Raw genomic sequence first — 134,418 nt, 5'->3', positions numbered from 1 at the left:
CATTCTCTCAGGGTTGGTCTAATTACGACCCCCATCCCTGCTTGAAACAGCGGATAATGATAGAGGCCCTACTGGCATGGTTCTTCAGAAAGAGACACTGGAGTGTCGAATGCCCCAAACAAAATCCATCCCAGTGTTATCATGGTGTTATCTTCTCATAATACACCAGTCAATCTTCTAACCCTGAAGCTTGGGAAGTCTATCATTCCCAGTCGACAGACAGAGACGACTAGACAGACAACACCAGATAATAGTTTCCTTGTCAGAACCAAGGTCATATGAGAACCGAGGACTCAACAGTGGCAGTGTTCACGTATCACGTCACTGCTGTCTGGGACAGGGCTTGTGGGAAGATGGAGGGAGTCAGGTGGCTAAGCGGTTAGGGAAGCGGGCTAGTAATCAGAAGGTTGCCAGTTCGATTCCCGGCCGTGCCAAATGACGTTGTGTCCTTGGACAAGGCACTTCGCCCTACTTGCCTCGGGGGAATGTCCCTGTACTTACTGTATATCGCTCTGGATAAGAGTGTCTGCTAAATGACTAAATGTAAATGTAAGATCTCAAGGCTTCTAGGTAACAAACATGAAACATGACATCCGAAGGTGTAATTGACTTCAAGTGTCAGTAAAGGCCTGAAAAATAAGTCCTTTTCACATCCCAAATTCAAGCTTGCTTCCTGCATGTCTCTGGCACTGGTTTTCAAACACATAATGATCATGGTAAAAAGGTAAACAGCTCATTCAGCATATAACCACAGCTAATACATATATTTAGTTGTAGCAGTAAATAATATTGTGTGGCTTGTTCATGGATTAACAGTAACTCATTATCAACCTAAATATGTTCATCTTATGTGGTAGGGTGGCTAATTGGTTCATTTAAATCACACAATTGTATTAGTGAGGAGGTACAGCACCAGTCAAAAGTTTGGACACATTTTCAACTTTTGACTGTATAGATATTGGGAAAAGCAGACATGGCATTTGTTGAAATATTTGTCTGTATCTTGATTGATGTTGTGGGGTACATGTGTGTACAATGATTTGGTTTTGTATGTTACTTGAGGATCCCTTTTCTCTCTCAGGGTCTCATTGTGGCGATTCTCTATTGCTTTCTCAATCAGGAGGTAAGTAGAACTTCACCCAGATACACTAACACCGTTCTCTGGATATCACCATAAAGCAAAGCATTCAATCTCCAGATCCTGATGTTCATTCAGCTATTCTCTTTTTACTGCCTCTCTGCGTGTATCTTGGTGCATTCAGACCTGGTGATATCTTCCATTGAGATATTCTGTTCTCTGTCTGTCTTCTTACAGTGAGATACTTTATGTAGGTCAAGGCTTATTGAAGAGCATTATTATAGCCTATCTTGCTCTCATTACACAAGAGAAGAACCTTTCAAGTAGTGCTGATCATGCTTAATCAGAGGGAAAATTTAGTCCGTCATTAGACGGATTATCTTTTGCAGTGGTGCCGTTATGTTGTACTGTAGGTCTGAGATGACGAACAAACACTTTTCCCGCGGAATTCTGAAAGACATAAACATCACTTTATAAACACGAAATTCAAAACATTATTGTTGATTTAGTGACTAACAAATACAAGTAATGTAGTTGATTATTTACTATCAACGTATTCTTGTTTTTTGACTTGTGGTTGCAATTCAATAGTCTAAAACAAAATATGCCTCTGATTCGAATATTCCTCGTCTTAGTGGTGTCTGACTGCTCGGGTTCTGTTTCGGTTCCGTGTCTGTTCTAAGGTCCAGAAGGAGGTCCAGATGCACTGGTTGAGGTGGCAGGAGAACAGCTATGGAGTGGTTCCTCCCGGAGCCAAGGGCAGTCAGATGGACACACCGTTCTAACCCCCAAACCACGGAGGTAGAGACCTACAACTCTGGAAGAAATGGAGCCCTCCAATGGATGACTGATGAGAAGAGCAGAGTGTCCTGTAAGAGCAAGACACAGCAGTTGGACATTACATTACATTTACATTTAGTCATTTAGCAGACGCTCTTATCCAGAGCGACTTACAGTAAGTACAGGGACATACCCCCCGAGGCAAGTAGGGTGAAGTGCCTTGCCCAAGGACACAACGTCATTTGCACGGCCGGGAATCGAACTGGCAACCTTCTGATTACTAGCCCGCTTCCCTAACCGCTCAGCCACCTGACTCCCAGAAGTAGCCCTCTGGATACAGCTCTGGAAAAAAAATTGAGACCTGCACCTTTTTTTTTCATAAAACAATAAGTGGAGAAGGACAATTTTGAGGAACAGAAGGGTACAATTTACAGTGGCCTCTAAAATGTTACCCTTCTGTAACTCACTCAAAATTGTCCTTCTCAACTTTGTAAAAAATGAAAGAAAAAAGGTGCAGTGGTCTCTCAATTTCTTTCTAGAGCTGTATATCAACGACGGAAGCTTTTCATCACAGCGGCCATTTTGTAAGGGGTTACTTCTGGGTCCAACTGCTCTTACAAGACATCCTTCTCCCCTCATCAGTCATCCATAGGAGGGCTCTGTCCAACCCCAAATGTATGATCTTATAAAATGATTGAATGGGTTGATAGGAAAATTACTTTAAACACTTGAATTAATGTGCACAATTATTGATATTTTGTGGAGATGAAGATAAGAATTGAATGGGATTTAAGGAAATTGTATAAACGTTTTCTCTGTAGGTTCGTGTGGGTCAGTAGGTTGACGCTCTAGTGCCTCTTGCTGTGTCAACCAATGTTTTAATGCCTTAGAAACCAGAGGCCCTGTGGGGTCCTTTAATTTGATGTCTAGTGGTGTGTACGCCTAAGTCTTTTCCAAGCATAGACAAATACATACAAATTACAGTCATTTATGAAAGCTTGTGTCTTACTTGGTTTGTGCAATAAAAATGTGCCATCAGGGCTATATTACAGTATGGTAAGCCTATTTGTAGCGATTATTCGATTGTGAAAAACATTGTATTAAAGCTATATGTGATTTATAATGGCGTAATGTAATTATTAACACCGTAACGTTGTGTTTAGTGAGAGAAATTTTAGATTATGGACTTTAACACATCGTTTGCATTGACCCAACATTACCTACTGTGAGATCAAATGTCTATCCTGTGGCGACGGTGGCGCCCACTTTAAAACGACTTTTGTTTAGATTATATCCTCATAAGTGTATTTCTTGACAACATATAATGTATCTTCATATTTTAGCAAACTGACGCACTAAAATGTAATGCCGTGGTTTAACTTGAGAGAAGTGGAACGTTGGTGGGTAAAATGAAGTTTGGTTGTTTTGGCCAAACCTCAGTTGACCCACCTCCCTGTCTCAGTAGTTTATGACCTCCTCGACCCGAGTCAAGCAAAGGACACGGAACGAGTGGAAGACAGATCGGGTCGAGTTGTTTTCCCTGGCTGGAAGCGTTAGTCTGGGACTGGAATGGGAAATTCAGAATTCCAACAGGATGTGTGGTCATCACAGCTCGGCCCCTTAGGTCGTGATTGGCTCGCAGAGAAAACATCTCGCAGTCGAGCATCTGGAGACCGTGGAAGAAGCGCATTCGGCATGTCGACTTTTTTTGTCTAGCTTAGATGACTGAGAAGCCCCTTTTATGTTTACAGTCCAGAAGACATCTATTATAGGTAAGCAATTTAAATTTCTTTGCATGTCGGATGTATTCTTTAACATACAACAGTTCGTTTTTGTGCAAATACAAAGTAGGCCTAACGGTTTGAAATCACACCTCCATAAAACTAAAGAAAGCCTAAGATTCATCCTGCGCAATTTGAGATAAACCTGTAGCACGTAGAAGCTCATGGAACTTGATTATTATTCGAACAGGTAGGATTTGTAATGCGTGTTTTTAAAAGTGAGTTATGCGCACGCATGAACATTTTAATAGAAAGCTCCACTTCCACCTTATACCTACACTATCTGAAATTGTAAAAGTTTCTTTTGTTCCCCCCCCCCCCCCCCCGAAAGCCCAGGGCATGGAGATGGATAATAACAGTCTTGTCTCATGGCTCTACGTGTTTGGACAAGAAACCATGACTGTGTTTTATCGGTCAGATCAGTCTGCCGTATTGTTTCTTGTTGCTGTATGTAGGCCCGTTTGAAGTCTATATTTTAAAGATGCCTTAACACTAAATTACTGTATAAAAAGACAAAACAGCAAACTTTACTTGAACATGTGTGTTGAACATACGTGTAGGCTTATGTAAAAAAAAAAAAACTTTCAGTCATGTTTTTTTCTAACCTTGCTCTAAATCAGGGGTTTCTTCACAGCGTGATTCTCAGAAGTGGGCCGTCTGTGTCTGGAAGTCATGGCCCTCCTTCCTATCTACCTGGTGGCGTTTTTCCTGGCCTTGTCAGTCGCAGAGCCCCTCACCACCCCCCACGGCGACAACGAGGTCTTAAAACATTCAGGGCTAGAAGTCTTCAAAAGTCAGGTCAGTTGAACTCCCAGGCCCCACGTTCTGGGGGGTGAGACCGGGTTCATGTTTACGACAGATCTGTGTGTTTATATGACAGTTTGTGTTTCCTTTACCGAGTTGATGCCATAGCTCACTCCCTGTTAACTGTTAACTCAGAGTCTACAGATCGAGAATGCTATAGTGAACGTCACTGAAGTCGCGCAGGGAAACACGACAACCGCAAGTGAGTTGACGAGCGTGAAAGTGACAGTTTTATTATATATTTATGGTCATTCACATGTATTTATTTACATCTTCTATATCCGTGCAAGACTTAATGCCCAGTTGCTTCCTCTGCCAATATGTAGCCTATTTCCTCTTTGCATTTGTTACATCCTGTTATATCGTCATCTGTTTGTCTGTCCTGCCCCACAGCCCCCCTCACGACCACGGCACCCCCAGCGCCTACCTCCCCATGCCCAGGAAGTCTGGTGTTGGTGAGGGGAGATGCAGGCTGCATGTGTCCTCTAGGCATGGTGCAGATCGGAGACAACTGTACGTGCGCTGTGGGATTCAACCAGCAGGGGGCAGCAGAGTGTCATGGTGAGTCTACGTGGTCTAGCTCAGTGGTTCTCAACCCTGGTCCTCAAGTACATTTACATTTAGTCATTTAGCAGACGCTCTTATCCAGAGCGACTTACAGTAAGTACAGGGACATTCCCCCCGAGGCAAGTAGGGTGAAGTGCCTTGCCCAAGGACACAACGTCAGTTGGCATGACCGGGAATCGAACTGGCAACCTTCGGATTACTAGCCCGATTCCCTCACCGCTCAGCCACCTGACTCCCAAGTACCCCCTGTCCTGCATGTTTTAGATGTTTCCCTGCTCCAACACACCTGATTCAAATAAATGGGTCGTTATGTAGTTATGCAGAAGCCTGGTAACGACCATTCATTTGAATCAGGTGTGTTGGAGCAGGGAAACATCTAAAACATGCAGGACAGGGGGTACTTGAGGACCAGGGTTGAGAACTGGTCTAGCTAATGTGGTACGGACGTCATGGTGACACAATTGTGAACTGTGGTACCATATCAATTAAATGAAACCAATTCTGTCGGCTAACTCTGTTTCATGTCAGTTTCTACGTCTGTTTCAACCATGCCAAGTGTACTTTTTAAAACTTTCTCCCAGATATTGATGAGTGTAAAGGGGATGGACCAGGTCCATGCGGTCTCCACGCCAACTGCACAAACACACCTGGTTCTTACCTGTGCAGCTGTCTCCGTGGTTACCTGATGGGCCCAGAGGGATGTCAGGGTAAGTGTGTGTGCAACACGTTCCTGCTCGAGTGAGTCTGTTAAGACTTGGGTTATAATGCATGCATTGACTGTGGAGGGTGTGTAAGTGTGTGTGCTTGTGTGGGTCTCTGGTGTGTGTGTGTGTGTGTGTGTGTTGCAGATGTAGACGAGTGTGCGCTGGCTGTGATAACAGGGCTGCAGGCCTGCGGCCATGAGGCACAGTGTACGAACAGCCCAGGCTCCTTCTCCTGCTCCTGCCCAACTGGATACGTCATGGCCTTGAATGGAAAGAGCTGTGTGGGTGAGGCCTACGTTTACATTTAGTCATTTAGCAGACATTTAGCAGATTTATCCAGAGCGACTTACAGTAAGTACAGGGACATTCCCCCCGAGGCAAGTAGGGTGAAGTGCCTTACCCAAGGACACAACGTCAATTGACACGGCCGGGTATCGAACTGGCAACCTTCAGATTACTAGCCCGACTCCCTCACCGCTCAGCCATCTGACTCCCCCTACATGATTCCTTAGTGTGTGTGTGTGTGTGTTTGTAGTAGGAACAGCATAATGGGGGCGAAGCAATGTGTGATACCGTGAGTGTGGTTCCAAGATGAAAGGAAGTAAATGCGTGTACAAGTTTTCTGTTTCCCTCTTGTCTCTCGTTTTCCCCTCAGATGTGGACGAGTGCAGTTTTGAGGAGCAGTGTCGCCGGGAGCTGGGCAACGTGTGTGTGAACACCCCCGGAAGCTTCCGCTGTCAGTGCCAAGCCGGCTTCAGAGCCGAGGCTCCGGCCTGCGTGGGTACGTCTCCCGGGGCTGCTGTGTGTCACGACGGGGGGTACATTACATTTACATTCAGTCATTTAGCAGACGCTCTTATCCAGAGTGACTTACAGTAAGTACAGGGACATTCCCCCCGAGGCAAGTAGGGTGAAGTGCCTTGCCCAAGGACACAACGTCATGTGGCATGGCTGGGAATCGAACCAGCGACCTTCTGGTTACTAGCCCGATTCTCTAACCGCTCAGCCACCTGACTCCCTGTTAGGTAGGATTGAGGCTTGGCTGGATCACTATGCTTTAACCCCACTGCTTTGCTGCATCTGTTGCCTGTATTTCCGTCTCCTCTCTCCATCTCGTCGGCCCTCCTTTTCCTGCTTCCTGAAACGTCTCGCTCAGGTCATGTGTGTCCAGACTACACAGTGTGCCAAGGTACGGCGTCGGTTTGAAATGTTGAGCTTTCGTACTGGTTTTTAGGGCAGCTTTAAAGCCGTCGTTTCAACGTTTGCCTTCGTCTGATGTCCTTCACAGACGTGGACGAGTGCAAGGCTAGCCCAGATGTGTGTGTCGGTAAGGGCGTGTGTGAGAACACCCTCGGGAGTTACAAATGCGTTTGCCAGCGGGGTTACCGTGGTGACGGCACATACTGCGAAGGTGAAGAACTGGCGGAACCGTGTTCGATTTTTACTTCGAGTTTCCCAGGGGGGGGGGGGGGAGAATAAGTAGAAGAATAAATGAGAATGTTTTTTTCTACTGTCTGTCTCTCTCTTCTTTTCCCGTTCCCGCTCCCCGCAGACGAAAACGAGTGCACGTCTGGCCGTCACGGCTGTGACATCAACGCTCACTGTGGGAACATCATTGGTTCTTACTTCTGCCAGTGCTACCAGGGGTTCAACGGGGACGGCCACTCCTGTTACGGTAGGTGAGCAGGTGGGGTGTGTGTGTGGGGATGTGGTGAGGTGTTGTGTGTGTGTGGGGGGATGTGGTGAGATGTTGTGTTTGTGGGGATGTGTGCATTGTTTGGTTGGCTCTGGGCTGTTGTAAATCCTTTGGAGGTGACCTAGGGATTGTCATGGTTTCAGATGTGGATGAGTGTGCGTTGGGGAACGGTCATTGTGAGCACAACTGCACTAACGAGCCCGGGGGGTACAGCTGCCTGTGTGACACGGGATACCAGCTGGCCCAGGATGGACACAACTGTACAGGTAAACAACCGTAAACTGTAAACCCTTCTTGCCTTCCACACGGAAAGTCTTAACACAAAAAAAGACGAACAAAAGGACATTTAAAGATGTAAAAAATAAATAATCCTGTCAGTAATGTATCAGTAATCAAACATTTAATAACGGTTAAAACGATCCTTCCTCAAACCCAAGAACACGGTTAAACACCAGCAGCAGCAGCGACGGGAGTCAAGATAAACAGGCCACTTGCATCACTTCCTGTAGCATCTTACATGAAGTTTCCAACATCATCAGTCATCCTGGATGTCTGATGAACCCGTGTGACCCCTCCTCTGCCTCCTGCTCCCCAGATGTGGACGAGTGTGTGACGAGGAACGGGACTTGTGAGCAGCTGTGCGCCAACACTCACGGCTCCTTCCTCTGCTCGTGTCGTCCTGGTTACCAGCTACACATCGACGGACACAGCTGTGTCGGTCAGTACCAACCGGCCAAGAACCAGTTATCCTGACACTCGATTGAAATTAAGCAGCCTTGCAAAAAGTAATGTATTCATTTAGTAGATGCTTTTCTCCAAAGTGACGTATGGTACAGGGGGGTGATTTGAATATGTGAGTTCTTGATCTGCAGTCAAATGCTCTAACAATGAGCGATACCGCTGTGTAGTAACTCTGTCACTTGATAATGTACGTGTGTGTGTGGTTTTGTGTCTGTGTCTCTGTATAGATATTGATGAGTGTAAGCTTCAGAAGGGGGGGTGCTCTCACGACTGCATAAACACCCCTGGAGGACACGCCTGTTACTGCCCCCCCCCTCTCCTGCTGGGCCCAGACAACCTCTCCTGTGTCAGTACGTAACCCACTTGCACCTCAGTGTGTGTGCAAGATGTGTGCGTGTGTGAGGTGTGTACCTCAGTGTGTGTGTAAGGTATGTGTGAGGTGTGTAATTGCATAACCATGTTCAATCTTTATTTGAGTCTGTGACAAATACTGATTTCATTTTAAAAAGAAGCAATCGGTCGAAGGATAAACGCCACGACTTTGGTGGTGAGCGTATGATGTCACAAGTGGGGGGGGGGGGTGGTTTCCTGGTAGATGTGACGTCATGTGACCTGAGAAACGGCGGCTGCGACCATGTGTGTACCGTGCGCGCGGAGGGACGCCTCTACTGCAGCTGCAAGGCAGGCTGGGAACTGGCACCTGACCGGAGGAGCTGTCTGGGTGAGAGGAAGTTTCCACCCAGCTGTTTGTAACATTTACATTTAGTCATTTAGCAGACGCTCTTATCCAGAGCGACTTACAGTAAGTACAGGGACATTCCCCCGAGGCAAGTAGGGTGAAGTGCCTTGCCCAAGGACACAACGTCAGTTGGCATGACCGGGAATCGAATTGGCAACCTTCGGATTACTAACCCGATTCCCTCACCGCTCAGCCACCTGACTCCTTGTTAGCTGAGATCGAGCAGCTCCACGGCTCGCTCGCTAGGTCCACAACTTTTCCCCCCACGCGTCGATGCATGTGCTTGCGTGATCATGGCTAATTCGAATTTGCGCATTGTTTCTCTTTCTCTCTATTTGTCTCTTTCTCCATTTCACTTTATTTCTCTTTCTATCGCTCTCTCTCACCCTTTCTCACCATCCGTCTCCCTCAGATGTGGATGAGTGTGGGGACTTCACCAATGGTGGCTGTGAGCAGCTGTGTATGAATCACCCAGGAGGGTTCAACTGCTCCTGTAGGGAGGGCTATGAGTCTCGCACCGATGACCTCACAAAGTGCAAGCGTGAGTCTGTCTTTCCCGGACCAACTCTCACAAGTTCACCTGAAGTTCATTCACACATCCTGTTTCACCTTTGACCTTCCCCCCTCCTCCTTGCGCCTCCAGCCATATGCAATCCCCTGTGTCAGAACTATGGCGTGTGCGTAGCCCCAAACACCTGTGACTGTCCGGCAGGTTACCCTGGAGCTGGTTGCTCAGGTACATAGGTGTCCGTGCTTGTGCACAGGTTGGTTATACTGTAGGTTTGGGATGTGTGGGCATTTGTGAAGGACACTGAAAATGCCTGTAAAAAGGGATATATCAATAAAATTGTATTTGATTTGTGCATACGTGTGTGTGAATAGGATGAACATTAACCAGGTATTAGTAATACTGCTCAACGGCGCCCTCTTAAGGTGTTAGTAGTACTGACAGGTAAACAAGGTGTGTGTGTTCTGTGTTCCAGCCAGTTGCTCTCCACCCTGTGCTCACGGGGGCACCTGCATGCGCTGGAACATGTGTCAGTGTTCCACCGGCTGGAGTGGAAGCGGCTGCCACACAGGTAACCTGGCACCTGGCACGCCCTGCCCGCACATCTCACTTTCACCTCGTAGGGATTACATTTACATTTAGCAGACGCTCTTCTCCAGAGCGACTTAGCAGACGCTCTTCTCCAAAGCGACTTAAAGTAAGTACAGGGACATTCCCCCGAGACAAGTAAGGTTAAGTGCCTTGCCCAAGGACATAGCGTCATTTGGCACGTCACAGGAATCGAACCGGCAACCTTCTGATTACTAGCCCCATTCCCTAACCGCTCAGCCACCTGACTCCCAGAATAGGAACGTTTAAGTTTATTATTTCTCTCACCAACCTCCCAACCTCTTCCGGTCTCTCAGCGGTGTGTGAGCAGCCTTGTGCCAACGGGGGGCGCTGTGTTGGTCCAGACACCTGCCAGTGTCCCTCTGATTACAGCGGTACCCAGTGCCTTTCCCGTGAGTACCGGACCCCCAAACCCTCGAGACAGCATGTGACCTCACTCGAAGTAGTCTCCTGCACGGTGAATCGTTAAAATGTCCGCCGAATGTGTGCGTGTGTGTGTAATTTCAGCCCTCTGCACGCCGTCCTGTCAGAATGGAGGAAGGTGTGTGGATGTCAACAAATGTATATGTGTGGAAGGTTGGCAAGGAACGCATTGCCAGATAGGTGAGACACTGCCCTCTAGTGGTAATCTGGGAACAGAATTACATGGTTGGCCGGTTATCTGAGTGTGTTTTCTCTTGCTCTCAGAACCTGTGCTGTGCCACAAAGCTTGTAAGAATGGTGGTGTTTGTGTGGGCCTCAACAGATGCCGTTGTCCCAGTGGGTTTTCCGGAGGTTTCTGTGAGACAGGTCAGCGTGTGAGACAGGGTTTCATGGTGTTTGTATAACATGGATGATAGATGATGTCAAACCGACGAGTTTGGGCGTCAAGCCTTCATTGTGTTGTTGTCGTAGCGATCATCACGCCGTGTGTGCCCCCTTGCCAACACGGCGCCGCCTGCAGTCCTCACAACACGTGCACATGCCCTGAGGGCACAGTGGGGCATCGCTGCGAGAGACTGTAAGCACCAACCCATCACCAACCGACTACACACAACACAGCCAGGCTTTTCCGGAGCTTTCCTCACTCTTGTAATGATGATTATCTCTGTGATTCTTTCTCTCCCATGAACAATATATTCAACAACCATGAAAGACATGTTAACCCTCGTGCTGCCTTCGGGTCATATGACCCAAAGGTTCATAACGAACCATCGTTGTGTTTACCCAATTTTACCCAATACAAAAACAAATAAAAATTATTTTCTTTTAACCATTCCAATGTGGGGGGTCTGAGACAGCCCGACAGTTAAAAGAAAATGCTTCACTTTGTTTTTGTATGAGGTAAATTTGTCGCAATACGACGGTGAGTCACAATGACTGATGGGTCAGAATGACCCGAAGATAACACAAGGGTTAAGTTCATATTTCTGTAGTGCTGACCTGTTTGGTGTGTGTGGGTCTGTGTGTGTGTGTGTGGGGGGGGGGGGTCTGTGTGTGTCAGAACATGTCCTGTGGTCACCATGACAGTCAGCATGGCCCGGGCGGTCAGGAAAGGAGTGAGGGAGAGCTATGTGGACCGCTGTGGACCTCTGGGAGTTCAGCTTTGCACCAAGTACAGGTGGAAATAACATGCGTGTTCACCCACTCACACACACTCTCTTAGACACTGCCGAACATACGCACGCGTAAGAGACTAACACTCACTCCCTCGTGTGTGTGTGTGTGTTGCAGGATCAATCAGGCTCGTGTGTATGTCCAAGCCTACAGAGTGGGTTACAAGATCCAGTGTCCAGAGAAGAAAGGCAGATGAACAGTCTGTATGGTCTTCACCAGATCTACGCCATCTTGTTCTCAAGCTCTGGTGAAACTCCACGGTGTTGGGCTCCAACAGAGACGATTATATAAAACCCCATCAAGCCAGCCTCTAGCCAGGCTGCAGTGAATGACATAAGAGTCTAATCGCTCCCATAAGAGACTGCATCATTAAGTGTGTTAACCAAGGTTTTCTGTGAGCCATAAGCCTCAGAGTGAATTGTTTTGTAACGTGTATACTAAGTAAAGGCAGCTGAACGTGAAAAAAGGTTGTGTTCTGTTTTATTCATGTGGTTGTCATAATAGTCAACTGGATGACATTGATGATGAAGGTCGCTCCAGAATAGCTGAGATTTTGCTCTTTGCAGCGATACATGAAGTCGAAGGAAATCGCTAGCGTCATAAAAATCATCATCGAAAGTGGGAGAAAGTTAAGAGTTATACTTTAGTTTATCAAATATTAACTTTGAGGCGATGTAGATGGTTAGCGACCTTCTAAGTTCTTCTAAATTGGAGTTTGCGAAGACTTTTTGAGGCCAAGTGTTATTGAGGGCAGTCACCTCTGTGGGTATATTTTCGTCTTTTATCAATGGACTTTGTAAAACAAGCTTGCGTAACTTCATAATTCAGCAGCCAACATAAACACAAACACGCTGCCTCCGATAGTTTTTCTGTGTAGTTAACAACTTCGTGTAGCCTATACGCTACCCCAGCCTAGTAACTCTATTTGTAGTCTGATAAAACCAAAGACGCCTGATTTACACACAGCCTTACGTAAGTAACCTTTACCTATACTTAATGTAATGTACAAGGAAGTGCTAATGTTTACATTGGAGAAGTCCACACATAGTATTGCTCTCGTCTACTCTTTCGAAGCATTTCATTTGTTTACACAATATACATTTCCAATGTGCATGATTGTATAAATTACAAGTAATACAGTTGTTGCAGTTGTAAAAGTTATAGACGGTGCTCAGCAACATCCACTGTGGTTTCAGAGGGCTCAAGAATTATGGCCGTATTCGAGGTCTTCAACTCCCTGATTAGCCAGTGGATTGACACCCAAGGGGTTCTACTCTTCCTATTGGTTCTGTTAGTGGTGAAGTATTTAAACAACCTTCCTCCAAAGAACTACCCTCCTGGCCCTTTGCCCCTCCCTTTTATTGGAAACGTTCTCAATATCAACATCATGGACCCAATTGGATCCTGTAAGAAGGTAAGGAGTGATAAAGGACTGCTATAGTTAAGTAATACTATGTCATTTATCAGTCCACTTAGTAGATTGAAATGTGTACATAGATACAGACACATACTTTTGTCTGAAATACTTTGCAGTTGCCTGTACAGTTACCTTTGTGATAATTGCCCAAAGTGCACAGTGGACAAATGTGTATGTTATGTGTCGTCAAGCTTGCAGTAACCTACGGAGATGTGTCCAGCCTCGACCTGGGCGGAGGAAACCCCTGTGTGCTCCTTTCAGGCCTGAAAGGATTCAGAGAGGCCTTCGTAGAGCAGGCAGAGGCCTTCACCGATCGCCCCTCTTACCCCCTGAATGACAGGCTCAGCAAAGGTCTAGGTAATGTGGACACAGGGCGCCATGTCTGCCTACATACTATATGGATGGCAGATGGCTGAGTGGTTAGGGAATCGGGCTAGTAATCAGAAGGTTGCCGGTTCGACTCCCGGCCGTGCAACACAACGTTGCCCGGGGGGAATGTCCTTGTACTTACTGTAAGTCGCTCTGGATAAGAGCGTCTGCTAAATGACTAAATGTAAATGTGCTGCATGTGTCTCTCTGGCTAGGCCTCATCTCCTCCAGTGGACACATGTGGAGGCAGCAGAGACGATTTGCCCTGTCCACACTCAAGTACTTTGGTGTGGGCAAGAAAACCCTGGAAGACTCCATCCTTCAGGAGAGCCAGGTTCTGTGTGACGCTTACCTGGCAGAGAGAGGTGAGGTTCATAGACTTCACATTTTACATTTATATTTATTCATTTAGCAGACGCTTTTATCCAAAGCGACTTCCAAAGGAGAGCTTTACAAAGAGCATAGGTCACTGATAATAACAACAAGATAGCCCCAAAAACATTGCGGGTAGCCAAAACATGAAGCACATATTGTGAACAACCAAAATAAGTGCCAAAGGGAAGAACCACAAGAGCATGTAGTTAAACAAGTTACAATTAAACAACATGAATCTCTATAAGTGCAAGTGTACCTGTAGAAAAGCAAGCAACAGTAAAAAATATACTTCACACAATCTCCTCACACTCTGTTCTTTGTTGTAGTTTTTTCAATCATATGTTTTACTCTACAGACTAACTGCTTATTATTGGCGGTGTGAATAACTCTGTCCCAACTATTTCTTGGTTCCAGGCCTGCCTTTCAACCCTCATCACGTAACCAACAATGCTGTGGCCAACATAATATGTACCCTAGTTTTTGGCCGCAGGTTTGAATACAATGACCAGTACTTTCATCACATGATGAAGTGCGCCGATGATGTTCTACAACTTCCTGCTACGTTCTGTGGTCGGGTAGGGTTATTCACAGTGACAGCAAATCAGTTATTCCTTGGTAGTTTTGGTTTCTGTGTTTTATTATAATTTACAACGATTATTTCTGACAATTCTATATCTTATTCTATATCTCTATTCAATCTCCGCGTAAATAATTGTGTGTGGCATTTGTTTGCTTTTTAAAAAAATCAAATAAACGTTTTAATTCTCCTTTGTTGATAGATGTATAACCAGTTCCCCACGGTGATGTCCTACCTACCTGGCAAACACCATACTGTCTTCGCCCAACTCCAGAAGGTCAAAGAGTTCATCAGAGCAGAGGTGAAGAAGCACAGGGAGGATAAGAACCCCTCCGACCCCAGGGACTACATCGACTGTTACCTCAACGAGATAGAGAAGGTTGGAGTCGTTGTTTCTGACAGAAACTCCTTTAGTGATCCTCTATCTTAACCCTCGTGCTGCCTTCGGGTCACATGACCCAAAGGTTCATAACGAACCATCGTTGTGTTTACCCAATTTTACCCAATACAAAAACAAATTAAAATAATTTTATTTTAACCTTTGCAATGTGGGGGGTCTGAGACAGCCTAGCTGTTAAAAGAAAATGCTTCACTTTGTCTTTGTATGCGGTAAATCTGTCGCAATACGACGGTGGGTCACAATGACTGATGGGTCAGAATGACCCGAAGATAACACAAGGGTTAAGTCATAGGAACTTGACTAGAGGTTCGACATTGGGATTAACATCTTGACTTGGGTTTTCCTCAAAACCCGGAGAGATCCCATGACGTTGATCTCCCCCTTCAGAATAAAGACGAGAGCGCTGGCTTCACTGAGGAGAATCTCCTCTTCTGTGTGGTGGATCTGTTCGGGGCCGGGACAGAAACCACATCTACCACCCTCCGCTGGGCAATCCTCTACATGACCAAATACCCAGAGATACAAGGTAGAAAGACATGCACCTTAATGTTAATAATGTTGAAGCCGCTTATGCGAATTATGAAATGGTCGGTATAGCTCAGTGGTAGCTCAGGTTCAAATCCTCCCCATAAACTGCATCTGCTCTATAAAGTTTCTGCGTTATAAATGAAAAACCTGTTAAGACTGGTATCTTTCTCTTCCCCAAAGACAAAGTCCACGCAGAGATTGATCATGTCGTAGGACAGTCTCGCCTGCCCTCCATGGACGACAGAGTCAAAATGCCGTATACCTACGCTGTCATCCACGAGATCCAGAGGTTTGGTAACATTGTCCCCTTCACTCCCCCCAGTGTGGCCAACAAGGACACAACTGTGGCTGGGTATGTCATCCCAAAGGTGGGTGTGTGGAAGAAGTGCTAATTGGCCTAATATCGACAATGAACCCATTTAGTTATGAAGTGAGTGTAGGATCACATTAAGTTGTTTTTTTTAAGTTTAGTGTGTAGAACACGTTTAACTGAAGATAAATGCTGCCATTTTTGATAAGTGAATTCCTCTGTTCAGGGGGTGATGATTTTGCCGTTGTTGAAACCTATATTAGAAGACAGGAGTGAGTACGCTGCTCCTGATCAGTTTAATCCTGGACATTTCCTGGATAACAAGGGGCACTTTGTCAAAAGAGATAATTTCATCCCTTTTTCGATAGGTATGGTATCCAGATCTTCCATTATTGTTTTACAATAATTCCACAATATTCACCTTTCCAAATAGCTTAATATAACGCTTGTGTGTGTGTGTTCCCTCGCCTCTCCTCTACCCAGGTAAGAGAATGTGTCCAGGTGAGCAGCTGGCCAGGATGGAGCTGTTCCTGTTCTTCACCTCCCTGTTCCAGCGCTTCTCCTTCCAGGCCCCAGACGGCTGCCAGCTAGACTTGACAAGCGAATTGGGCATCACCAGCGGACCTGTGCCCTACAAGATCTGTGCCCTAGCTCGATAAACACTTCCTGTTTTTATATTATTTAGGTAGACTGTTTAAACTGAGTGGTGGAGGCCATGCAACTCTACTTGCTCTCTCGATCAATTGATAGACATTTATTTGTAGTTGAATGACAGTTTACAGCAATGATGAAAGGAATGTTGGAGAAATAAGGAAGTTTATCAAATGTAATCAGGTCTCTGATGTCATTTTATACAATATATACTGTATATTCACGTTCCTTGGTTTATTGATGATTATTTAATCATTTATTTTCCCTCTAAGATTAATAAGGTTACTATATATAATAGTATCTGTCAAAAGAAACCTAAAACAGTACACAGAAGATGCAAATACAGTGGCGTTAATTGTGAGGCATTCCTCTCCTCTAACTGTTTTACACATCACGCAGGGTGGCACAGATCTCATATTTGAGTGGTGCCAGGGTGACGCCAATGCGATAATCCAACACAGGCTTCACCCCGGGGGGCATGGAGAACGCAAACTTCTGCATGAAGGAGGTAAAGAACAGGAAGAGCTCCATTTTGGCCAAGTTCTCCCCAAGGCACGCTCGTTTCCCTAGGCAACGGAGGGAAAGATTCACCATCAGATACAGTGCTTCTACTACTTGTTTACCATATAGTTTCTATGGGGGTTTAGATAGGTGTCCCAGACTGTATGCAAACTTAATTGCCAATCCAGAGCCAGTGGCTTTTAATTTGTCAATCGTGAGCCAGTGGATCAGTGTAATAATATTCCTTGACATTATTCAGTTCTTACCAGCAGAGAAAGGGATGAATGCGGTTCGCTTCGCAAACTTGCCATCCTTGTCGAGGAAGTGTCCAGGGTTGAAGGTCAAGGGTGTCTCCCACTCGTTTTTGTCAAACATCACCGACGTCAGATTGGGAATAATAGTAGTACCCTGTGGATTAGGCTGGATTAGAATCAATGTTCATAATCTGAGGAACCTAGAATTTGTCTTGTCGTGGTTTTTATTCCTTCTGCCTGTGTTTTGCTTTGGGATAAAGACATCTGCTAAGGGAATAGAATGTAAATATTTGCCTCACTTAACTAAATCCAACTGTCATGTATGGCTTTTTAACCAGCAATTAACTAACACCTGGTCAGAAGGTATTTAAATGACCATTATCATTGCCTTTGTTATTATTGACCTGTGTGGGGATCGGTTACCTTTGGAACCAGATAATCTCCAAGCTGAATGTCCTTGTTGGTGATATGAGGAAGACTAAGAGGAACAATGTTCCCCATCCTCTGGACCTCATGGAGAACAGCCTCAGTGTAGGGCAAGTTAGCCCGGTCTGCCATACTTGGTGGGCGGGATCGGCCTATCACCTGATCCAGCTCAGCTTGGACTTTCTCTATAAAAAGGCAGAGATCAATAGTGAAGGCTCACATCCAGAATTTCCCCTGTCATGTCCACAGTCTTTATACCTGTCCTTCGTCCCAAGAGCAATACAGAGAAAGAGGGAAGTAATTGAGAAACAACAGCAGAGCACCGCTGTCGGCTGCGCTCTGCAGGATCTCTACCTTGTAGTGATGGGAAGTTCGGATCATTTTACTGATTTGATTCTTTGAATCTCGTTCAGTAAAATGAACGAATCGTTCACGAACGACACATCACTAGTACCTTGAATTTCTGGGTACTTGGTCATGAAGAGGAAACTCCAGCGAAGGGTGGTGGACGTGGTCTCAGACCCGGCTACAAACAGGTCCAAAGAACACATGATCAGGTTCTCCTCGTCAAACCTGGCGGCCACGTCCTCTTTAGACTTGGAAATTCAATAAAATCCAATTTCCTTATTGATATTATATAGTACGGCAAAATAAATGTGGAGGCCTAAATGTATTTATTTATGGACTAACGTACAGTGCAAAATGTTGGTTTCATATTAATATAATTTATACTAAGATAATACAAACATAAAATATGTCAACTAGTTTTGGTTGTTTTAGTTGTCTGTCACCTTTTCTATTTCGGTCAGGTAGGAGTCTATGTAGTCCCTGGGTTCAGAGGGATCCCAGTCCTTCCTGTGCTCCTTGACCTCTGACCTCAGGAAGTCCTTCACCTCACTCCAAATCTTCAACACTCTCTGGTGGGGTCCTGGCAGACGCCTCATCACCACAGGAAACGTGTCGTACAGCTTCCTCCCCCATCACACACAAACATTTACATTTAGTCATTTAGCAGACGCTCTTATCCAGAGCGACTTACAGTAAAGTACAGGGACATTCCCCCCGAGGCAAGTAGGGTGAAGTGCCTTTCCCAAGGACACAACGTCATTTTGCACAGCCAGGAATCGAACCGGTAACCTTCAGATTACTAGCCCGACTCTCTAACCGCTCAGCCACCTGACTCCACCGACTCCCCACAAACACACACGAGATTCACAAAAATTGGGAAATACAAAATACATTGCAGTAGATCGATGAGGTGTGTATGGTTTAATAAACCTGTACAGTCGTAATATGTTCTCGAATGCCATTTACCTCTACCCATATGGAAGCTTCAAGTTGAAGAGCAGTGTCGAACATTGCCATCAGGTTCTGAAAGCCCCTATCGCTATACTGAAAGCGATGCCCAAAGACCAGGGTGCAGATGATATTAGAGACAGCATTGTTGAGGGTCAGGTGTGGTTCAAAGGGTTTGCCTAGAGAGTTGAAAAGTACAATTGTCAAGTGTCTGCTTCTAAACATCGAACTGTTTGTTTATATCCACCTATCAAGGGTACAGATCAAATACTATTGCCACATTCCCTTCAGCGCTTTACCATTGTAGTCAGTTATGTCCTGGGACAAATGTGCAAACTCATCCAAGATAGCAGACTCTAATGACTTCTTGCCCACTCCGAAGTACTTCAGGGTGTAAAGTGCAAATCTCCTCTGCTGTTTCCATTGATGTCCATTGGTGCCAATAACACCTAGAAACAGAAGATCCAAAATCACAAATGTTTTTGATGAATGAACGCTTTGATGATGAGATATCACTTTCTCCCATGTCAAAATATGTTCCACTGATACCTCTTCAATTTTTTCAAAGCTCCTCACCCAGGTTATTTGACACCTCATTGTTAAGAGCAGTCATAGGTCTGTCAGACACACTTTCTCCTTGGGTCACCAACGCTTCCTTGATGATCTTGAACCCGTTTAATACCACGGTCCACGTGCCGCCCATTCTTAGACTATATACATCCCCATACTTCTCAGATAGCTGTCAGGACATAATGATACGGAAAACAATTCTAGGAAGTTGACAGTTGTTGTAGGATGGACAGCGGAATAACGTGATCACAAATACCAAAGATGTGAATCTGGGTCTAAAGTAGACAATGTTTATCTTTATGAGGATAAATATGCACATATAAGTTTATAATTATATCAAATTGGAAATCGGTTAAGATTTACAGGTAACACCGTTTCCTTTAAATGTTCGAATTATTGAGTACCGACATTATCAGACACCGTGTTTCTAGAATAATACAATTAAGCCTACCTGTGTGATACTTTCATGGGCTTTTTTGAAGTCAATGGAAAACAGGTTCCCCACGAAAGGATAGGGTATTGGTCCTGGAGGGAATCTGCTTGGTCGACGACTCTTGACATAGTCAGCTAACAGCAAAAATACCACTATAAACAGTAGTAGACCCTGGATACCGACAAACTGCAACAAAGACCATGAAACAGAAGAGTGTGCAGCCATAGCCAGGAGTCGTTATTCACATCTTCTTACAGTAGGCGACGATTTTTATATGCTGGGGGCGGGAAAAGTAAACAAAACCGATTGATTTTACCGTCACTGACCATTGCACTCTGTCACCACAATTCCGTCTAATACCAATTCCGTCTCTAAGTCAAATACTAAACAATATACAAAAAAGCTAAACATATACAAAAAAGCTAAACAATGTAGATAAACAATGAGATTTAAAATAGATATAAATATAGAATATAAAGTACAAGATAAGATACAAAATGATATGAATCGGGCAGCATAGTGCAAAATTACTTGTGCAAAATAGGTGGTGGATGGACTTATGTGTTATATCAGTGCGAGTCCTTGGCCTTGTTGAAGAGCCCAGCAGCGGATGGGAAGCAACTGCCGACACCGAATTTGTTGGTTTTGTATTCACCACTTTAAAATTGATATATGAATTTATTTGAAAGTCTGTACCTTGATTTTTTTTTTTTTTTTTACATTGAAACAAATTAATATTTCTATTTTAAAGAGGTGAATTCAAAACCAATAAATTCTATGGTGTTTAAATGTCAATATTAAGTATTCAATGCCTTTGAAAATTCAAAACATGATGAAACCGATGTGCTTTCATGAAAGCACATAGGGTTAGACAGGCTCTGGCAATACGTTCTGACAAAAAAAGGACATGCTCTTATTTTGACACCACAAAACCGGAAATGCCCTAAAAATAGTAGAAACCAGTTATCCGTACCGGAAAGACTCGTCACCTTTTTCTCCTCGACCCTTTACTACCGTTGTAGTTAGCTAGCTCTCTTTTATCCCTACTAGATATTAGTTAACATAACAGTTAACGTGAACGTGACAACACATCGCTTGCAACCATGAGCACTATGTTTCCTGACACAATTCTAATTGTGTTCATCTCTGTGTGCACGGCTCTATTAGCGGAGGGTAAGTAGTTCTTGCTACCATGCAGTAAAGCTTCTAGCCTACTACTAGTAGTAGAAGGGTTAGTGTTTGCTAGACATGGTTTTTTATCAGCCAAACGTGTGCATTAATTGTATTGAGGCTAGCATTGTGATTAACTGCCGATCTCTTTGAGTTGCCGTGGTCCGGATGAGCTCGTTTCAATGTGGTTGACATTAGTTAACATAGTAGCTAGATTTCCTTGTGAGTCTAAGTAGAACAGCGCCCTCTCGTGGTGAGCAGACGACGCACAGGCCTCAACATTTTGACTTACCCATGTTGTGGCGGAGGGGAAATCAACCACTTAAATGTATTACATCTCAAGACCAAGGTACTATGTAATAATAATATAAATTGTAAAACTGCTGAACGTCAACATTTTCTTCGCATCTACAGGTATTACTTGGGTCTTAGTATATCGGACTGAGAAATACAAAAGACTTAAGGCAGAGGTAGAGAAGCAGAGCAAAAAACGTGAGTCTCATAAGATCGTTTTTTTAAAGTAGCTTCTTATGTTATCTTTGTGACAGTAGATGTGATATTATTTCATCTGTGATTATATCAGTGGAGAAGAAGAAGGAAACCATCACAGAATCAGCAGGTCGTCAGCAGAAGAAGAAAATAGGTGAGAATTGTACATTTTACATTATCAACAGCTTTCTCTTGCAATTGTTCATTGAAACTTAGTCTAAAACTCTATATGTATTAATTTCTCAGAGAGACAAGAAGAGAAACTGAAAAACAACAATAGAGACCTTTCCATGGTGAGGAAGAACATGCTTGGCTGACTGACTCCATGTGTCTTAGCTTCATTTTTGGATTGAATGCTATATTAATATGCTATCCTCTATCATTTCATTTAGGTGCGAATGAAGTCCATGTTCGCCATCGGCTTCTGTTTCACAGCATTGATGGGGATGTTCAACTCCATGTGAGTGTACTATGAACTGTGTCAGTTGTTAACTTATACTGTATAAAGTCCAACATACAAACTGTCTATATATCTAAATATCTATTTTACATGTTAATGTATCTATTTATTTACACATCATCTTTGTTTGTGTCTGTTGATTCAGTTTTGATGGAAGAGTTGTTGCCAAGCTACCCTTCGTCCCGTTGTCCTACGTTCAGGGCCTGTCCCATCGCAACCTCCTTGGCGAGGACTACACCGATTGCTCATTCATCTTCCTCTACATCCTTTGTACGATGTCTATCCGACAGGTAATTTGAGTGTTGTTGGTCATTACTATGTTATATTCATTTTTGTATTTTTTTTTTTTTTTTTTAAGGGATCTGAAGCTTGAATCTCGTGCTTCAGTGCACTCCTGAAATTTCTGTTGTATGTCCTAATGAATTCGTTAGAAATGCGCACATCTACAAACACAGCGATTCACACACAGTGATTCATTCACGTTGAAACTGGGACATGTTATTATACTTTGCTTGTTGTCTGTCTGATTCGCTAATGAGTTGTACAACTGACATCCACAGAACATTCAGAAAATGCTTGGTCTGGCTCCGTCCAGAGCAGCAACAAAGCAGGCCGGAGGGTTTCTAGGACCCCCACCCCAGGCAGCCAAGTTCTCATAAAACCTCGGACGTGGACAGTTTCAGCAGGCCTGTTTTGCAACAGGGAGTGTCTGACCCAACGGCAGAGATAGCCCACTCATTATCACAGCCCACTCCATTGCCCCTCATGATGGAATACGTCTTTGTGTATAGTTGCAAACTACTGTTTAACATTTTGTTCGCTGTTTCATTTTTAAACCAGGTGCTGTTAAAGTTTTAGAACTATATGTTTGAAAATAAAGTATTGCTATTGTTTTGACCTTTCTTACTTATTGTTTCAGATTTGCATAATGTTACATGAAGAGATATACTTTGTTATTATTCCAAGATAAGAGTCTACTGTACACTGAGGGGAGGAATGTGTTGTGTAATACCAGTCACGGTCCATAAATTACCCTCCTCTGGTTCCAGCTCTCCCACTGTGTGAGTGAAAACTAAAGACAAAGCTAAAAAAGTTCTGAATCTTCCCAGGCAACCCTTGATAATACATTCTGCATTTGTTTAGTGTCACGTTTATTGCAAAATGAACTGCAAAGAATATGAAATAACCGAATTAAATTCACATTGGGTTCAAAGTCTTAGACAAAGCAACATACGAACAACAAACGAAAGAATAAGTCTGTGATTAACTTATCCAAATATACATTGTACCATATGGACAGATACACTCCTAGGAAAACATGAGACGCAGTAGTCTTGTAATTAGTACGTTATATGCTTGTATATATACTTGCTCTGCCACCAGTCTTTAACTCATGTAAGTCTTTAGAAGCGGCATCCACTCACTTCACAGAAGGGGGGGGAGGGGGAAATAGATTCACATTTGAATCACAATTCAGTGGGCTAGCGATTCAGATCGATTCACAAATGTATGTGAATCGATTTTTTTTAATTATGTAATTTATCTATATATCTATATTTTTATTTATTTTTATTATAAAAAATAGAATCGTGACCACAAAAATCGATTTGAATCCAATGGTGAGATACCAAAAGATTCCCGCCCCTACTCCCCAGTATTACAGCACTCCGCAGTTTTCTTCCCTTTCACATCAAATCAAATGTATTTGTGTCGCCCTTTTACAAGCAATGTCACAGTGGGCTTCACATACGCCCATAGAACTGCCCCTCAGCCAACCTCAACCCTCAAGGAAGACAAGGAAAAACAAATTCGAGGAAAAAAAATTGAAGAAACCTTGGGAGGAGCAATTCAGTGAGGGATCCCCTCCTCCAGAGACGGTTGGTGAAAGAGAGCTGCAGGACACAGGCTAAACATACATCAGGAAAGTGTCAATGGGTGATCGCCCAGTGACATTCAGCCTGTACCGTGAACTTGTCATGCTCTGATCAGTGATGCACAGTAGTTCATTCAAAATGTCAGTTTGAATCAGAATGAAATATATTAAAGACAACTCTAACAAGCTTCTAATTGAAAACAAAAAAACATGTTCTGAAACATGCCCTCTCTTAAAATCAATCCGACAGAACTTTGAATTCAGAAGATGATGTCTGCAGTATCTTCAGAGTAAAGATATGTTTAATTGCTCTTTTGAACCATGGATAAAAGAAAGCATAGATCAGAGGATTGAGACATGAATTAAACTGAAGGATCCAAGTAAGAAAATACAAGGAGGAAATATCTATAGAAAAAGGCCAGCAGAAATATGGTGTGAAACACAACAGAAAAAACACAACAACTATGCCTAGAGTTCTTGCTGCTTTTCTCTCAGACCTCCAAGTCTTTTCACCAGAAGATGTTGAACATCCCACTCTGGCTTGTAGACTTCGTGCCTGAGAAATTGCCACCACAAATATTTTCAAGTAGAGAATTATTATGACACAGCATGGTGCAATAAATGTAACCACAATGTCAACCATCCCATTAATGTAACTCACGATAATTACGCATTCCCCAAAACACCTGTTGTTGGCATCCGGGTTAATTAAGTGCTGGAAAAGTTGCCAAGTGTTATAGAGAATAGAGCAAGCCCAGCTGATGGTGCTACACACTAAGGTTCTCCTCATGGTGACCTGGGAGGGATACAAGAGAGGTTTACACACAGCGATGTAGCGGTCTACAGATATGAGCACCAGGATTCCCAGGGAGGCGGAGGTGAGTACGTAGGCAGAGTAAGGACTCAGAGCACACACCACGCTGCCCAGGTACCAGCAGGACTCCACGGTGCGGATGGCCTCCACAGGCATGACCAGCAGTCCCACCAGAAGGTCGGCCAGAGCCAGGGAGAAGACGAGGGCGTTGGTGGGGGTGTGGAGCTGCCTGAAGTGGGAGATGGAGATGAGGACCAGCAGGTTGAGCAGCACCGTCAGCAGAGACACAGAGGAGAACAGGGTGTAAATGAACACAGACTCAGATCGGGAGCGGTACTGCCTCCTGCAAGACTCGTTGACCTGTGGGTAGCAGGCTATGTACTCCTCTTCTGATAGGTGCTCCATCTCCATGGAGGTAGAAGAGTGAGGGAGGCAAAGACAGACATAGATAGCATGAAGGTTTCGGAGGGTGGTGCAAAGCAAGGGTAGTTCTCCCAGGTCTAACACGGCACACCACTGCTATATTTATCTTTCAGAATCAGACCCCCCTCCCCTTCCTCCCAAACACACACACAAACACACACAGTATGAATAATACCCCAGAAGCACTATGGTAACTGTCACATCATCGATCACCAAACAAACAAGTAATATCTTGCTAATGGGCTAGTCTATCACTGGTACCAGAGGACCCAGTTATCACCTCCATCTAGCTTCCTAATGATGTGTTTGTGACCATGATGGTCTAACTCTCACAGGCACCTCGCCAATCAAAGGTGTTGATATGAAGGTGTGAATAAAAACACAATAACACTCTATTAGCAACGCATTCACACACTCATAAATACAAACACTCAGGTGTACACACGCACACACACACACAGACAAATAAATGATGTAATTAAAGAGGTTGAGCACTGGACCTTACATTGTCAACCATTGTAAGACAATGGACTAGGCCTTTTCGCTGGCCAAAGCAGGCAGCTGAGTGTCAGAACATGCTGGTACACAAAGAGTAGTGCACTATTGCATTCTGCAGATCTGCATTATTCTCAGTTTATTGCTGCATTTCCTCTCTTTTATATGATTTGACTAGTCTGCAGGACACTACACAAGGCATGCAAAGGCAACATATGCATGCAGTCTTGGCCAACTAGTCAACAAAGTGCCATCAAAGTGAGTAGATATTCTTTTCACTGTATTTAGATATTCGCACACTAATACATTAGCGTATTATAAGGCCTCTCTCCTCTCCAACATTGAGATGGCCTTGAATTGTTGTCGGGCAGAGTTTGGGCGTTGTTGGCTGGCTGTGGTTTTATACGGTGTATACACTCTGACCTGGTCCCATCACATCAGTGCTCTTGTAAAGAGAGCCCAGCAGCGCATGCACTTTCTGCGATGGATGAAGAGAGCACTCCTCCCCACTCCAATTCTCACCATCTTCTACCGAGGCACCATAGAGAGCATATTAACCAACTGCATCTCTGTTTGGTTTGGAGCTTGCTGTGCCTCTGACTGGAAGTCCCTACAGAGGGTGGTGAGGACAGCGGAGAAAAACCATTGTGTCCTCACTTCCTCCCATACAGGAAATAGCAAAGAGGCGCTGTCTGACCAGGGCTCACAACATCAATACGGACACCTACCACCCGCACCATGGACTGTTCTCACTGTTGAGCTCTGTCAAAAGGTTCCGCAGTGTGGAAGAAATTGGGATTTCCTGTGTGCTTACATTAATCACTAATCAATAGAACTAGTCATTGGATACTAGTTAGTACGTTTATCATGTAAGCTTGCTATTAATAAGAGTATATTGTGTCTATGTGTCAGGTTAATAGATGTTCGGGGTCAGGAGAAAGTACTGGCTAAACGTTCCTTGTCATGATTACAAGGAGAGCTCCACCAATGAACTCTAGTCTGAGAGTTGTCATGTGTGGGGAGCAGTGAATCTCTTTCTCTGAGACTGTTGTAACGTCATTCCTGCCTGACTGTCACAATCTATGTTTACATTCTTGTGCCCTATTAAAGATGGTCCTTCGGCTTTCGGAGCGGAGAGAGACCTGGTTGAGACCTAAGCTTGGTGTTGTGTTGTCATTTTTGGTCAGAAGACTGGTTTTCTCTCCCAATCTGCAGATTGATAAATACTTATTAAAATCCAGAACTCAACTGAACTTAGTCATTCCGTTTATGAAGAGACGGACAAACACTTTCTTCAGCAGCTTTGGATGCAGAACAACCAGGTTCTGCAATAGCTTTATCCCACAAGCCATACAACTGCTGAACCTAAAATAACAATTCCCCCATCCACCCTCCAACACCTTTACAGGTCTGCTCACTGAACCTTGTAATGATTTATTATTTATTATTCTTATACAAATATTTTAAATAATATTTTTATACATAGCTTACTATATATAAACTGGCTGTAATATATGTAATATATATTTTAGACATAGAATCAGAATCAGAATCAGAAAGGGATTTATTCGCCATGAAAGTTTGCACAGACAAGGAATTTGCTTTGGCAGGAAGGTGCATACAATAAACATATACCTAAAATTTAAATATGTGGACTAACTAACTAGCGATCTATAGGTTTTATAGATAGTGTACTGTATATACGCACTTATTTATGTAAGCACATCAATGCACTATCCTGAGTCTATTGAAAACGAAATTTCGTTCTTTTTTTTACTGTAAAGTGAAAGCGAATGACAATAAAGATGACTACTACTACTACTACCAGTCTTTAACTCATGTAAGTCTTTAAGAAGCAGCATCAGTATTACAGCAGTCTGCAGCTTTCCTCCCTTTCACATCAAATCAAATGTATTGTCACGGCTACAGCCGTGCCCGCCCCCCCCGGTTTCAGTTTTTTGTCCTGCCCTAGTGTTTCCCTGTCATTGTCTTCACCTGTTCTCGTTAGCATTATTGTGTCCACCTGTGTGTCGTTTGGTTCTGTGTATTTAGGTTTCTGTTTTGTGTCCAGTCTTTGTCTTGTCCTTACAATACCTGTCCCTGTGAGTGCCCTATCTGTTCCCCGTTTTTGAGAATTAAAATCCTTGTTTCGACCATGCCTCGCATCTCTCGTGCATTTGGGTCCTACCCCTCCTCACACCCTGACATGTATAGCCATTTTTACATTTACATTTATTCATTTAGCAGACGCTTTTATCCAAAGCGACTTCCAAGAGAGAGCTTTACAAAAGAGCATAGGTCACTGATCATAACAACGAGATAGCCCCAAACATTGCGAGCAGCCAAAAAATGAAGCCTACATTGTGAAAAACCAAATAAGTGCCAAAGGGAAGAACCATAAGAGCATGTAGTTAAACAAGTTACAATTAAACAACATGAACCTCAAAAAGTGCAAGAGTGTACCTGTAGAAAAGCAATCAACAGTAAAATATTTCACAGCGAGTACAAGAATTTTAAATCAGTTACAACTAACCAACAACAGCAACAAGTCTCTCAATAAGATTCATTGTGATCCTCGAGGAAACTAGCATCAGGTCCAGCAAATCATTCCTAAGTAGCGTTTTACTCCCGTTTTACTTTTTACAAGCAATGTCACAGTGGGCTTCCTGCCCCCTCAACCAACATCAACCCTCAAGGAAGACAAGGAAAAACTAATTTGAGGAGAAAAAATTGAAGAAACCTTGGGAGGAGCAATTCAGTGAGGGATCCCCTCCTCCAGAGACGATTGGTGAAAGAGAGTTGCAGGACACAGGCTAAACATACATCAGGAAAGTGTCAATGGGTGATCGCCCAGTGACATTCAGCCTGTACCGTGAACTTGTCATGCTCTGATCAGTGATGCACAGTAGTCCATTCAAAATGTCAGTTTGAATCAGAATGAAATATATTAAAGACAACTCTAACAATCTTCTAATTGAGAACAAAAAAACATGTTTTGAAACATGCCCTCTCTTACAATCAATCTGGCATAACTTTGAATTCAGAAGATGATGTCTGCAGTATCTTCAGAGTAAAGATATGTTTAATTGCTCTTTTGAACCATGGATAAAAGAAAGCATAGATCAGAGGATTGAGACATGAATTAAACTGAAGGATCCAAGTAAGGAAATACAAGGAGGAAATATCTAGAGAGAAAGACCAGCAGAAATATGGTGTGAAACACAACAGAAAAAACACAACAACTATGCCTAGAGTTCTTGCTGCTTTTCTCTCAGACCTCCAAGTCTTTTCACCAGAAGATGTTGAACATCCCACTCTGGCTTGTAGACTTCGTGCCTGAGAAATTGCCACCACAAATATTTTCAAGTAGAGAATTATTATGACACAGCATGGTGCAATAAATGTAACCACAATGTCAACCATCCCATTCATGTAACTCACGATAACCATGCACTCCCCAAAACACCTGTTGTTGGCATCCGGGTTAATTAAGTGCTGGAAAAGTTGCCAAGTGTTATAGAGAATAGAGCAAGCCCAGTTGATGGTGCTACACACTAAGGTTCTCCTCATGGTGACCTGGGAAGGATACAAGAGAGGTTTACACACAGCGATGTAGCGGTCTACAGATATGAGCACCAGGATTCCCAGGGAGGCGGAGATGAGTACGTAGGCAGAGTAAGGATTCAGAGCACACACCACGCTGCCCAGGTACCAGCAGGACTCCACGGTGCGGATGGCCTCCACAGGCATGACCAGCAGTCCCACCAGAAGGTCGGCCAGAGCCAGGGAGAAGACGAGGGCGTTGGTGGGGGTGTGGAGCTGCCTGAAGTGGGAGATGGAGATGAGGACCAGCAGGTTGAGCAGCACCGTCAGCAGAGACACAGAGGAGAACAGGGTGTAAATGAACACAGACTCAGATCGGGAGCGGTACTGCCTCCTGCAAGACTTGTTGACCTGTGGGTAGCAGGCTATGTACTCCTCTTCTGATAGGTGCTCCATCTCCATGGAGGTAGAAGAGTGAGGGAGGCAAAGACAGACATAGATAGCATGAAGGTTTCGGAGGGTGGTGCAAAGCAAGGGTAGTTCTCCCAGGTCTAACACGGCACACCACCGCTATATTTATCTTTCAGAATCAGACCCCCCTCCCCTTCCTCCCAAACACAAACACACACAGTATGAATAATACCCCAGAAGCACTATGGTAACTGTCACATCATCGATCACCAAACAAACAAGTAATATCTTGCTAATGGGCTAGTCTATCACTGGTACCAGAGGACCCAGTTATCACCTCCATCTAGCTTCCTAATGATGTGTTTGTGACCATGATGGTCTAACTCTCACAGGCACCTCGCCAATCAAAGGTGTTGATATGAAGGTGTGAATAAAAACACAATAACACTCTATTAGCAACGCATTCACACACTCATAAATACAAACACTCAGGTGTACACACGCACACACACACACAGACAAATAAATGATGTAATTAAAGAGGTTGAGCACCGGACCTTACATTGTCAACCATTGTAAGACAATGGACTAGGCCTTTTCGCTGGCCAAAGCAGGCAGCTGAGTGTCAGAACATGCTGGTACACAAAGAGTAGTGCACTATTGCATTCTGCAGATCTGCATTATTCTCAGTTTATTGCTGCATTTCCTCTCTTTTATATGATTTGACTAGTCAGCAGGACACTACACAAGGCATGCAAAGGCAACATATGCATGCAGTCTTGGCCAACTAGTCAACAAAGTGCCATCAAAGTGAGTAGATATTCTTTTCACTGTATTTAGATATTCGCACACTATTACATTAGCGTATTATAAGGCCTCTCTCCTCTCCAACATTGAGATGGCCTTGAATTGTTGTCGGGCAGAGTTTGGGCGTTGTTGGCTGGCTGTGGTTTTATACGGTGTATAGACTCTGACCTGGTCCCATCACATCAGTGCTCTTGTAAAGAGAGCCCAGCAGCGCATGCACTTTCTGCGACGGATGAAGAGAGCACTCCTCCCCACTCCAATTCTCACCATCTTCTACCGAGGCACCATAGAGAGCATATTAACCAACTGCATCTCTGTTTGGTTTGGAGCTTGCTGTGCCTCTGACTGGAAGTCCCTACAGAGGGTGGTGAGGACAGCGGAGAAAACCATTGTGTCCTCACTTCCTCCCATACAGGAAATAGCAAAGAGGCGCTGTCTGACCAGGGCTCACAACATCAATACGGACACCTACCACCCGCACCATGGACTGTTCTCACTGTTGAGCTCTGTCAAGAGGTTCCGCAGTGTGGAAGAAATTGGGATTTCCTGTGTGCTTACATTAATCACTAATCAATAGAACTAGTCATTGGATACTAGTTAGTACGTTTATCATGTAAGCTTGCTATTAATAAGAGTATATTGTGTCTATGTGTCAGGTTAATAGATGTTCGGGGTCAGGAGAAAGTACTGGCTAAACGTTCCTTGTCATGATTACAAGGAGAGCTCCACCAATGAACTCTAGTCTGAGAGTTGTCATGTGTGGGGAGCAGTGAATCTCTTTCTCTGAGACTGTTGTAACGTCATTCCTGCCTGACTGTCACAATCTATGTTTACATTCTTGTGCCCTATTAAAGATGGTCCTTCGGCTTTCGGAGCGGAGAGAGACCTGGTTGAGACCTAAGCTTGGTGTTGTGTTGTCATTTTTGGTCAGAAGACTGGTTTTCTCTCCCAATCTGCAGATTGATAAATACTTATTAAAATCCAGAACTCAACTGAACTTAGTCATTTCGTTTATGAAGAGACGGACAAACACTTTCTTCAGCAGCTTTGGATGCAGAACAACCAGGTTCTGCAATAGCTTTATCCCACAAGCCATACAACTGCTGAACCTAAAATAACAATTCCCCCATCCACCCTCCAACACCTTTACAGGTCTGCTCACTGAACCTTGTAATTATTTATTATTTATTATTCTTATACAAATATTTTAAATAATATTTTTATACATAGCTTACTATATATAAACTGGCTGTAATATATGTAATATATATTTTAGACATAGAATCAGAATCAGAATCAGAAAGGGATTTATTCGCCATGAAAGTTTGCACAGACAAGGAATTTGCTTTGGCAGGAAGGTGCGTACAATAAACATATACCTAAAATTTAAATATGTGGACTAACTAACTAGCGATCTATAGGTTTTATAGATAGTGTACTGTATATACGCACTTATTTATGTAAGCACATCAATGCACTATCCTGAGTCTATTGAAAACGAAATTTCGTTCTTTTTTTTACTGTAAAGTGAAAGCGAATGACAATAAAGATGACTACTACTACTACTACCAGTCTTTAACTCATGTAAGTCTTTAAGAAGCAGCATCAGTATTACAGCAGTCTGCAGCTTTCCTCCCTTTCACATCAAATCAAATGTATTGTCACGGCTACAGCCGTGCCCGCCCCCCCGGTTTCAGTTTTTTGTCCTGCCCTAGTGTTTCCCTGTCATTGTCTTCACCTGTTCTCGTTAGCATTATTGTGTCCACCTGTGTGTCGTTTGGTTCTGTGTATTTAGGTTTCTGTTTTGTGTCCAGTCTTTGTCTTGTCCTTACAATACCTGTCCCTGTGAGTGCCCTATCTGTTCCCCGTTTTTGAGAATTAAAATCCTTGTTTCGACCATGCCTCGCATCTCTCGTGCATTTGGGTCCTACCCCTCCTCACACCCTGACATGTATAGCCATTTTTACATTTACATTTATTCATTTAGCAGACGCTTTTATCCAAAGCGACTTCCAAGAGAGAGCTTTACAAAAGAGCATAGGTCACTGATCATAACAACGAGATAGCCCCAAACATTGCGAGCAGCCAAAAAATGAAGCCTACATTGTGAAAAACCAAATAAGTGCCAAAGGGAAGAACCATAAGAGCATGTAGTTAAACAAGTTACAATTAAACAACATGAACCTCAAAAAGTGCAAGAGTGTACCTGTAGAAAAGCAATCAACAGTAAAATATTTCACAGCGAGTACAAGAATTTTAAATCAGTTACAACTAACCAACAACAGCAACAAGTCTCTCAATAAGATTCATTGTGATCCTCGAGGAAACTAGCATCAGGTCCAGCAAATCATTCCTAAGTAGCGTTTTACTCCCGTTTTACTTTTTACAAGCAATGTCACAGTGGGCTTCACATACGCCCATAGAACTGCCCCTCAACCAACATCAACCCTCAAGGAAGACAAGGAAAAACTAATTTGAGGAGAAAAAATTGAAGAAACCTTGGGAGGAGCAATTCAGTGAGGGATCCCCTCCTCCAGAGACGATTGGTGAAAGAGAGTTGCAGGACACAGGCTAAACATACATCAGGAAAGTGTCAATGGGTGATCGCCCAGTGACATTCAGCCTGTACCGTGAACTTGTCATGCTCTGATCAGTGATGCACAGTAGTCCATTCAAAATGTCAGTTTGAATCAGAATGAAATATATTAAAGACAACTCTAACAATCTTCTAATTGAGAACAAAAAAACATGTTTTGAAACATGCCCTCTCTTACAATCAATCTGGCATAACTTTGAATTCAGAAGATGATGTCTGCAGTATCTTCAGAGTAAAGATATGTTTAATTGCTCTTTTGAACCATGGATAAAAGAAAGCATAGATCAGAGGATTGAGAAATGAATTAAACTGAAGGATCCAAGTAAGGAAATACAAGGAGGAAAAATCTAGAGAGAAAGACCAGCAGAAATATGGTGTGAAACACAACAGAAAAAACACAACAACTATGCCTAGAGTTCTTGCTGCTTTTCTCTCAGACCTCCAAGTCTTTTCACCAGAAGATTTTGAACATCCCACTCTGGCTTGTAGACTTTGAGCCTGAGAAATTGCCACCGTGAATATTTTCAAGTAGAGAATAATTATGAAACTGCATGGTGTAATAAATGTAACCACAATGTCAACCATCCCATTAATGTAACTCACGATAATTACGCATTCCCCAAAACACCTGTTGTTGGCATCCGGGTTACTCAAGTGCTGGAAAGTTAACCAAGTGTTATAGAGAATAGAGCAAGCCCAGTTGATGGTGCTACACACTAAGGTTCTCGTCATTGTAACCTGGGAGGGATACAAGAGAGGTTTACACACAGCGATGTAGCGGTCTACAGATATGAGCACCAGGTTTCCCAGGGAGGCGGAGATGAGTATGTAGGCAGAGTAAAAATTCAGAGCACACACCACGCTGCCCAGGTACCAGCAGGACTCCACAGTGCGGATGGCCTCCACAGGCATGACCAGCAGTCCCACCAGAAGGTCGGCCAGAGCCAGGGAGAAGACGAGGGCGTTGGTGGGGGTGTGGAGCTGCCTGAAGTGGGAGATGGAGATGAGGACCAGCAGGTTGAGCAGCACCGTCAGCAGAGACACAGAGGAGAACAGGGTGTAAATGAACACAGACTCAGATCGGGAGCGGTACTGCCTCCTGCAAGACTCGTTGACCTGTGGGTAGCAGGCTATGTACTCCTCTTCTGATAGGTGCTCCATCTCCATGGAGGTAGAAGAGTGAGGGAGGCAAAGACAGACATAGATAGCATGAAGGTTTCGGAGGGTGGTGCAAAGCAAGGGTAGTTCTCCCAGGTCTAACACGGCACACCACCGCTATATTTATCTTTCAGAATCAGACCCCCCTCCCCTTCCTCCCAAACACACACACAAACACACACAGTATGAATAATACCCCAGAAGCACTATGGTAACTGTCACATCATCGATCACCAAACAAACAAGTAATATCTTGCTAATGGGCTAGTCTATCACTGGTACCAGAGGACCCAGTTATCACCTCCATCTAGCTTCCTAATGATGTGTTTGTGACCATGATGGTCTAACTCTCACAGGCACCTCGCCAATCAAAGGTGTTGATATGAAGGTGTGAATAAAAACACAATAACACTCTATTAGCAACGCATTCACACAATCACAAATACAAACACTCACGTGTACACACGCACACGCACACCCACACAAACACACACACACACAAACACACACACACAGACAAATAAATGATGTAATTAAAGAGGTTGAGCACTGGACCTTACATTGTCAACCATTGTAAAACAAATGGACTAGGCCTTTTCACTGGCCAAAGCAGGCAGCTGAGTGTCAGAACATGCTGGTACACAAAGATTAGTGCACTATTGCATTCTGCAGATCTGCATTATTCTCAGGTTATTGCTGCATTTCCTCTTTTTTTATATGATTTGACTAGTCTGCAGGACACTACACAAGGCATGCAAATGCCACATATGCATGCAGTCTTTACATTGTCATTTAGCAGACGCTATCCAGAACGATTGATAGTCTTGGCCAACTAGTCAACAAAGTGCCATCAAAGTGAGTAGATATTCTTTTCACTGTATTTATATATTTGCACACTATTGCATCGGCGTATTATAAGGCGTGTCTAGCCCTAACCCTTAATAACTTCGACTTTCTTCCTAAATTATGTAATCAAAATTGCATAAGAGTAGACAAATAATTGGGTTAAACTATTCGAGGGACGTAGACTACAACGCGAAGGTCGAAAATGGGTCGTATTCCATTTCAGAAAGTCGTGCCCTTGCTTTACGTCAGCAACTACGAGAGTAAAATTTAAGGCCTGACTATAAACCCAGGGATCGTTCCGCAAATGTAAACATTTAATTACAAAATAGCCCGCTCACGTTTTTAAAAATAATACTAAGCGTAGGGAAAAGGGCGTTGGGAGGAAGTGTATGTGAAGGGACAGTGGTTAGCAATGGAATACTTCCGTTTGTCGACAAAACTCAAGCTCTGCTACAAAACTCAGAGGATCGAAACTGCAGAGAAGCACGGACCTCAACAGCGCAACAGGCCAAATTAACGGTAAAGTATGTAATTTACTGCATGCTCTATATGAATCTTGCTTTTTCATGCATGCATTGCCCGTCCAGCAGTTTATGTGGCGTAGCTTATATTGCGTAGCTTAATTATCAAAATACTTCATTTGCTGCCTTAAGACGACATTGATTGGCTTGCTAGCTAGCTTGGTTGGACCCTTAACTAACACAAGACAGTATAGTTAGCTTGTTCATGATAGACTGGGGCTTTTCTACTTTTCTACCGACACATTGTTGATTCGATTTTTCTTTTCAAAACGCAGTTAAGTACCAGACATGGCGCAACCTCTTCTCCAGACGATGCCCAGTGCCTCAACAGGAACCGTTGTTGTGACCGAACCCCTCTGTTACTGGGGTGGGAACAGGGTGCAACCCCGGGATTGTAAAAACGCGGAGCCGGTCTACGAACCTGCAACTGGTTTGTAGGTTTTATATATTTTTCCAAGTCTAACCCGAAAGCTCAAGCGGTTCAGTAAAGTTATTTTTAATTTATGTGAGATACTAATAATAATCACTGAGACAGAATGCTAAGATGCGACCCTCATTATTGTTACCCCCTGTGCAGGGCGTGTCCTGTGCGACATGGTGCCCTGTGGGTCAGAGGAGGTGGACCAGGCCATACAGAGTGCCCATGGAGCGTACCTGAAATGGAGCAAGATGGCAGGCATGGAGAGGGCCCGCGTCATGCTTGAGGCCGCTCGCATCATCAGGGTGAGCCCTGAAGCACAATACTTGTTTTAGGAAATAATTCAGATACAATACAGAATAGATACTGATTTTTTAAATTAATTTAATTTGATGCCTTATGATACAAACACTTCTCCTGAACTTTCCTTTGACCTTAATTTACAAGATGGTGTACTCCAGGAACTGTCGATGGCTTTTGCAGAACCTTTTTACCACACTCTTGAGCAACACTGTTGTGCAACTGTGCAATCCAAGTTATTCATTAACAGATCAGACTCTCCGCAGAGTCATGCTTTGAAGAGATTATCCTATCTTTATAACACATTTATTACTCCTTTCTGGGTTATTTTTGTGGGTCAAAAATCAGTCAGGTTGCTGAGCGGTTAGGGAATTGAGCTAGTAATCCGAAGGTTGCTGGTTTGATTCCCGGCTGTGCAAAATGACGTTGTGTCCTTGGGCAAGGCACTTCACCCTACTTGCCTCGGGGGAATGTCCCTGTACTTGCTGTAAGTCGCTCTGGATAAGAGCGTCTGCTAAATGACTAAATGTAAATTTATTTTTATATATATATTAAAGGCCTGTTGTTGTGTTTCACAACACCTATCTTTGCACCGCACAGCGCAATGGTTTATTATTGCTGTTAACAGGAGAGAAGAGACAGCATCGCCAAGTTGGAAGTGATCAACAATGGCAAGTCAATCACTGAGGCGGAAGTGGACATTGATGTTGCCTGGCAGTGCATCGAGTACTATGCCGGCATAGCAGGCACACTTGCAGGTGGGGTCTCAAAAACAGGGCAAAGTAAAGATGTTAACCATTTTTTAAACTGATTGACGTGTTTGAAGTGTGTCACCACCAGTATAATATGAAACGATCCTGCCATACTTGCAAGATAATTAATAGCTTTTTTTGTCGTTCTCTTCAGGCCAGCACATCCAGCTTCCAGGGGGAGCTTTTGCCTACACAAGGCGGGAGGCTCTTGGTGTCTGTGTGGGCATCGGTGCCTGGAACTACCCCTTCCAGATCGCTGCCTGGAAGTCTGCCCCTGCCCTGGCTTGTGGTGAGTAGTTAACGGACCCTCGTGACTCTCCGGTGGGACGATCTTGTCACACATTTACATTTAGTCATTTAGCAGACGCTCTTATCCAGAGCGACTTACAGTAAGTACAGGGACATTCCCCCGAGGCAAGCAGGGTGAAGTGCCTTGCCCAAGGACACAACGTCAGTTGGCATGACCGGGAATCGAATTGGCAACCTTCGGATTACTAGCCCGATTCCCTCACCGCTCAGCCACCTGACTCCCCACATTGAATACAAGATGTCTTCTGCCCCATAAATCATGGTGATTTATTTTGTGTGAATCAGAAAGGGTTTTAATTGCCATGAAAGTTTGCACAGACAAGGAATTTGCTTTGGCAGGAAGGTGCATACATTAAACATGTAGGAATCTTAACATTTTATATGAGATCCAACTATACTAAAGGTACATAGACTAGCAATACTTAGAATTCAAATAAAATATACAATAACATATAAAGTTGCCATAATTTACAATATAAAAATACAAATATTACAAAAAATACAAATGGTACAAAACATACAAATTGTGTATTGTAGTGCAAATTGCAATGTGTTTAAAGACATTAAAGTCGGTGTGTGTGTGTGTGTGTGTACATCCGTCTCTCTCATTGCTACTAGGAAATTCCATGGTGTTCAAGCCCTCTCCAATGACCCCAGTGACGGCTGTTATCCTGGCTGAGATCTACAAGGAGGCTGGAGTCCCAGAAGGGCTGTTCAATGTGGTGCAGGGGGGAGCAGAGACTGGGACTCTGCTCTGCCACCACCCCATGGTGGCTAAAGTGTCCTTTACTGGCAGTGTCCCTACAGGGAAAAAGGTATGGGTCAGGTAGAGCTGATCACTAACTGTGAAAATGAACATGGAAGATTCACGTAATGCATAATACTATGTCAGTAATATGACTTCTGCCTACTCAGATTATGGAAATGTCTGCAAAGGGGGTGAAGCCTGTGACTCTGGAGCTGGGTGGAAAATCTCCTCTCATCATCTTCAAGGACTGTGAGCTTGACAATGCTGTGAAAGGGGCACTCATGGCCAACTTCCTGTCTCAGGGAGAGGTGAGACATTCACTGCAGTTACAAGCATTCTTGACTACTCTGTGCATTCACCTGTTACAGGGAGGTCAGGTGGCTGAGCGGTGAGGGTGTCGGGCTAGTAATCTGAAGGTTGTAGTTCGATTCCCCGGCTGTGCAAAATGACGTTGTGTCCTTGGGCAAGGCACTTCACCCTACTTGCCTCGGGGGGAATGTCCCTGTACTTACTGTAAGTCGCTCTGGATAAGAGCGTCTGCTAAATGACTAAATGTAAATGTTATGGAGTCAAGAGAATAATGTATATTAATGCTCTGTGACCTTGGTTCGGTGCATTGAGTCAAGGCCATCATCTGTTTTCTAACAACACGTTGTCACCTGTGCAGGTATGCTGTAATGGGACAAGAGTGTACGTGCAGAGGGAAATCATGCCTGAATTCCTTGAGGAGGTCGTCAAAAGGACTAAGGCCATCCCTGTGGGCGACCCTCTGTTGAAGGCTACCCGGATGGGGGCGCTGATCAGCAAGCCACACATTGAGAGGGTGCTGGGATTCGTCAGTCAAGCGAAGAAAGAGGTACGCCAATAACTTCAGATTCGTTTTTTTTGCCCTTCGTCATAATCAGTGTGTTGACCGATTTGGGTTTCGGTTGTTTCAGGGAGCTAAAGTACTTTGCGGGGGCGAACCATTTGTTCCCAGTGACTCCAAACTGAAAGGCGGCTATTTCATGTCACCTTGTGTCCTTGGTGAGTCTCCTCGCCCGTCGGGTTTATCCACCTGGGCATCCTCCTCTTATATGTTTGATTTCCATTTAAATAAATATTAAAATACATTCAATGTCAGGCCTACTCGCAAGTAAGGTTGTTTTCTGTTGTCCCAACACAGATAACTGCAGAGACGACATGACTTGTGTGAAGGAGGAGATCTTCGGCCCTGTGATGTCCGTGCTTCCCTTTGACACAGAGGAGGAAGTTCTGAAGAGAGCTAACGACACAACCTTCGGTCTGGCCTCTGGAGTCTTCACCAGGTGCTGCCCCTGTAGTCGAAATGAGTGCCCCAAATGCTGTTCTGTGTTCTCTTTGCGTGTTGGTTGCTGTCTAACTACTAGCTAAAAAGTCTTGGTCGACTGTCCTTTTTTGCAGGGATATATCCCGAGCACACAGGGTTGCAGAGAACCTTCAGGCTGGGACATGCTTCATCAACAACTACAACATCAGTTCTGTGGAGCTCCCTTTTGGAGGGTATAAGATGTCAGGTGAGCTGTCGTCTACACATTGTGTTGTCGTTGTTTTCGAGGGGACTAAGTAGTATCTCTTTGACATGCATTCTGTTTTTCTCCAGGCTTTGGCAGAGAGAATGGCACGGTGACCGTGGAGTATTACTCCCAGCTGAAGACTGTAGTTGTGGAGATGGGAGATGTGGATTGCCTCTTTTAGACACCCGTAACTGTTTTGACGATTTGATGAATTCTCCTCCTCCTATTCTCCCAGCTGAAGACTGTAGTTGTGGAGATGGGAGATGTGGATTGCCTCTTTTAGACACCCGTAACTGTTTTGACGATTTGATGAATTCTCCTCCTCCTATTCTCCTTTCTTCAATAAACTCATCTCTCAAGTGCCATAATGCTCCAACACTAACTGCATATTTCTTTACCAATTCCCACATTGTCTAACAAAAGTACTAGCGTTGATAACTTCAAAGTCGAATTTCAGTGTCAAAGGAGAATGTTTGCTATGTCAATCGCATCATGTATGTTTGTCTACAGCAATACAAATAAAACAAACTGAGCATTCTTATCAAATGATTAGTAACATTCTTGTAAACCTAGTGATACGACCCAGTGATTAGTAATGCAGTTCTGCACAGTTCCTTTGGCTGGTATCCCCAAGTAGAGCTGTGGAGACACTTGGCAGACGAACTAAAAGTAAACTTGCTGGAAGCTCCGTTTAAGTTGACACTTCGATATACATTCTCTTACTGCAGACAAGATGTTGAATGACGATGTTATGAATGTAGGTCGGACGGCAGTGACCTACGAATGTTGATCCGCCCACGCGCACATCCCGGAAACGGAAATATCATCAAAATGAAGTATTATTCGAAAATCTGAACTGGGAATTATAAATCTGTGTGTTTCTGCCGTTCCCGGAGGCCAGGTCGAAGAAAATCTGTTTTTGTCAATTGTTTAAAGTAAGTGGCTTTATATATACACCGAATAAGCTATTCTTTGTGTTGATGGGTGATTGCCGTGATAAAATCAGTGGACCATGCATTGTATCAAACCTCGGGTGATAATTATAAATCGCATATAGCTGTTATGTTGGCTACCTTTAGACGGTTGAGTTGACATTAGCATTACTAAAAACATTTTTTATAAAGTAGAGTATGGTATAAACTTGCAGTGCCAGAAATAGCCACATCTTAGCCAAGTCTGGTTTAGAAAGTGACACCACTTCAATTGTATATCTATGCACGTTAGCACACAGACCAAAACTCAGGTTGGCTATCTAGCATATAGTGAAACCTTGTACTGAAAGTATAAAAAGGATTTGAGCTACAATTGCTGTTTGCCATCAGGACAGACTGATCAATTTGTTTTGCGGACGCTCGGGCACTCAATCGTATAGCATGTATTGCAAAATAACGTGTAATTTATTTATTGTAACTATTTGGATTGTTATATATTATACATGGGTGGCCAACGTTGTTGTGAGTCGACGACTGGTCTGGTGACGGGAAGTCAGCTGACAGGCTGTGCAGACCCAGAATTTTTTAAGGTGTAGGAGACAAATCTACACTCTGTCCCGTCTAGTCTCTACCCCTTTCTAACGTTTATTTGAATCTTCTCCAATACAGGTGTACCTCTCAGAAACATGAATGACTTTGCAGTTCTCAACACCGGACGAAAAATGCCCCTCCTTGGCCTAGGAACGTGGAAGAGTGAGCCTGGAAAGGTAGGCTACTCCCAACTTTTTTCATCAACATAAGTGAATTCCATTTGTTGTCACGTAAATAGGATGTAACAATGGTTTCTGTTGTAGGCTAGTACACTGGTTGTTGTTATTTCATCCATGGTTATGATTTGGGGGTAATTTACAGGTGAAACAGGCAGTGATTTGGGCCTTGCAGTCTGGGTATCGTCATATTGACTGTGCTGCCATCTACGGCAACGAGGTTGAAATCGGAGAGGCTCTACAGGAGACACTTGGGCCTGACAAAGTAAGCCAACCAATGCATGGCTTTTTAAAGTTTCTTTCGCCAATTAAAATCAAGGCTATTGACAGTCATTTAGCTTTTCTATTCGGGTATTTCCTGTGCAAATGACCAAATGAGCACAAAACGTCTTCTTTCCTTGTGTGCCTATTGCTCATCTTTTGATCTTGATCTACTGGTACAACAGGGGCTTAGGAGAGAGGATGTGTTCATCACCTCCAAGCTATGGAACACACAGCATCACCCTGAAGATGTGGAGCCCTCTCTGCTAAAGACCCTGAAAGACCTGAGGCTGGAATACCTGGATCTCTACCTCATCCACTGGCCCCACGCTTTCCAGTAAGCACCTGCACCGCCCGAAGGAGAAGAGCTCCTCCCAGCCGTGCAATCATACTATGTCTTCACATGCAATCAATAGTATTATTTTCAGAATGTGGGTTATACCAAGTAACACTCAAATTAACAATTCACATCATGTCAGATGTATAAAACAACATAACCTTCCTGGGCATCACCGTTCAGTTTCAGCGTAAATTCATATTATATCAGCATCCTTCCTTACATTTAGTTATTTAGCAGACGCTTTTATCCAGAGCAACTTACAGTAAGTACAGGGACATTCCCCCAAGGCAAGTAGGGTGAAGTGGCTTGCCCAAGGACACAACGTCATTTTTTTGCATGGCCAGGAATCGAACCAGCAACCTTCTGATTAATAGCCCGCTTCCCTAACCGCTCAGCCATCTGACCCCATCCTTCCCTTCCCTTAGACGAGGTGATGTACCGTTCCCTAAGAAGGAGGATGGAAGCATGCTGTATGACGAAATTGACTACAAACTGACGTGGGTTGCCATGGAGAAGCTGGTCGAAAAGGGTCTAGTCAGAGCCATTGGTCTCTCAAACTTCAACAGCCGACAAATCGACGATGTTCTCTCGATTGCCAGCATCAAACCCACCGTGCTGCAGGTAAAGACTGAACTTGCATCCTCGTCGACCCGTGTTGACCCCTCTCAATTATCTTCTCCCTGACATCTTCTTCTCTGCAATCCCACGCTTTTCTAAACTTCCTGTCTACCTGAAATGACCACAGTCTTTGTGTGTGTGTGTGTGTGTGTGTGTGTTTGTTTGTTCCGGTACACCTCTTCAGGTGGAGGGCCATCCATACCTGGCTCAGGTGGACTTGCTAGCACATTGCCGAGACCGAGGCCTCGTGATGACGGCTTACAGCCCTCTGGGCTCTCCAGATCGAACATGGAAGCATCCGGATGAACCTGTCCTGTTAGATGAGCCAATCATTGCTGCTCTGGCCAAGAAATACAACAAGTCCCCTGCGCAAATCATTCTAAGGTGAAAATAGAGAGAGTCAGGTGGCTGAGCGGTGAGGGAATCGGGCTAGTAATACGAAGGTTGCCAGTTCGATTCCCGGTCATGCCAACTGATGTTGTGTCCTTGGGCAAGGCACTTCACCCTACTTGCCTCAGGGATAATGTCCCTGTACTTACTGTAAGTCGCTCTGGATAAGAGCGTCTGCTAAATGACTAAAATGTACATGTAAAATAATACTGCCGTGAAGACTTTTCACAAGATGCCCTCACAGGATAATCTTATAACTTTGGTTTCGTTCATTTTTAGGTGGCAAGCCCAGCGAGGAGTGGGAACAATCCCTAAAAGTGTAACAGAATCCCGTATCAAAGAGAATATCACGGTGGGTGTTGTCGACAAGCGCCTTTCAGAACGACATTACTCGCGACATACTTAATGACACGGTTTGTTCGACTGAACAGCATGTTTGACAAGGTGATTCCATATCGATGCTTGTTTACCGTTTATTATCAGGTGTTTGACTTCTCCCTCGAGGCAGAGGAGATGAAAAGTATAGTGGAACTGAACAAAGGCTGGCGTTACATTGTTCCCACTATCACGGTAAGTGTTCTCCAACTTCCCTGTACTGGTTGTGAAACTTTTAATAAGTCAAACGAGACATGTTGACAGTTGCTTTTGCTGTTCCTTTAGGTTGATGGGAAGCCTGTTCCCAGGGATGCAGGACATCCACACTACCCATTTAACGACCCCTATTGACATCTCACACTGCCATTCCCGCCTGTGCCTTGGGAAACGCTCCCTCAACACGCTCCAAGATGGTCGAATTTTCTAAAGACTTCATCTTTTTCATGGATCCTGAACATTGATCTGACAGGACTGAAAGTCTTTGGAAATGGGAATGTTCATAGGTGACGTGTCAGATGATTAGTCATAGATTAGTAAACGAGAGCATGATTGAGACATCACATACTCATCCTTAATAAAAGTTTTCATATATGCCTCATTGTCTGGTTTTATTATAAAACATGTCTGAGAACACAGGTTTTTGTGAAGCTAAATGAACTATCAGAGGTGAAGGTAAAATACGTGCTACACAATATAATATACTGCCAAAGAAAACAGAAAATGTAACTATTTTTCTTCCAACTCGGTCAAAACTGTGTACCAGAAAATTATGAAAACGATAACCGAGCCAGCCAGGAGTCGAACCTAGAATCTTCTGATCCGTAGTCAGACGCGTTATCCATTGCGCCACTGGCCCGATGACGCTATAAAGAATCACGGGAGTGATTCGTTCAACTGAGCCTATTCATTCTCCCGCGTTTTCGCAAAAGTTGAAAGTTCAGCGGAAGTGAGGAGGAGTGTTCTGGTTCTGTATTTAAACGCGCCAACAAAGGGTCAAGAACAACAAGCTGGCACTCAACGCTGCTAATTAACTGTTAAACGCTATTTAAGTAGCTAGTTAATTCAATCAAACAAGCTACCTTTTCCCCGTTTAACTCGTTCTTGTTAGCATGCCAGAAGAAACAGCAGCCTCGAGCGCAGGAAGGTGAGCCATTTTCTTTGTGTGACTTGAATCAGAATACTATCCTAGGCTAGCTTAGTTATAGCAACATTGTGCTAGCTAGCTATCGTCGATGCAAATGACTGGTGATCGAGGCCATTACCTTAAAGGTGTGCTAGCTACTTATCACCTGCGCGTTTATTGCTAACAGTTTTATGCTAGCAAGTAGCTATGTAGCCAACACGGATGCATTGTACTCCTAGTCAACTCATTCACAACTGATAAGTGTTGTTGTAGCAGAGGCTATACAGTCAGCTACCCACAGAGCAGACGCATCTTGCTAGTAATTAAGATGCCTAAATTGTCCAATCTTCTCGGCGAGATGCAGGTGTATAACCGGACAGCGTCAATCTACCGCCAATGCTGATAGGTCAAGTGCTTACTAGACTTGCTTGCTTGCTTGCTTACTTGTAGGTGTTATATTAATGACGTTGATGGCGTATGATAATCGACTTTCGGCTAACTTAATGCAATGTAAAGCTGACATCCAGTTACAACGGCTACTGGAAGATGGCGTTGTTTTCCCTGCAAACAGGATGAAAACATTTGTTTTTGTATTTGCAGGATGGAAGAAAAGCCCTGTTCATCAACTGCTGTGCACAGGCAAGTTGGGTATCCTCGTTTTGATGACTGTTCTTCGTCTCGTGTATCCAATGCGTTCTCTTGTACTATTCTCTTGCAAATTCGTGCATATCCATGAATCCGTTTTTACTCTAAATTGTTCTACACAGCTCTGACGTCATGGAGGAAGCAAAAAAGTTGATTGGCACAGGGAAGCGGCACTTGGTGATGGGAGACGTGGTATCCGCTGTAAACGTTTTCCAGGAGGCTTGTGGCATGCTGTGAGTATAAACAACTTGTTTGATTGTAGAAGGCGGTAAAACGTATTTTTTACTGAAGTCTTTATATAATGGTTTAGCGATTTGTTCAGTTGCTTGAACTCTTTGACGTTTTGTTAACCTGTCAGGGCTGAGAGGTATGGAGACACAGCTGACGAGTGTGGAGAAGTGTTCTTCCTTTGTGGAAAGTCCCTCCTTGAGCTTGCCAGGTAAGGTGAAGCCTACACGATTAGTATCTTCAAGCTTTTGCGCTCACCTTTTAGTTTACAGCACGTTAAGGTCTAGGAACGTGCGCATACACTGAACGAGGGAGAAGTGGGGGGGGTGACTCTCCACAAGCCAGTGCCGAGGAAAGAGCCATACGGTCGGCTAATTCTAAGGGTGTGTGTTGCAGAATGGAGAACACTGTTCTGGGCAACGCTCTGGAGGGAGTTCCAGAAGAGTCTTCGGAGGAGGCGGAGAAGCAGGAAAACCAGGACAACCCCAAGTTCGAGAGCGCAGACAACCTTGACGGTCAGTATGTAGGACCACCATCTTGATTTAACGCTTCCCACTTTCTCAGCGCCTAAGGCGGTAGACTACTTTTAACATGGGTTTGGTAAGTGAGGCCTTGTTTTCACCCTGAGTGATTCAATTAAATTTTTTTAATTCGTCTCTCTGGTGCAGAGCAAACCAGAGACGAGCTTCGAATGCAGGTTTATGATGCCATGGCAGCAAAAGATGCTTGTGGCACCGAAGCCAAGATTGAGGCTGTAAAAGGGGAGGATGAAATGGAGACTGAGGAAGAGGGGGCTGCTGAATCCACGGCCCAAAATGAGCTTGAGCCTTCTGAAACTCCTGTTGACGAGGTGAAGACTCCCTCCTCTTCTGGAGAAGGACCTGTGAAGTCTGATTTTGCCATGGTTGCCTTGGAGAAGAGTACTGGAGCTGTGCAGTCTGATTCTGCTGTGAACAAGGCGGAGAAGAGTCCATCCTCTACTGGAGCGAAGCCTTTGAAGTCTGACTCTCCTGTGATTGGCTCAGAGAAGTCTGATTCTGCCATGGTCGCCTTGGAGAAGAGTCCTGGAGCTGTGAAGTCTGACTCTCCTGTGATTGCTTCAGAGAAGAAGTCTGACTCTCCTGTGATTGCTTCAGAGAAGAAGTCTTCTCCTGTGAACAAGGAAGTAAAGAGTCCGTCTCTCGCAGAGGGGGCGTCGAAGCCTGACTCTCACATGATGGGGGTGGAGAAGAGTCCTGGAAAGGGAGCTGTGAAGTCTGATCCTCCTGCGAGCAGGGCGGAGACAAGTCCGTCTCCTGAACAGGGGGTTCTGAAGAAGTCCGACTCTCCCATGATTGGCTTAGAGAAGAGTCCTGTGAAGGTAGACACTCCCGTGATTGGCTTAGAGAAGAGTCCTGTGAAGAAGGCAGACACTCCTGTGAACGGGGTGGAGAAGCACCTCCCCTCTCCTGGAGAGGGAGCTGAGGAGCCTGGTGTGGATGCTGCTCCTCAGCAGAGGGAGAATGGGGGAGGCCTTGACCCTGAGCACCAGGAGGAGATGGATGAGGGTAGCAGTAGACTTGTTTCGAGCACTTCTTGGTGTGGGGTATGGGACTGGAGGAGTCAACCTGGTGTCACTTCTGTTGCCGTGCTAAAAACCTCACTTGGGACCAATGTTTAACTGCGCACCGGTGTAGATCAACCGCACGTAAATTCCTGTTTTGTCTTGACATGAACGTGTTTGTGCTATGCTTCTCCCTTAGGGGAAGGTGGCGACGATGAGGAGGAAGAGGATGATGAAGATGATGAGGGTAATGCTGAAGACAAGGTAAGCTTCCCTCCTTCTCTTCCATATGTTAACTTTATGTGATATGTTGACGTGTGCATCAGTTAAATGCTGCTCTCTTTAGGGTGCTGAGGAGGAAGAGGTGGGGAACTTGCAGTTGGCTTGGGAGATGTTGGAAGTTGCCAAGGTCATCTTTAAAAGGTAAATGTCCCCATTGTATCGTTTGTTGGTGCCATCCTCAGGAAACTCCTACTGGATGTTGTCAGAAGTGAATGACTGCCTTGGTTTTGATCCCAACAGAAAGGAAGGCGAAGAGGATCAGCTTATGGCTGCACAGGCTTATCTGAAGCTGGGCGAAGTTAGTGCAGAATCCGGTGAGTTGCCGATCAACAGAAAGGAAGGTCTGCTTTGGTGTTGGGGGGGGGGGGGGAAGAGCCGGAGGTGTGTGTGCTCATAACCTACCTTAGATGAAGGCAGATTTGAGGCTTCTGCAATTGTTTTCCATTTGGTGATTTGACGTTCTCTCCACTTTCCTGCCGTCTGCAGGTAACTACCCCCAGGCCCTGGAGGACTTCCAGGACTGCTTGACCCTCCAGCTAAAGCACCTCCCTCCCCACAACCGCCTGCTGGCCGAGACCCACTACCAGCTGGGCATGACCCTCTGCTACACGGGCCACTACAACCAGGCCATCCAGCACTACAGCAGCTCCATCAAGGTCATCGAGGGCCGCCTGGGTAAGACCTGAACCAGCGTGCCACTGAGGGATGAGGTCTTCCTGATCCACTGGCTTGTTGCTGCGTTTCCCAGCATTTCAAACATCTGGCCAACCCTTCCCGATGCTCCATCTAGTCATGCTACAGGAGGCGATCGACAAGGCGGCCGGGGAGGACGGCGCCAAGGAGGAGAGGAGCGAGCTGGACGAGCTCAAACAGCTGCTTCCGGACATCGCCGAGAAGGTGGAGGATGCCAAGGAGAGCCAGAGGACGTCCAGCTCCGCCTCCCAGGCCATCCAGCAGACCCTGGTGAGGAGCAGGAGGCCACTGTGGAACTATCCAGAGATTCAAGAAAAACAGTTTAGAAGAGTCCACTTGAGAATAGCAGACCCCATTTTTTGTTTAGGGGGGGGGTGTTTAGCTTTTCCTAAACAGAGCTCTTCTCTCAGGGTGGAGCCTCTACTTCATCAGCATTCCCAGGTGAAAATGGAGGTCCGTCCTCTTCAGCGTTCGCACCTAGCCAGGTAACCTTGCTATTTCATTTGACACTGATTAGAATTTTATTTTAATTATTTTTCAAACTGCAGCATTTTTATGTTTTTGATTTCTGAACTCGTGTCGCAGATTGCCACCAGGCCAGCTGAGAGCGCATCGTCCTCCACCTCCGTGTCCGACATCTCCCACCTGGTCAGGAAAAAGGTGAGCCCAGCCCCCTCGCCGCAGGCACCTCCTCACTGCTCTTACGCCTCCCTCTCTCTGTCGTGTAGTTCCCTACCCCTCCCACTTTAGCTGCATGAGTCGCTTGCTTCTGGTGAAAGGAAACTTTCCAGTCTCTGCCTACCAATCATGTGTATTGGGCATTGTGCATGTTTTAATGCGTGTTTATTCAAACTGCAGTAAGCCTTTGTGGTCTGTAGCGGTTGTGTAGTCTTGTGATTGGTGCTTGTGCTGCGGTGTCTGTGTAGAGTAGATGCAGTAGTTCAGGGGTGATGTGACGCGCTAAGACAACTTCCCCCCCCACCTCCCTTTGTGTTCCTGAACAGAGGAAACCAGAAGAGGACAGCCCAAAAAAGGACACTGATGCTAAAAAGGCCAAACAGGAAACCACAGTTAATGGCAGCGGAGACTCCGCCGGCAAGGGGGTCCCAGGGAAAGAGGCACAGGAGGCGAGTGATAGGACTCACTTGCACTCTGTAGGGCGCAGAGGGAGCCGTAGGGCTGTCCTGGATCGGAGCCCCCCCCCCCCCCCCCCCGCCTCACCTGAAGTGTTTACTTGACTCCTACAGTTATTTAGGTTGTGTAGATCTTGCATGAGGAGGGGAAGTGCCTCGGATGGGGCACAACCAAGTCTAGAATGGGCTAGTTGATCCATGGACTGGGATGAGTTTGTGCTGGACTTTGGAAGAATTTAATTTAAACTAGTTTCTGTTTACTGTTTGGTATGTAATGCAGACTTGTTTTTATTTTTCAGCCTGCAAAATCATCTGCCTCTGTCGAGTCTTCGGCGTGATGTCACTTCCTGATCTTCCAGCCAGCTGAGCATGTCGACACCCCCCCCCCCTTCCCATTGAACACTTTGTTTTTGTAAATAAGAACCATTTTCATGACGTGTGTGCTGTTTTTGTATACTTGTAGTAAAAAAATTAAAAATCAATAAAGATTATTTGCAAACTTTAACAACTTCTGAGAATTGACATTTACTCTCGTCTTGGGATTTTCATGGTTCTGATTAACGGCAGAATATCGGTGTTGGTTAAGTTGATGACCCCATCAGCTGAAGCTTGGCCCTGAGGTCGGACTGCTGTCCTAGACTTTGATACACCAGCTGTGGAGAGGGGTGGGAAGAGAAACAATATTTGTAACCATGCTGACTAATGTATTACGTGTTTTGAAGGACTCACCTGTATGTACTGAGTTGCCAGTTGGCTGGTGAGGGTTTCATCAGGTAGGGGTGTGGAGGGGACCTGAGAGGGAGGAGTGGGCTGAGGGCTGTAGGCGGCTAACTGGTCCACTGGTAGCTGGGAGACGTCTGTGTCCTAGGAGAAAAGGATCCTGTCATTCCTCTGGGTTTTCCTCAACTTTTCTCGAATCCCTTCACTTCAGGCTTGGGTTTTGAGAAAATAAGTATTTCACCTTTGTGTTGCCATGGTGAATCAGCGCCTGCTCTCCATGACAGTTGGTCACCAGCACAAACACAGACGCCCCAGGAAGTAACTTCAACTGCCAGGAGAAGAGAAAGTCAGTACACCCTGTGTTTGTCACCCTCGGTGCCTACTGGCAGTTGGGAAATGAAAACAGATTCACATGCCCACCTGACCATTTTTCTGAAGCTTCTGCAACACACTTCTGCAGTTTCCGTTTTCCAGTGCCTTAAGAACAGCCTTGGGATATAAAGTCTTGACAGGTTTATACAGTATGTGCGCATACACAACCGGCACACTGTTAAATGAGGAATTTTACCAGCCATTGCCTGTCAGTAAAGTATAACGCTAATTGAGTGATGTACTTTAATGTATGTAGGGAGTCAGGTGGCTGAGCGGTGAGGGAATCGGGCTAGTAATCCGAAGGTTGCCAGTTCGATTCCCGGTCATGCCAACTGATGTTGTGTCCTTGGGCAAGGCACTTCACCCTACTTGCCTCGGGGGAATGTCCCTGTACTTACTGTAAGTCGCTCTGGATAAGAGCGTCTGCTAAATGTAAATGTAAATGTATGCAGTCACGCTGCCTTAACGGCAGTTACACCAACCTGTGATGGTGCTCCCTGGTATAGAGGGAGCTGGTGGTGCTTGATCTGGCCCTGTCCCTCAGGCGAGACCGGGGCTGCGGCCCAACACTGGTCGTCCAGACTGAAGGACAGGCCGTCTCCCTGCTCCTCCCCGGAGCTCTGAGGGTCCGAGCGGTCCTGGAAGCTGAGCGCCGACACCGCGTGGAGGTGGATGATGGCGGTGAGGTGCCGGTGGGACACTCGTTCACGGAAGGACTGCAAGAGATGCCGATTAGGTGGACTAAGTGGCTAAGTCAGTGAAGATGTGGATACGTCTCGATGGTGAAAGCAGCAAGTTACCTTGCTGCCATCCCTCCACCGGGGGGCGCTCTTGCTGCTGCTGGGGTCCAGGTCCAGGAGGGGTATCGGGGGGTCGTAGGTCGCCCAGCGCACCCCGTGGTAAAAGGCTCCAGGGGGGCTGAGAGAGCAGAGCCCCAGGGTAAATGCCGCCCAGGGAAGGTTCAAGGCTCCCTCAACGCACACCTGCCCCAGGGCCACAGATTAGAACAGGGGAGTCAGGTGGCTGAGCGGTTAGAGAATTGGGCTAGTAATCCGAAGGTTGCTGGTTCGATTCCCGGCTGTGCAAAATGACGTTGTGTCCTTGGGCAAGGCACTTCACCCTACTTGCCTCGGGAGAATGTCCCTGTACTTACTGTAAGTCGCTCTGGATAAGAGCGTCTGCTAAATGTAAATGTAAAATGAAAATGTAGAACACACATGAAAGAGATGCCCGTTGGCTCTGCAAGCCCAAGATGCAAAACAGGGATTATAAATAGTTTTTATTTTTACATATTCCCCTTGTGACTGAGAGCTGACCTTAACGCAGGGCCCAGTGGTGGTGCTGGAGGGGGGAGGAGAGTGAGGGTGGAAGGGAAGGAAGGGGGCGTCTCCACTGGAGATGTGCACTCTGGCCTGGGCAGATCCGTAGGGCTCAAAGGGTGTACCCAGACAGTCTTCAGGCTGGCAGGGTAAAGACACACACATATTTATTAATAGTGTAGAAGTCTCCCACATTACCTTCAGTTGGTTCAGTGGTTTTACGAGGTCAGATGAGTAAACAGGAAGTGTTAAATGTATAGATGGGTGAGACAAACTGAGGGAAATACAGTACTAGGTTAGTGAAGGCCATGGCAGGGGGCACTGGAGCCTTTTACAGGGGCACAGAATGGGTGCCAGTGTTCCAGGAAATAGTCTGGCCTTGAGTTTGTCTCTGACCTGCAAAGGGAAGGCAAAACCACAACCATCACCCAATCATAATAACGCTGTTTCACTGACTCTGAACTTAGTTCATCATCTGAAAAAATATCGGTGAGAGTTGGAGTCATCAGGTACTGACTCTGTGTGTCAGCGTGTGCTAGCCTGGCCACCCCCCAGGCTGACAGAAACTCCCCCATCTCAGCCAGGTTCCCCACAAGGTCCTCCAGCTCCCATGGAGGGCTCTCTCTCTGCTTGACCAGCCCGCTGAAGGGCACACTGCTCCCTACAGGCCGGAGGTAGAAGCGCAGGAGCAGAATCATGTCTTCTCGGGGCGCGAGACCGCTGAGAGCAATCTGACGGGGGGGAAAGGAACAGGAACGCTCCTCCTAAAAGCCTTTTTCTAACCGACACAGTCTGCAGCGAGCATGGGTGTTGTACAAAAAAAGGGAGTCAGATGGCTGAGTGGTTAGGGAATCGGGCTAGTAATTAGAAGGTTGCTAGTTTGATTCCCGGCTATGCCAACCAAATGACGTTGTGTCCTTGGGCAAGGCACTTCACCCTACTTGCCTTGGGGGAATGTCCCTGTACTTACTGTAAGTCGCTCTGGATAAGAGCGTCTCCTAAATGACTAAATGTAAATGTCAATCGTACCTGTTGCTCTCCAAAGATGAAGTTTCCGGGTGCTGTGGATGAGCGGGCAGTGGAAGTACAGCAGTGGAGACCTGCGTCTCCAAACATCAGCACCTGAACACAAGTTGAGGGACTGGTAACCTCTGATAGGCCGTTCAATACGGCCATAGAGACACACATATAATCACTGTCAAGAGAAACTCTTAAGTTTACCTTTCCGGTCCTTTGGCTGTAGCCAGTGAGTCGAAGACTTCCCTCTCCCTCAGGTGCCCCGCTCACTCTGTCCACAATGATTTTCAACATTTGTCTATCTCCTCTTTCTTGTTCTTCATTTTTTAGAAGCAAGGGATTTATCACACTGCAGACAAGGCGGGTTGATGCCAGTTATTCATCAATACATTTGAGACCATTAGCAATGTCTCTTAAGTGTACATCGCAAATCCTTGCATTCACCATGAAATAAATTGTAGATGCAATGAAAATCTAAACTGCAAAAATGATTGAGAACAACAAAGTGAGTTGTGAGTTTGTGTTTTTATTTTATTTGTGGTGTGCAGAACAATACATGCTATTGAAGTTAATGCAAAACACGTTTATATATGTTATACATGGCCTCACGTTCTGGTGTGAGGAACCGCAAAGAAGGAAGTGCCCATACACTGCAGAATACAATACATCATCATCAACAATAACCCTTGTGTTAGCTTCGGGTCATTCTGACCCATCAGTCATTGTGACCCACTGTCGTATTGCGACAACTTTACTGCATACAAAAACATTAGTGAAGCATTTTCTTTTAACTGTTGGGCTGTCTCATATCCCCCACATTGCAAAGGTTAAAAGAAAATTATTTGTATTTGTTTTTGTATTGGGTAAAATTGGGTAAACACAATGATGGTTCGTTATGAACCTTTGGGTCATGTCATGTGACCCGAAGGCAGCACAAGGGTTAAGGAGAAACTCAGATCTTCTTTTCGGAATAACACAAAGCTGATAGTCTTGGTATGCAGGGGGATTCACCCCCCAAAATATAATTGTCTGATTCTGGTCAATTGACGGTCTTAATCTCCCTCTCCTCTCCTCACCTCTGACTTGGATCCTCCTTAGGGGGAGGGTCTTCGTGACCAGAGTAAGTGAGCATAGAGGGGAAATGAGTCGCTGCTGAGGGCTGTACTGTTGAAAGAGGCGGTGGAGGGTTCACTTGAAGCATCGCAGGATGAGTGGATACCTGTGAGTTGTATTGAACAAACAACAGAACAACCGTCAATTCGGGGAGTCAGGTGGCTGAGCGGTTAGGGAAGCGGGCTAGTAATCAGAAGGTTGCCAGTTCGATTCCCGGCCGTGCCAAATGACGTTGTGTCCTTGGGCAAGGCACTTCACCCTACTTGCCTCGGGGAGGCAAGTAGGGTGAACTTACTGTAAGTCGCTCTGGATAAGAGCGTCTGCTAAATGACTAAATGTAAATGTAAATTCCGAGGCTTCTGCTGAGTGTGATAACGACCCATTCATTGGAAGCAGGTGTGTTGGAAGCGGGAAACGTCTAAGACATGCAGGGCAGGGGGTCCTGAGGACCAGGGTTGAGGAGGGGTGGTCAAGCCTACCATGGAGGGGTACTTGTACTGGCTGGTGTTGCTTGGGTCAATATTAGCAAGCGTCTGCACGTGTCCGTCGCGGGCATTGACCACTCGCACACACAGCTCCATGTTGCCCACCTGAGAGACACGGAAACATCACACACGCCTGACTCGCACGTACACATTTACAGCTCGTCCCTTTCCAGCTTGACCGGAAGGAGACGCCATTCATGGGGTCAGGCTCTGTCACAGGTGAGACGTCAGGAATGTTAACCGTCAAGCTGATAACGACCCGTTTGAATCAGGTGTGTTGGAGCAGGGAAACATCTAGAACGCCTGTGGCCAACCCTGGTCCTCGAGAGCTGCATGTTTTAGAGGTTTCCCTGCTCCAACACACCTGATTCAAATGAATGGTAATTATCCAAGCCTGATAGCGACCATTCATTTGAATCAGGTGTGTTGGAGCAGGGAAACCTCTAAAACATCCAGGACTGCGGCTCTCGAGGACCAGGGTTGGCCACACCTGATCTAGAACATGCAGGACAGGGGGGCACCAGGATTGAGAAAGGGTGTTGGGAATCAACAGACTGGATCACCTGGGGGATGGAGTTGAGCTGGCCTGGGCTGAGGGAGGGGCGCACAGGGAGACTGCGGACCGGAGCCCTCCAGTGTCCACTGCGGACCTGGTTGTGAGGGTCGAAGAGATCAAGCCGGGCCCATCCACATGACGCCAGCCTCTGGATCTCCTGACCGCACTCGTCCAGGCCCCCCGCAGCCTGGACCTCCACCACCAGAGAGAAGGAGCCTGAAGGCTGCATCCTGCAGGTAGGAGACAAACAGACACACACACCAACCTATAACCTCTCGGTCTTATCATTAGAATAAGTTGAAACGTTTTTATTTATTTATTTATAAGGCAAACGTCTTGTCATCTATGGTGTTTCGTCCAAAAGTGCATGGGTGTAGGACTCACCTGGGCACAGGCTGTTTGACTGACAGGAGGGCGTAGTTTCCCGGGGGTAAACTGTGTGCGTAGGGTAGAGCCCCTCCCGGCTGGCAGTGCACCGGGGGCAGAGGGGTAGGCCTGCCCACCTCCTGCCCTCCAGAGTACAGACCAGACACCAGACGCAAAACTTGGAGGGTCGCGTCCACTCCCAGCACCAGGTCGAAAAAGATCACAAAGCCTGCCCTGTAATGCAGGGAAGATTAAAGAACTTCACACAGGGTCAGAACTGGGTTGTTTCGGATTAAAAGTCAGTGAAATGAAATTCTCCAAGGCAATAATGATTAGCATGCTAACGCTGGGTCATATGGAGCAGGCCCCAGAGAGTCCAGGGGATCAATTACGCGTCTTCCCAGAAGAGAGGAGTGTGGCCTGGGCTGGGGCTGTAAGACAGGCCAGATGGATATTTACAACATGCAATAAGACAATGACAGCACTATGAAATCGTCCACTGGGTGATGGTTTTACCAGGGCTGGAGAGGTGTGCATCTGGGCCAGGGGATGCACGGCTGGATGGGACAGGAACGGGAGTGGGGGTGGGGGTGGTGGGGCTTGCCTGCGTTGGCGGGGGTCCTCTCTGGCCCTCTGGACATCTCTGCGGAGGCTCTCGATCTCAGCCTGAATACTCGCCATGTGATGGATGTGCTCTCTCTGCATGTGGTGGAGGTCTGACCCCATAGCTGTTGGGTTGAGACCCACAACAATCAATGAAGTGAACTCAATCCCAGTTTCAAGTATATTTATACAGTCAAATGTAACTTCCTACCACCCCCCCAACCAATCTCTACAGTGGCCATGACTCCCCATGTTTGAGGCTGAAACAATTGACAACCTTCCTCTCCCCGGTGTTTCCCCTTGGCCAGTTGGATCCTGAGGATCTCCTCCTCCAGGCGCTGGTTCTCCTGCTCCATCTCCAGCACCTCAGGGTTGTGAGCCCGCTGTGAAGGCTTGATCCCTGGGCAGGGAAACAGAATCAGAGACGCTCCAGCCGGTAGGATATTCATCCCAACACGGATGCATCGAGATACAGAAACAAGGACAGACTCTCACTGTTCCTCCTGGCCTTGTCGTGGCTGACGGGCTGGGCTTGCTCCAGGGTGTGGGCCTCGGCCTGCAGGTCGTGCATCTGGGCCAAAACGGCCGGGTCTGAACCGCCAGACTGCATGTAGGCCAGCCTCAGGGCTCTGTCACACCAATACAACCACACACACTTAATCACACACACAAGGAGTGTGTGAAATATAATTTACTATTACTTTGTAGACTGTTGTTCCACTTAGTTCCATGTAGCTTTGCGAGCCAGGCAACATGAGAGAAAGGTCTAGGATGTAATGCTGCATACCTTATTTGGGAGTGAAGGGGTCCATCTACAGAGGATATGAGGTCAAAGGTGACATGATGCCTCTTCCTGTCATCATCATTGCCATCAGGGCTGGGTAAATCGACGGGTGCGCCGGAGTCTTTGGCCCTGAAAGAGAACCGTTCAGAACAACATGAAACCCCTTTAGTGACTGAGTGTCCTGGAAGAGAGAGGGAGGGTGCCTGTGGTGAGCGTGCGTGGACGTGCGAGGCCTCACCCCTGCGGCGCCTGCAGGGAGGTGATGTGCTCTCTGAGTTCCCCCAGTGCCTCCTCGTTCCTCTCCTCCTGACTCTTCAGCTCCAGTAGCAGGGTCTCCAGGTGAGCAGTGTTGCCCTGTCCAGCCAGCACCCCCAGCTGGTGGGCAATCTCTGACACACACACACACAGATGATACAACTGGTTTCCTACATTTACATTACATTTAGTAATTCAGCAGACGCTCTTATCCAGAGCGACTTACAGTAAGTACAGGGACATTCCCCCCGAGGCAAGTAGGGTGAAGTGCCTTGCCCAAGGACACAACGTCATTTTGCACAGCCGGGAATCACACCAACAACCTCCTGATTAATATCCCAACTCCCAAACCGCTCTGACCCCCATCTGTCCTCCTATGGGTCCAGTGCCGGCTCAAACACCCCTCCAGGTGTCTGTGGTCTGGTCTTACCCTCTCTCTGCTGCTCCAGAAGATGGGTCTGGGCCTGGATCTGAGCCAGCTGTCGGCCATGTTGTGCCGTCATCTCCCTCAGTTTCTCCCTGTGACCCCGCTGCCTCCCAGACAGCTGGTCGCCCGGCACCTGCCGACACAGACACAAAAGCGGGAAAGAACAGGAAGTCACTCACAACAATGACGAGGAAGAATTATAATAAGTGTTGATCAATGTGAGCTGAATGGAAATTAACACACCTCTGTTTCAATTGGCCATTTGGGAAAATTTGGCATACTCTCCTCGATAGACATCCTCAACTTCTGAAACTTTAACACAGAGAAATTCAGACAGAATGTCCTGAATGTCCACCTGACTGAGTGTTTTGACAAAGTGGCACGGCTAAATTGAATGCTTCGGCCAAGTGATGTGAACAAGCTGCTGTCCCCTCTGGATAGGTGAGCATTTGAAGCTGTGTGTGATGTCCAGAGCAGTAGCAGATAATGTACCTCCTCTGTGAGGTTCTGCAAAGCCGAGCTCTCAGTCAAACCAAGCAGAAGACTGTCCTCTCTCCTCACATTCGGCTCTGCACCACTGGCTCCCTTGTGAGGATTTCGTGGGTGCATGCCCCTCTGTCCCCTTAGCTATCAGAAGGGCCAATCAGTATCCACAGTTACAAACACACTGTGATATGTATTTTGAGCATTATCGGACATTGTTCAGGGAGCCTCTATTTTGCACATTATCATCGTCTGAATCAAACGATCCTGAATCCTCTATCAATCAGCAAAACGACTGTTTTCTTACCCTTACAAGGTCAGGGGTCCGTGCCTGCTTGGGATAGACCCCTTTACCGTCGTCTCTCCTGGGGTCCCTGCGCTCCTGTGCCCCCCGCCTCAGTGCCACTGGGTCCCCCACGTCGCTCCCGATGCAAAAGAAAACCTTGTGTTTCTCCAGAAGTTCAAGGGAGTGGAAATCCATTCTACAGTCCCGACAACTGAACTCTCCCAGTGTCTCCATCAGGTCACCCAACTGAACTCACAAATAACTAGATCTTATTCTAGTAACGTACTCAAGCTAACAGCAGTGACATATTTAGCTTTCATGCCAATTTAAAATAGAAGTACACTGCATCTGTTATACTTGACTGAAGGATTGTGTTGCAGCTTCCTTGACTACTGTCTACTGTTTGTTAGTTACTGTCACCATGTCAATAGCTTTGAAAGAGTAAGGTCATATTATGTATGTGAATCACATATCCCCATAATGGTAATATTATCAACCACTGTAAAAATGTCAATCCTCTACATTTAACATGAGTGACATTGGATTAATTAACTAATCATGGAATATCTTTGGATTTTGTTTCACAGTAAATAAGAAATAGACATATACACATACACAACATATTTGGCAAACTGATGCAAAATATTTATTACAACTCTTATACCAATATGCAGTAGTTTCTTTTCTCAAATAGACAAAGCCATAAATGACACGTTATCTTTCAAATCTGTTATCAAAATAATCTTTCAAAATGCACAATTTCAAATATATTTTGTTATTATCCACCCTGAATATCAAGGCTTCATGAACAATATGCAAACAAACAAATATAATTGTGTGATTTGACAGTTGTACCAAAATAGAAAAACGAATCAGAGTCTGTGATCAAGCTTTTTCAATGTTGTACCAGCAAGCAAAGTTTGAAGCTAAATTTCAAAAATGCAATCCTTGACATAAGCAGAGAAATAGGAACCCTTTGCACACAACACAGCATTGCAGATTTGAGTTTTGACCATTTTAATAAACAGGACTTAACTTTGAAGGTTTAAAAATAGTGCCTGCTGAAAAAGTGTGGATACAGAATCAATTTGAACTGCTAATCTCGTCACATTTGATGAACTTTATGTAAGCAAACAAACATCAAAATATATTTTAGATTTAGAGAACAACTTTTGTTTAACAATCTTCTTGGGGTAAAATAGAACTCCAAGTATGTAAATCCCAACATTCAGTACACCCTTACTGGCTACATTCAACAAGAATTATTTGATAAGAATCCTGGAAAACATGTCCCATCACTTCAAAAAGAAAAATTATCTTAAAGAAAACACAAAAAAAAAGAAAAAAAGAATAAACCTTACAAAAAGGCTGCCAATCTGATTTTTCTCTCTCTGTCCTCACATAAATCCTCAAGTAATATTCAACACTAAAAACTGCAATACTCCAATTAAGAGATATTACTGTTTGAAAATCGGTTTGGTTCAGTGTTGTCATATATAGAAAGAGTGAGAATCATACCCACAGCTGTCCATCTCAGCTGTACACAATGATAGTTTCCTCTCAACACAAATGCAATTAATTGTGTAAACAAAACTCAAAACGTCAAAAAGTAATCTGATCCGTGATTAAATTATAATTTCTATTGTTGACACGTGAATCAAATCCAAAATCCTTTAGTAGATGAGTTTTCAATAAATAAATAAAAAACTAGAAAAAAGGCGATCAAAAACTAGGGGAGAGAAAAAAAAAAGAAAAAAAAACCTAATAAATCCTCAGGCGCCATGTCTAAATCCTCAGGCGTGCATCTTACAAATGTTCCCCGTGCTTGAGGAGCAAGACAAACAAAGCTCAACAAAAAGGTGGTGAGGGAGGAAACGTGACGAGAGGCGACAGAGGAGACAAGTGGAAGGGTGACGGAGCCTAGTCAGGTGTCTGCCTCGTCACCTGAGGTCTGGCTGCTGCTGCTGGTCTCTGACTCAGAGCCCTCCTCCATCGCAACAGGGTTTCTCCACGCCAGATGCAGGGGAACGCCTCGAGGCTTTGAAAACACCCTGACGTCATTCTGTCGCCACCCGTTCCTCTTTAGCTAGGAAGGAACGACAAGAAGCAGAAAAATACTGGTCAGCCGTTTACAAACGTCTGGGAATATGCCAGCTACAAAAGCACAAGGCTATTCATCTTTACGTGATAGGGATCTAACTGTGGAATAATGATCACAGTACCTGCTCGCTTTTAGCTTGGAATTCTCTCAGCTCATCCTCAGTGAGGGGCAGGAAGTTGTCATCATTCTCTGGATGCTCTTGCCACCCCATGGCTTTAAGCAACCTGCCGAGGAGAAACAGGCCAACAGTTACACAAGTTGCCTGGATCAGACATGTGGTGTAGTTTGTGTGTGTGTGTGTGTGAGGACTCACCTGTGTTCCTCTTCTAGTGAGCTAGACAGGCGGTCTGTGACTGAGTCACTGAGCAGGTGTGAGATTCCGTTTTCATGGCCGTCGTAGTCCTTCGGCTCTGGAGTGTTTCCCTCGCCCTGTCAAATAGGCACACAACAGTTACCTACGAGAATCACGGGGGCCCGCAACACACAGCCCAGCGTTCCAGTTCCTCTCCCCGCCCCCGAACTCACCTCCCCTGGGCCTGGGGGGCTGGTTGAGCTGGGACTGTCTCCATTCCTCCAGTCCTTAAGGCCTCGGAGGATGTCAGTCCTACGGTCGGTGGTGCGGCGCATCAGCTTGAGGCGCGATGGAGTGATGTCGATTGGAGGGGTGGTGCTCGAAGGAGGCTAGGTATCGTGACAGAAGCATTTGGACGGGACAGTGAATAAGGTGATGGAGTAGATAAAGCATTGACTTGACGTGTTTCTCAATGTAATGTCGTTCAGATGATGGTCCATGGAGAGCTGACGAGACAGCGCCTCGTCACCTCTGGGTTCAGGGATCTGACTCTCACCTCCTTAGAGGTCAGGGGGGTCGGTGTGTTGGCTGGGGTCGCAGGCTTTGTCCCTGGTGCCGGGCTGGTGAAGGCAGAGTCCTTGCCGGACCAATCCAAACTGCTTTTGCTTTCCCTTCCATTTGGCTTCCATGGACCAGTCTGCAGAGGAGGTGAAGAAATAAATGAGATACATAGACAGATAGGTACTTGATTAATTCCCTAGGGAATACTGCCAATATAGAGTATGGGTATCCATCAGGAAAAACCTTGGCTCGGATAATATATAAAGATAATCTATTTTGTTGGCGATAGATTGTTTACAACTTACCTTGATTGGGGCAGTGGCTGGCTTGGGTATCAAGTTCTTGTGGACGCTGGGTCCAGTCACGAAGGTGTTGGTGCTGTTGGCTGGGTAGAGTCCTGTGTTGGCAAACCCAGCAGAGAAAGGAGTGCTGGGGTCTGTCTTTGAAACCTTCTTGATGACCAGCATCTTAGACCTGGTCTGCTTGGCACTGGGAGGGTTTTCTGTATGGAAAATAAAAAGTCAGGCCTGGTACACATCGAACTACCTTTCAAAAACGACAGTTATGGATCGTAAAAAAAAAACGCTCACCCCATACTCCTGTCGGGGTCCCCACAGCATGTATTTGTGCCACAGGCTTACCGCTCATCTCTGGATTCAACGAAGGCTGAGTTGAGCAACACAAGTCATTATTCACACACAGAAACGACATACGAACAGGCAGGAGGGTAACACACAAACGTCTGAAATCAAATGAAAGTCGAGGCCGTGGGGGTGGCAACTACAGAACGAGGGGAGGAAAGAACTCACGAAATCCTCCTCGACAAACTTCAGCTTGTTTTCCTGGCGATCCTCTCCTTTGTGAGGATGGAAGTTTCCGTTCCGCTGGTGGAGGAACGGAAACTTCTCCCTCTCTTTGTCCCTCCCGTTCCTCTTCGGGTGACGTCCGGGAAGGGGTCCCTCTGGGCCCCACGGGCCACTGTGCCACCCGGGGGTCTCCTTCCCACCCGTCCCCCCCGTGCCACCACCCAAACCCCCGTGTCCTCCCCTGGCCACACCCGAGTCCACAGAGTCGTGTCGCAAGAGAGACGGGTGTTGCCACCCGTCACCTAGGAAACAAGTGCACAGACAAAATCAGGGTAAATAATGTGGTGAAACACATCGCTGTCTGAAGATGTCAGCACTAAATGTCAGGTACCTGCAGAAGCCCTGAGGTCATAGTTGAAGAAGCCGTCGGAGGAGTAATGGCGGCGCCGGCGGTTCACACCTGAGCGGGCGTCGCCACGAGAGAGGTGGTGCCCATGCCTCTCAAGGCCAGCTCCGGGGGACTGGGGTAGGGGGGAAACTGAGTGAGACTGGAGCCGTCTGAACGTCCACCACACCACCACCACCTCACAGCCCCTTCACACCAACCTCAGCATCCCTCCACTTCTCACCTTGGTAGGCAGAGGCTTGGAGAAGTTGAGCCAGGCGGGAACAAAATCATGCTGCGCCATTAATTTCCAGTGTTTCAAGTCAGTGGGCTGAGGCTCCAAACGTCATGACCAGGATCTGGAGATAAATAAAAAAAAAAGGACATCACGATCCCAATCACATTTATCTGCAAGTGTACTTTCAATACAGAGGTAAGAAAAATTCCTCACGGTATAGCAAGCAAGCCACCTCTTAAGAGTCGTCTGCTCTGAAATCCCGTAGTCCTCGTCTACCCCGTTGTGGTCCTCCTCGTCCTGCTAGCTGAGTTAGCAGACTGCAGAGCCAGCGTGTGTACCCTGGGAGACCCTCTGTGTGGAGCACAGTCCGGTCTCCAGGATGCAGTGACGACACAGGGTCCCTGAGGTGCTCGGTCTTTGCTGGTGTCGAGGTGGTGGGAAGTGGGATGTGATTGTACTGAAGTGGAAGGCAGGTAACTAAGGGATTGTGGTTTGGTTTGTTTGTTGTGATGCCTGGCTGGTCCTTCTAGACTCTCTGGTGACAGCTTGCGAGCAGGACAAGGTGTTGTGTCGACCCTCGGCTTCAGAGCCTTTTCTTCCTTCTCCTCACCAACTCATTCTATCTCTGGGTACAGACACGGTCTGTGAGAATGAAGGTGCGTGCGAGTCTCACAGCGCTGCTTTTAGGAAGACAGCAAAAAAAGCCTGCGCTCACCTCATCCAAACAGCTGGGGGGCTATGACAGGGAGAAACAGGTGAGGTACATTTGTCACATAACAAAATGGAGTTGGGCTTATCGCTATGAGGTGACTAGCATTGTGTTGATTTCTATCTACAGGTTATAAATCCTGACTTAAGAGAAGGGAAGGGAAAACGATGCTGACATTGTCCTCAGATCACCATCAGATTGGTACAATACGTGGCAATACTTTCAGAATCACTTTCTTTTGGTCTGCAAAATGTATTCACGAGCCAGTAAAGTGACTTCCTTTACAGCCAGGTACCTACCCTGTTTAATGGTTTAAAACTCTTTAAGAGCGAGCATAAGTGTCAAAGGGTGCTAACAATACACCAATACATCACACAGATAACAGTCAAAACCCCTTCTCTCTCTCAGTTGACGTTAGGCCTCACATTAACAAGTGTAAGGAGAGTAAAAATAAAGGTGTCTGCCCCTCGGGTGAACACGCAATAGACCTTTTCCGGAGATCAACACTGTTGAGAAGAAAAGGCCAAATCAATCCAATATGAACATGTATTTTGAGCAGAAAATCATAGCGTAGGCCTATGTTACCAATTTTCAGATGTAGCCACTATCAATTGAATAATAATGTCCCAATAATCATTGTACTGTGCTGTGGCTAAGAAAGTAAATGCGCTATCAACTGTGGGCTACAATAAATTAGGACGTCATGCATGTTAGCTAACAGTACATACAATTGTGTTATGCTAGCTTTGCTCGCTACGTACTGTGTTATACTGTTTTGATATGTAACTAACTAGTAACCTTAGCTAAGTTACTGTAGCTGGCTAGCTACAGTAGAAGGGAATATATTATTCATTAGAAGTTCAATTAAGTCACAAAAAGTTTGAGATCTATGACTGTATTATATTGTCTGGTTAGGTTATCTGTTAAACATCTAGCATGGTTAATTTTGCATGGATAGTTGGCTAGTTCTAGGTGGTAGAAGAAGATATAAAAAATGGCAACGTTGCAGCCAACTAGCTAGCTAGCCTGCAATGTATCGCTACAAATTGATAGAAGCGATGCGATTTACCTGTGTGAAGTTACTCGTTATGTGACGGTAGCCGGTTAGCTAAGTTGATGAACGCCTTGCAAATGTCTATTTGAAACAGTCTAGCTATATTGATGACACGATCTGCAATGTCAAATTATGCAGCACTCGAAAGTGGCCAACGTCAGTTTTGCTAGTTCCTCGGTCTGGTTTGACTAGGCTAACTCAACAGCGCAACTCGTTTGCTTTGCTAACCAGTAATTTCGCCCACGTCACGACCTGGGCGTCACCGCGGTGCCAGCGCACTGGCCATAGACGGTATACAGGAATGCCTGCTTTCAATAACAATTTACTTGATTCAGATTTCGAAAAACGCACATAGTCAAATAAAACATTATGTTATTATCTTCTGAGATTCAAATGACCACATACTTCATATTGCAAATATGATGTTATAATTTAAACAGAATGGTTGGAAGATCAGTGTGGAACTCTAAAGTCAGGGAATAAGGTACCTACGGAAAGGATTTATTGACGGACACAACGAACAGATTTCTTTGGTTAAAGGGTGAACGATAGGATACTTAGTCTAGTTTTATTTATGTTAGGCTTTATTAAAATGTAAAATCTAACTCCAGAAAACATACGTGTAAGAATACAATTATGTATTTGTCTACAGATAAATTAGTCATCCCCTTTGTTTAATAGACTAACGTATTTTATTGATTGAGATCATGAGAGGTCATACGGCGGCACTCATTTGCTAATCCATCTATCTTCAGATAATGTTTTCTGCCATAGTACGAAGACACATTCAACTTGTTCACAGGGTAAGTTATGGTGCCAGACATTGAGGGTGAAGTTCCAGACTAGCGTCCACGCTGACATTTCAAAGGTGGCCATATAGACATTAATTTCCTATTCATTCTTTCAGGGATGGCAGTTTGGCACTCGTCAACAGCTGTCTTGTATCTCTGTCTCTGCCTCAGACAGAGGTTCAGATGACGGGGGATCTTCCCTATGTCCCCGTAGACGTTTGATAAACAGTTCCTGGCCCAGACAGACTCGGTGGGCGCATGGCTTCCACAGCTCTGCGCTGAGATTCAAACGTCCAAAAGAAACAGACCCCCCAACCAGGGAGTTGGACCTGCTCCGCTATGACTTCAAAGACATAAGGAAGACCCCCAGGCCGGCCCTCATCCTGGGTCTGTCTGGCCTCATCCCTTTCGTTTCTGCACCTCTTGTCATGGCTTTGACAGAGACGTACCTACCAGAAGTGGCTTTTGCCCAGGTAGCATACGGAGCATCGATCCTGTCGTTTTTAGGCGGAGCACGATGGGGCTTTGCCATCCCTGAAAGTAGCCCGGCCAAGCCAGACTGGATCAACCTCGTCAATAGTGTGGTGCCGCCCCTTCTAGCCTGGACAGCCATGTTGCTTAGTGACAGCTTGACTCCAGCAGCCATCATGGTCGTCATGGGCCTAGGAATCTCCTTGCACTATGACCTCTCTCTGCTGCCCACCTATCCCAGCTGGTTCAAAGCCCTTCGGTCAATACTAACAGTGGTGGCCTTTCTCTCCCTGGTTGCCACACTTGTTCTCCAGGGAATCTACCCAGAGAAGATGTTGTTCTCAGAGTAGGAAGTTGATTATGTTTAAGGTTTGTATCAGTCTATATATTAAAGGTTAAAAAAAATGGTTGATTAATAATGGCTATATTGCTGACTATTAGCAATCTAAGCTGTGACTGAATGTTATGGCATTAAAATTTTGTTGGTTACAGTCAGTATGTATACTATTCAGCACATTCTAACTTAAATAAAACATTTTAAAAAAAATATATGATTGTCCTTGCCATACTTGTTGATACACTATTTGTTGACACTGACCGTTTTATAGAAAAGAACTGTAACTTCTTTCTGAATAATGTATGTTCCATAGTAACGTAGAACTTTTAACATAAATGAACTTACGCTATATGGCCAAAGGTGTGTGGACTGCTATAGCTGCAAATACGTTTCACACAGTTTTGTAATAAAATACTTTTATTGTAAACAGGAATATCTAATTCAACAAAACTTTGAAAAAAGGCAAGACTGTATGGGTGGAAGAGTTCATAGAGATCTGAACAAATTGTAAAAGGCACATCATTCTCATCAGCCACGTGCAAAATAAACCATATACTTTCACAACCACATCCTGTGAATATTAGAAGTATTTGAGTAAGTCAGCACCCTCATTTAGAAATCAAGAAGTCCTTCAAAGGACATCTTTTTTGGTGTTTACACATTGCATTTGTGCAGATTTCTATGTAAAACGATTCACCATTAACAACAGCCATATTTTACAACTAACTTGGTACACTAAAGGAAACTGACCACTCTGAAAGTCTTGGCCTTGAGAATAGACTATTTGGTTGTACTGAAAAACAGATTTGTTCCTTCAATAGTGTATCCTAGGCAACACTGTCGCACCTGGTTGTAGTCAAGACTTAGATTTCCGTATAGGTACAGTAAACATGTTTCAACCTCGCAAACAGTTCCTCCAAAAAAAAAAAGGGAATTAATCACTCAAAATAATTTGACTGCATCTTCGTGTTTACACACAAGGATATACACTATTTCTCTGTTCCTCACTTAGATATGCCGAGACCAGTCTTCATATACTCATACACCACGTAGCTGATGCTAACTGCTGGGATGACTTTCATGAAGTTGGGTAGGATTCCACTGTAGAGTCCAAAGAATCCCTCTTTCTCCACGATGGTCCTTACCAGGCGGTTCATGGACATCTGCTCCGAGCCCTCCATGGACGCTGGAAGATTGGAGAAAGTCTGAGTTAATTCCATAGGGTTGTCATACTTCACATCACCACATGATCACTTTAGTGTTGTTTTAGATTAGTGTTTTGAGTGATTTCTGACAAGGTTTTACCTTGTGCCTGCATCCTAGTTCGGATCAGAGCGAGAGGGTAGCTGGCCAGCTGTCCACAGGTGCTGGAGAGGGTCCCACAGCCCAGGAGAACCAGAATCCCAGGGTTGGCTGTGTCTTTGGCGTAACGGGACAACCAGGCATTTTTCAAGCTCTGAAGAGGCAGAAGGTCAGATGGCTGAGCCGTTAGGGAATCGGGCTACTAATCAGAAGGTTGCCGGTTCGATTCCCGGCCGTGAAAAATGACATTGTGTCCCTGGGCAAGGCACTTCACCCTACTTGCCTCGGGGTAATGTCCCTGTACTTACTTTAAGTTGCTCTGGATAAGAGCGTCTGCTAAATGACTGAATGTGAATGTAAGGTAGCAAGATTATACCTTCACATGCATTTAATCAATTAACTCAATGGTTTAAGGATAGCTAAGGTTGTAGTTAGATATGTTTGGACACACACCTCATACACAGCCAGATCTATCCCGGCATAGGGGATGATCCCCAGGATGTTGGGAATGTAGCCTTTGTAGAAAGCCTTAACGCCTTCCTTTTTCAGGATTTTCTTGGCACAGTCAAACATTCCGGAGTATTGTCCAGTCTTTCTCAGTGTGAGCCTTGTCTTCATCACCTGTTTAAAAATACATTTGAAACAATATCATAAGGGAAAGCACACACAGAGACACACATACAAACGCCTTGTATCCCCCACATCATTTTCTTCTCCTCTCCTCTTTCCCACATTCACCTCCATGGGGTATATGGCTGTCTGGGCAGTAGCCCCGGCCAGTGATCCCGCCATGAACCTCTCATGGGTCTGGATCTTTCCTCCGTCCGAGGAGAGCAACTTCTTGTACTGTCGGGGTGTACAAGGAAACAGGAATGAATATAACGCTATCAAATTGAAACCAAGTATTAAAAGAGTAGTTGTTTCTTTCTTTACCTGCTCATAGGCCATAAACTTAATGGCTGTCTCAGGTGCAATTTTCAGGACATTGACACCGTTACCCCTCCACATGGAGGCGATCCCCCCTTCTTTAATCATCTGTTTGAATCCTCCCACCAGGCTGATCTTGTTGGATTTCGAAGAATGCACCTGTAAATACAAACACCAGCTCAAAACTCATGAGAAGTTTAATCAGTACCATACAATTCCAATTCAATACTACTGTCCTTATACCGTCTGATTTCTCAAACTGATAAATAATCATTCCATACTCCATGAGGACTGCATACCTGCATGAACACCTTCATCCTGTCCAGGGGAGCGGTCCCTGTGCGAGACACCGCCCCTGCCATGGCGCCTGCAGCAAGCTGTTTGTACCACACACCTGTGGTTTTCTCTTCCTCAGTGAACTCATCGGGGATGGTAAGGCTGTCTCCTATGTCCAGCACCTACACAGAGCACAAGTTACTGTTACTGACCATGCATACACGTGCACGTAATGTACGAATGGACCTCTAGTAATTTGTTTGCACTTGCACAATATATGCGCCTGAGTTTAGCAGGCGTTATACGGTTGTAAGGGATGTGTAAAAGCGCACCTGTTCATTCCCCGCGAATACTAGCATTCTGTGCCTGATTTAAAAGCGGGAGACAGACAAATAGAAAACGATACACTTGTCTTCCTCAATGGAAATGTATAGTCCATCCATGCGAAGCGATGCTGTAACACTTGTTCTGCCTACTTCAAATGAATCTATTGAGCTCTTGGATGTCAGTTGGCGCTAATCGCGCGAGTATGTTTTTTGCCAAATCTTTGGCACATTCAATGTTTTGGGCATAAATACATTTGTGAGACCTATACAAGTACACAACCATGTTAACTACGTTAGTATGCTATGGTAAAATACGCGTTTTACTCATCACATCGACCTTGAGCCTATACTAAGCCGAACATAACCTCGCACAATCTCGAGTTTGAAACAATGTTCTTGAAAGTATACCGGAGGAATCCCAGCGCTGCATAATTCATTTGCAAAACTTTTAGTTTTACATAGTTGGACAAAACATAATGAAACCAAAAGATAATTGCAATGGCCTTTATGAATTGTAAACAACGTGAACAGATGCCAATGACCTTATATCAAACGACACAAATGTATAGGATATATTACAGCTGTCATAAAACTGTCAACCTATTTAATGCAGTTTTCAGATTGACAGTAAATTACATCTGTACACTCTAGCCTTATGACGCTTCAGTCTTGAAACCATTCAACAACATACACCTGCGCCAGTAAACCTACCACTTCCACCTCCACCTCATGAACTGTCCCATCCTCTTCAAAATCGATTAAGAACCAATCTCCCTGCAGCAATGCCATGGCAACCCAGCTTGGATACCAGCAGGCTTACAGGTCAGCAGCCACAGCTCAGTTGTACTGGGCAGCGGCTTGCCAACCCGATGTTACACACTGGAAATATTCAGACACCTTCCTGTTCTGCTCAGACCTCCTCTCTTACTCTCTCCCACTCGTTCCCAAGCCATGTACACGCTAATCTCCTTGTGGGACAGTCTTAATTTAGCTGATCTTGGCCTCGCTTAACCACAGCGGAGTTACTTGACCTTTCGTGGGTCAAAGGTCAGCTGCTGTAGCCGTCTGAGGTCGCTTGGTGTCTGGCGATGACGCTGTCTTGAACTCAACATGTACTGTTCAGAAACTTAAAACTTTATGAAGTCAGTTATTGTATACCTGGGCATTTAAGTCGAACACTGAGTTTGCATTGCGTCATGAAATTCCAAACACCAAACTGGCCTTTCTACAGTACTAGCCAGGGAGCCAATCCTCTTCTCATGTCCGTCCAAATGTCCATCCAATCACAAGCCTGACAACAGAAGCCTAAGCCTCTTATCATTTCTCCTATCGCTCGTCCTCTCTCTCTCCACTGATTACTACAGTCACGACTGAGTGATCCGACTGACGCACAGGTACCTTATTACACAAGTCCTGGGACAGATTCAGAACCAGCAGGGAACACTCATTCACAAAGTCCCCCCCCCCCCCCCACGCCCCTTGTTCAATCTGACAGACAGGCAGGAACGCACCAGTTACTGTCGATGTGACCAAGGCAATGTTACCTTTTGGTCACACTCTCTCTTTTCTCTCTCTTTCTCTCTCTCACCGTGGAGTGTTTCCAGTAGCGGATAATCTCCTGTAGGCTAGTAGCTGGGTTGAAGAGGAAATGTTCCTTCCATTCATTCCAGTCCACAGACATGGTCCCATCCACATCAATACTGCAGGATGGAGTGCAGGATGGAGTGCAGGGAGAGAAAGCACAGGTCACAATGGGGAATACTGCTAATGGAATGTAGATCATTAGCTTTCGATAACCATTCTAAGGAGATGTCTAAAGATGTAGGGTTCTTCGTAAAGTAACAGATACTATCAATTAGTATTCATAACTGAACCACCTTTAAGGGAAAGCATATGTATCAGAACTGCTTTATTCATGCAAACGATAATGTTCTGCATTGACCACCATTGCCGAGCATAAACATGCTTTAACACTAACAGTCAATACATCCAGTTGTTTGGACTCCCTCCTGTTTGTTATGACTGGGGATGTTATCAGTAATGCTCCTCCTGGCTTTAATCTGTTGCATTGCAGTGCTGTTATCAACCCTACAGCAGCACAGTGAGTTATGTGTACACATACAGTACTGTGGCCCCCACCCAGTTCTTCACTTCCAAACATGATAGCTAAGATGCTAAGCACTTGAGGCTAATATGAATATTCATTCGGCTCCAGTTTGCACATTGCCATGCAGTCTATAGTCAAATCTATATTTAATTGCCAATGCTTGATTTACATAAAGAAAAATAGATTCATAATATAAGCATCAACATAAGGCATTTGACTGTGAATGTAATGCTTACCTCTGAAGGATCTTCTCTGCATCTTCTTTGCTTACAACCATACCCAGATCTGCAAGGGACTGCTTAATCTCCATAAGGTCAATGCGTCCTGTTGTAAATATAGGCTACTATGAGCATGTCGAAAGATTCATTCATCAATATTTATAGTAAACATAATTAATGTGGAATAATCAGATGTAACATATTTTAAATCGACATAATGTACTTAAGCTCTAATATAAATAATTTGACAAAATACATCATGAAGAAATCATAATTATGAGCTAAAGATAGTGTACCATCGTTATTTTTATCCAAGCTCTTGAATGTCAGCTTAAGTTTCCTCTCGTGTTCCTTCAGATACTTGGAAAACTCATTGAAATCAAGACCCTCATCCTTATCTTGATCTCCGGAGGAAACGATTTTCTAAGATACAAAATATCACAGAAATACAATCCATTAAGGAACACACAATAGCAGAACTTCTGCATATAGTGCTATGGAACAGAAAGGGCTGACAGCTGCTCGAGGCGGGATGTTGCATATCAACTCTGTCGATCCATCTAATATGGGCCAATATGTCAAGGGTTTACAGAAACATTTGCAGAAAAGGCATTGTATTGTGTCAAGAAATAGAGCTGTACAACGTCCCACTCTCTCATTAGGCTATTAATTCCAATCTGCAAAGTCATAAATATCTTTCAACAGTCTTTGACCTTAAAAAGGTGATACGGATGAGAGCAAGGAATGTAGGGTTATCTGAACTGTAGAGGTGTGCCTTGTCCTTAAGGCGCACCTCAACAGGAACACTGCCTCTAAAGCACATTCTCCACAAAACCCATTATTTTACATTTAAAATTCTCCTATATTCACTGTCATGGAAATAAATGAGGAAGTATATTGAGGGAACCATAAGCCTATATAATATATCGTTTTCTTACGTAGAAAGACAGAAGGCTATTAATATCTGGATAAAGCATTAAAGTAAGTTACTGTGAATGCAAGCGTGACATTGTCGATGTGTCAAGAGCATTACCTGCGCGGCCCCTTTCCCAAAAGCGATGCCCATTGCGGCGAGGCCCTCTTTGAGTTCTGAAACGTCAACCTTTCCATCTTTATTCGCGTCCAGCTTGTCAAACAACTCTTCGTATGATTTTGTTGCGTTACCATCGCAATTTGAATCCGTGAACACCAGTTTTCTTACAAGATGGTACATATTTGCCAATTTAGATTAGGCTGCGAGGCTGACCACAGTCTGGAAAAAAAGTAAACCAGGAAGAAAACTGGAAGAGTTGTCAACTTCAGTTGTACTGCTAGCTATCCACAATTCTCCTCAGGACTTCCGCGGTTAGTTGCTAAGGAAAGCCATATAATATCTCTGTAGTTACTATCTGTAACGTTAAACACTAGGTTACACGAGGTAAGATTATGTTGGCAAAATCTCTGGTAGGATAAAAATGGGTGGTGCTAATGTATTTTGCGTCCCTCTCTCATTTTATTTCTGGACACACCCTGAAAAACTAACAACTTCTCCTCCTTCTGCCATTCTGTCTGTATCCTATAATTATGTGTAGATTATGTGCCACATAGATAGTGGCATACTTTTAGAAAAATGTGAACCGCACACACAAATTCAATAATGACATATATTTTTTTATTAAGCTTTTGCATCTCTCTCTCTCTCTCTCTCTCTCTCTCTCTCTCTCTCTCTCTCTCTCTCTCTCTCTCTCTCTCTCTCTCTCTCTCTCTCTCTATAAATATGTAGATCCATGGTGAGTCATGCTCATGGACTCTTGACAGCTGCCTGGTTGCCTGCCTGTAGCTTTCTATTCTTTTTCATCAGACTGGGATCTATAACGAGCAATACCAGTCGGTATCACGTTACAAGTGGGACTGTAGCCTAATCTATTTCATGTGTTTGTATTTAAATGAAACCGAAAATGAGCGTTAACAATTTAAATGTGTAGTACTACATTTTGCCACACGATGGAGACTAAATTCGTTACTTGTCTATGAAGCGCACACCAACACACAATAAGCTATTATGTGATCCATTAAATCTTTATTTTTTTATGATATACATTTTACATTTGATATAGCAACATCTTGAGTTTATTGCATTTGAGTTGGTTCTGTTCTTAGTCATTGGGGCCACATCCTGCACATATCACATTTCAATCCTTAAAATTGTTGTGAAGTCTGACCGTCTTTCTTCTTTCAAGCCATCCTTTCTTCTGCCCCTCCTACATCGGCATCTGATCTGATGATATAGTCTTGCTTGCTAGGTCAGGATTTATAGCAGTAGATGCAGAAACAAGACCCGCCAGGATTTTTGGATCACGAACTCCCCTCGCATTCACTCACTGTCATTCATTCTGTCATTTTCAGCTAGTTTCGACTTCGAGCCTCGGAACGCTATGTAACAACACAAGGCAAGCAGCTACGCTAACGCTAGCCACTGTAACGGTGGTGTTTGGACGCTACAGAAAGGACCAAATACTCTTTCACACCTCAACAAAATACACAGTTTATGGATTTCATGATGATGAAGAAAAAGAAGTTTAAGTTTAAGGTGGATTTCGAGCTGGACGAGCTCTCATCAGTTCCCTTTGTCAATGGTGTCCTTTTTTGTAAAGTCAGATTGCTTGACGGCGGTTTCTCAGAGGAGTCATCGAGGTGAGTTCTGCTTTGTGTCGATTACTATAAGACTAACCTGTCTAACCTACGTTCAGTTGCAAGCTAGTTTGTTTACCAGCTTGCTACATATGCCACTACCTACAGATGTCCATTTAGCAATTTGGTTGTGGACTAGTTTGCTAGGTGGATACAAATGTAAAATCATGGTAAAGCTAGCTATAGCTACCTAGCTAACGTTAGCTAGTGAACTAGTTGAGCTAGACTAGCTATCCAATTGAAAACATGTCCAAGAAACCTAGATTATGCCGCCTGTTTTTAATTGGTACTTTTCACTCTGAATAGTATTGTAATGCCATAATTTTGTGACCACAGCTGTGGATATTTAGAGCATGCATGTGATTAATGTTTGGTTTTACCAGAATGTGTGTGGCTTCAAGGATTTGACATAAGAATGTGAATGAGATAGATTGAGGCAATTATTTTAGAATAACGAGTCATTTGAGAGAACAGCATTGATATCGTAAAGAGAAGGTTAGAATATCCTTCCTCCAATGATTCATAAAAAAAAATAATCTCAAAACAGTTGACAGTTATAGTCTACCAGATTATGGTGTACCCCTCCATGACTCGGTAAGAATCGTGTTTTTATAATTAGCGGTATGAGCAGAACTTGATTAGCGTCTTGGAAAAAGAAGCAATCCTTAGCCTCCCTCTTTAGAATACAATATCTTATTTTGTTCTTTCGCTTTCCCCCCGTGCATTCCATCTGTGTGTGACAGTTTCTACACTTTCTGCCAGAGAATACGCCTAGTTTTATTATGTCTCCATAGTAACTCAAATGTGCACAGTCACATAAATTATGTAAAGCGCTATGTCTATGTAAGTAGACAGTAAAAAAAAAAAAAAAAAAAACTTTGGGGAAAAACGTTTGTAAAGGTTTGAAAAATGTTTTGAAAAAAAAAACAAATTGTCGAAAGGTAAAAATATTTTCATGGTGGGTAACGCAATTCTTGGTGTGGCTGTAGCCCAACCAAGCCGTACCAAAGAACTTATCTTTGGCCATACCCTGCCGCCGCCCATGTGTGTGTAGTAGGTCTATGTCTTGCGCATCGTCAAACTTGACATTACTCTATTGAAAGTCGTTGAACGGCCGATAACGGGACTCACATGGCTAATGTAACTGACAAAAATTGGAATGCCAAATCTAAATGGCTGGTAATAACCTTATTGTGTGTTATGAGAACAGCCTTTTCCATAGGAATTGGATGTTTGTCATCAGAATGGTCTTCCAAATAGGCCAACAAATAGGGCAGTGACTCAATCATTGACCTCTTGAATGGCTCTTAGTTAAACCGGTTTAAACACTCCTGTTTCCAGTAGTATGTAGGGAGGAGAGAATATCCACAGTCAATAACCTATTACGTTTTTCACATTACAAATTCACCAAACTCTCCATATTGACTGACTGTCGACCTAATGCACTTAGTTAACATCCATTTGCTTTGCAATAATACATTGGAAGTTCTACACACACGTGACATTGCATTTAGCATTTAGTGACTGTCAGTGTGTGTGTGTGTGTTTCTTTGCAGGGAAACTGTGCAGGCTAACTGTGTCCGCTGGAAGAAGAAGTTCTCGTTCCCTTGTAAGATGAGTGCCAGCGCTGGGACGGGGGTTCTGGACCCGTGTGTGTGTCGGGTGTCTGTCAGGAAGGTATGGAACATTTACATTTAGTCATTTAGCAGACGCTCTTATCCAGAGCGACTTACAGTAAGTACAGGGACATTCCCCCCAAGGCAAGTAGGGTGAAGTGCCTTGCCCAAGGACACGTCATTCTGCACGGCCGGGAATCGAATCTGCAACCTTCTGATTATTAGCCTGACTCCCTAACCGCTCAGCCATCTGACCCCCCCCCCCCCCCCCCCCCCCCCTAATATATCTTCAAAATCGATTTTTCCTATTCTCCAATTTGTCCTATTCATCATAGGAACATTTTACTTCATTGTCTTTCTTTCACTGCTTGTAATGTTTGTCTTTTTATGTAGGAACTCAAAGGTGGGAAGACCTATGCTAAGGTAAATGACAGAAGTGTTTCCTCTCTGGAGTCTCAAGATTCGGCAGGGTCGTGGATACAGAAGCAGCAAAAGAACTACAAGTAAACCTCTCTCTTTCCTCAGCTCGGCTTTGCGGACCTAAATCTGTCAGAGTTCGCCGGCTCGGGGAACACAACTCGCAGATGTCTGCTGGAGGGCTACGATACCAAGAACACACGACAGGATAATTCCATCCTCAAGGTAGAGATGCAGCTGCTGTTTCATCTTTCCAAGCTGCCTCTGTTTACCAAAATAGCTGGAACTAGCCTACATATAAGGGGGGGGGGGGGGAACTAATCTCTAACCGCTTTGATCCCTTTTCAGGTTATCATCAGTACACAGCTTATGTCTGGGGACCCCTGTTTTAAAACGTGAGTGTTGCCGTCAATATTTCTGTCCGATCGCCATGGCCTGATGTTAGGTATGATTGTGTCTGTTGAGTAAAAGGTTTGTATTGTATAATCGGCACCAAAGTCCTGTCAGATATGACCTCTACCACTTCATAGTGAAAACATTCATATTATCGTCGTATTTGCAGTCAAGTCGAGCTTTGCCCACCCACGGAACCTGCAGTGAGGCTGCATCTCTGGTCTGATCTGTTGACTAATTGGCCACAGTTTTTTGCGCGGGTTAGAGTGAGAGTCAATTATTGCTTTTCCTGCGTAATACGATGTGCCTTTTCAGAAACCCAAATCACCTGAATATATTCACATGCCTTTCCTGATGAGGTTGAAGTTCTGCACGTACTTTGCACGAGAGGATATCAGAAGCTTTTCAGCGAGCATTATACTTGTTTTTATGATGGATAATCAAATTAAGGATCGGTTGTGACGGAGTAGGGTTTCAGCTTTCATCCTTGATTCGGACCAAAGGTCCACATTTGTGTGGGAGCGATTGCGAGCTTGTGTGCATTGTATTAAACAGCTGTGTGGACGAGGGTGTGGTGTTGATGCTGTCATTGTTGGCTACACACTATGGAGTTTAGCGCTAAAGCTGTACGATCTTTAGACGTCTTCACGGAGGCACGGGTACAGTTTCAGATGCTCCGTTTATTCTTTCCAGAGTAGGATTTGAGAAAAATAGATAAAAAGAAATAATATCCGTAATTTGTGATGTTGTTGAAGTGTTATGGGTGTGTTGGTGTGTCCACAGGCCCCCTTCCACAGCCACGGTTATAGGCGTACAGGGAGATGCAGAGAGACTGCTGGAGGAGAGGAAGGGAGGGGACACGCAGAAAGCCTTCCTGGGTAAGACTAACTCCTGCCCCAAAAATTGTGACTAAGTAAGGTCTACTTTCTTGCCAATGTGGGAGGGAATGAAGGGCTTTTTATATATAATCTATCATGAATTTGTTTATTTTTTACATAAAGAATTTAAGCACTTGGCACTAAATCTGTGCAGTTTACCCTCTGACTAATCAACTGAGGATGAACCTGCATGTATTTGTGGCAGTTGCTTTGCTTAATTATTGATGTTCTTTTTAATCTCGCTTTTCCTTCATTTGATACATTTTCGGTTTATCTCTTCTTTATCTCTAATCCTTTTTGATGTGCAGGTTGGCTGTCTGTACCAGCAATGGTCCTTAATTTCAAGTGTGTGCGAGTGTGAGAGAGAGTTCAACCTCTTCCTCTGTGATTTAGGTGTTTATCTGTGCACGTGTCACTTCCAACATGTGTATAAAAGGAAAGCTTTTTTTTCTACCCTCTCTGTCTATGAAATGCTCTTTGCTCTTTATCCCACGAGGCTTTAGAAAGCACCGTCGTGCTCTTTCATGTATAATTTAGTCTGGCTGTTTGCTTCTCTCCAATCTGCTTTGGAAGCTGAGGGGAGGAGGGGGGGGGTCACATGGTTAAAAATAGATCGTTTGTGTGTGCCCTCTCGGAGTGACATGGATTCAATAACATTCCTGTACCTGGGGAATCAGTGTTATTCCAGGATGAAGCAGCATCAATTATTTAGGCCTCCATGTAATTATATTAATCACTGTCCCGTGTGGAGAGATTACAGGTTTTCACTTCAGTCGCCTTAGTGTGTTCACAGTAGCCTCCGACAACCTCCCCCCTTCCTCTCTGAATACTGGAACGGCAACATTCCCCACCCACTCACCCCCCCCTCCCTCTGTCCTGTTCTGTCCCAGAGAGTCGAGAAGGGAGATGCGCGTCTCTTCCAGATGAGCTTGTGGGCTGTGGCCACTCGCGAACTTCCAGCTACGCTAGTCAGCAGTCTAAAGTTTCAGGTAGGCTCTCTCCCCCCCCACCCCTCCCACCGTGCTTTTCAACACAGCCACGCCAACGCCCCTCGCCTCGTTTTCTCAGCTCGACTTGTTGCATTCTCAAACCATTCGGCCATTTAGGCTCTTTCACTCATCGCCAGCAGTTCTCACATCTTCACTTTTTCATCCTCTCTCCTTAATCCCCCTTTTTTTAAATTGTTTTTATTCCATTGTTGAAGAGGAAGAGAGGGTTTCTCACATGAACCACTTTGGTTGCTAGGTGTCGTCGTGCCCACTGACCTCACGCAATCCTAACCTAGTTGATAGTTTAATCTCGGTTTTTTAATTGGGGAGTGGGGTCTTTAGCAGCCATATCCCATGACCAGCCTGGCTTGCTCGCTGTCTGTCCGGCCAGTTACTTGATACATATCACATTATCTCCAGCCAAACAGCCACCTCGAAATGGGGTGTTGTAAAGCCATTCGCTATTCCACTACCTACTGTACTCTCTTATCTGCTTATTACACAGACAAAGCCATCCAAGCACCTGACCTGTGGTCCCCTTACAGTCTTATCATACGCCAAGGGCCAGCGCTCTGTAGGAAGGACAAGAGATTCACCCTGACGACCCCCCCCCCCCCCCCTCCCCCCCCATGACCAACTCACATTTATTTTTCTACCATAACTAAAGAGGTAGACTCAGAGTCTGTAAATAGTGGCGTACAGATTCCAAGATGTTTTCGTAGTTTGGCTGAGTAGGTTCCCTCCCAGAACCTTTTCCTACATCCCTGCCCGGCTTGTGTGTGGTGACGGCTGGATCACGAGAGCCTGTTGTGGTTCTGTGAGGGAGCCCTGTTCTCTGTTCCTCCTGGTACATCCACATACTGCGTCTTTGTAACAGTTTGCTGCAATACTAATGGCTAACATGCGAGAGTGTGTGGGCGCTGGCTTCCCCTAAGCTGCTAAAACATTGATCACGCTGCAAAGCTTAAATCTGCTCGCCTGCGAAGCGTCACTTTTCCTTCCTCTCCTTCTCCAGAACTAAACTCCTACTCCATTTTGTAAAGATGACTAGCAATAATCAGCAGATGACAGTACTTTGCGATGTCATTGCTTAGACGTTTGGTTGTGGTAGAAGATGTAGAATTCCGTGCTTTTCCTACTAATCTAAGAGCGTGTGTTCGGCTATCCGGTTGTTCTCCCCCTCCTCTCTCTCCCCAGGCTACAGTACGGGGCATTCTCGCTCGTCCAGCCTGTCAGAATGCAGCCATCGCAGGAACACCTCTGTGGGAAGCGCCTCCACGGGCATCGGCAGTATCCCCGAGCCCAGCGAGGAGAGGGAGGCTCAGGCAGGGCCTCCCACGGCCGGGGCCTCGGCCTGCAGCGCGGTCCCCGAACACCCCGCCGCCGCGCCCAGCGCCCCGGGCACCCCGGTCAGGAGCGCCTCATCCTGCGAACGCCTCAACAGGTGAGACACCTGAAGGCCTCACTGAGACACCTGAAGGCCTCACTGAGACACCTGAAGGCCTCACTGAGACACCCGAAGGCCTCACAGCAGGACCTCAGCCTCAGCATCTACTTACGGAATGAAGTGGTTTTATAAAATAAATAAAAATACGAGTGTTTTTGATACGAACAAACGGCCAACCTCTGTGTGGGGGGTGATGCAGTGGTTGGGGCTGTAATATCTGACCTTTCTTTCTTGCTTTCAAATACAATTTGTCTGTGTTCCCACCCCCACCAGACACCCAGTGAAGCAGGACTCTATGGAGTCTCAGCTGATGAGGGTGGATGCCACACGGGTGGATGCTGATGATGTGGTGGAGAAGATCCTCCAGAGCCAAGACTTCACCCCCAGCCTGCTGGACTCCAGCGCTGAAGGTAACCATGGACACCGGCCCCTCTCGTTTCACGTGCCTTGAAGCGGAAGGCTCTCGTGAACGCATTAATGAGTGACTGCATTAATATGGATTGGAAAGGATTGGTCGAAAATGGATGGGTAGATTTCATGAAGTTGCCTGGAGAGTGGACCAGGGCTCGGTTAATGAAACGGTTAAGTGTGTGTGATGCTAGGAGAAAGAGAGCTGGGCACCATGTCAGCATTGTAATGAATATCTCTGTTGTAAAGCTCGCATCCTCTGCTGGTTCAAGGTTTTGTCCTTCTGCACCAAAATTCTCCAGTCAATACAGGCATATTTTTAGATCGCCTAGCAACCGGCCCTCTCCTGGAATAAAACGTGCAGACGGGGCGGTGTCACATTAAACTCAAGTGTGTCTGTGCTGTGTGTGTGTGTGTGTGTTCCAGAGGAAGGCCTGCGGTTGTTTGTGGGCCCAGGAGGAAGCACTGCCCTTGGAAGCCATCACTTGCCCACCAGGTCAGTGAGGGGAGAACCCTTCCTCCCATCTCTTTGTGACGTTCTGAGAATCCTCCTCCTGCAGAACGGATGGATTGGAACCTGGCGCTTTCTCACGCTCCTTCCGGTGTCTCTCTAGGGTTGGCGCCGGAGCGTACGAGCAGGTGGTGATGAAGCGCTAGGCCTTCTGCCCGGAAGCTTCCGGAGATGTGCGACGCAGCGGAGGTCTAGAACCACAGTGGCAGGGGAGGTTGGCGAATGGATCCTGCGTTGAGGTTTCATCTCTTCCAGCAGCGCAGGAGTCCAGACCTGGTCCAGGGACAACAGGCTCAGCAGCAGGGCCCTTGTGTGTTTCAGACATGGTTGTCCTCTTGTTAGATTAGCCTTGTCTTCTTGTTACCAGGGAGACTATACTTATTGACATCATCTTCAAAAGGGACTTGAATGGAAACCTGGAGTTCGATTTAGATGGCCACAATGGACCTGTCTGTTGAATGTCTGCAGATGTAGGAGAATGGGATTCATTGTATTTGTAATAATTAAGCCTTTCCTGATAAGGAAACCGCCATGCTTTTTGAAATACATTCCCTAGTTTCTAGTCTATTGTTCAGTGATGTTTCAATCCTATTTTGGGTTGCCTTTTAACTTTTTTGATTTTTATAAGCTGCTAACAGCTGTTGTATTTGATCTGTCAAGTCCAACTCTGTTGTTGTTTTTGAGTGAAGACGACACTTTGCTACCCCGACACAGACCTATCAGACTCGGGGTGACGGTTTGTGTGCATGCCTGTGTGTGCGTGAGTCTATGCCCATCTGAGTCATTGTCTCTGTTGTAGGTGGCATAACCACTATGTCTTTTCCAGTAGAACACTTAAGCCTGTCTTGGGATTGGTAGTGAGTCGGCAGATTCTGAAGGCAACCCTGTTCTGCTGAGGTGTTGCTGGAGAAGGGTATCATTACAGGCAAGACTCCAATCCTTAGCAGAATCAAACTGTTCTTTCATATATATAGATATATATATATATATAGATATTATTTTATTTTGGCCTGATGAAAGGAGGTACAGAATGGTTAGGTTTAAGTTTACCTACTCCTGGAAGTATATTTGGTACTAAGATCCAAGATGTTATTTTTGCAAGTTCAGTTCTTCTAGTCAAACTGAGTTATACGTTTTATATTAACATTGTCAAGGGCAAGTTGTCAATACATCCACTGCCAGTGGGATTTGTCACCTGCAGTGTCCAAAGAAATGCTGCGGTCCATCTAAGTTAATGCAGCAGCATATCAACTTCGAAATATTTAGTAGGCTATTTTCTGAAAAACTGGGTCTTGCATTACTAGACTAACTTTGGAGAAAACCACTACCTGGTTTCATGAACACATACCTGGTTCATCTCAGTAAGTGGCTGGGTGTAAGTGAACATAATAATTCATATTCATAAGATTAAGGTACAAGTAAATACTGTATATGTACTAATGAGTATGTGATCATCTCTGTGTCTGTTGGAAACCATACCAGAAGTAACTCTGTACTTACCTCTGTTATACTGTAATTGTATACGCTGATTTCTGCACAAATGTCATCAATGTATGGTATTATTACTGTGAAATAATCTGTTTTGCTTTGTGTACATTTCTATGTTTGCATGGTTTTGATGTCATTTCAGTGAATTGAAGAGCATCGATTCTATATTGCCATAACTGGGGGATCTCTACAGTGCTTTGTAAATTGTTTTAGTAAAAGCACAACTGTTCCAGTGCAATTCCTTCTACTGTGTTGCCATTTAAGCGATGTAAAAGATGGAATTCATTTCATGCAAGATTAATTTACCCAAAATGTAAGAGAACGGTCAATCAAAACATTCATGCCATGCTACTCTGTATAATACAGTATATCATTTGCTGCCAAATGTCACTCCGAACTCCCTTAACTGTGGCTCAGCCGTCATTGCTTTTCTTCAGAGCAAAAAAAACACTTATGCACTTGTGCAAGACAGGTTTTTGTTTCCAGTTAACATGTTGTTACAAACATGGCCGCCTTCTCTTCTGTGAAGCTGTGTGAGGATCTGTACCATGTGATCTTGTGTCATGTGACGTGTGACTGACAGTGATGTGCCCCAGTAGAAGACATCTCGTTGACCCATGTTTGCTTCCTTACCGAGTACTGTATGCTTTGTGTGCCATGCACTGTTGAATAAAACGTTCAATTCACAAGGTTCCTTACGTCTGAATTTTTATTATTCAGAGCATTCACGAAACGTATGAACCACACTGTACACACAAACCTGTGTACGTTTTTGAGTTATATCTCTTAAAAAAGGTTAAGGTTTACAATATCAAATTAGATTGATTCAAGGGGACTCTTTATGAACACTTAAACTAAACATCCTCAGGAAAGCTACAAAGGTCAAATTATGCACCCCAATCCTCCTCCACAGTGCAAACCACAGACTGTCTGATGTCTGTACATTCTGGGGCATCAGAATAGTCCAAATCTTGATGATCCTCATCCTCGGCCTCTGCCAGCACCACAGCCAAACCATCTTCAGTCATGCTGACTCGGCTGTCATTCAGCAAGATCTGTTTCAGGAAGGAGATGTTTCCGCTCAGAGATTCGACCCTGGGGCAGGACCATAGCCTGGCCACGGGAACACACACCGATCGGCCTGATCGGTACAGTCTCTCTCCTTCTGTCAGATCATCATCTTCCATTTCCTCATTCTCTTCTCTTCTCCTCCAATCCGCTGGCTGTCTTTCCACATCCTGTTCTTTCCCTTCCATTTGACTCAAACTCTCTGCAAGACGCCCCTCCATATCCTCCTCCTCTTCTTCTGTGTTTTGGTCTGAATAGGTGTCTTCCTCTCTCTCAGCTGTCTCCTCCAGCCATCTTCTTTTCAGGTTTTCAGACCAATACAGGACTTCATTGACCAGAATCCTTTGCAGGACATTGTTATCACACAGACTGGGGTACTTGACGCTGTACAGCTGGATAACGACAAACACAGACATGGGTATTGGGAGTGACAGCAGGAAAGGGAGATGACTTATTTTCTCGATTGATTTCAGGCAATACTGTAAATCACCAGGGAACTTGGAAGGGCTACACTGACCAGTTTGTATAACAAGGGCCCCTCTGGTTCATGACTCTGAGAGACGGGGCTGATTCTCCAGAACACTCCGATCTGAGAGCAGAATCCAACAGTCTGGTCCTGGCCTGGTGCCTCTCCTACACCTGTGAACTCCACCTCATAGCCAAACTCCCTTCCCACCTGTAGAGCCCTAAAACGAAAGATGACGTAACTCAATACAAGCTTTGCCTTGACTTATTTTTTTAAGGGGGGGATCATACAGTATCATCTTGATCATATTTATGTAAACGTACCATCTTTGAAATTCAGCTCGTGTCCACTCAAACTTGTGGTCGTAGTGTCTGAATCCCGTCAGCCCTGGTAGCAGGGGGTTGAACTCGGCATTTGGGGTGCTGATAATGACTGCAGCTGGGACCATGAAGCCAAACACCACCTCAGAGAACCTGTCCAGATCTCCAAGCTGCAAATGCTCAATGCTTTGAGATGAGAGACTCGATCAATTAACTATTATTAATAGGCCTACATAACGGACAATCATTTATGATGATGTCACGGCCACTTACAGTTCGATACTTGTCACAAGATCGAATCCTTTGATTCGATGATCCTTTTCGGTGACTGAGCCTTGGTACAGTTCAATGGTCAACGGATGATCACCTGGCTGAAGGTAGTCAGTAGGAATCGGTGCCAAGGCATACCTTACCGTGATTTAAACAAACAAAGTCAGTCCCCAACACTATCAAGAGGCATGCGCATACACACATCTAAATTCATTCTTACGTAGAGCTTTGAAAACAAACATTTTTTCCCTGATTACTGCGCTGTCGATGTCCACCCCTGCCAGAAGCTCAATCTCACGGTGGAACTTCACCTTCCTGAGAAGTGCGCAGTCATTGCATCCCAAATCTACCATCTATGAAGGACCACAAAACGGTCAGAAGCAAGCAAATCGACAAACGAGAATATTAGCAACCAATGCTAACATTAGTAATTTGGAAGGAAAAGAGCGAATGTTTATCGGGAATTGTTGTTAGCTAGCTTGTTGGAATAATTAGCTATTGCGAGTGCCAATTTACAGACTCATTTGTACCTTTTCACCTAGCTAAATGACTTAGAAGTTGTCTACCTTTTTGGGTTTGTTCCTCTTTATAAATTCAATGACAAACTGATATCTCTGCAAGTAAAGTGGAGGATTAAAGAAATTTGTCATGTTGACACGGCCTACTAGTTCAATGGTGGGTTCCAAACGTGCAATGACAATCTATCTATCATGCGTTCGTTGCAGGTGCTCATTGCCTGGTCTGGTAGTCGATTCACTATGACCACGCCAAAACTGTGAACTATAAAAACTTTAGATCTCTATCCGGTAAAAAGAGCGCTTATTAAAACCTCCGAAAAATTACAAGCATCAAATTCCGACTAAGGTGTTATTTAATTCGTCCCTCTAACAATCCCAGTCAACGCAGAAATAGTATCGATACAAATTGGGGGTTTCTTCTTTAAAATAAAACATGTCAAAATGTAATGAACTGCTGAGAGAAAAATTATCCAGAACAGGTGGATTATTACCTAAAGCTCTTCATGGAGAAATAACTTTTTTTTATGTTTCACAGATTTTTATTCCTTCCATTTTTGGGCTCAATAAAAAAGAGCTTTTGTAAAGTGTTCACAAAACGAGACAGAACATATAGTACATCAGATAGAAAATATACTGTATGGTTAAAAAAAATATTGCTTGATAAATTACCATTTATTTTCTCTAGATCTAATATTTTGTGTACATAATTTGATTTAAATCAGCAGAAGAATCTAAAATGTGTATATTGGTAACAGAAATAATCTTGTTGTTGCCCATCTCAAAAATATTACCATTTATGATAAATAGCCTACAGAACAATTGTAGCAATACTTTTGGAAAGAACTACACATTAATATGATACATGCTGCTATCTTACCAACCACAATGAAGGAAATTAAATCTAATTCTAGCAGTGAGTCAAAGATTGTTTAGGTTAATCAGTAGATACTCATCTGGTTAAATCAAACATATTTCAGATGAATGCAATATCCTAAACGTTACATGATGGCTTTCAACAGAATTAAAACATGGTTTCTGTGAAATAATCTATAGCAAAAAATATAATGTTGTTATGATTTTATTTACGCTTTTATATCAAATCAGTGACTCGTTATAGTCTCCAAGCCATTTCAGTTGGAGTGCACCTCCATGACAGGAGAAAGTCACAGATCTTCGTGTCGTAATGTTCGATAAGGTAGAAGCCTTTTACAGAGGAACGCCGGTAGTGACACACAGAGGCGTGGAGTACGAGCTCTGTGTGCGCGCGTTCTTGGCTGAGAGGAGGATGCAATATCTGGTGGAGGGTTTTAGGTCGTTGACGATGGAAAACTCGCTGTAGACAACCATAACTTCCCGATGTGGCCTGGTGGGAATGTCTTCTTTGACGACGAGGGTGTAGTGCGTAGCGGCCCTAACCGGCCCCCACTCCACATACAGGGACACTCCCGTTACCGTGGTAACCTTCACCTCAGGGACCGACAGCTCCTCTGTAGAGAGCATAAACAATATTTTAAATTTTTTAAATATTTTTTTAATTGTTGATATGTCCTTGTTTGTCATGGCTACTGCTGTAGGCTACATAATTCACGAAGAGAACAGTAATACGTATTTTATCGTGTGCTCACCGCTCTGATGTATTTCAGCAAACAGTTCGCTCTCCCTTAGATCTCTCCTACGGCGATTTAATGCTGGAAAAGGAATCGTTAAGAGAACCTAGTTAGCTCGAAATCGACTCAAAACCGTAAGGCTTGTCACGTGAAAATGCATGGTGAATAATTGAGTCGTGCCCTTTTCCTCTCCTCCCTACGACCCCAAACTCACCCGTGACTGTTGATGGAAGACTTTCCCCAGCTGCGTTGCTGGCCGTCACCTCGACGACATTCGGGCTTACGTTGGTCAGGTTGCAGGAGAGCCCTGGAGTGACGCACACCTGTGTTCGTATTGGGGCGGTCACGTAAACGGTGTACTTGACGGCCAACACGGACGCCCCCCAGGACAAGATGGAGGTCTGGTTGTCACCCCTGAATTCGACATCGGGAGGAGGGCAGGGACCTGGAAAGAAAATGGCACGTTTTTAGAGATACCTGCTATTAAACTTCCGACAATATCACTCACCTCAGCCATGACTGCCCTTCATAGCTAACACCCCCAGCTGGGAAACATCATTACCAGCCTGACTTTGCTGTAATAGACCAGCTTGTCATGGTTATTCTTTGATAAATACCGTAGCATTTCTTTTTCTACATCGCAACCTTGTTTACCTGTGATCCCCACAACAGCAGTTGAGGGCTTGCTCTCGCCGGCCAAGTTCCTGGAACGCACCGTGAGACTGAAGGAGGTGCTGCAGGGCAGTGGAATCTCAAAGTACTGGATCTCTGTCCAATAGGAGGAGACCGTCAACAGGGCCTGTGGGTCGTCTTGGATACGCCCTGTCACCTCCACCAGGTACGTGACGTTGGGGCAGACGACAGCACTCCAGGACACACGAGCCACAAAGTTCTGGCCAATGAACTTCACCTTGTTCGTGACCGTGGCAGGGGGACACGGGACTGTGTAGAGAGAACAAGGATGATGTTAGACCTGGTCGCTATAGTGACCTGTAACATCCCAAATTAAGTCAGTCTTACTATTTATACAACAGACAGGTTTAATAAGACTAGTCTAACCTGACAATTTAAGACTGTTTAAGGCTAGGACTAGTCTTAAACTAAGTTTATGCAACTAACCCCTGGTTGCTATTGACTGAACATCCCTATACGTACAGACTCTGTCCGCAATGGGGTGTGTGTGACGAGCTAAGTGATGCTTTCAGTCCCTTGCCATGTCTCCAGTGCACAAGCTCTCACTAAGTCTGATGGTGAGTCAGGTGGCTGAGCGGTGAGGGAGTCGGGCTAGTAATCCGAAGGTTGCCAGTTCGATTCCCGGTCATGCCAACTGACGTTGTGTCCTTGGGCAAGGCACTTCACCCTACTTGCCTCGGGGGAATGACCCTGTACTTACTGTAAGTCGCTCTGGATAAGAGCGTCTGCTAAATGACTAAATGTAAATGTAAGTCTGTGGTTTGTGAGTAGACAGGGTTACCTGCTCCAGCAGGCAGGGGCTTGCTGAGGGAGCCGTTGCAGGCTCTGTCAGAGGCCTGCACGGAGAAGTTGTACACGGCTCCGCACCACAGGCCCCCGATGGTGCACGAGGTGGTGTTGCTGTTGCAGTACAGCACGCTGCCGGCGCCACTCGTGGCGCGGACGTAGTATTGCTCCGCCCCCTCAGTGGCGTTCCACGACAGCACCGCAGAGTTGGTCTTGCATTGGGATTCCACACGCAGGCCACTCGGGGAGCAGGGTACTGGAAGAGAGGGTTAGGGTTAGGGTTAGGAGAGAGGGAGGGATCGGCGTTAGACACGTGGGAAACGGAGGTGTAGGTTTTATCAGATGTAGATGGTACACGACCCACCCACTTTTTGAAAAAGGCAAATCTGTCACTTTTTTTATTAAGAAAATTCTATTTGAATTTCCTCAAAACCTAACCCTAACTGTCCCACCCACATTTAAAAAACAAACCTATGTCCCACGTTTTGAAGGAAAATATTAGTTTTTGTCTTCGTAGCTACCTGTCCTGTAAGTGACGGCGGTGCTGGGCTGACTGGTGCAGTTGACGGTGCTGGCGGTCACGCTGAAGCTGTACGGCTGGCCGCAGTGCAGCTTGCCAAGGCTGCAGTTGTTGACAGAGGTGTTGCAGGTGCGCAGGTCGCCGTCTTGGCCCGTGACGGTCAGCAGGTAGGACGTGGCCACCACGGAGAGAGGCCAGGACACCGTCACACTGTTGTCCTGGCACGTCGGCACGATGGACACATTCTTGGGGGTGCAGGGCTCTACACGGGACAGGCGTCGAAGATTAGGGAGGGATACAAGAAGAGAGCTTGAGATGATAGAGCTAGAGCTAGCTAGAATAGAACTCAAATACAGCCAGAAGAGGTAGAATTAAGCAAGAGAATAGAGATAGTGATTATAGAGTTTGAGCTAGCATTGAACTAGATCGACTAGATCCAGAACAGAGCCAGAGAGAAGGGAGCTAGCAACCTAGCTAAATAGGGGGCGCGTCCGACGCGAACTCTGACCTGTGACGACCTTCTGCGGCGGGCTCCTCAGGCTGCTGCACTTGTCCGAGGAGGCCGACACGATGATGGTGTACTGCATACCGCAGAGGACGCCGGCGAGCAGGCAGGAGCTGGAGGTGCTGTTGCAGGAGATGAGGCTGCGGTCCTGGCCCTCGGCCGTCACCAGGTACAGCGGGGTGTTTTCTGTGGCCTCCCAGCCCACCAGGATGGTGCTGCTGTTGCACTGGGTGTGGATGGTGATGTGGGTGAGGGCACAGGGACCTGGGAGGCAAGACACAGTGGAGCTTTGCGTGAGTCGCGTACCCACGGAGAGGGTCTAGGTCATTGGTTTTCAACCCTGTCCTCAAGTCCTGCATGTTTTAGACGTTTCCCTGCTCCAACACACCTGATTCAAATGCATGTTCGTTACCAGGCTTCTACAGAGCTAGATAACGACCCATTTATTTGAATCAGGTGTGTTGGAGCAGGGAAACATCTAAAACATGCAGGACAGTGGCCCCTGAGGACAAGGGTTGCCCACCCCCGGTCTAGGGGCTGTCGGCGCGAAAGAGGGTCACGTTAGGGATGCGACAGAGCACGACGAGGCGTTTACCCGTTTCAAAGTGGACGATGTTGCTCGGCGTGCTGTTGCAGAAGGCGTTGGAAGCGATCACGCTGAAGGTGTAGTTGGTGCCGCAGGCCAAGTCGGGAATGTTACACGTGAGGGTGGAGGTGGTGCAGGAGAGGATTTGCTGATCGCTCCCGACAGCCAGCACTGTGTAGGTCTGTGCGCCGCTCGACGGCTGCCATGTCATCCAGGCTGAGTTGGTCACACAGTCCAGACTCCCTTCTAGCCCGGTGGGCGGCAGAGGGGCTGAGGAAGAAGGAAAGACACGAGATACGAGAAATAAAATAGTCCAATAAGAACTCAACACACACGAAAGCGTCAATTCGACCGATATTTCGTTATTTTAATTTTTTTGGGCCACATGGACGTGACAGAACAGTCTGTACTGGGGTGTTTCATACCTGTGGAGACTATGATCGGGAGGCTACATTTGCCCTCGCAGCCGCCCCTGATGGAGGCGACGCTGACATTGTAGTCGTGTCCCTCGAGTAGGTTTAGAATCGTGCAGCTGGTGCCTGTGGTGTTGCACGACAGGATCACCCCGTTGCTGGCCAGGGCCACGGCGTGGAAGGAGTCTGCGTTGGGGTTGGGCGCCCACGAGACGATCACGGAGTGTTGAGAACAGCGGACATTGGCCGTCACGTTCTGGGGAGGGCAGGGAGCTGGGGCGGGGCGGGGCGGAGGAACACAGTCAAGCCTCCATTGACTGGAGAAAACTCTACAGCGCACATTAGAGAGGTTGGTGCACCGCAGAAACCGTACGTCTGAGAGTGATCATCTTTCATTTGATTCTACATCTAGTTGGACTTGTTTGCTAGGATACATGGCCTATCTAGTGACTTAATTGAAGTAAACTACGCATTATTTTAAGACATCTTATCAAGTGGAGTTTTCTTACTGTATTGGCAGCCAAATGTGCTTGTTTAAACCATAAAGAAAGCTCATAACTAATATTTTTGCATTGTTTCAACGTTCCACTCAAGCATGGAGGATTCGTGTTCACCTGTTCTGGAGCTGGCCCTGCTACTCGGCACGCTACTGCACGCTTCGTCCTTGGCAAACACAGTCACGTTGTAGGCCTGTCCACAGGGCAGGTTGGTCAGGTCACAGAACGTCAGGCTGTTGTTGCACGTGGCCTGGGTGCCCCCGTCGGCTGTGACGCCCACTGCCTGGTACCAGGCAGCGCCGCTGGCCCGCTCCCACGTCACCGCCACCGCGTTGGGCTTGCAAAGCAGCGCGGCCTTCACGCTGGTGGGCTTACAGGGCACTAGGAGGAGGAGGAGAGAGGGAGAGGCCGTGAGCATGGGAGTCAGGTGGCTGAGCGGTTAGGGAATCGGGCTAGTAATCTGAAGGTTGCCAGTTCGATTCCCGGCCATGCCAAATAACATTGTGTCTTTGGGCAAGGCACTTCACCCTACTTGCCTCGGGGGGGAATGTCCCTGTACTTACTGTAAGTCGCTCTGGATAAGAGCATCTGCTAAATGACTAAATGTAAATGTTTCACAGGTCTCTTTCTCTCTCTCTCTCTAGTCCTCTGCTCTTAGTGAGTGGATCCTGTGAGAGCGCACGTACCGGACTGCAGAGTGAGGAATGTGCTGCTGCTGTTGCAGGTGCCATCCTGAGCAGCGACCGTCACGTTGTACAGCTGGCCGCAGTGCATGCTGGGTAGCCGGCAGCTGGTGGCGTTGCTGGCACAATGGACTTGGTGGCCGTCCGGTCCGATAGCGCTCACCTGGTAGGAGGACATGCCCACTCCTCGTTCCCATGACACCAGCCCAGTGTTGTTGTTGCACTCCATCTTGGCGGTGACATTCTGGGGCTTGCAGGGCACTGCACAAGCACAGGAAGTGTTAGAGAGGGACTGTACCAAGTGTGGCGAGAGTACAGGAAGTGTTAGACAGGGACTGTACCAAGTGTGGCGAGAGGACAGGAAGTGTTAGAGAGGGACTGTACCAAGTGTGGCGAGAGGACATGAAGTGTTAGAGAGGGACTGTACCAAGTGTGGCGAGAGTACAGGAAGTGATGTCACCTTCCGTGACCTCACCTGTGTTCACGTGCGTCGCCGTGCTGTTGGCGCTGGCACACGTGTGGTCGGAGGCGCTCACGGTGATGTTGTACGACACGCCGCACTGTTGATTGGCGAATATGCACACCGTGTCGATGGTGTCGCACGACAGCTTGTTGCCTCCGCTGCCGGACGCCACGGCGGTGTATAAGGTGGCACCGTTGCTAGGCTCCCAGGAGACGGACACGACATTGGACGCACAATTTGTAGTGGCTTCCACGTGGTTAGGTACACAAGGCACTGAGAGAGAGAAAGAGAGAGAGATTTAATAAACTGCTTGCATCTCATGCATTTTGTCTACCTGCAATCAGTTATGCATAAACTACACAGCTACACAATAACACAACATAGGGTTAGGGGCAGAGTGCAAATTATACAATGACAATCGGGGGGGTCATTTTTGTTAATTTTATAACAATGGGGGGGTCAACTTCTTCTCCAGGGCGTAAAGTAATATTTACGATTACAGGTAAGAACAATATATAATTGTATTGACCCCCCCCCGAACCTGTTGTTTTGACCTCTTTTGGGGGGGTCCAAGTCTTAATTAGGGGGGTCAAGCCCCCCCGTAATTCGCACCCTGGTTAAGGGTCAAAGAGTCCAAGTTCACCTGACTGCAGCTGGGTCATGTTACTCTCCGACACGTTGCACTCTCCGTTGAGTGCGACCACGCTGATGTTGTAGGTGAAGCCGCACAGGAGATCGGGGACGAGGCAGCTGTTCTGGGTCGTCTCGCAACCTGTCTCGTGCTCCTGCACGCCGATGGCCTGGACCCTGTAGGACTCCGCCCCCTGGCTGGGCTCCCACGCCACGAGGGCCGAGTTAGCAGAGCAGTCCAGGGAGATCACCACTTGCTCGGGGGGGCAGGGGACTGGGGGGGGGGGGGGGGGGAGAGGAGGGGGAGAAGAGGGGGAGAGAGGAGAGCAGAATGGTGGGGGTGGGACGAGTACAATCATGAGCCGCAGTTCAATTGACAGTGACAGCAGTGAGACGGTGTAGAACGTATCACAACTGAACACAATTCAAAGGCAATCTCTTCTCCACTGACCTGATGTCATTTCCCGGCTGGAGCTACGGAAGCTGTTGCACTGTCCGTTGGAGGCCACCATGCTGACCGTGAACACTTGGCCACAGGTCAGGTCCAGCAGCTCACAGTTGGTGTTGTTGGTGTGGCAGGATGACTCGTCAGCGCCCCCGGTGGCTGTGACCGTGTAGGCCAGGCTCCCCACAGTATGGGACCAGACCACTTGGGCCGAGTCCAGGAAGCAGTCCAGGACGACGTCTTGGATCTGTGGTGTGCAGGGGACTAGAGACGGGAAAGGAGAGCGCTGTCAACAGGGGGGGAACGCTCAGATAACGAGGTTACATTCAGGTGCAAAGATAAGCGTTCTACCAAGGCTTTGAGATCTGTTCCAGAACGACACCATCTCTGTTTTTTCGTTAGTCGTTGATATCGACCGCGAGGTGTGTTTTAGTACCTGTCTGAACCTCTGCTGATTGGCTAGGCAGGCTGCCGCAGCTGCTGTCCCTCGCCACAACGCTGACGGTGTAGAGCGCTCCACAGGTGAGGTTGGTCAGGGTGCAGCCGAGTTCCGCGCTCTCGCACGTCGACAGGCCGCCCTGCGCGTTTTCCGCCGTGGCCACGTAGAACAGCGCCCCCTTGCTGGCGTTCCACGACACTCGGGCCGTGTTGTCCGAGCAGTTTATCACGGCCACAACGTTTGTCGGGACGCAGGGCACTGGAGAGAGGAGAGGGGACAGAAAGAAGGGTGTCAGCCTCTGGAATTTGGGACGTTGTTGGGTTGTGGATGAGACACAGACAGACAGACGGTCGGACGGACTGAAGTCTGACAGACAGTCAAACAGTCTTGACAGACAGACAGACTGACACACAGACAGTCTGACAGACAGGCTGACAGACAGACAAACAGGCTGACAGACTGACTGACCGACAGACAGGCTGACAGACAGACAGGCTGACAGACAGACTGACAGACAGGCTGACAGTCAGACAGTCTGAGGTTTTTCCCGCTCACCTGAGTGGAGCGTGTTCTCCGGGCTGGGGTTGGACTGGCACAGCTGTCTGGAGGCGGTGACGGTGACGGTGTAGTTCTGTCCGCAGGTCATCTGGGACGTGCCACACTCAAGGCTGCTGGACATGCAGGTGTCGGTCTGGCCGTCGCTACGCTTGAGGGTGGCCGTGTAGTAATCCGCCATCGGAGACGCCCCCCATGACACTACAGCGATGTTGGTCTGGCAGTCCATGACACTGGAGACTGAGGTGGGGGGGCAGGGTTCTGAAGAGTTGAGGGGGGGGGGGGGGGGGAGAGGTATACAGATGAGGGGATATGTTTCCATGTTGATTGATCTGTCGTCCAAATGCTTATTGGTACACCAAGCGAGAGATTGGAAGGGCTTGTCCTGTGGGTCAGGTGGGTGGCGTTGGGTGTAGCTCAGGCGTACCTGTATCCTGATGCGCAGGCAGGCTGAAGACGCTTCTACACACCGAATCCACCGCTTGGACGGACAGGGAGTAACTCTGGCCGCACGTCAACTCTGAGAAGGCGACACGGGTGTCGTTGGTGCTCTGAGCCACCTGGGTGCCGTTGGCGGCTTGTGCAGTCGCCACGTAGAGATCTGCTCCGTGACCCGGGAGCCACTGGAGGGTGGTCACCTTCGTGGCACAGTTTATTGACGACGTCAGGTTCTGGGGCACGCAAGGAGCTGCAACAGACATCAGTGAAGTCAAAACATATATAAACTCTAGGGGTGGGAATCTTTTGGTACCTCACGATTCGAATCGATTCTTGGGGTCACAATTCGCTTAAAGATCAATTAACGTTTTTTTGCGATTTTTAATCCCCCAAAAATGCTGATACAAAAAATACATACAAAATAACATAACAAAAAAAGATTTTTTTTTTACAATTGTGAATCGCTAGAAGACTGAATCGCGATTCAAATGTGAATCGATTTTTTCCCCCCAACCCCTAATAAACACGCAGCCTATATTACCTGTATAGTATGGAATAGCCCAGAGACCAGGGAATGAATGACAGTTGCCGTTGCTGGTAGGAAGTGCTTACCTGTGTGTATGCTGGTGCTGTTGCTAGGAGAGCTGCTACACAGGTGATCGTTGGCGATGACGTGTACGACGTACAGGTCCCCACACAGCAGGTTGTCCCAGGTGCAGGTGGTGGAGTTGGTGGAGTTGGTGGTGCACATGAGGGGTAGGCTGTCCGTTCCCACGGCGATCGCCGTGTAGGACTCGGCCCCGTCACTGGTACCCCAGCTGACGGCGCCCAGGCCGGCCTCACACTGGATGTAGGTCATCACGCCGTACGGGATGCAAGGGGCTGGAGGCGAGAAAGCCGTTCGTTTTATAGCGAGAAAAACGACTAGGATTTGACTGGATGGACGCAGGCAATACACACGCTCTCGTACCGGTCTTGAAGCGCGCTGTGCTGCTGGCAGGGCTGCCACAGCTCTCGTCCTCGGCCGTGACCGTGAAGCTGTAGGTCTGTCCGCAGGGAAGCACCAGGTCCAGGGCGGTGTCGTTGGTCTGCAGGGCCGTGAAGTATCCCAGGTCCCCCGCGACCGTCAGCACGTAGACGGACGCCCCTCTGGCCGCGGCCCAGCTCAGAGACACCGTCTCGTTGCTGCAGGAGCCCTCGACCACCAGCTGGCTTGGCTGACACGGCGCTAAGACAGGGAGTCAGATGGCTGAGCGGTTAGGGAGTCGGGCTATTAATCAGAAGGTTGTTGGTTCAATTCCCGGCCGTGCAAAAATGACATTGTGTACCTTGGCAAGGCACTTTAACCTACTTGCCTCGGGGAGAATGTCCGTGTACTTACTGTAAGTCGCTCTGGATAAGAGCGTCTGCTAAATTACTAAATGTAAATGTAATAAATGTAAAATGACAGAGACGGTTTAGGACTTACTTAGGTCCAAACAAACCTTCTTTAAGTTTGAAAGTGCTTTGAGGAAAGACGAGTAAAAATGAGAGAAATTAGGTTATTTGGAAGTAGTTCTACCTGTCTTGACCTCCACGCTGTTGCTGCTTTCGCTCTGACACAGGCTGTTGTAGGCCGTCACGGTGAACCTGTAGGTCTCCCCACAGTCCAGCCCAGGGAACTTGCAGGAGGAGCCGGTGGAGTTGCAGTACCTGACCGGTCCTCCCAGACTGGGGGTGGCGCTAGCCCGGTAGAGCTGCACCCCATCTGTCTTTTTCCAGGACAAGGTGGCTGTATTGTTCCTGCACAAAAACTCCACGCCCACACTCAGGGGGGCGCAGGGTCCTAGAGGTCAGAGGGGCATGGGTGAGAGGTTAGTGGGTTCAGTAAGGATCAGATACAGACCCGGTCTCGATGATTCGGAGCAGCAGAACCGACTTACGTGTGCTGAAGCTGACCCCAGTAGGACTCTCCACCTGGCAGTTTTGGTTGATAGACGTCAGACTGAGGTTGTAGCTCTGACCGCAGGCTAGCCCGGTCAAGTTGCAGTGGTTCTCCGTCGTCGCGCAGGACGCTTGGAAGCCGTCGCCCGTCGTGCCCATCAGCGTGTAAGAGTCGGCGCCTTTGCTGAATGCCCATGTGACCGCAGCGCTGTCGTTAGCACAGTTCACGTGCGCCTGAACGCTAGCGGGCACGCAGGGAGCTAACGGCAGGGGAAGAGAAGGGGCTCCTGGTTAGAAACATGCTCATTCGTACCGTAAACCCCTGTCAAGAACGCTCTCCCGTCTTCCACTCTGGGTGTCAGATCTGTCGAGTTCAAAAGCCGAGAGGGACTTCCTGGAGTGGGCGGAGGCCTGAGACTGACCTGAGGTCAGCAGGATTGTGGCGGAGGCGCTGCTGTTGAGGCTCTCTCCCAGCGCGAAAACCGTGACCAGGTAGGTGGATCCGCAGTGGAGCCCCGTCACGTTGCAGAAGGTTCCGGTCGTGCTGCAGGACAGAGAGTCTCCTCGGCGGCCGTCCATTTTCGCCACGTAGCCCACGGCGCCCTCGCTCTCCTCCCATGACACCGTGCCCATGTCCGTGCCGCAGTGCACGCGCGCCTGGATGTTTTTGGGCGGGCAGGGTTCTGAGGGGAAACACACGGCGGGTGGGACGGTGAAGGCAAGGTTGACACAAAGAACCTGCCGGAAACTGTATCGTGTGTGTAAGTGTGTAATTCCAGGGGTTGTTGAGGCGGAGGGGAAATATCCTCCTGTGTGTGTGTGTGTGTGTGGTGGGGGTGGGTGTTCTCACCTGTGGTCAGACTGACCGATTCAGAAGTAACCACGCCCTGGCAGATGTCGTTGCTGGCGGTGACGGAGACGTTGTAGACCTGGCCGCACTCTATGTCCTGCAGGGCGCAGTAGGTGTCGCTGGTCTGGCAGGAGGACGTCACGCCTTGGTCGGTCACCGCCTCGGCCCTGTACGAGGTGGACCCCTTGCTCCCGTCCCAGCTCACCTGAGCGATGTTCAGACTGTACGTGGTGGTGGGGTAAAGAGGGATGCAGGGCTCTGAGCAGGAGAGAAGTCAGGAGAAAAGGGATGAAATCCGATATTTGTCGATTTGATGGGAGCGGATCTATTTGATGTGTTGGCGCACGTTCTTTGACGTGAGGCGCTCACCAGTGATGAGTGTTCCTGTCATGTGACCCACGCTGCTGCAGTTCTCCCCCCGGGCCTCGACAGACACGGAGTATTCCTCCCCGCAGGCGAGATCGTCGAGGTAACAGTGGGTGTTGTTGGTGTCGCAGGTCACCGATTGGCCAAGCTGAGGGATGGCCGTGGCTCTATAGGAAACGGCTCCGGCGCTCATCGACCAGGTCAGCATGCCTACACGACTCTCACAGTCCATCTCAGCTCTGATCTGAGTGGGTTGACAGGGGACTGAGGGGATGAAGGAGAAGACGGAAAACAAAAGAGGCAAGAGTAAGTTTAACGGCGGTGTCTCGAAGGAAGGTTCCGTCGGCTGCTTGTCACACCGGCCCCAGCACCTCAGCGCTCCCCACCCGTGATCCTCCGCGGGGCTTTCCGCCGACGTCTAACCATCTGAGTAGCTCACCTGAGGGTGCGACGACGGGCTCGGTGACCGGGCTGCTGCAATATCCGTCGGAGGCGACCACGCTGGCGTGGTAGAGCTGTCCGCAGCTCAGCCCGCTGATGTTGCAGAAGCCTGCGGACATGGCCTGGCAGGTGGTGCCGCTGCCGTTGCCGTCCTCCACGCTCGCCGTGTAGGAGTCGGCTCCCCGGCTCGCCGACCAAGACACTTTTAGGGAGTTGTCCTGGCAACTGACCGTGGCGGACACGGTGTCCGGCGTGCAGGGAACTGGAGGGGGGGATCAGACAGACAGTTTGTGATGTGGATTTTAGTTAGTTTGCGTCGCCCGTGTGGAAAGCAGTCTGTTGATGTATGTATATATGGAAACATCTGGTTTATCGTGTTTGTGTGAGTGCGTGTGTGTGCGTGTACCTGTGTGCGTGTGTGTGTACCTGTGTGTGTGTGTACCTGTGTGTGTGTGTGTGTACCTGTGTGTGTGTGTGTACCTGTGTTTGTGTGAGTGCGTGTGTGTGCGTGTACCTGTGTGTGTGCGTGTACCTGTGTGTGTGTGTACCTGTGTGCGTGTGTGTGTACCTGTGTGTGTGTGTGTGTACCTGTGTGTGTGTGTGTGTGTGTACCTGTGTGCGTGTGTGTGTACCTGTGTGTGTGTGTGTGTACCTGTGTGTGTGTGTGTGTGTGTGTGTGTGTGCCCACCTGTTCTGAGGTCCACCTTGTTGCTCGGAGGGCTGTTGCACGTGCTGTCATTGGCCACCACGGCAGCGGTATAGTGCTGCCCACAGCGAAGGCCGGTGAGGTCACACGTGTTTTCGAAAGACGAGCACTTGTCCACATGTCCGTCAGTTCCGACGGCGGTCACGGTGTACAGCTGGCCCCCGCGGCTGCTGGTCCAGTTCATGCTGCCCATGTTGTCTCTGCAGCTCACACTGCCCTCTAGCTTCTGGGGGGTGCATGGCGCTGTGGGTCATGACATGGTTAATATATCCGTTCAACAGAACTTTGGTGTGTGTAAATGGTTTTGGGTTGGCTTTTAAAAATGGTTGTTCCCCCCCCATCACGAGTTGCATTGTTTGTGTTTACCGGTTCGGACGATGTTGCCGATGCTCTCGGAGCTGTTGCAGGTGCGCCCCTCGGCGGTCACGATCAGCACGTACATCTCGCCGCACGGGAGGCCTGTGATGTCACATTGCGTCCCGCGGGCGGAGCAGCATGTGGTCTGTCCGTCGGTGCGCTCCAGCGTAGCGGTGTAGGCCACGGCGCCCGTGCTGGCCCCCCACGATATCGCCACCGAGCCGTTCTCACAGCTCATGTCCGCCTCCACGTCCTGAGGCGGGCAGGGCGCTGGCCGAGAGACAAGCGTACGCCGTGTTCATATTTATATCCATCACAACACATGACAAAAATGACTTTTTGGTTTGTTTGTTATGGAGGTGAAAGGCGTTACGAGTGCTTGCGTGTCTTTCCAGTTCCTCACCGGTTTCAGAAACCACGGCGTTGCTCGGCGCGCTGGAGCACTGCTGGTCGGCGGCCGCGACGGTGAAGGTGAAGTTCTGCCCGCACGGCAGCTCTGGCACCGCACACGAGCTGTCGGTTGTGTTGCACGTGTAGGTCGTCCCCGTCCGGTCTGTCGCCACGGCGACGTAGAGCTCCGCCCCGGCAGCGAGCTCCCAGATCACCCAGGCCGAGTCCGAGAGACAGTCAACATCCACCTCGGTGAGGCGGGGGATGCAGGGAGCTGGCGGCAACAACAAACAAACAAACAACCATTAGAGCAGTGTATGTTATATAACTTTATTAGTACACTTAGTATTAGACTAAAAAACGGATTGATGTGATGACAGATTGATCTGATCTGTGAGCGTTACTGATCCCAGACCTGTTCTGATGCGCTGGACCGGGCTGTCAGCGCCCACACAGCCCCCTCGTGAAGGGGTGACGGTGACGTTGTACTCCTTGCCGCACGTCAGGTTGCTAAGGTTACAGCCGGTTTGCGGGGCACTGCAGGTGAAGAGGTTGCCGCCGGAGCAGACGGCCGTGGCCGTGTACAGAACCCCCGCGACGCTGTTGTTCCACGTCACTGCTGCGACGCTGGTGGAGCAGTTGACCACGACCTTCACCACGTCTGGAGGACATGGAGCTGACAGGAAGAAGAGAAGAAGAAGAAAAGAAGAAGCAAAGAAGAAGAGAAGAAGAAGAAAAGAAGCAAAGAAGAAGAGAAGAAGAAAAGAAGAAGCAAAGAAGAAGAAGAAGAGAAGAAGAAGATTTTAAATCCTGCTATGTATGTAATTCACTTCAAATAGGCCAGAGAGCGTTTCTATGACTGGAAGGAGAGCCCTACCTGCCCTGACTTGCTGCAAGGCACTCTGGGAGCTGTTGCAGGACTCGTAGGAGGCCAGCACCGCCACGGTGTAGTTGAGACCGCACTGCACGTCGGGGACCACGCAGCCGAGTGCGGCCCGGGCGCAGCTGCTCCGCGTCCCGGCGCTGCTCTGCACTCTGGTGTGGAAGAGCTGAGCCTGGCCGCTCTGCTGCCAGGTGATGTTCAGCACGGCGGCACGGCAGTCCATCTGGCTCTGCACGTTCGCCGGCACACAGGGGGCTGGGAGAGAGAGGGGGAGGGTGTCAGATGGCTGAGCGGTTAGGGAATCGGGCTATTAATCTGAAGGTTGCCGGTTCGATTCCCGGCCGTGCAAAAAATTACGTTGTGTACTTGGGCAAGGCACTTTACCCTACTTGCCTCGGGGGGAATGTACCTGTACTTACTGTAAGTCGCTCTGGATAAGAGCGTCTGCTAAATGACCAAATGTTATGTAAAATGTAAATGTGACCCGGCTGTCTCGACGGGCGTTTCGAACGTGAAGGGAGAAGGCGATGGCCTGGGGGGTGATGTGCCTAGTGCGAGGTCAGACTGTGGCACCTACCTGTGTGAAGGACATAGATGTTACTCTTGGCCCCGGCGCAGCCGTCAACCAAACCGACGACGTAGACCTTGTACTCTTGTCCACACACCAGTCCTGTGATGTTACATGTCGCACTGGTGGTGTTGCAGGTCAGTTTTTGGCCCTGGGTGCACTCGGCAACTGCCATGTATGAGAGCGAGCCCTTTGATGCCACCCAGGAGACTGAGATGGTGTTGGAGTCACATGAGGACAGGACCTTGAGCTGGGTAGGGGGGCAAGGCGCTGGGGAGAGGGCAAGGGGAGGTTAGCCAGTGCTGGATGTCAAAGAAAATACTTTACACATTATTTATAAATTTTTTTCATTGTCAAAATCAAACTTTTATCTGTAACAGTTTCCTAGCAACGTCACAAATGAGCGTTGTTTTATCACAGCGAACTACCTGTGTTTATATTGACCCACTCGAGGGAAGGGCTCGAGCACTTAAGCCCCTCCCCCCTCACGCTCAGCCTGTAATTCTCCCCGCACTGCAGCCCGCTGATGTTGCAGGAGGAGCCGTTGGTGGCGCAGGTCCGCAGGTGAGGAACGTTGAAGTCCTCGGCCGTGGCGTTGTAAGACACGATGCCTCGGCCGGGAGTCCAGGATAGGACGGCCGTGTTGGTGCTGCAGTCAAGGGAGGCCTGGAGGCCAGAGTGGGGGCAGGGACCTGGATGGACCACAACAAAAACAACCTGGAGGTCACGCCCAGTAGCACCATCACATTCTGGGTGCTAGGGAGTCAGTTGGCTGAGCGGTGAGGGAGTCGGGCTAGTAATCCGAAGGTTGCCAGTTCGTTTCCCGGTCATGCAAACTGACGTTGTGTCCTTGGGCAAGGCACTTCACCCTACTTGCCTCGGGGGAATGTCCCTGTACTTACTGTAAGTCGCTCTGGATAAGAGCGTCTGCTAAATGACTAAATGTAAATGTAATGTAATTCTTCTATGACGCACCGAGTGTAGGGATGACTGCGGGTTCTGTACGGTTAGGTTTCGGTCCCTGTGTGTTTACTAGGGGTGGGAATCTTTTGGTACTTCAAGATCCGATTCGAATCGATTCTTGGGGTCATGAATCACCAAAAAATTTCACGATTCACGATTTTCTGCAATTTTTAATCCCCCCCCCAAAAAAAATCTTTTAGTTTTTTTCTAAAATACAGAAATAACATAAACAATACAAATACAAATAAAAATAATTTTAACATTTGTGAATCAATGTGAATCGCTAGAAGACTTAATCGAGATTCAAATGTGAATCGATTTTTCCCCCCACCCCCTAGTGTTTACCTGTGCTCGCCGTGATTGGTTGGCTCGCCAGGCTCCCACAGCTGTCGTGATAGGCCAGCACCGTGATGGTGTAGACCTGGCCACAGCGCAGGCTGGAGAAGGTGCAGATGGTGTCCGTGTTTTCGCACGTGTCGTTGTGGCCGCCGCCGTTGGCTTCCGCCAGCACCGTGTAGCGGAGGGCGCCGCGGGCCTGGTCCCAGGTTACCATGGTGATGCCGTTCTCGCAGTCCACGTTGGCTTCCACCTGAGTGGGGACGCAGGGGGCTGGAACAGAGAAGTGGGGGGGTTCTTGAATCATGACGTATGTAGCACCCAAGCTAGCTACAAGCTATGATAGTTAAATAGACACAGTTTTTTTCTTCTTTTTTTTTACGACGGTATCGCATTGCTGTGCCGGTATCAGCTTGTACGTGTTCAACCTCACCTGTGAGCAGGTTCAGGGTGGTGCTGGGGACGCTCGTGCAGTTCTGGCTCTTCCCCACCACGCTGAGGGTGTACTGTTCTCCACAGGCCAGCTGGGTGAAGGTGCAGTTGGAGCCGGTGCTGTTGCAGGTCTTGCTGCGGCCCAGGCGGTCCACGGCCGACACCACGTTGAGCTGGTCAGGCCCGGTGTTCTGCCACGTCACCTGCGCCGCGTTGCTGCTGCATTCCAGGTTCACGGCTGGGCTCGTCGGTTTACAGGGGGCTAGGGAGGGGGGCCGGGGGGGAAGGGGTCAGAAACTCAAAAGATCGAACTTTCACCGCCAACTTTCCACGGGGCGTGGCTTCCGAAACGGCGGCGGGCGGCACTCGTACCTGATTGGACCTTGTAGTCCGTATCGTTGATTTTGCCGCAGCTGGCGGAGGAGCTGGAGGTGGTGACGGCGAGGCTGTAGGTGGTGCCGCAGCTCAGGTTCTGGATGGTGCAGGCCGTGAGGCTGGTGTTGCAGGTGGAGCGGGAACCGTCGCTGCCGATCGCCAGGCCGGTGTAGCTGGAAGGGTTGCCAGGGCTGGCCTTCCACTGGAGGGAAAAAGTGTTGGCCGTGCAGCTGGGCAGCTGGGCCGCGACGTCACTGGGAAGACACTGGGCTGTGGGGGGGGACGAGGGGGAGAGAGAGGTGGTGAGACCACACCACGACAACGTCAATGGATTTCTATGTTCTTACCCATTATCATTCAATATTCAAATCCACATTTTTGATGAATTATTTGTTATTATGAATATAAAAATTATATAAAATATGTATTGTATTAATTATTTCACTCATTTTTTTTTCTATCTTTTTTTTTAATTAATTTTTTACCAGAGTCGAAATGGATGCTGGGGGCCACGGTGCTGTTGCAGGTGGAGGTGGACCCTGCCACAGAAGCCGAGTAGGTGAGCCCACAGTCCAACGCCACGGAGCAGGAAGCGTTGTTGGACACGCAGGAAGCCAGGCGCCCGTTAGGGCCCGTCACCGTGGCGACGTAAGCCACCGCGCCGGCGCTCGGGTTCCAGGCGAGGGCGGTCTTGGTGGTGCCGCATTTAGACTGCGCCGTGAGGTTGGTGGGTGCGCAGGGAGCTGTGGAAGAGATCGAGATGAAGGTTTGGCAACTTCTCGACACTGATTGATTGCAAATGAACAGGAATTGAAGCGTTTTTTTTTTTATCAGGCTGTCGCTGATGAAGCCTGCGTCCAGTACCTGTGTCTATCTCTATGGCTGGACTGAGGCCGCTGGTGCACTTGGAGTCCTGGGCAGACACTCTGAAGGTGAAGTGCTCGCCACACTGAAGCCCAGAGATGAGTTTGGATTTCTCTGCCGTGGTGTAGGTGGCATTGACTCCTCCTTGTTTCTGGGAGTACAGGAAGTAGGTGACTGCGGAGGAGGCGGGGCTCGGTGCCCAGGTGATGTTCAGGTTGTTGGTGCTGCAGGCTGTCACACCAGCCAGGTTGGTGGGTGGACAGATTGCTGAGAGAGGGAGAAGGAAAGAGAGAGAAGGGGAGGGAGGGAGAGAGAGGGAGGGAGGGATGAGAGTTGAAGGAAAGGGAAGTGCTGAGTTTGTGTTCAGTTATATTTTCAGGTTCTCCTCTCTCTCACCTGCCGTGAGAGAGACCGGCGCACTGGGCTCGCTCCTGCAACCCAGCTTCACGGTCACCACGGAGACGGTGTAGGTCTCGCCACAGTTCAGGCCACCGAAGGAGCAGCCGGTCCCGTTCGTGGAGCAGTTGTAGGCGTGGCCCTGGCTTCCCGTTGCCGTGGCAACGTAGAGCTCACCCGCCGAGCCGGAGGCCCAGGACACAGAGCCCATGTTACCTGTGCAGGACAGAGACACCTGCACTGCAGGACGAGGACAGGGACCTGGGAGGGAGCATGGGAATAAGAGTGGGAAGAAAAAGTGGCGAGAAGAAAGTCGCGATTACAACCAGGAAATGGTCGAAACTTGTAACTTCTTCTGTCTTGTTCCTAGATCCAAGTCCTGCTCACCTGTGGTAAAGGTGAACGCGGCGCTCTGGAAGCCTTCGCAGGCCGGGGAGAAGGGCGTGACGGTGACGTTGTAGGTGTTGTCGCACGGCAAGCCGCTGAGGGTGCAGTTGGTGCCGTTCGTGGCGCAGGTCTTGCTGTCTCCGTCTCTGCCGACGGCAAGCACGTTGTAGCGCACGGCCCCAGGACTGGAGAGCCAGCTAACGACCGCCGTGTTGTTGGCACACACCAGAGACACACTGACGTTCTGGGGGGCGCAGGGGGCTGAGGGAGAGGTGGAGAGGAGGGTGGAGGGAAGGGGTGAAGTGATTATATAACAGCACTTAAAAAGGCATTTCCAAGTTTCCAAATGACTGTCTGTGATGTGTGTGTGTGTGTCTGTGTGTGTCTGGGTGTGTGTCACTCCTACCTGTCTGTATCTGGGTGGTCCCTGGCTGGCTGCTGTTGCAGAGTGCAGAGATGGCGTACACTGTGGCGTTGTACAGCTGACCGCATCTGAGGGAGGTTAGGGAGCACTGGGTCCCCGCTGTCCTGCAGGATTCCGAGTGGTTCCCGGACGTCACCAGGGCGTAGAAACTGTCCCTTCCCAGAGTCTCGTCCCAGCTCAACACAGCCTTACTGGTGCCACACGTGTACTGGGCCTTGACATTAGCTGGGGTGCAGGGGGCTTGGGGAAGACAAGAAGTTTACAGTTTATGTCAAAACATTTTCAATGACAGCCATCTAATATTTCATATTTTGTCCGGCGTAGCGTACCTGTGACGATCTGGAACGCATCACTGGGTTTGCTGTTGCACTGGCTGCCCAGAGAAAAGCCCCGCGTGGTGTAGTTCTGTCCACAGAGCAGGTTTGTGAGCACGCAGGAAGTGCTGTTGGACTGGCAGGATGCAGAGTGGCCAGAGGCGGAGGTGGCATTGATGAGGACGCCCACGACGTCCTTGCTCAGAGCCCAGAACACAGAGGCACGGTTGGTGGAACAGTCCAGGGTGTGATTCTGGATGACGGGAGGGCAGGGGGCTGGGGTCACAGATAGAGAAAGTGCCGGAAGGTGAAAAGTGTGCATTATGCGGTTTAATCATTGCTTTTGATAATCAGCCTATGTGCTGTAAAATACATTTTGTACATTTACATTTAGTCATTTAGCAGACGCTCTTATCCAGAGCGACTTACAGTAAGTACAGGGACATTCCCCCAAGGCAAGTAGGGTGAAGTGCCTTGCCCAAGGACACAACGTCAGTTGGCATGACCGGGAATCGAACTGGCAACCTTCGGATTACTAGCCCGATTCCCTCACCGCTCAGCCAACAGACTCCCTGTTTCTGACTTGTACAAATATTTTCCCTCCTAGGCAGTTACCTGTGTAACATACAGCAATTGTAGCCATATATAGTGTAACCGAATATTGTTACCGTGTCTGTTTACCTGTTTGTACGGTGGTTGAGGCCAGAGTTGTGCTGTTGCAGGTCCCATCTCCAGCCAGCACTATTACTGTGTATTTATTCCCACATTTCAGCTGGCTGAGATCACAGGAAGTCAGGGTGGAGGTACAGGAATCGACGTTAATCCCATTCAGCTGAGCAACCGTCGTGTAGGCCTTGGCCCCGGCGCTGGCCACCCAGGACACGGACACCGCGCCAGAGACGCACTGCAGGCGGGCGGTCACGTTCTTGGGGTCACAGGGTGCTGGAGGGGTCGAAGGTCAGATCGTTAACGGGTGAGCTCGGACCGTTTTTTTTATAGTACTACACAGAGGCGTAGGTTTGTTTTCAAACATTTCAATCAAAACTGTGGAGGTCTTTTAAAAAGCCTTTTACCGCATACAAAAACAAAGTGAAGTATTTTCTTTTAACCGTTGGGCTGTCTCAGACCCCCCACATTGCGAAGGTTAAAAGAAAATGCTTTTTATTTGTTTTTGTATTGGGTAAAATTGGGAAAACACAACGATGGTTCGTTGTGAACCTTTGGGTCATGTGACCCGAAGGCAGCACAAGGGTTAAGGGTATCCCCACAGAGAGAGAGAGAGGCCTCCTCCTTTAGCTTACCGGCTGTCACGTCGAGGCTAGCGCTGGTGGAGCTGTTACACTGGCTGTTGCTGGCGACCACACAAAGGCTGTACTTCTGAGCACACTTCAGGCCGGGGAAGGAGCAGGAGGGGTCGGTGGAAGAGCAGGGGGTGGAGAGGCCGTCTGAGCTGGTCAGCGTGGACGTGTAGGTCAGAGCCCCGGGCGCAAAGCTCCAGGACGCCAGCAGGGTGTTGGAGGAACACCCCACGTGCCCCTGCAGGTTAGTGGGCATACAGGGCCCTGGGGGTGAGAGAGAAGGGTTGTGTTTAGCTACAAGCAAGGTGACGCAGTCCCCAAAACATATTTGAGTGTTTTATTTTCTTCTAGACTTTCCTAAGATTGGGAAACTTGGAGAACACACCTGTCTGAACTGTTTGCGATGCGCTGCTCGGTCCGGTACAGTTGCTGTTGCTTGCTTTTACCGTGACGCTGTACTGCTGCCCACACAGGAGCCCCTTCACCTCGCAGCCTGTGTTCGTGGTGGTGCAGGACAGTGCGGTACCATTCCCAGGCAGCGCGGTGGCGGTGTAGTTCAGGTGAACGGAGTCCGGTCCCCAGCTGACCCTCAGGATGTTGCTGCTACAGTTGAGGCTGGTCGTCACACCGTGTGGGGCACAGGGAGCTGAACGGGCACAGGAGACACAAGCACACAGTCAAGACCCCCGCGCGGTATGGCTCAGATGGCTGAGCGGTTAGTGAATCAGGCTATTAATCAGAAGGTTGCCGGTTCGATTCCCGACAAATGACGTGTCCTTGGGCAAGGCACTTCACCCTACTTGCCTCGGGGAGAATGTTCCTGTACTTACTGTGACTTACTTATCTCTGGATAAGAGCGTCTGCTAAATGACTAAATGTAGATGTACGTTCGCAGAGGGAAACAGATGAAAGGTGACAGGAAGAAGGTTAAAGGTGACAGGAAGAGGGTTAAAGGTGACAGGAAGAGGGTGACAGGAAGAGGGTTAAAGGTGACAGGAAGAGGGTTCGAGGTGACAGGAAGAGGGTTAAAGGTGACAGGAAGAGGGTTAAAGGTGACAGGAAGAGGGTGACAGGAAGAGGGTTAAAGGTGACAGGAAGAGGGTTAGAGGTGACAGGAAGAGGGTTAAAGGTGACAGGAAGAGGGTTAGAGGTGACAGGAAGAGGGTTAAAGGTGACAGGAAGAGGGTTAGAGGTGACAGGAAGAGGGTTAAAGGTGACAGGAAGAGGGTTAGAGGTGACAGGAAGAGGGTTAAAGGTGACAGGAAGAGGAGGACGGAAGCCGGGCCTCACCGGACTGCTGGGTGAACGGCAGGCTGTCGGGGCTGTCACAGCTGCCGTCAGAGGCGGCGGCGGTGAAGACGTAGGCCTGGCCGCAGTGAAGGCCGGCCAGCTGGCAGCCAGGGGTGGCGGTGGCACAGGGCACAGTGTGGCCGTCCGTGCCCACCGCCTTGGCAGTGTAGGCCGCGGCGTTGGGGCTGGCGTCCCAGGTGAGGGAGGCGGTGTTCGTGGCACAGTCCACCCAGCCGGTGACATTAGTGGGCGGGCAAGGGACTGCGGGTGATATGGGAGGTTTGGGTTAGCGACACAGTTAGCCATGGGCTCTAAAACCATGAAAGTGGTCCACTCCTAATATCTGTCAATAGCTCACTCAAATGGTCTCAATCCATTCATATTCAAGAGATATGTTTCTTTGTCAAAAGCATTTGCTCTTTATCAACGTTCAATTCAACATTTGAAGTTTTACGAAAACTCGTGCCAATCACCTGTCGCCAGGGCGACCGCTCTGCTCATCAGGCTCGAGCAGCTGACGTCCACGGCCATCACGCTGACGTTGTACACCTCGCCGCACCGCAGGTCGGCCATGACGCAGTTGGTGAGGTTGGAGGAGCACTCGGTCCGGTGACCGCTCCTGCCCAACGCCACCGCAGTGAAGGTCCTGGCCCCGAGGCCGCCCGCCCAGGACACCACCACGGAGCTCGCGCCGCAGGCGCGCACGGCCGTCACGTTGGTGGGCACACACGGCACTGACGGGAGAGGAGAGCACGCACCGGTTAAACCAGGGAACCAGGAAGTAAGTCAGTCCGTCGAGGTCTTAACTTTGGAGGTTTGTCTGTATATAGTATATGTGAGTTTGGATTCGGCTGCGCTGAAACAAAGAGGTTTTCTACCTACCCTCCCTGACTGAGACGGGCTTGCTGGGCATGCTGATGCAGGTGCCATTGACAGACATAACCGTCACCATGTATTCCTTCCCACATGTCAGGGTGTTGACCGTGCAGTTGGTCTGCGTGGTGTTGCAGTACTCGCGCTGCCCGTTGCCGCCGGCGATGACGGCGGAGTAAGCTTCCGCGCGCTTGGACGCGTTCCAGCTCACCGCGAGGGTCCCGGTAACACAGTTCACTCTGGTTTGCACATTCGCTGGGCCGCAAGGCACTGGGGGGAAAACAGGAAGGAGAGATAGGGATGTTATTGCAGTCAAGTAGTGTTACTCCACCGTCCACAGGAAGTAGGGTGTTCGAATGCCAAAGGGGTTTGTTTTGATGTCTCAATGGCAACCATCTCTCCCAATTTCAACCTGTAAACATCCCACTAAAGTGACAGTTGGTCTTCCAATGTCCAACACCACGACGTGAGCTCCCTACGAATGCCTCACGGCCCTCTGTGAGCGGGAGGTATCTACCTGACTCCATGGACACGGGCTTGGAGGGCATGCTGGGGCAGATGCCGTCGTGGTGCGCCACGGTGACGGCGTAGAGCTGGCCGCACTTCAGGCTGGTGACTGTGCAGTTGTTTCTGGTGGTGCTGCAGCTGAGGAGGCCTCCGGAAGCGTCCACCATGGTGGCCGTGTAGGACGCCATGCTGTGGTCGCCCTGCCACACGATCAGAGCGCTGTTGGTTGTGCAGTTCAGCGTGGCCTCAATATGGCTCGGCGGACATGGGGCTGGAGAGGAGAGGATGGAAAGTTGGGAGACACGTGTTATAGTTTCCATAGACATTGGTATAAAACCGGTTTAATCGGTTTAATCAGAGTTCAAACCCTGACTTGATGAGGGCTCTGAACAGACACATACCTGTTTCCACAGACACTATTTCACTCTTTGAGCTGTTGCACTTGAGGTTGGTGGAGATGACAAAGGCAGTGTAGTTGGAGCTGCAGCGCAGGCCACTGATCTTGCACTCGTTTGCCATCGCGTTGCAGGTGCGGACCACGCCGGCATCATCCGTCGCCGTGGCGATGTAGAACACGGCACTGGAGGAGGCGACCCAGGTCAGGGTGATGGAGTCAGCTCCGCACTCCATCGCTGCTGACACGTTCTTAGGAGGGCAAGGAACTGCCGAGAGAGAAGAAACCATTCAGGTGACCATCCCCCCCACCAATACGAACGTCCGCGCAATGATTTTCCGCACTCGTAGATTCGTCGTTTTCGCACAGACATTATCAGTCTACTATAACAGCCAGCGAACAGAACAGGCCTCACCAGTTTCGGCCACCTGTCCCAGCGTTCTGTAGCTGGGGCACTCGCCGTCGAAAGCCGTGATGTGTACGGTGAGACTCTCTCCGCAGAGAACGTTCCGGATGAGGCAGCTGTTGTCGGTGGAGCTGCAGTTGTAGCGGTTGTGGTCGTCGTTGTTCCCCCAAGCTTCCACCGCGTACGACAGTGCGCCGTCCGCAGAGTCCCACGTGCTGGTCAGGACGTCCGACGAACAGTTTGCCAAGGTCATCATGTTCTTCGGCATGCAAGGCGCTGAGGAAGAACACAGAGGTTTCTTAGTCGCCATGTCATAGTCGTAGTCGTGAGTAGTTGAGTGCCAATACGTTCTTTTGTTCTTGTTATCAAACCAAAGCTTTCCACAGACCAGTCAAGCCTTTATTCAGCTGTGGCCTAAAAAGGCTGACAGTGTAACTGGAGCCAGCCTTTCACCTAAAGGTTCTCACACTCTCTGTGCAGAAATGAACCACTAGAGGGTGTCCTCCCTAATTAACCTGTTGGCACAAAGGTGGGAAGGCTGAAAAAAGGTTGTTTACAGAAGAACACAGCCGTGGGTTTTTACCGGTGTTGACAGAAACAGCCGAGCTGGTCTGGCCGTTGCAGTCCCCGCTGACAGAGTACACTGAGAAGGTGTAGTGACGTCCGCAGACCGTGTCTGTGAAGAAGCAGGAGGTTTCTTTGGTCATGCAGTCCATCGTCTCGCCCCGGGAGTCCACAGCCCTGGCCCTGTAGTAGGAGGTGTGGTTGGTGGGCGCCCAGGAGAAGATGATCACGTTGCTGGCGCACTCTCGGTACAGAGCGAGATTCTTGGGGGAACAGGGTACTGAGAGAGAGAGAGAGAGAGAGAGAGAGAGAGAGAGAGAGAGAGAGAGAGAGAGAGAGAGAGAGAGAGAGAGAGAGAGAGAGAGAGAGGGAGAGAGGGAGAGAGGGAGAGAGGGAGAGAGGGAGAGAGGGAGAGAGGGAGAGAGGGAGAGGGAGGGAGGGAGAGAGGGAGAGGTGGGAAGGATATGGGATGACAAAGAAAAGGAGGAAATTAGGTCAATAATCAATGCCTCTCGACACAAAAAACATTCAGGCCAAAACGCCCTGATGTTGAAGATTACACCTCTCTATTGGTTTTTGTGAGGTATTGAATTTTATGTAGACACAGCCTTGCTCTAAATAGGCTGCAAAAGACAAGACAATGTTGAGCTCATAGGAGTTCTCATGTTCTAGGACAGGCCTGGATTCAAGAGTCAAAAGACAACCATTCTTCGAATTTCCTCTATATTTAACCTACTTAAAACATGAGGTTGTTTAAACTCAAAATCGGATGGGAGGGATTCACGTTCTATCTCACCTGTACTAAAGGTAGTGGTGGCGTTTGGCGCGCTCTCGCAGCTGTCCGCCAAGGCAATCACGTGCACCACATAGCTCTGTCCACATCCCAGCCCCTCGATCTGGCAGCTGGTGCCCTGCGTAGTGCAGGACAGTACCGTCCCGTTGCTCTCCACTGCCTCCGCCTTGTATGAGTCTGCCGCGAACACTCCATCCCACGACACCGAGGCCGAGCTGGTGGAACAGCTGTAGTCCACCGATATGGACGTCACTGGGCTCAGTTCTAAAACACATTCAAAGTTAGTAAACTGAATGCCTTCATTAAACTTTGTTAGACATAAAAAGTCTTATTCTAGTAGTTGAGAATTTCGTGTGCGAATACGCCACATAATGAACTAGACCTATAATTAACTAGGCCACGACCAACTCACTGTTTGTGGTGTAAACATAATTTCTAGGTTCTCCTGGATCCAAGAAGTCATTGTAGGATGATATTGCTATCCGATAGGATGAACATGGCAGTATGTTCTGTAAGTCCAATTGGGTTGCCGACACGTTTGTCACAGATGTGATGTTTGTTACCAAGTTCGTGATTTTCACTTCATACACCAGAACCTTGTTCACAGGCTGCCAGCTGACAAGAGCCGACCGCTTTCCAGTCTGAACCGCGGAGCAGCTCGCAGGGGGTTGAACCACTAAAAGGTGAAACAATTAGTATTATTAACTGATGTTGATTTCTGTTTAATTAGTTAATGAAATTATAGGTAGTTGCGACTTGACTTAGCCTATTTCAACGATTTGTTTTGGGTGTGAATTAGGCCTATCCGCATTGCATTATGAGTAACTTTGAGCTGTTTGCAGTTCATATTCAATACTTACAGGTAGAGATGGTTCTCACTCTGCTACTCGCTCCGAGTCCAGCGGAGTTTGCGGTGAAGACGGTACAGTTGTAGGCGGTTGATGGCTGTAAGTTTGTGACTACAGCGGTCAGATTGGTGTGGGTGAAATTGAAACGTTCTCCTGTCTTATTCGACTCCACGATCAGGTAGTAACGCGGCGCTGTGAGCACGCGCGCCCATTCCACTTGGATTGAGGAACTTGATAATGCCTTTGAGATGGTTATCTGAGTTGATGTGGGAACTATGACATGAGAAAGGTTGGTTTGAGGACATTTTCAGGCTGCTCCAAGGCAGTACGAATATACAAATGGCTAACAATTCAAAATGACTAATAATTAAACGATTGACTATATATATTGTAGAAAATGAGGGGATGTTTTCTTAACCTGTTGACGACACGTTTGTATCCAAACACATCACATAGTAGAACTGGAACACCTTCAACGTGACGCTATATTGTGTTCCTGGTCTCAGGCCCTGGACCAATCTCTCTGTGCTGGCCGCAGATAACGTCACCACGACAGGAGCCACAGTGTCTGTCATATTTATTACTCGTAGGTCCAAAAAATAATTTGTAGCTCCGCTGTATTTTGTCCATTTTACGAGAAGCGACGAGGCGTCTGGAGAACTTATCGAAGTAATTTGGCATTCTGAATGACAACGGAGAAGCGAGTGACAATTACAAGTGTTATCAAGAAACACCGTATTCAAAGTCCAAATTTAGTATTTTATTTACCATTAGTATTTATTAATTATACATTTATTTTTGTATATAAAAAACCTTCTAAAATACATCCCCCTGCCTCAGGGTAAATGATTATTCCTGTATATTTGAAAGCCACATTGAAGTGTAGTCTTACCTTGTGCCTCTGTAAACGTTATCTGCAAACAAAAAAATATAAATAACTTAGATCTTACTCCAAAGAGAAATGTGACATATCATGGTCGTACAGCTATACATCCCAAATTCTACATTTGCTCTATCAGTAGGATAAAGTCCCAAATTTACCTGGCTCAGGGTCGCCAATACGAAAGACAACCGTAATGCTCTTAACAATCCCATCTTTGACAATGTCTGCAAGTTTTCAATTTAGTTCCATATACAAGGGAGTCAAATACAAAAGGTGTTCTGAATTCTTTTGAGCTACAGTGCAGGTACTTCTGAGATGCGGGAACCAATCATTAGGCCCCAAATTGGGACAGTTCTCCTCCTGATAGCCTCAGGCACAGAGATGCCCGGCAGAGGGAGGGGAGGAGGGCGGGGACCCTGGAAGGGAGGGAGGGATGGAGGAGAGAAAGGAGATGGCTCTGTCTGTATGGAATGGTACAGCTGGTGTCCACAATGTAATCTTCAGTTTTCATCAATGTATGGTATTCACTTGTAGTCGTTGACATGACCCCTATAGAACATGAGATCTTTAATCAGCTTCTTGTGTTGGGATATATTTTCTTTCCTAAAAGTTGGTTAAACGATGTTTGTTGTAGTTCAGCTTGTTCCGACCACATTCTTGTCATTTACTGGATTGTTTAAAGTGTGTCACTAGCCAATTGTATCAATCCTTAGAGGATTTAATACAAGTCAAATGTCTACTTATAAGAAATTGTGTTGAGGTAATCTCGTTGGCATTTATTTGTCCTTGGTCACATTTTTGTCCAAGATTAAAAATAACCTTGAACATGATTTTTTGGAATATTAGACTTTTGATCACAATTCAGAATACGACAACCGACATGTCGGTTAACAGAGCTATTTATGAGTACTGTGATATTTTGTAACATTACATATTTATAGATTTTGAAGATCTTTTTTTTCATTGATTGATTCCAGGAACAACTGTCATTGTGCTACTTTAAGTTTGTCATCCGCTGCCTGACGCACATCGATCATATCTTTGAACACATTAAAAGAAAACTATCCCTTATTTGACGTCGAATCTGCAACCATCTGATCTGACCCACAAATGTACCTTTGTCTGCCATGTTGAAACGTGGAACTGACCCAGAAAAGCACTTATTGTGTGAACTCACAGCACCACACTAGGGTTGTTGATCGTAACACATTAAGCGATGTATGGAATTCCTATTTGGCCCTGTTTTCTCCTCATTGTGTGTGTTTTTTATTTACGTCCATAGGGAACAATGCTTGGGAACACCAACTGAACACAAAGCTAAAACCAAGGGAGTGGTCTGAGAGTGGCTCATCGGAGACATATGGCTGAAACCCAATGAAAGTAGGTAAACTTGGGAATTAGGGCTTGGAGCAAACAGGTACATTTACTAGGTATGTCAAACCAGTGCAACACAAATTTGGGCCTTTGCCTTGATATATCTCCTGAGATGGACAAGGTTGGTATTCCTGAAAATAATCGTTTGTTTTTTTGGGGGGGGGAAATAACATCCCACAGTGAACTTTATGAAGGGTTTGTGTTGTGATGAAAGGAATCTTTTATCACTTGAGAATAATAGGATATCTCTTCTTGGTTCCTGATTGTACATAAGAACAAGGAAGTCAACATGAAAGTGGAGACTTCCCACTAACCCAGCCAAGAAATTCAAGCTGCTGCTTAAACAAAGGCTAATATTGAAACATAATCACTAAGGACAAGTGATGTTAACGCCTTGTTTTCTCATTGTATTTTTGGTTTATGTGGCAAGTTTCTATCTTGGCAGACAGGTCATCGCCATCTTATGGGTCACTGTTTAGGGGTCAGAAGTGAATGCCAATGATGTCACGATCCTTTGATTCCATTAATAATGGAATTAATGAATGACGAAAATGTCAGTTTGCATAATTAGATGTCTTGAAAGTGTCTGTCATAGCAGTGGTATATCATAATTCAAGTTTTAAATAATTGTAAAAAAAAATGTTTTACCTATAGATGAATCAAAATATGGAAACTGTATGATCACAAAATTATAAATGTTCCAAACATGTAAGGCCAAATCCTATTCACAAAGAATATTCATTCTTCACCTTTGATAACCTATATTAATTGACATTATATAAGGTTTACTATGACTACAGCCGTCTCTAGAGGAGGGGATCCCTCACTGAATTGCTCCTCCCAAGGTTTCTTCCATTTTTTCTCCTCTAGTGAGTTTTTATGAGAGTTTTTCCTTGTCTTCCTTGAGGGTTTAGGTTGGTTGAGGGGCAGTTCTATGGGCGTATGTGAAGCCCTCTGTGACATTGCTTGTAAAAAGGGATATACAAATACATTTTGATTTGACTACACACATTAGGTACTGTACACATATCTAACATCATCTGGATGTAGGGGGTCAGGTGGCTGAGCGGCTAAGGAATCGGGCTAGTAATCAAAAGGTTTCCAGTTCGATTCCTGGCCGTGCCGAAATGATGTTGTGTCCTTGGGTAAGGCACTTCACCTGTAAGTCGCTCTGGATAAGAGCGTCTGCTAAATTACTAAATGTAAATGTAGTGTAAATGTTGATGGGATGGGTCTATTACATAAGGTTTGAGTGGCTCTGGGCGGGGTGGGAGGATGAGATGGCTGAGGCAACAAGCCTTTCTAAAACTGCCTCACACTGGCCTCATGAATAGCTCTTTTCCCCATGGACCTCCACCTTGGTATCATAATTGATAGCCTATACCTTGCGTGGTGCATTGGGGATAAAAACCAAAACCATGTCCATTGTCGGCATCGGGAACCAAGCCAAGTGAAACTTAGAAGACATTGATAGCTGGAAGAATTCAAGAGATGGGGACAGGCTGTTGTCTTGTCCGGTGTGGTTCAACGTGTTTGATACGCTGTGCTGGATGCGTCCTCCATGTTGTCGTGTGAAACACAGCCACTACAGGCATTTGATCCGCGTTTAACCCCTTGTGTAACCTTCGGGTTAAGAATATTAGAATGCAGGTTTATTGTTCAAATGTATATTGAGTTACATGGGTTGTTTAAACATACAATACCTATATATACCTATAGATACCTATGAAATATTGAGCCTTATTGTGACTCTTCTAGTTCCTCAGCTGTGTAAATGTACCCTGTTATAGCTTCTTATGATGCGTTTCTCTTAGAAATAATGAAATGAACAAAACACACATTTAATGCAATGATTTTTTTTAATGAAGGAAATATGCAAACATTTGACACAGGCAAACACATACATATTGCAAACCAATTTTGAGATTCTTCCTGGGGTCACTGGGGACAGAACATCCTCAGCTATAAGTTACAGCTGCTTTTGATTGACAAGCAGTTCGTGTCCACCATTCATCCTCAGAAGGCCTTCTGCATAGGGAGATAGTCTTTACATATTCTTGGTTGAAAAATGTCCAATTCTTAAGTAACAGCGGGCCAAATGTTTCAGGAACTGCATTTTTTATTCTGGAAAACTTAGAGGGCTAACATCACAACACCAGAATTTTCATGACATCAAATTAAAGTTAAAAGTTGGTGCACACAGTCTTCTTGTCTTGTATTAGACACAAACAATCTTTATAGAACCTTTCTTTATTCATCCAATATTTTGTATAGGTTTTTTTTCTTCATAGTTTGTCAACTGGTAGACGGAACAAAAATAACAGCAATGGGGATATGTTGACAGTTGACATAATAATGTACCAAAATAGTGTATCTATGCATTGTTATATCTTGGGGGCACTGAGATTAGGCTGAAGTTGACAATTTACAATGCAGCCACTTAAGCCGTTTGACTTAATAATATGTGTTCAAGATAACACAAACATTGTTGGCAGAATAATTGTGCTCATAAGATTCCATGGTAAGATCACCTTTCATTGTAAATGCCTGAGATTTGAGCTAGGGCATTTGTAACTATTATATTACCAATAAATACGTTTAGCTGGGGGCACACATACCGATATTTTTTGCCAACAAACATGCACTGAGGACTGGAACACCAAAACTAAAAAATCACGTTAAAGTATTTGAAAATAGCCGGTTTCAATTGTTCTATAAATAATAACAATGGTCCAAAAACACCATAGTAGCTTTTGATAAAAAAAAAAAATTTGGCTCGATCAAACATGCACACTATTTTCTAGTTTTAGTGTCGAACAACGGTGTAGGACTTTAGTTGTTCAAACCCACGTATATGTTGAAATATCTTCTTTCTTCCAGAGATGTAGGGTAGGGACATGGGATAGAGATGAGGAGGATGTGATCAGCTTCTATCTTCTGCTAAGACCTAAAGTACAGGACTGGAAACTGGTAACAGAAACAATTGCAAACCCATGAAAATCACATTCGTCTGTTTAAAAATATGTCTTTGGCTTTAGGTTGTATGTCATTCATCAATAGATTAGTCAATTTTTTTAAATTATTATTGTGATAGAAGGGTTATTCTGTTGCAATCACAAGTTAAAAAAATTTTGTGATAAAAATGTAGTTTTGACTTCCTCTGTGCTGTGAGGGATGCAATGTCCATTCATGACCAGCAGAGGGCGGCAAAGTATTGATAACATACAGAATACTGCTGAGCTCAATGATTCTCACTTACATTCCCTAGGCATGGGAGGGTTATTTGAAGCCTTCTCTGTCAATGTCCTCAGAACAACTCTTGTGGCTAGAAGTCAGTGACTCTCAAACAAAAGCATTTTTATATTCTCATATTTATGAACTGAACACCAGTGAACATTTCTATTTCTTTGGGGGGGATCTGATTACACGAATAGCTAAGGACTATGGAGCTATGATACAGTTGAGGAATGAAACCTAATCTGTTAGGGGAAGTGCTTTATTGACTCCAGAATAGTTTTTTTAGTTGTTTGTTTTGTCCTCTCTTGGCTGTTGCGAGCCCCTAGGGGGGAGGAGGTTGACCCCCCCTCTGTCCTCTATCCGGAACACGTGTTAAATACAAGGAAGGAAGATCCAATCCTTGGGATTCAATTTACATGTAGTCATTTAGCAGACGCTCTTATCCAGAGCGACTTACAGTAAGTACAGGGACATTCCCCCGAGGCAAGTAGGGGAAGTGCCTTGCCCAAGGACACAACGTCATTTTTCACGGCCGGGAATCAAACCGGAAACCTTGTGATTAACAGCCCGATTTCCTAACCGCTCAGCCATCTGACCCCTCCTAGACACAGACTGATAAAGGAGGCTTTTCATGTGTTGACAGCATAAATGCTATCGATGAGTCCGACTTTCCTTCATGATTGAGGTGAATATAAGAGGTAATGGAAATATCTGGACTTACTGTGCACTAGTCCAAACTTCTTTTTCCGCGATACATGACTAAAAAAAAAGAATGGGTGTGGTATAAGTAAGTTTGCACTGTTATTATGAATTTCTCTTTGTCACATCAAATATACAGTATTTACACTATTCAGTGAATAGGTTTGTAATAACTTGCAATAGGTTGTTGTATTGACCGGCTTACCCATTCCAACATTGCCTCCTGAACAGGAAACTGAAAGAGGACAAACAAAAAGCATGTAAGCGAAACATAATTATCTTACCACAGAGACATGTATTACCTGCTCCACTCTCTGACTTTTGATGTCAGATCTCATTTACATTACATTTACATTTAATCATTTAGCAGACACTCTTATCTCTGATTAACAGCCCGATTCTCTAACCGCTCAGCCACCTGACTCCCCTGGGAATTTCCTGCCCCTTGTCCCGTACCTGAGTACATCCTCTGGGGACAGAACGGGACCGTGGTCCCGTCCGTCGTGAGCGGGGCCACCACCACGGTGTAGACGTCCCCACACAAGATGTCGGAAACGTCACACGAGTTGCCCCCGGCAACCGGACTGCAGGTGTAGTTGGTCTGACTGCCGTACACGTCCGCCGTGGTGTTGTGGAGGGCGCCCGCGGAACGCCAGTACACTCGCAGCGTGTTGTTGCTCATCTGGTACAGCTTCACGCCCGAAGGACAGCAGGGGCCTGAAGCAGATCACCAATCAGATCACCAATCAGATCACATTTTGAGTTTGAGTGTGGACCCGTTTCACAAACCGTGTTACAGACATGCTTTACACACGGCCCATAGGACTGCACCCAAACCAACCTGAACCCTTAAAGCCCAATTTATACTTAGGTCGCAGACACTATGAATGTAACGGTAAAATGATTCTGTTTACGTCACGCGAACCTTGAGCACAGGCGACTGTTTGCCAAAGTATAAATGCAGCAGCCTGAGCAACACTTTTTTTTTTTCGTCTGCGACCATTTCAAAAGTGTCGGCGACCTAAGTATAAATTAAGCTTAAGAGTAACAGATTACAAACGTTATGCGATGTGGAGGGACTGCTGTGGAGAGGATCTCGACATGTGATAGGCCGACGTGTATGTCACTCACTGGATGAAAAGCCGCGATAGGTGCACTCAGACTTGTGCCCGGTGCGGCTGTAGGCCTCCATGCTGACGGTGTAGTTGGTACCACAGGTGATGCATCCCATCAAGCAGTGCAAGTCCTGGGTGTGACAGCGGGCGTGGCCTTTCGATGACGTCAGAGCGGTAACGAAGGACTGGGCTCCCCTGGCTGGTGACCAGGTGACGTTTGTCATGGCTTGTGTCACCTGGTGCACGTTGAGGGTCTCTGGGCAACACGGCGCTGAAGGAGAACGTCACATGTTCATGTTTCTGACGGAATTTTTATATTTACTACTAAACCCTGGGCTAGGAAAGGGGGAAAAATCCGACGACCCACCTGTTTCTAGGGTAACGACGTAGCTAGGGACGCTCTGTCCCACGGCGGTGGTTGCTAGGACGCTGACGTCGTAGGCAGAGCCACACGGCAGGTTGGTGATGACACAGGGCGGGCCGCTGGATTGGCAGGTGTGGGTGTCGGGGGCCCCTGCTGCGGTCACGGTGTAGTTGGCTGCACGGTTGGGTGTGGTGAAGTTGACAGAGACACTGCTGTTGGTGACCTGTGAGATCCCCAGGATGTCTGACATACAGGGGGCTGAGAGAGAGAGGGGGAGAGGGGGAGAGGGAGATAGATAGAGAGTAGGAGAGAGAGGGAGAGAGACAGAGAGAGGGAGAGAGAGAGAGAGAGAGAGAGACATAGAGAGAGGGAGGGAGGGAGGGAGGGAGGGAGGGAGGGAGGGAGGGAGGGAGGGAGGGAGGGAGGGAGGGAGGGAGGGAGGGAGGGAGGGAGGGAGGGAGGGAGGGAGGGAGGGAAAGAGAGAGATTGGTTAAGAGTCACAGTGAGCATAATCTGGTATCAACTGATTTAGAGTGTGTGTGTGTGTGTGTGTACCTGTCTCCTTAGTGTGGGTACCGCAGGCCCAGTTGCAACCTCTCCCCTCGCTGCAGGGGATGACCATCACGCTGTAAGGCCTGTCGCAGGTGAGGTCAGAGAGCGCACACACGGGGGACGTGTCGTTGCACAGGATGACGTTCGAGCCCTCGACCGCCCGCGTCTCGTACACCTCGGCGCCGCGCGCCGCCGACCACTCGATCTCGAGGGTGTCCGTGGAAACCAGAGAGATGCGCACGTCCTCCGGACAGCAGGGCACTGAGGACACACAGGAGGAGGGGAACATGGAATCGTTTTCATCCGGGAACCGTGATTCTCAGAGAGGATAATGTGCAGAGTGGGGAGGACCAGCCGCGGTGCATGAACGCTGGGTGGGGGATCAGGGTGATTTCTCTTACGGGTGGTGTAGTTGAGTACGGGGCCTGGTGGGCTGCCTCCTGCCAGGTTGTAAGCGAACACCGTCATCAGGAAGGTATAGCCACACTGGCAGTGGAAGTCGCAGGTGGTGTTGGTGGTGTTGCACCTCTCCTCGATCCCGTCGTCTCTCTTGATGAAGGCCACGTACTTGTCGGCGTAGGGCATGGGGCCCCACGTGACGGAGCAGTTCCCGGCCTGTGTCTCCTCCACCCACACAGGCTCTGGTGGACAGGGGACTGGGAAGAGCACAACAGGACAGTCAGTCGGTTTCATCTATACCACATGCTTGTTACATTTACATTAACATTTAGTCATTTAGCAGACGCTCTTATCCAGAGCGACTTACAGTAAGTATTACAGTATGTACAGGGACATTCCCCCCGAGGCAAGTAGGGTAAAGTGCCTTGCCCAAGGACACAACGTCATTGGCCTGGCGGGGAATCGAACCGGCAACCTTCTGATTACAAGCCCGATTCCCTAACCGCTCAGCCACCTGACTCCTTGTTGCAGTCGTCAGTCGTGCTACTCCCACTATTGACATGACAATGCAGTTACTATCTCAGGGAAGTCTTCCCTGTTTTTCCCAGGTGGGATGTACACGGCATGCTGGCGTACGTACAGGAGGTGAACTCCTGAGCCGCGGAGGGAGGGCTGGGACCAGCCAGGTTCCTGGCGGTGACAGTGAGAGTGTGTTCCTGGCCACACGCCAGGGGGGCGAGGGTGCAGGTGCCCACGGCGGAGGTACAGTTGATCCCCTCTGAGCTGAGGACCAGGTAGTCGGACGCCCCCTGGACGAGATGCCAGGACACAGACAGACCCGCTGAGGATTCGTTCCTCGACACGTTCATCTGAACGATGCTAGGAGTGGGAGGCCCTGCAGGAACACACACGCACACAAGATGATTCAGCACAAACCAAGACACACACACACACACTCAACCGCAGTTCTTGAGCCTCATGCTTACGTGTGATCTGGGAGACGTGGGCATCGTCTCCCTGCCTGTTCATGGCGTCCCAGGCGTTGGCCTTGATGGCGTACACACGCCCAGCCTCCAGGTCCGAGAAGGTGACGTTGGGACTCGTGATGTTGACGTCCGTGATGTTGGAACCCCCCATGATGAGAGAGAGAGTGTAGCGGACGGCGTTGGCCACTGGCTGCCATACCACAACGATGCTGGAGTTACTGGGAGAGCTGGTGATCAGGTGAGGGGCAGCAACCACTATGGGAAGAGATGAACCGAAACATGCATTTTGATTTCAGAATGAGTTTGTAGGTATTCATCCTTTTTATGCAGTGTTCCCATATAATCACTTGAGATTATCGAATGTTGATCTGATAATAATAAACAAGGAATTATGAGTCATGAATAACCTTGCATACAATGGGACAATAAGATACTGGTGTTAGTCGTGGTGTTAGTCGTTGATAATGAAATCAGATCCTGTCAAGAGATACAGGTCATACCCTAAGGGAGGCCAGCTGAATTCTGTGGATGAGGTAAACCCTTTGTTTTTTAAAGAGAGGGGGGGTCAGATAAAGTTACCCCGGGTGGAGGATAACCTCTCACCCTCAAGGCAATGACGACATTCAAGATGAGAGGAAAACTGGATTTGCGTAGCCGCTCGTATCAAGCTTGGGGTGATGTATGTAAATACTCCCATCTTTCAGCCTGGTGTATAGGTCAGTGCAGATATCAAGTGACTTATGTGAGGGAATGAGTAGAAAAGGTGACACAAACGGTTCGTTTCTTTATACCGGGGGCGGACTCGTGTGAGTTTTGTCCAGCCGTGAATGTGAGGGTATGCTAGCTAGCTAGCTACCTGTCTTTGCTTCCGCGGGGAGGGACGGCTGACTCCGACCTCCGCTGTTGACGGACAGGACGCTGAGAATGTAGTCGGTGTAGGGCTTGAGGTTGGTCACCGTGCCGGGGGAAGAAGACACGTCGGTCTCGGAGAAGAAGGAGCCGTCCGCAGTCTCGGTGCGCAGGACGTAGGATGTGGCGCCGGGCGCCGACGTGAACTCCACTGATATCCTGTCGCTCTGCTTTGAAGTTGCCATGACTACGCTGGGTACCTCAGGAGCTGAATACGAGGCCATCATTACTCTACGTTACACTGCACAGTAGCACAATCACTCATGAACACTTGATGATTGATGATTTATCATGATTTATGATTGATCAACTGTAATAAAAATGGATAACAGTATAGCTGTACATATAAAAGTTTCTTCACCGGCTGTCTAAAAAGTGTGTCTACTCCTTCCTTTGAAACAGCCCAAAATAAACTCACCCGTGATCTTCTCAACCTGAGCTTGGCTCAGCACATTCAGAGAGGCATCCATCGCCTCCACCTTAACGGTGTACAACGTGTTGGGGGACAGAGAGTTTACAGAGCCCATCACAGAATTGGGGCCAAACTGGGCAAAGGCAGGGTGAGAGGGTGAGTTTTTAGGTGTGACTGTAATCTTGTAGGATGTGGCTGAGGAGTATTTGGTCCACTGGACTGCCATGCTCTTGGATGTAACAGAGAACACGGACACATGCAAACCTGATGGAAAAGATGAGGTCATCGCTTATTATGTACATTGTAATAATTGTTTAAGATGTAATCATTTATCACCAACAGCAACCTACAGTACAGGGTTATACATATTTTGATGGAAAAATATGTTGGTATGCAGGTATTTCTCTTGGAATGCATTGACTCCTATAATTGATGAATGCTTGTTGAAAATACATGTAGGATTACCTGAAAGAGCAGCACTCTGAAAGAACAAAGATATAATAAATTAAGTATTAATCAAACTCAAATGTCACAAACAAACTGATCATTTTCATGATAAATATATCGGACACAAACTAAAGCCAATATTAATTTGCTTATATATAAAAGTATCAGTTGATGTGGTTATATCAGATAAATATTCTCTGAAATATCTATACTCACGTAAATAAAGATAATGTAGAATCTATTGTCACCGTTCTTACCTGACAGGCAATACTCAGCAAGGCAAAGACCACAATCCACTTCACAGTCCCCATGCTGTCGTTATTTTATCTTTTTAAAACGGTCCTTTTCTGAGCAGTTATTTCTTACAACGGCTGTCTCTCAGATGTTGAGAGAATATTCATGTCAGACCTTTTTCTTTTCTTTTACATAATTTTGGTCTGTCAAGGCTGAAATACCTGCGCGTGTCCCCTCCCACTGGGACAACCGTCCAATCACTGACAGGCAAAACATGCTGCTTCAGGATATATATACATTTGCTATACAAATTATGTTTAATTTATAAAACGATATGATAATGATATTAACATTCATAGTTATATAATAATTAGGCTATATTAAATAAATATATTAATGATAATGATGTATTGACCCCATAATAGTTTGTTAGCTGTTGTTGTATACAACCATAATTAATCTCAATATACATCTACATTGTGAGATTTTTGGTTGACGATTTATAATGAAACTAGTTAAATCTGACATGAAATCTACACAGCTGGGTGACATTTGTTGACACTGATGACGAAGTTCAACGTAGAGCGGACAGGAAGATCCAACCACAGGCTTCAGAGGAAAAATGGCAACTGTTTCAGATCACGGTCTAAAAAAAATAGTTTGGCAAAGTAAGTTGTCTTTTTATTACTAAGATTACCTTAGACCGTAGCGTATATGAAGGTCAGTTCTTCTTTTGAAATGTTTAATTTATCCCTTTAAAGAAGTTGAATGGTTGTCTGCAATGAAATGCGTGCAAAGTTGTCTACACCCTTTTTGACTCTCATGTTAGCTAGAGAGCTAACTGGCTAGCTCAGGAAGTCATACTTTCCATTCCTGTACATCAAGCTAACTTGCTAGCTAGCTATGGTAGGAAGTTTGAACACACTGGTTGGGCTGTGAAGTTGTTCTAATAAAGCTAACTGCGTGTACTTGTTGATAGGTAGCCTATCGTGTTTCCTCCTTTAATTTTGGTGCCGTTACTTAGCCTACTAGCCAGCTAAACAGTAATTACAATGCTAGAGCTAGGCTAGCTATAAGTTGGTAAACAATCAACTGGGTGACTCGGAAAACAGGCATGTTTGGATAATGTAGCTAACTTTGGCAATCGGCACCAAAACATTGTCAAAAATGCATGTAATTGTAGTCGGGGATTCACAGGAATCAGACGTTATGGTAAGCAAATGTAATTGTAGATGCATATAAAGTCTGTCCTAATTGTTCTTCATTGGTTATTCACAGAAATACAGGAAACAATCATTGCGGATTGCAAAAAGTCTGAAGTATGGAAGGTAGGGCATAGATGAGAACACCAGAGGTTGAAATACCCTCTCAGATTACATACATTCCTGTTGAATTGCGAAGTGGATTGTGTTTGTGTGTCTTGAGGCATAAAACTTCCAGTACTGTATCTGCTTTTGTTCCCAGATATTGATACTGGATCAATTTACCACCAAGCTTCTGACTTCCTGTTGCAAGATGTCAGACTTGATGTCAGAGGGAATCACAAGTAAGTCAAATTATGTCAGATAATGTCATACTAACAGTGACATTTTACATTCTGCTAAGAAGATGGGATGGCGTTTTACATTTTTAATATACTACATATACTATGTTAATCATATTTTTACTACTCAGTTGTCGAGGACCTTTTCAAATGCAGAGAACCTGTCCCAGAAATGAAGGCCATCTACTTTATGTCCCCAACCTCAAAGGTTTGACCTGATTAGACTGTTAAAATCACTCAACATCCTGTTGCAATGGATCATTATAAATTACGGATTTTACTTAATTTAAGATCCGTATATGTTTATTGTTTGCATCTCCCTGCCACAGTAAATGCCGTGTTTGTATAACATACATGGCGAATAAACCGAATTCTGATATAGATGTCATTGTTGTTTTATGCTGGGATCACATTTTACATTTTAGTTTTCACATGTTTAAAATTACACTATTGTGCTTATAGTGTGTGGATGCCTTCATTGAAGACTTCAAGACTAAACCCAAGTACAAAGCAGCATATGTGTACTTCACTGACTGTAAGTACTCTGGCAGAAGTATTCCATCAATTTGAGTCAACAGACATTTTTACTTTGCACAATAGTTCATCACGTTTATTTCTAAAAATGTGTATTTATTTCATCCCCCCCAGATTGTTCAGATGATTTGTTCAGCAAGATGAAATCATACTGTGCAAAGTATATACGTGTCTGCAAAGAAATATGCATCTCTTTTTTACCCCACGAAGCACAAGTAAGTTTTCCTATGTTTTCACTCTGGTCCCTGGTTGTGTCTAGGAAAGCACAGTCAGGGGTCAGGGGTGTGGACTGACAGCAACCGTGCTTTGCCAAAAGTATCCTCCTTACTTCTTGTCTTTTTCCTTTATCAAAATGCCAAACGTCATTATTTTCAGGTTACATGCAGAGCTTGCTTTTAATCAATTTAGACATGCATTGATAACGGTTTTTAAGTCAAAGATAACTTGGTATTGATTTCCTGTTGAGCGATGCAACACTGGGGCTTTGACAAAACACATATAAGAGTGTTGCTCTCAGGTGTTGAGAAATTGTGGTATTACGTAAGCTCCTGTCTCTCTCAGAGGAATAAGATGTTATGAAGAGTAATTGGCCCAGTAATCAAACAGTATTACAAGACTGTATCTCTTCCATTGTAAGTCTCAGCAGTTTCAATTAAAAAAATAAATAGAGTCAATAATTCAATGGGGCTTTCAGAGAGAGGGGTGGAGAAGGAGAGATTCTGGGCTTCTGCCTGTCTGGTGAAAAGTAAAAAAGAGAGAGGGAGAGAGAGGGAGAGAGAGGGAGAGAGAGGGAGAGAGAGGGAGAGAGAGGGAGAGGGAGAGAGAGTGCAGGGGTTTCATGGGGGTTTGAGGAGGATTTAAAGTATTCAGCAAATAAACGTGTTCTTGTCTTGCAGGTGTTCACCTGTGATGATCCCGGGTCCTTCCGGAACATCTACAGTCCAAACAGCGGAGACAAGGGGAAGACACTAGAGACTCTGGCCGACCAGATCGTCACCCTCTGCGCCACGCTGGACGAGTACCCTGGCATCAGATTCAAGAAGTGAGCTGCTTCTCTCTCGGTTGGAATTCAGTCTCACCCCCTCAAGCATAAGCAGACCATGCCCTTCTTACAAAAGGCAACCCAGCAGTATTAAATGACGAGGCCAGTACTGCAAGGTGGTTTGGATATTACTAGTCATGAAAGCCCCATAGGTCTGACTTTGAATACAAGTGATCATCTGCTCAGTGTATTTGTTAAGGTGGACAAAAGCAAGAATACAGGATTCATTTATCTCTGTTGCTATCTAAAAAAACTGTATTGACACTGCAATAACCTATTGTCTATCCATTGTCAGGGACTCCAGCATGTACAATGCCAAGCACCTAGCAGAGTTGGTGGATAAAAAACTGTCCAACCATTACGAGATGGATGACAAAGGCAAGAAGAAGGTGAAGCTCATCTACTTCCTGCTTGTTGTCAAAACAAATACTTAGGCTCAGACTCTCAAACTATCAAGGATAAATATGTCTTTAGAGGACAAGCTTTATCCCATGAAGTCAACTGATGGGTGGTGGTTTTGGGTGGTGTGTTTTTGCTCTCCCCTCCTCAGGAGAAGACCCACGCCCAGCTGTTGATTGTGGAGAGGGGCTTTGACCCTGTGAGCCCCATCTTACATGAGCTCACCTACCAGGCCATGGCCTACGATCTGATCCCTATCAAGAACGACGTCTACAAGTAAGACATGTTAGGCCCCTGGCTTCCTGTCTTGGGTTTCATTCCCACTTCTGGTCTTGAAGGCTCAAGAAAAGAAATGGGTAGTATCTGGAAAATTCAGGAGATAACAGTCGGCAAAGCAATGCTTCGGTGTAATCTAGGCCTGTGCTGATGTTTTGCTCAGATACAAGTCTAAAGACGGCTCAGAGAAGGAGGCCCTGCTGAACGACGATGACCTTCTGTGGGTCCGACTTCGACACATGCACATTGCTGAGGTCTCTGAGTAAGTATACGTCATCTTTTGAAGGTTTGATTTAGTAAGTCCTTCTGAAATATGATTCCTGTTTCAGTAAGTACGTCTACTTTTGTTTTATTCCGTGGAATTGTAGACAGATACCCAAGCTGGTGAAAGAGATAGCCGCCAAGAAGAAACAACCAGATGGAAAGGTATGTGTTTCTCATATTTCTCTCCTTAATTTTTCATGTATTTCAAACTGTCATTTCCGGTGGCTGTTAAATTGCTTCCCTTTTCTTCTCTCCCCCCCCCCCCCCCACTTTCTTCCAGATCACAATAAGTGGTTTATCCCAGCTTATGAAAAAGATGCCTTCTGTCCGCAAGCAGGTGTCTCAGGTACTGAAAGCCAGGGGACCATTCAGGTTGGGTAGAGTTCTGCCTTCCAGACCTGGTATCAGATGGTTACTTAGACTGGTGTCTTTTATTTCCTGTATCATATTTTGCCTTATTTTTTCAATATTTTATATTATTTGTGTATTTTTCCTGTTCGTTTAGTTTTCTTGGTTGATTCTTCCAATCATGTTTCTCCCCCACCCTCCGTAAACCACAGAAAACTGTTCACCTGAATTTGACCGAGGACTGCATGAACCAACACGAGAAGAAGCTCTGCAAAGCGGAGCAGGTAGGTACCTACACACTACTGGGACACACTGGGACCAGGAACGACTCTGTGGATCTCAGGTCACATGATATAGGCCACATGAACAGATGGTTCAGCCGTCAAGTTGTACCCCTGCAGGACCTGGCTGTGGGCTTGGACAGCGAGGGCCAGAAGGTCAAGGACCCCATGAGGACCCTGCTGCCTGTGCTGCTGAACACCTACAGCGTCTACGACAAGATCCGAGCCGTGCTGCTCTACATCTTCAGCCTGAACGGTGGGCCTCGGAGGGCTGGCGGCTCTCTCTCCCCGTCACGGGCTAGCCGTCACAGACTAGCCTCTGTGTTCACGCCCCCCTTTCATCCACCGCTGTGGGGAAGAAAAAGGGTTGGGTCAAGTGGGGGTTTTGATTGGGCATAGGTAAGTGGATTAAAGGTGTTTCATTAGCGTGTGTTTCTTTGTGTCGTGAACAGGGACCACCGAGGAGAATCTGAGTAAACTCATCCAGAATGTGAAGAACGAGGACAGGCAAGAGATGATTCTGAACTGGAAGGAACTCGGAGTCTCCATCATATCAACGGCAAGTCAGCGTTTTCCTGAAGAGAGAGCGAGGACTGTTTCTAGATTGCGTGTTGGAACTTGTGACTGTCATGCGATTGTCGGCCTTTCGGCCTTGTGTCTCTTCACCTCCGCCTGAGAGTTTCGCTTTCCCCCGTCCTTTCTCTGCAGCCGAACCTTTTTTCTCGGAAGCCGCCCAGGAAGGACCGCTCTCAAAACGACACATACGACCTCTCCCGGTGGACGCCTGTCATCAAAGACGTGATGGAGGTCTGTGAGAGAGGGCCGAGCGTCCACAGTGCGGAACTCTGTCAGCCATCTCTGGGGAGTTGCAGGAAGGGCAGGTCTTTGGGGTGTCGTTCATATCTCGAATGGAAAGAGACAGTGACAGAGTGGCGGCATGTCGGGAGGCGGGCATGGGTCGGAGATAGTGTTGGGTCAGTTCCGTTTATGGGCTTTGGTTGAGAAAAGGAGAATGTAGGCACACGGAATGGGGGGGGGGGGGCTTATATATATCTCTCACCCACCCAGTTCACAGCTCCAAACTGGGACACTGGGACTCCCTCTGTATTGCCACCCTGAGAAAAGATTCTTCAAGATTCACAAAAGAAGGTGGGATTCAGGTCACCTGATTGTGAAGGATCAGATACAGTTGTCCCATACTGTGCTGTCCTTATGGATGCATATTGTGGTCTCCCTGGGGAACGATGGCACACTGCTGGCTCGGCTTTGTTTGGTGGTCCCTAGGGCACAGCCATACACCAAGGAACATTTTAAAAGAACAAAAAAAAGGTTGCCTGTAATCCCTAATCTTGGCCCACTTTTCATATTTTCCTTCCAAGCTTTTATCTTTTATCTTTTGTTGTTTTAAGCTTTTGTTTTTTTGTTGTTTTTTTGTTGTAACTTTTTATGGTGTTATTGTTTGAAAGTTGGCCCATGGCTCTTTCTGTTGAGGTGAACTGATAACATGGACATGGAATTAGAAACCATTCAAGATTCACTCGAGGGTACATTCCTCAGAAAGGACAATGTAACACATTACCTAGCTTTAACGGTGCTACTTGAATTCACCATAGCTCGAGTCGTTTTCACTTCCCTTATTTCAGGAGTCTGACCCTTGAAATCGTTTGTACAGAGACAGCCTTAGGCTCTGCCTACTAATCTCTACGTAGTCCTCCTTAACAATGAAACCCCAATCAAAACAACTCAAACACCTTTCAGACTGTGTCGTCTCTGCCGCCATCACAGACTCACTTAGCAGGATATCAAGCTTATTTCGTTGTTTCATTGTTTTCCTCCTGCGTTGAAAGAACGTTTCATATGTGTTCCCAGGATGCTGTAGAGAACAAGCTGGACAGTAAGGAATGGCCGCACCAGTCTGAGTGTCCTGCCGCCTGGAATGGCTCTGGTGCAGTCAGGTACATACAGGGAACCTTTCATATAAATTTATGCATTTAGCAGACGCTTTTATCCAAAGCGACTGAGTAAGTGTGTTCTGGTGTGAACTAGCTTAGCCCTCCACGCCCAACACAGCGGGCAGCAACACGACAGAACAAAAGGATGTGTAAAGCTACGTTAACCAGCCCCTCCAGCCTCTGATCTCTTCTCCTTCGTGTCCTCTCTCTTCCTCTGTGGTATCCCTCCTCTTCCTCAGCGCCCGCCAGAAGCAGAAAACGAGCTCCCAGGAGGGGCGTAGGAGCGCCTCGCGGCTGATCGTCTTCATCATCGGAGGGATGAGCCACTCTGAGATGCGCTGCGCGTACGAGGTCACGCAGGCAGTCAAGTCCTGCGAAGTCATCATAGGTGGGTCCTCCCCCAACAGCGCCCCCTTCCTGAGGCTCTTGATCATTGCAACTCGTAACACCGGCCTGTTGCTGGTTGTCTCCCCCTACTGTCTCTGGATGGTAGTGCAAAAACGAGTGGGAGTCGGGTGGCTAAGCGGTTAGGGAATCGGGCTAGTAATCTGAAGGTTGCTAGTTCGATTCCCGGCCGTGCCAAATGACGTTGTGTCCTTGGGCAAGGCACTTCACCCTACTTGCCTCGGGGGGAATGTCCCTGTACTTACTGTAAGTCGCTCTGGATAAGAGCGTCTGCTAAATGTCTAAATGTAAATGAAATACAGTTTTCTGGACGACACGAGAGGCTTACGTGTTTTTTCAAGCGGCGTTATTCTTTTACCGTCTTCCTGACAGGGTCCTCGCACATCGTCACCCCAACCAGTCTCCTAGACGACATCCAGGCCCTGACCAAGGCACCGACCCATGCACCCACGGAGACCTTCACTATCGTGGTGGAGGACACAAAGGTCTGAGCAGCATCCTCACGTTGCTACTAGCAACGACCCCCCCACCCCAAGCCTGAACACAGAGCACTCACCCCCCAGCTCGGAGGACTGAAGGGAATTTGTATCTACTAACACTTCCTGTTTGAACCCGGTTCATAAAGTTAACGGTAAGGCGCCACAGCGTCCTGTTGTTATTGTTATCCTAACTTCCTGTCGTCTTTTTTTGTGTATTAATAAAGAATTAATAAACAGGTGTGACATTTAGTGTTGGGAGGAAACTGAAATTCTCAAGAGATTGTGTGGAACAAAGTAGAGCTAAGCTTATGTACATAATGAAGCACTGAATCATGCTAGCTATACCTTCCCAGACCTCCCCTGTTACTGTTGATAGATTTTTTCAGATATAATTATACTGCAGAGTGAATGTAACATAATTAAGAATATTTACTTTTTTGCCTACTGAACGACTGACAAATAAATGAATGACGTTGTTCCATTGAGTCCAGATATTTTTTTCTTTTCTCTTTTCCAAAAGCATTCATAATCAAAACTTATAGGAAGTAAAAAGATTGTGTTTCACCACGACCTGGAGTTATAGGTGAGAAAATACTTGTTGTGGGAAGGTCTGTGAACAATCACCTAATCGGGATATTCCATCAGAACAACAGTTATGTGATATTCTTCAGAGGAACTGTACTGTCAGGAGACTGCTTTGCCAGGCAGCTCCAGTGAAAGGCGGACCTCCAGGAGACAATGGGAACAGCAGGGGTTTTGTCTAAAGGATCGGGCATTCGGAGTACCGGGGTGTCAGGTGAACGAGGTGCCCTCAAACTGGCGCTAAACAAATAATCAACCCAGCTTTCTTAGGCGTTTGTAATGTAATATGTCAAATCTGTCCTACTTGGACTCTATAAATTATAGTTTGATGTTGCTCTTGAGGTTTGATGTTTTTTCTGCTCTGTGTATTAATATTGTAGATATTGTTGTTACAACCCAGTAGCGTTGCCATGACGAGGCCTGGGGGGGTGGGGGGGGGGGGGGGGGCTTAGGAGGACCCCTCATTTCTTGACTCTAAAAAACAAAATACTGTTAGAATTACACACTTTTGATCCTTGATTTTCTGCTTTGCTTTCTGTATGCACTATTTGTGTACTCTTTGGATAGAATTGTCTGCTAAATTATTCTTTATAGGACAATCCATGAAGGGATATTTACACACATAGAGACAATGTGTATGTTAGGATTTCAGTAATCTTCAGATGGGCTTCAGCCTTGCTTTACAAAGAGGACATCATTTGACTGTGTGTGTGTGTGTTCGGGTGCTGAGGGCGGCGTGTCTATTATGATTCGTTTATCCTGGGGCACCACCTACAGTCTAAGTCTGGCCCTACAGGCGGCCGTCATTCGTAACATGCCTTTACAAATTGGTACGACATTAAATTATTTTTGTTTAAATGTATTATTGACCTGTATGTTATTGATTATTAACGATCATGGTTCAATCTACCACATCGTCCCTAAATGACGCTTATGGTTGTGTTGATGTAAGAGACTAACACAACTATTTGCTCAAATGTAAAGAACGGTTACAGCTTTGTAACTACTGAATATAAATGCCAAATAGTAAATAATACTTTTCTGTCTACCAACCGCAATTCATCAGATCAAATTCTTATTGCCCATGTTCTCTGTAGTAAATGGGCGTGTTTTCCTCCAACGTGGCCTAAGCGCCATTGGTCAATTTAGGGCGCTGTTTCCCCATGTGGTTTGCGAAAAAAGTTACATTGGCGACACCAGTGACAATAAAAAATATGTAGATACCACCCGAGATATCTCGTACAGCATCAAAGTTAAAGGACTATATCGGGGTTTTATCAGCGCGAGGTAAGATTTGTCGTAATTTTTCAACTCGTAACACGTTTACTTCTCAAGCTTTTAGTTTATTCGACAATGAGTCGACAATCCACCCATTTTTGGCCCTAGGCTACTCAACTATTTACGTAATGTTCACATAACGAAAAAAATTGCGATGGTAGGCCTACTAAACGGCTACCACAATTAAGTTTCCAAACACATTTACGTTTCTTTATCGACACGTTGCTAGTAGGGCTGTGAAATGCATGATATTGTTTTGTGTGTCAGTCGTTCATGATGTTGTTTCCTTGGGGTGCGAGCGTGTGGGAGCATGTCTGGATGTGCTAGAATTTCTCAATCAAGTTCCCATCCACTCCTATCAACAAATCATAGGCTTACAAGGTCATTTGAGTCATTCATTTTATTACACTAGGTTTGGTGTCTGAGGCCTTACCAGTCACATTGGTTGACCAGGTCGCAGTTTTCCTGATCTGTGAATGGATGCATTCATCCTCAACTTTACTGGATTACTTTTGAACGCGTTACCGGATATTAACCATAATCCAAGTTTCCACCGAGTCAGGCATATTATTGGAGAATGCGGGAGGGTCTCAAACATTTGGTTCCATGTACGTTATTTTGAATGATGGAAAAGGCCTATGTCAGAGTTCAATCAATTTAGTTGCGTCCTTTGGCTCTAGAGCAAGCAGGAGCTCCTGAGCCCATGGCCGTAGTTGCCATGGTGCTTGAGAATTGGTTACCTTTCCATGTCTCCAATTTCACGGAGAGATATATTAAGACACAGTGTGAGAGTGCGTTAGGGGGTCAACAAAGGAATAGTGTGAGAGAGAAGGGGGTTCCGCTGTGTCTGAAGTGTTTTTACCTCCATGTTTTGTAAATAGCTCCGGGTTGGACTCGGTTTTAGAATCGAGTGGCTTGGTTGTGTTCGGTTTAAACTAATTATATGGTAGGGGAGAACCACGTTCTCCTTTTTCCTGACTATTTTAAATCTGGATTTCAAGAAAAAGTTGTTATTTACTATGCACTCAAATGGATAACAGTATATCCCTGCATAGTGTGCAGGACAAAGAGCAAGCCCTACATGTTCGGCACCGGTAGGTCGTTTTTTAAATTGTACCCTCCTTTAGAATGTCAGTTCCCAATTGACAGAAATCTGCTCATGACAAGCAGGATACTTCAGTTCATACGGCCCGCGTTTGCCGTTACTGTAATATGTTGCCCTTGTCAGCACATCCTGCCTTTACTGTAGGCTACATGTTCATTCAGTTGTTTACTGACAGAGGAGAAGACATCTTCCACAAATGTAGCCTATATCGTAAACTGGAAGTTTATGGGGTGTGTTTTGGTGCTTGTGTTTTCCTTTCTTGAGACTTATTTCTGTTCTGATAAAATTACACCTTTTTAATAGTATCTCAGTAGCCTGTATTGTGAAGTTATGGGGCCTGGAGCTGTAAACTTGGCCTCCACCATGTCAATATTTAATGGCTGTATTGAAACATTGATGATGAGTCCACTAGTCATCGCTATACTTTCTGTGGGTGTGCCTCTTCCCCAACACGCAGTCGCCCTACTTTCCCTGCAGCAGTCTGACACACCGATGGGAACTTTTAGTCTCAGAGCTTGCAGCGTGAGTGCAGATTTGTCAATCCTCATGCCAGCTGGAGACAGGTCTAGTCTTGTCAAGCAGTCAGTCAATTGTTGTTTTGTAACTCAATCATCCCATGAACATGTGGCTCCATTGTACTGGATAGATAAAAACGTACTCCCTGTTAAAAGAAGGAGTCTGTTGTGGTGAGGGAATCGGGCTAGTAATCCGAAGGTTGCCAGTTCGATTCCCGGTCATGCCAACTGACGTTGTGTCCTTGGGCAAGGCACTTCACCCTACTTGCCTCGGGGGAATGTCCCTGTACTTACTGTAAGTCGCTCTGGATAAGAGCGTCTGCTAAATGACTAAATGTAAATGTAAGAAAAAGACACTGAGAGTCTGTATGGTTACAAAGCTGTGTACAGAACAATGACTCCCTTGATCCAAACTGACCAGATCAGGAAGTTTGACTTTGGTCAGATGACCAAAGAGTTCTCTCTCCAGAAGCTGTTTCCCTGGAGCATACCATGTCCAGGGCACCCTAGGCCAAGCATCCGAGTTAATTCACACAAGGAGATTTCTGCTAATTGAGCTGACTTGAGGCTCAGAACACGATGGGAAGTGTGTTGTCGTGGTGATCCACTATCCCCATCCCGCTCCATTTCTTTGTGTTTGAAATGTTTGAATATCCCTAGGATTTATTTCTTTTGAAATCATTTATTTTGAAAGATTTCAAACTGCTACATAGGACTTAAACTGCAGGAGATTGTCATGGTG

At 46.6% G+C, this 134,418-nt stretch overlaps 19 protein-coding genes and 1 non-coding gene across 28 annotated transcripts in view; 11 read left to right on the top strand and 9 right to left on the bottom strand.

Moving 5' to 3' along the window:
* Positions 1-1,863, top strand: part of ghrhrl (growth hormone releasing hormone receptor, like) — a 13,944-nt gene extending 12,081 nt beyond the window's left edge. The window contains exons 12-13 of the mRNA XM_067230665.1: positions 1,082-1,123; positions 1,762-1,863. Of these exons, the coding sequence (XP_067086766.1) occupies positions 1,082-1,123; positions 1,762-1,863 (144 nt within the window). The remainder of the gene's footprint in view (positions 1-1,081; positions 1,124-1,761) is intronic.
* Positions 1,864-3,524: 1,661 nt separating this feature from the next.
* Positions 3,525-12,060, top strand: si:ch211-221n20.8 (uncharacterized protein LOC100034409 homolog). 2 transcript variants are annotated; one of them, XM_067230587.1, is made up of 22 exons: positions 3,525-3,630; positions 4,260-4,437; positions 4,579-4,645; positions 4,837-5,004; positions 5,592-5,717; positions 5,859-5,999; positions 6,370-6,495; positions 7,003-7,125; positions 7,267-7,389; positions 7,554-7,676; positions 8,006-8,128; positions 8,379-8,501; positions 8,747-8,872; positions 9,303-9,431; positions 9,534-9,626; positions 9,874-9,969; positions 10,304-10,399; positions 10,515-10,610; positions 10,695-10,796; positions 10,902-11,007; positions 11,491-11,607; positions 11,721-12,060. In XM_067230587.1, exons 2-22 carry the CDS (start codon positions 4,312-4,314, stop codon positions 11,797-11,799), a joined length of 2,409 nt encoding a protein of 802 aa, XP_067086688.1. In that variant the 5' UTR covers positions 3,525-3,630; positions 4,260-4,311; the 3' UTR covers positions 11,800-12,060. The 2 variants fall into 2 exon arrangements, with proteins under 2 accessions (XP_067086688.1, XP_067086689.1); XM_067230588.1 differs by having other exon boundaries at positions 3,574-3,630; positions 4,274-4,437.
* A 153-nt stretch (positions 12,061-12,213) lies between these two features.
* On the top strand, positions 12,214-16,477 carry LOC136936773 (cytochrome P450 2J4-like). Its single transcript, XM_067230406.1, has 10 exons — positions 12,214-12,575; positions 12,800-13,017; positions 13,212-13,377; positions 13,605-13,754; positions 14,179-14,339; positions 14,544-14,720; positions 15,129-15,267; positions 15,450-15,637; positions 15,806-15,947; positions 16,063-16,477. The coding sequence occupies exons 2-10, from the start codon at positions 12,814-12,816 to the stop codon at positions 16,236-16,238; spliced, it is 1,503 nt and encodes a 500-aa protein (XP_067086507.1). The 5' UTR covers positions 12,214-12,575; positions 12,800-12,813; the 3' UTR covers positions 16,239-16,477.
* LOC136936772 (cytochrome P450 2J6-like) lies at positions 16,334-19,935 on the bottom strand. The gene is made up of 9 exons (XM_067230405.1): positions 19,729-19,935; positions 19,284-19,446; positions 19,007-19,156; positions 18,726-18,886; positions 18,203-18,379; positions 17,866-18,007; positions 17,409-17,596; positions 16,998-17,139; positions 16,334-16,796 (listed from the first exon to the last, which is right to left on the bottom strand). Exons 1-9 carry the CDS (start codon positions 19,933-19,935, stop codon positions 16,615-16,617), a joined length of 1,512 nt encoding a protein of 503 aa, XP_067086506.1. The 3' UTR covers positions 16,334-16,614.
* Positions 19,936-20,700: 765 nt separating this feature from the next.
* Positions 20,701-22,726, top strand: tmco1 (transmembrane and coiled-coil domains 1). Its single transcript, XM_067230506.1, has 7 exons — positions 20,701-20,883; positions 21,295-21,372; positions 21,464-21,523; positions 21,616-21,662; positions 21,762-21,829; positions 21,975-22,119; positions 22,390-22,726. The coding sequence occupies exons 1-7, from the start codon at positions 20,814-20,816 to the stop codon at positions 22,486-22,488; spliced, it is 567 nt and encodes a 188-aa protein (XP_067086607.1). The 5' UTR covers positions 20,701-20,813; the 3' UTR covers positions 22,489-22,726.
* Positions 22,727-23,940: 1,214 nt separating this feature from the next.
* On the bottom strand, positions 23,941-24,927 carry LOC136936619 (trace amine-associated receptor 13c-like). The gene has a single exon (XM_067230226.1). The coding sequence runs from the start codon at positions 24,925-24,927 to the stop codon at positions 23,941-23,943; it is 987 nt and encodes a 328-aa protein (XP_067086327.1).
* A 3,525-nt stretch (positions 24,928-28,452) lies between these two features.
* On the bottom strand, positions 28,453-29,439 carry LOC136936618 (trace amine-associated receptor 13c-like). Its single transcript, XM_067230225.1, has one exon. It carries the CDS (start codon positions 29,437-29,439, stop codon positions 28,453-28,455), a length of 987 nt encoding a protein of 328 aa, XP_067086326.1.
* A 3,532-nt stretch (positions 29,440-32,971) lies between these two features.
* On the bottom strand, positions 32,972-33,958 carry LOC136936617 (trace amine-associated receptor 13c-like). Its single transcript, XM_067230224.1, has one exon. The coding sequence runs from the start codon at positions 33,956-33,958 to the stop codon at positions 32,972-32,974; it is 987 nt and encodes a 328-aa protein (XP_067086325.1).
* A 1,241-nt stretch (positions 33,959-35,199) lies between these two features.
* LOC136936733 (4-trimethylaminobutyraldehyde dehydrogenase A) lies at positions 35,200-39,746 on the top strand. Of its 2 annotated transcripts, none has more exons than XM_067230362.1 (12): positions 35,200-35,314; positions 35,592-35,746; positions 35,894-36,039; positions 36,663-36,792; positions 36,941-37,075; positions 37,714-37,910; positions 38,011-38,151; positions 38,511-38,699; positions 38,782-38,869; positions 39,009-39,150; positions 39,266-39,378; positions 39,465-39,746. In XM_067230362.1, the coding sequence occupies exons 2-12, from the start codon at positions 35,605-35,607 to the stop codon at positions 39,557-39,559; spliced, it is 1,518 nt and encodes a 505-aa protein (XP_067086463.1). In that variant the 5' UTR covers positions 35,200-35,314; positions 35,592-35,604; the 3' UTR covers positions 39,560-39,746. The 2 variants fall into 2 exon arrangements, with proteins under 2 accessions (XP_067086463.1, XP_067086464.1); XM_067230363.1 differs by having other exon boundaries at positions 35,268-35,319.
* A 442-nt stretch (positions 39,747-40,188) lies between these two features.
* akr1a1b (aldo-keto reductase family 1, member A1b (aldehyde reductase)) lies at positions 40,189-43,654 on the top strand. Its single transcript, XM_067230370.1, has 9 exons — positions 40,189-40,313; positions 40,980-41,077; positions 41,223-41,342; positions 41,524-41,675; positions 42,104-42,299; positions 42,481-42,680; positions 42,966-43,038; positions 43,170-43,256; positions 43,347-43,654. Exons 2-9 carry the CDS (start codon positions 40,997-40,999, stop codon positions 43,410-43,412), a joined length of 975 nt encoding a protein of 324 aa, XP_067086471.1. The 5' UTR covers positions 40,189-40,313; positions 40,980-40,996; the 3' UTR covers positions 43,413-43,654.
* A 190-nt stretch (positions 43,655-43,844) lies between these two features.
* trnar-acg (transfer RNA arginine (anticodon ACG)) lies at positions 43,845-43,917 on the bottom strand. The gene has a single exon. It is a non-coding gene; the product is annotated as a tRNA-Arg (tRNA).
* Positions 43,918-44,021: 104 nt separating this feature from the next.
* Positions 44,022-49,207, top strand: LOC136936793 (histone-binding protein N1/N2-like). Of its 2 annotated transcripts, XM_067230425.1 has the most exons (15): positions 44,023-44,205; positions 44,785-44,823; positions 44,952-45,062; positions 45,188-45,268; positions 45,454-45,572; positions 45,726-46,604; positions 46,800-46,864; positions 46,947-47,023; positions 47,123-47,196; positions 47,369-47,557; positions 47,673-47,845; positions 47,986-48,060; positions 48,161-48,235; positions 48,580-48,702; positions 49,008-49,207. In XM_067230425.1, the coding sequence occupies exons 1-15, from the start codon at positions 44,171-44,173 to the stop codon at positions 49,044-49,046; spliced, it is 2,154 nt and encodes a 717-aa protein (XP_067086526.1). In that variant the 5' UTR covers positions 44,023-44,170; the 3' UTR covers positions 49,047-49,207. The 2 variants fall into 2 exon arrangements, with proteins under 2 accessions (XP_067086527.1, XP_067086526.1); XM_067230426.1 differs by lacking the exon at positions 48,580-48,702 and having other exon boundaries at positions 44,022-44,205.
* A 5,215-nt stretch (positions 49,208-54,422) lies between these two features.
* tmem69 (transmembrane protein 69) lies at positions 54,423-65,419 on the top strand. Of its 2 annotated transcripts, none has more exons than XM_067230642.1 (3): positions 54,423-54,526; positions 64,396-64,443; positions 64,548-65,419. In XM_067230642.1, the coding sequence occupies exons 2-3, from the start codon at positions 64,399-64,401 to the stop codon at positions 65,250-65,252; spliced, it is 750 nt and encodes a 249-aa protein (XP_067086743.1). In that variant the 5' UTR covers positions 54,423-54,526; positions 64,396-64,398; the 3' UTR covers positions 65,253-65,419. The 2 variants fall into 2 exon arrangements, with proteins under 2 accessions (XP_067086743.1, XP_067086745.1); XM_067230644.1 differs by lacking the exon at positions 54,423-54,526 and adding an exon at positions 64,170-64,262.
* On the bottom strand, positions 58,153-63,819 carry LOC136937069 (vasculin-like protein 1). Of its 3 annotated transcripts, none has more exons than XM_067230817.1 (12): positions 63,656-63,819; positions 62,091-63,092; positions 61,884-61,998; positions 61,646-61,775; positions 61,258-61,556; positions 61,039-61,114; positions 60,754-60,950; positions 60,444-60,584; positions 60,121-60,276; positions 59,909-60,024; positions 59,717-59,819; positions 58,153-59,580 (listed from the first exon to the last, which is right to left on the bottom strand). In XM_067230817.1, exons 3-12 carry the CDS (start codon positions 61,941-61,943, stop codon positions 59,419-59,421), a joined length of 1,440 nt encoding a protein of 479 aa, XP_067086918.1. In that variant the 5' UTR covers positions 61,944-61,998; positions 62,091-63,092; positions 63,656-63,819; the 3' UTR covers positions 58,153-59,418. The 3 variants fall into 3 exon arrangements, with proteins under 3 accessions (XP_067086918.1, XP_067086919.1, XP_067086917.1); XM_067230818.1 differs by having other exon boundaries at positions 62,110-63,092; XM_067230816.1 differs by having other exon boundaries at positions 62,113-63,092.
* A 227-nt stretch (positions 65,420-65,646) lies between the features above and the next one.
* slc25a24 (solute carrier family 25 member 24) lies at positions 65,647-71,832 on the bottom strand. The gene is made up of 10 exons (XM_067230607.1): positions 71,429-71,832; positions 70,692-70,818; positions 70,414-70,501; positions 69,659-69,770; positions 67,768-67,926; positions 67,475-67,627; positions 67,280-67,387; positions 66,995-67,162; positions 66,545-66,695; positions 65,647-66,425 (listed from the first exon to the last, which is right to left on the bottom strand). The coding sequence occupies exons 1-10, from the start codon at positions 71,606-71,608 to the stop codon at positions 66,244-66,246; spliced, it is 1,428 nt and encodes a 475-aa protein (XP_067086708.1). The 5' UTR covers positions 71,609-71,832; the 3' UTR covers positions 65,647-66,243.
* Positions 71,833-72,665: 833 nt separating this feature from the next.
* Positions 72,666-81,905, top strand: fam102bb (family with sequence similarity 102 member Bb). 2 transcript variants are annotated; one of them, XM_067230798.1, is made up of 11 exons: positions 72,666-73,068; positions 74,622-74,742; positions 75,075-75,104; positions 75,207-75,323; positions 75,447-75,493; positions 76,275-76,369; positions 77,260-77,358; positions 78,556-78,802; positions 79,079-79,215; positions 79,640-79,709; positions 79,828-81,905. In XM_067230798.1, the coding sequence occupies exons 1-11, from the start codon at positions 72,923-72,925 to the stop codon at positions 79,868-79,870; spliced, it is 1,152 nt and encodes a 383-aa protein (XP_067086899.1). In that variant the 5' UTR covers positions 72,666-72,922; the 3' UTR covers positions 79,871-81,905. The 2 variants fall into 2 exon arrangements, with proteins under 2 accessions (XP_067086899.1, XP_067086900.1); XM_067230799.1 differs by lacking the exon at positions 77,260-77,358.
* Positions 81,906-82,085: 180 nt separating this feature from the next.
* On the bottom strand, positions 82,086-83,986 carry henmt1 (HEN methyltransferase 1). The gene is made up of 7 exons (XM_067230781.1): positions 83,903-83,986; positions 83,577-83,689; positions 83,340-83,474; positions 83,070-83,252; positions 82,798-82,966; positions 82,480-82,672; positions 82,086-82,374 (listed from the first exon to the last, which is right to left on the bottom strand). Exons 1-7 carry the CDS (start codon positions 83,984-83,986, stop codon positions 82,100-82,102), a joined length of 1,152 nt encoding a protein of 383 aa, XP_067086882.1. The 3' UTR covers positions 82,086-82,099.
* Positions 83,987-116,113: 32,127 nt separating this feature from the next.
* On the bottom strand, positions 116,114-122,750 carry LOC136937011 (fibronectin type III domain-containing protein 7-like). Its single transcript, XM_067230735.1, has 14 exons — positions 122,697-122,750; positions 122,458-122,473; positions 121,999-122,256; positions 121,528-121,788; positions 120,672-120,926; positions 120,326-120,580; positions 119,688-119,942; positions 119,290-119,547; positions 118,738-118,992; positions 118,387-118,641; positions 117,712-117,972; positions 117,461-117,490; positions 117,278-117,315; positions 116,114-116,286 (listed from the first exon to the last, which is right to left on the bottom strand). The coding sequence occupies exons 1-13, from the start codon at positions 122,748-122,750 to the stop codon at positions 117,284-117,286; spliced, it is 2,445 nt and encodes an 814-aa protein (XP_067086836.1). The 3' UTR covers positions 116,114-116,286; positions 117,278-117,283.
* Positions 122,751-123,270: 520 nt separating this feature from the next.
* stxbp3 (syntaxin binding protein 3) lies at positions 123,271-130,674 on the top strand. The gene is made up of 19 exons (XM_067230247.1): positions 123,271-123,341; positions 123,952-124,001; positions 124,138-124,219; positions 124,348-124,424; positions 124,679-124,751; positions 124,865-124,965; positions 125,647-125,792; positions 126,088-126,181; positions 126,343-126,467; positions 126,631-126,729; positions 126,836-126,893; positions 127,012-127,077; positions 127,292-127,363; positions 127,481-127,616; positions 127,813-127,919; positions 128,069-128,167; positions 129,230-129,315; positions 129,552-129,700; positions 130,090-130,674. Exons 1-19 carry the CDS (start codon positions 123,296-123,298, stop codon positions 130,206-130,208), a joined length of 1,785 nt encoding a protein of 594 aa, XP_067086348.1. The 5' UTR covers positions 123,271-123,295; the 3' UTR covers positions 130,209-130,674.
* Positions 130,675-131,965: 1,291 nt separating this feature from the next.
* LOC136936642 (G-protein-signaling modulator 2-like) overlaps positions 131,966-134,418 on the top strand; it is a 9,456-nt gene continuing 7,003 nt past the window's right edge. The window contains exon 1 of one of the 2 annotated variants that reach the window (XM_067230246.1): positions 131,966-132,065. Coding sequence is in view for 1 of the 2 variants with exons in the window: in XM_067230245.1 (XP_067086346.1) it covers positions 133,086-133,150 (65 nt within the window). In the remaining variant the exon portion in view is untranslated. Of the gene's footprint in view, positions 132,066-133,021; positions 133,151-134,418 lie in introns of those variants that run through there. The other variant, XM_067230245.1, reaches the window with a different exon arrangement.

The sequence above is a fragment of the Osmerus mordax genome, chromosome 27, assembly GCF_038355195.1.
Source record: "Osmerus mordax isolate fOsmMor3 chromosome 27, fOsmMor3.pri, whole genome shotgun sequence".
Classification (NCBI taxonomy): domain Eukaryota; kingdom Metazoa; phylum Chordata; class Actinopteri; order Osmeriformes; family Osmeridae; genus Osmerus; species Osmerus mordax.
Note: the sequence above shows the minus strand (reverse complement) of the source record. Positions and strands in the feature narration are given on the sequence as shown.

Bases quoted from the DNA above. Each gene is read 5' to 3' on its own strand.
- LOC136937011 (XM_067230735.1), bottom strand. From the start codon at position 122,750: ATGGGGACTGTGAAGTGGATTGTGGTCTTTGCCTTGCTGAGTATTGCC. The intron at 120,581-120,671 runs GTAAGCATGAGG...GTGTTCCTGCAG, and splicing joins CCACGTCTCCCAGATCACAC to GGCCTCCCACTCCTAGCATC. The intron at 117,491-117,711 runs GTACGGGACAAG...GTCCTCTTTCAG, and splicing joins TCCCCAGAGGATGTACTCAG to TTTCCTGTTCAGGAGGCAAT.
- tmco1 (XM_067230506.1), top strand. From the start codon at position 20,814: ATGAGCACTATGTTTCCTGACACAATTCTAATTGTGTTCATCTCTGTG. The intron at 21,663-21,761 runs GTGAGGAAGAAC...CATTTCATTTAG, and splicing joins ACAATAGAGACCTTTCCATG to GTGCGAATGAAGTCCATGTT. The intron at 21,830-21,974 runs GTGAGTGTACTA...CTGTTGATTCAG, and splicing joins ATGGGGATGTTCAACTCCAT to TTTTGATGGAAGAGTTGTTG.
- fam102bb (XM_067230798.1), top strand. From the start codon at position 72,923: ATGGATTTCATGATGATGAAGAAAAAGAAGTTTAAGTTTAAGGTGGAT. The intron at 75,324-75,446 runs GTAGAGATGCAG...ATCCCTTTTCAG, and splicing joins AGGATAATTCCATCCTCAAG to GTTATCATCAGTACACAGCT. The intron at 79,710-79,827 runs GTCAGTGAGGGG...GTGTCTCTCTAG, and splicing joins AGCCATCACTTGCCCACCAG to GGTTGGCGCCGGAGCGTACG.
- tmem69 (XM_067230642.1), top strand. From the start codon at position 64,399: ATGTTTTCTGCCATAGTACGAAGACACATTCAACTTGTTCACAGG. The intron at 64,444-64,547 runs GTAAGTTATGGT...TCATTCTTTCAG, and splicing joins ACATTCAACTTGTTCACAGG to GGATGGCAGTTTGGCACTCG.
- LOC136936617 (XM_067230224.1), bottom strand. From the start codon at position 33,958: ATGGAGATGGAGCACCTATCAGAAGAGGAGTACATAGCCTGCTACCCA.
- LOC136937069 (XM_067230817.1), bottom strand. From the start codon at position 61,943: ATGGCGCAGCATGATTTTGTTCCCGCCTGGCTCAACTTCTCCAAGCCT. The intron at 60,585-60,753 runs GTAAGTTGTAAA...CCTCCTCTGCAG, and splicing joins CAGCCACTGCCCCAATCAAG to ACTGGTCCATGGAAGCCAAA. The intron at 60,025-60,120 runs GTGAGTTCGGGG...CCTATTTGACAG, and splicing joins GCCCCCCAGGCCCAGGGGAG to GGCGAGGGAAACACTCCAGA.
- LOC136936733 (XM_067230362.1), top strand. From the start codon at position 35,605: ATGGCGCAACCTCTTCTCCAGACGATGCCCAGTGCCTCAACAGGAACC. The intron at 36,040-36,662 runs GTGAGCCCTGAA...TGCTGTTAACAG, and splicing joins AGGCCGCTCGCATCATCAGG to GAGAGAAGAGACAGCATCGC. The intron at 38,152-38,510 runs GTGAGACATTCA...TCACCTGTGCAG, and splicing joins ACTTCCTGTCTCAGGGAGAG to GTATGCTGTAATGGGACAAG.
- LOC136936618 (XM_067230225.1), bottom strand. From the start codon at position 29,439: ATGGAGATGGAGCACCTATCAGAAGAGGAGTACATAGCCTGCTACCCA.
- LOC136936773 (XM_067230406.1), top strand. From the start codon at position 12,814: ATGGCCGTATTCGAGGTCTTCAACTCCCTGATTAGCCAGTGGATTGAC. The intron at 13,378-13,604 runs GTAATGTGGACA...CTCTCTGGCTAG, and splicing joins CAGGCTCAGCAAAGGTCTAG to GCCTCATCTCCTCCAGTGGA. The intron at 13,755-14,178 runs GTGAGGTTCATA...TCTTGGTTCCAG, and splicing joins CGCTTACCTGGCAGAGAGAG to GCCTGCCTTTCAACCCTCAT.
- slc25a24 (XM_067230607.1), bottom strand. From the start codon at position 71,608: ATGTACCATCTTGTAAGAAAACTGGTGTTCACGGATTCAAATTGCGAT. The intron at 69,771-70,413 runs GTAAGCATTACA...TCCATCCTGCAG, and splicing joins GCAGAGAAGATCCTTCAGAG to TATTGATGTGGATGGGACCA. The intron at 66,426-66,544 runs GTAAAACCTTGT...CCAATCTTCCAG, and splicing joins AACTAGGATGCAGGCACAAG to CGTCCATGGAGGGCTCGGAG.
- akr1a1b (XM_067230370.1), top strand. From the start codon at position 40,997: ATGAATGACTTTGCAGTTCTCAACACCGGACGAAAAATGCCCCTCCTT. The intron at 41,676-42,103 runs GTAAGCACCTGC...CCCTTCCCTTAG, and splicing joins CACTGGCCCCACGCTTTCCA to ACGAGGTGATGTACCGTTCC. The intron at 42,300-42,480 runs GTAAAGACTGAA...ACACCTCTTCAG, and splicing joins TCAAACCCACCGTGCTGCAG to GTGGAGGGCCATCCATACCT.
- LOC136936793 (XM_067230425.1), top strand. From the start codon at position 44,171: ATGCCAGAAGAAACAGCAGCCTCGAGCGCAGGAAG. The intron at 44,824-44,951 runs GCAAGTTGGGTA...TGTTCTACACAG, and splicing joins TCATCAACTGCTGTGCACAG to CTCTGACGTCATGGAGGAAG. The intron at 45,063-45,187 runs GTGAGTATAAAC...TTAACCTGTCAG, and splicing joins CAGGAGGCTTGTGGCATGCT to GGCTGAGAGGTATGGAGACA.
- si:ch211-221n20.8 (XM_067230587.1), top strand. From the start codon at position 4,312: ATGGCCCTCCTTCCTATCTACCTGGTGGCGTTTTTCCTGGCCTTGTCA. The intron at 8,129-8,378 runs GTCAGTACCAAC...GTCTCTGTATAG, and splicing joins CGACGGACACAGCTGTGTCG to ATATTGATGAGTGTAAGCTT. The intron at 11,008-11,490 runs GTAAGCACCAAC...TGTGTGTGTCAG, and splicing joins GGGCATCGCTGCGAGAGACT to AACATGTCCTGTGGTCACCA.
- LOC136936772 (XM_067230405.1), bottom strand. From the start codon at position 19,935: ATGGCTGCACACTCTTCTGTTTCATGGTCTTTGTTGCAGTTTGTCGGT. The intron at 19,157-19,283 runs GTGAGGAGCTTT...TTCTGTTTCTAG, and splicing joins TGAGGTGTCAAATAACCTGG to GTGTTATTGGCACCAATGGA. The intron at 17,597-17,865 runs GTACTAGTGATG...GCCTTTTTATAG, and splicing joins CAAGTACCCAGAAATTCAAG to AGAAAGTCCAAGCTGAGCTG.
- henmt1 (XM_067230781.1), bottom strand. From the start codon at position 83,986: ATGACAAATTTCTTTAATCCTCCACTTTACTTGCAGAGATATCAGTTT. The intron at 83,690-83,902 runs GTAGACAACTTC...GGTCCTTCATAG, and splicing joins AGAGGAACAAACCCAAAAAG to ATGGTAGATTTGGGATGCAA. The intron at 83,475-83,576 runs GTTTGTTTTCAA...AATCACGGTAAG, and splicing joins GCAGTAATCAGGGAAAAAAT to GTATGCCTTGGCACCGATTC.
- LOC136936619 (XM_067230226.1), bottom strand. From the start codon at position 24,927: ATGGAGATGGAGCACCTATCAGAAGAGGAGTACATAGCCTGCTACCCA.
- stxbp3 (XM_067230247.1), top strand. From the start codon at position 123,296: ATGGCAACTGTTTCAGATCACGGTCTAAAAAAAATAGTTTGGCAAA. The intron at 126,468-126,630 runs GTAAGACATGTT...TGTTTTGCTCAG, and splicing joins ATCAAGAACGACGTCTACAA to ATACAAGTCTAAAGACGGCT. The intron at 126,894-127,011 runs GTATGTGTTTCT...ACTTTCTTCCAG, and splicing joins AGAAACAACCAGATGGAAAG to ATCACAATAAGTGGTTTATC.